At 48.3% G+C, this 115,000-nt stretch overlaps 2 protein-coding genes across 2 annotated transcripts; both read right to left on the bottom strand.

Annotated features, from left to right (window-relative positions):
* Window positions 1-18,625: 18,625 nt before the first annotated feature.
* yeats2 (YEATS domain containing 2) lies at window positions 18,626-76,211 on the bottom strand. Its single transcript, XM_080503955.1, has 29 exons — window positions 76,079-76,211; window positions 75,690-75,791; window positions 75,473-75,570; window positions 74,232-74,324; window positions 73,942-74,157; window positions 72,183-72,298; window positions 70,853-71,014; window positions 70,154-70,265; window positions 67,973-68,017; window positions 67,752-67,902; window positions 60,808-61,035; window positions 57,429-57,596; window positions 54,184-54,275; window positions 52,175-52,357; window positions 50,989-51,217; window positions 44,120-44,278; window positions 35,339-35,475; window positions 34,623-34,760; window positions 33,429-33,599; window positions 31,483-31,903; window positions 29,597-29,671; window positions 28,362-28,491; window positions 28,180-28,256; window positions 28,018-28,097; window positions 21,449-21,650; window positions 21,066-21,301; window positions 19,729-19,803; window positions 19,571-19,644; window positions 18,626-19,263 (listed from the first exon to the last, which is right to left on the bottom strand). The coding sequence occupies exons 2-29, from the start codon at window positions 75,787-75,789 to the stop codon at window positions 19,155-19,157; spliced, it is 4,077 nt and encodes a 1,358-aa protein (XP_080360081.1). The 5' UTR covers window positions 75,790-75,791; window positions 76,079-76,211; the 3' UTR covers window positions 18,626-19,154.
* Window positions 76,212-80,363: 4,152 nt separating this feature from the next.
* On the bottom strand, window positions 80,364-103,437 carry klhl24a (kelch-like family member 24a). Its single transcript, XM_080503196.1, has 8 exons — window positions 103,248-103,437; window positions 102,119-102,223; window positions 101,168-102,012; window positions 96,698-96,882; window positions 92,811-92,929; window positions 86,726-86,914; window positions 85,127-85,315; window positions 80,364-85,056 (listed from the first exon to the last, which is right to left on the bottom strand). The coding sequence occupies exons 2-8, from the start codon at window positions 102,191-102,193 to the stop codon at window positions 84,856-84,858; spliced, it is 1,803 nt and encodes a 600-aa protein (XP_080359322.1). The 5' UTR covers window positions 102,194-102,223; window positions 103,248-103,437; the 3' UTR covers window positions 80,364-84,855.
* Between the last annotated feature and the right edge of the window lie 11,563 nt (window positions 103,438-115,000).

The raw sequence follows: 115,000 nt of genomic DNA, 5'->3' as shown, positions 1-115,000 counted from the left end.
AGAATGATAGAACGACGCTCTACAGCCGTTTAGAATGGAAACCTACGTAAACACATACTGATTAAAGTTCTCTTTCACACGAAGCCATTAAAAGGCTCATTTTATGGTTGAAAAATCCAAGCTTTCATTTACAGTCGTATGTAGTTTGTTTTTAGTTGCTGATGAACCAAAAGTATGGCATATGAAGAAGTTGTGGTAAAAAATAGTGGAGCGTCTCGGAGCAGAGCGCCCCCTGCTGCCTCACACTGCATTGCGCAGCGGCTCAGCCTGTGTTCGTAACGCCAAACAAGACATGAAAGTGAAGTTAGTTGGAATGATGTTACTATGAAAAGCGTGAAAACAATGGAAAACTGCTCGCGTGAATTTCTTCTAGTGAAATTCTATATCTCAGGCGGCTGATAGCACAGTGGAGGAGCTATGCATCTCGAGAGCCGGGGCGTCACGATCATTCCCTTCTATTATTCATTTGCGGGAGCGACTGATTACATCATTCCAATGCTTTATTTACATTTTTTTCTCAATGACCACTCTGGGGTTCTGTGTTCGTTGGAGTTTTCAAAAAGCCGGTTCGCGTCTCTTCCGCCTCGCAAGTAACAAAAACTCCAGCAGTAACTCTACCCCCACCTGAGGACGCGTCTAGCTCCAGCCTGGTTCTTCACTGGCCCAACAATGAAGTGGGGCCAGCTTAGACCCAGTTTAGCCTGTTGTTGGGATTTATGGTTGGTTATTAGCGTTAAAATTACTGTAAGTAATAGATTACTGAAAGTAATAAATCACTGGAAGTAATCCATGAAAACTTTAAATCATTAATGGCAGTAAAATTCCATTCACTCATTAACAACTCCTAGAGTAATTGAGTAATTACTGAAAAGTTAATAAATTATCAAAAATAATTTATGATTGAAAAATTATTAACTTGAATGAATTGGTTATTTATCAAAGAATAATGAAATTGGGGCACCACCAGCTAAACTGGAAATCGCTAATACCAAAATATCAGCCTCGTTTGTAAAAAGGTTATTTAAGTTAGTTAATATTCCTCTTTAAATATAACAATCTTAAATAACAGGGAAAGTGTGAGATTAGAGCACAGACTGTTACAAACCAGTGAATTGTCAACAATAAATACACAATAATTACAAGGAATCCATCAATTCAACTAACAGGCGTTTATTCACACAAATGTATTAATTCATAAATCATTCGTAAATCATCATTCATAAATCATCATTAGACGAGCTGCAGAACAGTGACACTTATATTTTCCTCTCTGCGGCTGGAGGCTGTAGCAAGAATGACTCAGTGAACGAGTTAATGAATGTGAAAACTCGTGAGTCACCGTTCAGTAAAGTTTTGAACGATTCGTTCAAATTCGATCATCACTTCTGGCAGCTGCTGGGATGCAATTCCCCACTTCAAATATCTCTCATGATACTCCAGGTGCCAGTGACTTTCCATTCCATCAGCATTTCAGTGTGTGTGTGTGTGTGTGTGCGTGTGTGTGCGTGTGTGTGTGTGTACTCTGATTCAGTGTGTGCAGAATACACTCAGAAGGCAAAGCAAACACATCCAAGGGATTTTCCTTCTTTGATATAACAGGATGGGCAAACATGAGATGTTCTTTCAAACTGGCTGAGGGATCAAGGTGATCAATTTGAACAATGTCACAAAGGATATTAGCTTTTTGTGTATCTGCTGCTGTCCTTTGAATCTGCCGATCTGAATACAAATGCTACTTTCTACCTTTACTTCTCACATTTCATCTCAAATATCTGTTATTTCCAGGGGCGACTGGTCAGGTGGGGCTGAACGCCACCTGGTGCCATCAGAAAGAACTGCATTTAAAGTATGTTATTTATTCTTTAAGAGGTGGTAAACTGAGTGACACCATCTTCAAGACTTTCTAAGTGTCTCATGGTTGTATAACTCTGCTGGTCGTCTCATGGTGGAAGTTTCATCTTCAGCAGACCCAGGTTCACTTCCCTACTTTGCCTTTTTTTCCCAATTAAATTCTTTATCGGCTCTTTCTAGTGCACAACCTTTTTACTGGATCCGGGCCTATATGGTTGTTATAATGTTGTGGCTAAAAGTTGTGCACCCACTTTACTCCTGGAATTCAATGGAGTCACAAGACCTGAAAACAGCACTGGTTATTTATTTAAGTTCTCAAAACTACTGGCTATTTTTTTGTTTTAACTTGTATAATATAAAGACAGGATGTAAGAGACATAGCAACACAAATTTAAAAAAAAAGACAGAAATGGCATCAAGTCGAGCAAGTTGAGTGCAATCATTAGAAAAACATTATGAGAAACAAACATACTTATTGTGTTTATAATACAAATAAATCATGTTTATTTGAAATAGGTATGACAATCTGGAGATATTCCACAAAACTTGTTCACATGTGATCGTAAAATCAAATTCATACTTTGAATGTATTGGCAAAGAAAATTGTCTAAAGATTTACACTTTACATGCGTTCATTTAAGGCTTATGGCCCACTGATTCAGTTTACACACCGTTAACCCTCTGGGGCCGGCGGACGCACCGGTGCGTCCTCGTCACATGATCGTCTGAAAAGGCAGTAGCGTCACAGCACAGTGTCGTCTGGTCCAGTGTTTCAATCCGTGTCGAAAGTGCAGATATAAAACTACAAGCTCGTTTTTAAATGACGTTGATCGCCCAAATAAAAGCGGAGATATGAGGAAAAATATGTGTGACCTTTTGTAAATAGTTTTACAAAAACGCCTGAGGCAGTGCTTCTATTTCACTGTAAATATCTGTATAGAACTGTTTTTTTCAGTCCTGTTTTGATCAATTTTAGTTAATTATAGTTTAGATTTACTTTACAAGTAAACAAAATGATTCGTTTACCATGTCTGTGACTTTTATAGTCAATAAATCTATGTTTTTACCAGCCGAATTTGTAATTTTATGGTGTTTTTAGATCCACTGTTTTAATACAGTATGCCAAAGTGAAGAAATTACTTCAGAAATGCATTGATGAGGTTGTCCTGAACAAAATGACACCAAAAAAGGCAAGGTTTAAGGATTTTATATCTGAGATATAAAGGAAAAATCTATTGTAGTGAAAAACGGCACAACATGCTTCAGGCCCCAGAGGGTTTAGGCCCGTTTACGGTGTGCCTTCGCCGGGTTTTCCACCACAAGGCTCTGGAAATCTGGCAACCCTCTTAAACAACGTCAAACTGTGAGAGCACATTCACAGTAAAGGACATCAGACAGAAATACAGTTTACATTTGCCCAAAATATGAAAGAGTTCATGAACGAGCGTTCATTGAACTCTTTCGAAATCAAAAATGCATCGTCTTACCTTTCAAAACATCATTTAATCCATTGAAGTTGTTTTTATGTGTTGAAGTCGAGTAACTTTTTAATATGTTCCGGTGACAATCTAAATCTTGACGGAAGTGAAAAATTCAAAACGGAGGACAAGGAGGAGTTCCCCGACTATGTAATCCGAGGGAATCCCAAGTAATTTTGCAATGCTATCCAGTCAGAATGCATCCATGTAAAGCCTGGTTCACACGGTGGGACTATAAAATTGTTGGCAGATTTCCCAAACCTTGAGAGACCACACACACACACACACACACACACACACGGTGATAAATAATCCCAGGTGTAACAGTTTTGGAGGTACAGTGTGGTGTGCAGCCACTCAGCAACATCAACACACCGTCAGATTTAACAGGTGAACGTCTCCAGATCAGACGGGAAATCTTGAAAAACCTCTGGAGATCAAAGTGATTCCAGAGTCAACAACCCTGGTGGAGGAAGAGGATAGAATGGTGATTGTTTGTGGTGTGTTTTTTTTAAAACCTTTTAAAAGGAAGAGGCGTTGGTTCGTCATGACAACTGTTTTTAATTTTTGGATTCAGCGCCCGCCTCCGGTCCGTCACCTGGCTTTCTGATTGGCTATGAGTCACAGTCAACAGACTGGTCGCGTCTTCCCCTCGGAGGAAACCACACGGTGAGAACTCAGGTCAAAACAATCCAACATGTTGAATATCCCTGATCTCAGATCGGAGCGGTCCTATCATCCTTCTGAGCAGACGGCAGCAGTCTGAACACACCACACATGACAGGAATATCTGATAAGATGATCTTATGATGATCTGAGCGTCCTGAAGATTGTGGGAAGGAGAGAATCGGGGCCAAAATCGGCCTGATGATCCTGCCGTGTGAAGCGGGCTTTAGACACAGTGTCACTGTGAAGGAATATAACGGCTGCAATCGCCCACGGTCTTCACATGCCTACATGTACAATGTCACTTCAGTATTAATTAATATGGTTTTGTCTGGTTAATTAGCACATGAAAAGCTCAACTAAGACCTCGTTCACATGACAACGTTTCACCTAATCCGTTAAAAAAAGGAGAGCGTTTCCACTGCAGTAGCAGACAAAGGGACAACAGTGTAGTTAGCATGCCGGGCCATGGGAGGGCGTGTTGCTTGATTTAGTAATGAAAGTAGACTGAGATGGTGCAGAGAACAAAACACTAGCAACGTGAAGAAAATGGAGAGACCCCAACATCCCAGTGGACTGATGACGCATCGGATGCTAGCAGGGTGAGACTCAACTATAAACTACTGATGTGGAGGATCAAACTAGAATGCTGACCGTGACCAGTACCACTATGGGTCCACCATGTTTGTTTACAAGTGCATGAGCAGAAGGAAGGCGAGGGAGGGCGAGAGATGTGCAGGAACAGGCTCTGCAGGAGGGAACAGCGACCATGAAAGAATCTTTCCACCTTGGGAGCCGGATTAAAAACTTCACAGATACAGTGCATCAACACACTGGTGGCGTGTAAATGGACCCTTAAAAGTGAAGAAAGTTTTGTACATACACTCATATTCATTGTAGTGTAAACGGGGCCTATACTGCATTATGTAATCTGGTTCCCAATGTGTCAAAAACCTTTCAGATTTGATTTATAATGATATCTATTGATGTAGTATGTATTTTCAGATTTCACACAGAAAATGGGCAGTGTTTCTGTGAACAAGAACTCAAGATTAATATCAGAAGGTAAAAGAAAGGTAGGTTACTACAAAAGAGGGGAGGGAGGATCATTAAGACACACCAGGTCAAATCGGAATATGAATACACATGAAGGATTCACAGAGGGAAAGAGACATCCGAATATGAGACAACTCAGTGCCTTGGCCCCTCCTCTCTCTGTGCAATGTACTGAATATCTTCATCGAAAAATGAGCTCCATGTGAGTGGTGAGAACTTGAGTTCTCTACTTCCCTCCGTCTTCCATCGCTGCACGCAGAAAGCCATGCTGGCGCCTCAGGTGTCAGAGCACAGTCACTCTGAAGTCTGAACATGACAGTCAGTGATCTCTGTGGTTTCCCTTTCCTGACAGATATGGTGAAATGTGTGTTCATGTGTTGACTGTGACTCTTTGTTCGTACGTGAGCATACATGAGTGCTGTGAAGAGCCCTTCATGTCTCTATTGTACGTGACACGGCTCATGCATCATCTACAGCAGAATTCCCCACATCACCCCCGATCTGAGCTTGGAGAGCAGCTGCACGGGCTGCTGGTGCAACAAAAGTCCGAGTAAGCCGGGGGGCGGGGGGCGGGGGGTGGGGGCGGCCCGGGTGTTGCCTGGTGCAGTGTAAAGCTGAGAGAAGCAGGAGGAGATGAGTCTCACTCACATCTCTGGTGTGCCTCTAGGTGTGCCAATGACGCACGCTGGAAAAGTGAGCTGCATACAACTGGACTCTGTCTGTCTGAGTTGTAAACCACATTATCTGGACTAATTAGAAGTGGAAGGACCTCCAGGCAGAATGAAGCCAACTGTTTTTTGACGTGGTCTTACGGGATGAGACAGAACTGCAGCATTCAGTATCCTGAGCACACACACATGGTAGAAAGTCCCTGACACAAACAGAACAAACCCCATGACACACAAACACCACTGCTAATGCATGCAGCAGGCTTCCATGCAGAATAAAGGACTGCCATAGGCCTTTGGGCTCCTGGAGAGGAATAACAGGCAAACAACCATATGTGGGAGTTTCTGCCCGAGCTTGAAACTCGTCCTGATCATAATCCTAAAGTTCATGCTGTCGAATATTTTAAATGTGTGACATCCGTCTTTATTCTGCATGTGGAGCTTCAGCTTACAAACAGCATTTTCCTGTCAGCAGCTTTGAAACGCTCAACATAAAATCATCTCCACAACCAATCTGCAGCACAAGAAGGTGGATGCAAATCGGTCTCAGTTTGTTCACCAGTCACAGGATTGTGTATCGTGAGCAGCAGAGCACGATGAGACAGCAGCTGCTGGTCAGGGGCAGAGAGGCTTTTCTAATACAACACTGACACCTAGTGAGCATCTGCCAATATGATCCTCTGAGCCTCACATCTTCAAGACAGAAAAGCCAGAATGAACTGTAATTATTTGCTCCGGAACTCAGATAAAACTGAAGTTAATACATTTGGCCCAAAAAAATCAGGGAGAGAAATGATGTAATCATATAGCTGGTAACACAGGATGGTATTACTGGATTCCAGTACCATGAGGAACGTACCATTTCCAGGACTGGTCCTTCAACTCCCACACTAAACAAGTGCAGTGTGACAGTTTGAGTGTTTGTAGATGAGCCTCTGTCCTCCAGCACATCTGTCGCCACTGGATTAATGACGCTGTGCTTGTTGCTTGTTGCACTCTGGATCTGACCTGTCTTCTTTATTCTTTTTTTTGTCATTTGATTTATGAAATGTGAGTCAAAGACATTGTATGCAAAACTGTGCAATTTCTTCTTTTTTCTCTTTTACATTTTGAACAATTTAGACCAAAGACTTAAACCCTCCCCTCATCCCAAACCCCCTGAGATGATGGAATGATTCAAATGCAAGTATACTGACAAAATAGAGATAATAGAAGTATGTATGTTCATTAAGAAAAAAAAAATTATGAATAAAATAAAATAAAAACATAAATAAAAAGATAAGAGTGAAAGAAAAATAATGATAAATAATATATACATACATCTGCACAGTTCATACCCTCATATATAGACAGGCCCACACATATTACCCATATGTACACGTACAGCAACACATGTAAACATATGAACCATGCATATGTTTGGACACATCTGTATACCTGCTTGAATAGCTGTGATTGGTGGTGCAGGTTAGATGTTGACGGCTGCCTACTCCTTGGTTGTCCATGTGAAAGTTATGTTCTAGTGAACACTTTGTGGGGGTGGTCGTCTGCTGCGGGAGGAGCGATATGGAGGAAAGTAGAGCTCATATATGGCCCCGCTCTGGCTGCTCACAGACACTTCATTAGCTGGGAGCTTATCAAAATAGATGAGTGGTGGTCTTTAGTTCGGTGAACCTCCAAGTGACAACTTGATCTTTTCCAGTTTAAGAAGAGAGAGAATATCATAGAACCAAACTTGGATTAATGGTGGTTGGGGAGACTTCCAGAACAGGAGGATTCTCCTATGAGCAATAAGAGAAGCAAAGACTATGAAATTATTTTGAATGTTTGTAATACGAAGGTCGTCTGGAGGTTAAATATGGCGATGAGTGGAGTTGGAATTATGTTTATCTCCAAAACATCTGAAATTGTTTTAAAGAACAGTTACCACAATCTGGACAGTTTGGGACATGACCAAAACATATGAGTGAGATTACATGGGGATGTCTTGTTAAATGTCTAGTTAAATGTCTAGTTAAATGTCTCGTTAAATGTCTAGTTAAATGTCTCATTAAATGTCTAGTTATATGTCTTGTTAAATGTCTAGTTAAATGTCTAGTTAAATGTCTAGTTAAATGTCTAGTTAAATGTCTCGTTAAATGTCTCGTTAAATGTGGTGTTTGCTGCTCTTGAAACTCCTTCACTGCATAAATGGATGGTTGGTAATTAGCATTCATAATTACTGTAAGTAATGGATTACTGAAAGTAATAGATTATTGAAAGTAATTTAGGAAAAATCGGAATTACTCATAAAGTAAACGGTTAGTTATTCATCAGCAACTCCTAGAGTAATTGAGTAATTACTCAAAAGTTAATAAATTATCAAAAATAATTAGTGAAAAATTATTAATTTGAATAAATTGATTATTTATCAAATAATAATTAAATCGGGGCACCACCAGCTAAGCTGGAAATAGCTAATACCAAATTTCAGTCTCGTTTGTCAAAAAGGTTATTAAAGTAAAGTTAATATTTCTGTGTAAATATAACAATATTAAATAACAAGGAAGGTGTGAGCTTCGAGCACAGACTGTTACAAACCAGTGAATTGTCAACAATAAATACACAATGATTACCAAGAATCGATCAATTCAGTTAAAATGCATTTATTAACAAAAAGTATTTATTCAAAAATAATTCATAAATCATTTATTAAAACACAATTAAGTAATAAACAATCAAACACGGAGATCTAATCTATTAAACAGCAAACACTATGTACAAAGAAAGAGGGTGTGTGTGTGTGTGTGTATGTGTGTGTGTGTGTGTGAGTGAGTGTGTGGAATCCTGAGTGGGGATGTAATGACCACGAACGTCCACCAGGTGGCGGCAGGCGTTGGAGGGTCAGTGTGTGTGGGTGTAATGACCTCGAACGGACACGAGATGGCGGCCGGCGTCTGGTTCGAGGCAGTAACCGGAACGACCACTAGGGGCGCGGCGGCGCACGGAGGGAGAATGCAATGACTCGACTTGTCCACCGAGTGGCGGTCTTTCAAGAGATTGCAATCACCAACGCGGCCACCAGAGGCGCTCGGCGCACTCCTTCTGGACGGCGTGACGTCACTGTGCTCGTGCACGGCTCGTGAGCCTGCTTGGAGCGCGCCTGGGGGCTCGCGGCCGAGTTTTCCCAGGGGGCAGTGAACTACACACGGTCACAGAAGCGCATGGGGAACAGCTGTGGCTGCTGCGATCCTTTGTGAGGAGCGGAGGAGAGAGAAAAGGAGGGGGAGAAAGGAGGACAGATCTACTGGGTGTCCAGCTCTGCACACTGTCTCGCTGTGTATGTAACTGTGCAGTTGTACACACGTCTAGATATGGGAATGAGAGAGAGAGAGAGAGAGAGAGAGAGAGAGAGAGATTCGCGTGGATGTAAATCCGACGCGCAGACACATATTGGTTGGAAACAGGGATCGGCGTCCCTGACTTCAACACAATAATAAAACACACAGCAATATTACAGTCACGTTATTCTCATTGCCTGCCCAGACTCTAAGCCTTACTCAGTTTGACGAGGGTGAACGTGCTGCGGCAGGGAAAGTGCGTTGATTTCCCGGCTGGAGTTTGTTTTCTCTGGCGTCCCAGGTAAACAAGCTGAACTGGTCTGTGGGCAGGAAAAGTCCACAGGATGATCCAAGGATGATCAAGCGCTTCTTTTGAGGAGGGGGGAGAAGAAGCGGCTTCAGGTCTGCATGCGGGAGGAGTGTGCGCTGCCACTGCACACTCGGACTCCGGTGAAGAGGAAAAAAAAGGAAAAAGGAAAAACGAAAGTAGTTTCACGGTGGTTCTCGGCTCGTCCGGCCAGGTGTGGAACTCCGGGGCCCGGTCAGCGTTAACACATGCAGTACTTTCTCTCCGTGCGAAGAGGTGCGTCCGGCTTGGAGCACGTTCGATTTGGAAGAGAAAGAAATCACCCCCGCGGGGGTTTTTTATACCGTTTGTTTTGGTTTCGGGTTTCCGGCCGGCTCTGGGCCGTGTGGACCAATCCTGAAGGATGACCCGCCCCAGACATTCCAGCTGGTGAGGGAGCTCTCGGGCTCCCCCTGCCGTTGGCCTCCAGTGTTGCACCTTGGACGGGGGGGATCCGGGGGGTGATCACGTGACCAATGGCGAACTTTTCCAGTCCTGACCATGTGGTCTCTTTGTCCTCAAAACGTGGTCCCCCCTCCCCCCTTCCATGAGGTTGAGTGGCCCCAACACCAGCATGAGACCCTAACCCACATACCCTCACCAGCATGAGACCCTAACCCTATCCCACTAACCCTAACCAGCATGAGACCCTAGCCCTATCCCACTAACCCTAACCAGCATGAGACCCTAGCCCTATCCCACTAACCCTAACCAGCATGAGACCCTAGCCCTATCCCACTAACCCTAACCAGCATGAGACCCTAACCCACTTACCCTAACCAGCATGAGACCCTAACCCTATCCCACTAACCCTAACCAGCATGAGACCCTAGCCCTATCCCACTAACCCTAACCAGCATGAGACCCTAACCTTATCCCACTAACCCTAACCAGCATGAGACCCTAACCCACTTACCCTAACCAGCATGAGACCCTAACCTAAACCCACTAACCCTACCCCACTAACCCTATCCCACTCAACTGTCTACGTATCTGTTCATTTCACACTTCCTGAGCTGTTGACATGTGAAACTCTCAGAGTGAAGTGACGACTTTCTCTTTTCAAGGCTTCTCCAGTCCGTCCACCTTTAGGTAGCGATAATCTATTATTTAACAAAAGCACATCTCCCTCAGTCTTCTGTTTTCTAATGTGTCTTCAAAGGCTGCTGACATTTATTTACCAGGAAATAGTTGACTTCGTCTGGAGCAGCTCAGATTCTGTGTCTGTGCCTTTAAACCTGCTCATGAGCAAATATGCAGCAGCTCAGGTATTTTTAGGCAGAACTTTGGTGTGAAAGCCAAGACTCAGCTCCTGTGGTCCCAAAGAAAATATAGTTTATTAAAGCTCTTTTTGCAGCAACAGCAAACACAAAAGAACTGTAATCCTCAGAAAGTACACGAAAAAGGCCAGAATGCATTGAGCTTCTCGAAGTGACAATGTTTCTCTAAAAATCCAACAGAAGAACGATGGAATGTGATGCTATGGTGCTATAGTGTGACCAACAGGGCCCTGAGCTGGAAGAGGGGCCCCCAGAGGGTGGTCTACAGAGAGGGGTCCATAGAGGGTGTCTACAGAGAGGTGTCCATAGAGGGTGTCTACAGAGAGGTGTCCATAGAGGGTGGTCTACAGAGAGGGGTCCATAGAGGGTGGTCTACAGAGAGGGGCCTATAGAGGGTGGTCTACAGAGAGGGGCCTATAGAGGGTATCTACAGAGAGGGGCCTATAGAGGGTGGTCTACAGAGAGGGGCCTATAGAGGGTGGTCTACAGAGAGGGGTCCATAGAGGGTGGTCTACAGAGAGGGGCCTATAGAGGGTGGTCTACAGAGAGGGGCTTATAGAGGGTGGTCTACAGAGAGGGGTCCATAGAGGGTGGTCTACAGAGAGGGGCCTATAGAGGGTGGTCTACAGAGAGGTGTCCATAGAGGGTGGTCTACAGAGAGGGGCCTATAGAGGGTGGTCTACAGAGAGGTGTCCATAGAGGGTGGTCTACAGAGAGGGGCCTATAGAGGGTGGTCTACAGAGAGGGGCTTATAGAGGGTGGTCTACAGAGAGGGGTCCATAGAGGGTGGTCTACAGAGAGGGGCCTATAGAGGGTGGTCTACAGAGAGGTGTCCATAGAGGGTGGTCTACAGAGAGGGGCCTATAGAGGGTGGTCTACAGAGAGGGGCCTATAGAGGGTGGTCTACAGAGAGGTGTCCATAGAGGGTGGTCTACAGAGAGGTGTCCATAGAGGGTGGTCTACAGAGAGGGGCCTATAGAGGGTGGTCTACAGAGAGGTGTCCATAGAGGGTGGTCTACAGAGAGGGGCCTATAGAGGGTGGTCTACAGAGAGGTGTCCATAGAGGATGGTCTACAGAGAGGTGTCCATAGAGGGTGGTCTACAGAGAGGGGCCTATAGAGGGTGTCTATAGAGAGGGGTCCATAGAGGGTGGTCTACAGAGAGGGGCCTATAGAGGGTGTCTATAGAGAGGGGTCCATAGAGGGTGGTCTACAGAGAGGGGCTGGAAAACCTTCACTAATGACAATATGTCAGGTTCCCCTAATGAGGTTCTGGGTGTCGCTGATTGTTGGTTCTTCCATATGAAGTTCTGGAGCCAAACCCAGAGAACCACACACCAGGATGGGCGGAGCCACTCACTGAGCAGGATAGGGGCCAGCTGAAGGGGAGGAGGGCCCGGATCTGGAGGACCCTTCCCTAGATTGATGGGTCTACTCTGTTCTGGACCTCTGTGGAACAAAGGTGATCACTAAACTGTTGACTTGTTTTTCTCAGAAAGGAAAAAGCCTGTTTCAGCAGAGCAGGAAGGTGATTAGCAGAAAGGAGTGAACAAAGTGAATCCCTCTGTGAGGCACGATTGCTCTTTGATTTTAAAAATGTCAAAGACTTGCAGGTTTGTTCAATGTTTGTTTTCAAACTGTTATTGTCTTATTATAAGGAAAGTAGGTGAGAGCAGGGTTCCTCTTCGGTGCCTCCTGCTGAACTTCCTGCTGGGAGAAACCAAGATGACTCATTCATAAAAGCTGCTGAAGCACAAACCCGGTCCTGGAAGATGTGTACACCACTTCCTACGCGACCTTTGTGATTTAAAACATAAACTTTGTGGGAAAATGTTGGTACGGTGAGCAAACTTTGAACGTTGAGCAGCACATTGTGGAGCCGGGGAACCTGCAGCGCCGACCAGAGGTGGAGGACTGAACCACATCCATCTCATACCTTCTCTGACCTGCAAATATACCTTGTCAAAACTGTAAATGAAGGTTACTCTCTCATTCACCCTCCCTCTCCTGCTCTCTCCCCCTTCCCCTTCACATCTCCCTCTCCCTCTCTCCCCCTTCCCCTTCACATCTCCCTCTCCCTCTCTCCCCACCTTTCTCTCTCTCCCCCTTCCCCTTCTCATCTCCCTCTCTCTCTCTCTCTCCCCACCTATCTCTCTATTGCCCGCCCTCCCCCTTCCCCTTCTCATCTCCCTCTCTCTCTATCACCTCTCAATCCCTCCCTCCCTTCCTTCCCCATCTCTCTTCCTCCCCCCTCCTAGCTCTCCTCTCCCCTCCTTCTCTCCCACTATCTTGCCATCTCCCTCTCTCCCTCCCTCTCTCCATCTCCCTCCTTTTCTCCCTTCCCACCCCTCCTTCTCTCCATCTCTGTCCTTACCTCTCACCAGCTTCCTCCCTCCCCCCTCCCTCTCTCCATCTCTCCCTCTCACTCTCATTCTCTCCTTCTCCAGCATGGCTTGGCCGTACATCAGCAGTTTTCTGCCTGGCTCGGTTCTGGAACCAGTTCGATCAGCCGGACTTGTCGGTTCGGCTCACGATCCAGAACTACTGGGACATCTTAGAGCATCTTGGAGCAGGAGGTCCGGTTCGTCACCAAGCATGTCTCCACGCCCGGGAATCCCCCGCCCAGCCCGGAGCCGAGGGCCACCGGATCCCCTCGGGATGGTGCCGGGACGCACAGACCTTTGCTGGCGTGCAGGGAGCCCATCTGCAAGCACCGGGAGGACTGCCGCCCCCCCGGGGTATCGTTCCCCAGCGTCACCCAGTACAAGCAACATTACCAACCCTGGCCCATCCCCAGGAGGGAGAACTTCCCCTGGATTATTAATGGCTGGAGACGATCGGGGGCACCTCAGACCGAGGAGACCGAAGAGAGAGGAGCCGGGCAGGACGCTCCGGGGGGCAAAACCAGCTCCTACAGGTCATTTGTTGAGAACAAAGCCAGAGGATTATTAGGAGCTGTGAAACTCAATAATCCCTCTCATCCACAACCAAAGAGTGGGGTTTTTTTAAGGAGAGTTTTTAAAGATAAGCTGGTTCCTTGTTTTCCTGCATCCCGACAGAATGTTTGGGTGGCCCCCCCTCCAGAACCTGTTTCCACCCAAAACTCCAGAGACGTTTTCAAGTACAGAACTTGTCAGCAGTTTGATCAAACCCAATCCATAATAAATCTAGTTACGTGGAGAGTTAGTGAACTGATGAGAGACAATATCCTTACAGGTTGTTAACGTCTGCATTTCTTCCTGTTTGATGATACGTAAAATGGCACATTATACATTTAGATCCATCTTCAGAGTCCTATAATGAGTTAACGAGCAGATTTCCTCTGTTAATATTTACTTACTTGAGTTTTTTATAATTTCGTGATGATTTTAAATGGTTAGAGGAGACTTAAGGGTCAGAAAGCATCAGAAGAGAAAAACACATTCAGATTGTAGGAGTAACTTCTTTATCAAAAATATGGTGAAGCAACTAAATAAATGAAGGCTATTAATCATGTTATCAACATTTTACTTAAATGTATTTATTGAAAGAGGCTTTATCACCTTTCATTTCCTTTTATTGATGACGACAGCCGATCATCTGCGTCGTTTGCTGTTTAATCACTTTGGTGCAAAACCAATCATAGCAGTTTCAACAGTTACTGACGATGTCTAAAGGCCTTGCAAATACTTGAAATAAACCTCTGGTGTGTTCCCAGCTTCCTCCCACACTTTCCCACATGAAAACCCTTCATCGGGTGCAAAGTTGTCAAAGAAAATCTAGACAAGTGAAACTAACTAACTACTAGCGGCGTGCTGCAAAACTCCCCTCCCATGTCCTAAAGCTGTCTCCACAATATGTTGGAACCTGTCTGTTGATGCTAAATGTGCCTGAGGGGGATTTCTTTCCCAATTACAGACATTCCCAATTTCATCATTCACCTGCAAAGCAACAACAGACTCCAAGGTTGGGCTGAAGTTGCTGGTGATATTTGAGTGACCAAAAGAAAATCACTTTCCATCTCCTTTAAAACTGCATTAGTTGGACATCAATTCCAAGTATCTAAACCTGCTCAGCTGTTCTCCTCCCTGCTGAAGTGTCTTCTACCAGATCTGATCATCCTCTACTTCCCCCACAGTGGCGGCTCATCCCAGCAGACCTGAGTCCACATGGAGCTGGACACTCTCCACTCACTCTCCTCTTCTCTCTTGTAGGAAGCTATGGTGAGAACCCAACTTCCCCAAACTTCTCTCTTCTAGGAAGCTCTGGTGAGGACCCAACTTCCCCAAACTTCTCTCTTCTAGGAAGCTCTGGTGAGGACCCAACTTCCCCCAAACTCTTCTCTTCTCTCTTCTAGGAAGCTCTGGTGAGGACCCAACTTCCCCCAAACACTTCTCTCTTCTAGGAAGCTCTGGTGAGGACCCAACTTCCCCCAAACCCTTCTCTCTTCTAGGAAGCTCTGGTAAAGACCCAACTTCCCCCAAACTCTTCTCTTCTCTTCTCTCTTCTAGGAAGCTCTGGTGAAGACCCAACTTCCCCCAAACTCTCCTCTTCTCTCTTCTAGGAAGCTCTGGTGAGGGCCCAACTTCCCCCAAACTCTTCTCTCTTCTAGGAAGCTCTGGTGAGGACCCAACTTCCCCCAAACCCTTCTCTCTTCTAGGAAGCTCTGGTGAGGACCCAACTTCCCCAAACTCCTCTCTTCTATGAAGCTATGGTGAGGACCCAACTTCCCCAAACTCCTCTCTTCTAGGAAGCTCTGGTGAGGACCCAACTTCCCCAAACTCCTCTCTTCTATGAAGCTCTGGTGAAGACCCAACTTCCCCCAAACTCTCCTCTTCTCTCTTCTAGGAAGCTCTGGTGAGGGCCCAACTTCCCCCAAACTCTTCTCTCTTCTAGGAAGCTCTGGTGAGGACCCAACTTCCCCCAAACTCTTCTCTCTTCTAGGAAGCTCTGGTGAGGACCCAACTTCCCCCAAACACTTCTCTCTTCTAAGAAGCTCTGGTGAGGACCAACTTCCCCCAAACTCTTCTCTTCTCTCTTCTAGGAAGCTCTGGTGAGAACCCAACTTCCCCCAAACTCTTCTCTTCTCTCTTCTAGGAAGCTCTGGTGAGAACCCAACTTCCCCCAAACTCTTCTCTTCTCTCTTCTAGGAAGCTCTGGTGAGGACCCAACTTCCCCCAAACACGTCTCTCTTCTTGGAAGCTCTGGTGAGAACCCAACATCCCTCAAACTCTTCTCTCTTCTAAGAAGCTCTGGTGAGGACCCAACTTGTCCCAAACTCTTCTCTCTTCTAGGAAGCTATGGTGAGGACCCAACTTCCCCAAACTCCTCTCTTCTAGGAAGCTCTGGTGAGAACCCAACTTCCCACAAACTCTTCTCTTCTCTCTCCTAGGAAGCTCTGGTGAGAACCCAAATTCCCCCAAACTCTTCTCTTCTCTCTTCTAGGAAGCTCTGGCGAGGACCCAAATTCCCCCAAACGCTTCTCTTCTCTCTTCTAGGAAGCTCTGGTGAGAACCCAACTTCCCCCAAACGCTTCTCTTCTCTCTTCTAGGAAGCTCTGGTGAGGACCCAACTTCCCCCAAACTCTTCTCTTCTCTCTTCTAGGAAGCTCTGGTGAGGACCCAACTTCCCCCAAACACTTCTCTCTTCTAGGAAGCTCTGGTGAGGACCCAACTTCCCCCAAACCCTTCTCTCTTCTAGGAAGCTCTGGTAAAGACCCAACTTCCCCCAAACTCTTCTCTTCTCTTCTCTCTTCTAGGAAGCTCTGGTGAAGACCCAACTTCCCCCAAACTCTCCTCTTCTCTCTTCTAGGAAGCTCTGGTGAGGGCCCAACTTCCCCCAAACTCTTCTCTCTTCTAGGAAGCTCTGGTGAGGACCCAACTTCCCCCAAACCCTTCTCTCTTCTAGGAAGCTCTGGTGAGGACCCAACTTCCCCAAACTCCTCTCTTCTATGAAGCTATGGTGAGGACCCAACTTCCCCAAACTCCTCTCTTCTAGGAAGCTCTGGTGAGGACCCAACTTCCCCAAACTCCTCTCTTCTATGAAGCTCTGGTGAAGACCCAACTTCCCCCAAACTCTCCTCTTCTCTCTTCTAGGAAGCTCTGGTGAGGGCCCAACTTCCCCCAAACTCTTCTCTCTTCTAGGAAGCTCTGGTGAGGACCCAACTTCCCCCAAACTCTTCTCTCTTCTAGGAAGCTCTGGTGAGGACCCAACTTCCCCCAAACACTTCTCTCTTCTAAGAAGCTCTGGTGAGGACCAACTTCCCCCAAACTCTTCTCTTCTCTCTTCTAGGAAGCTCTGGTGAGAACCCAACTTCCCCCAAACTCTTCTCTTCTCTCTTCTAGGAAGCTCTGGTGAGAACCCAACTTCCCCCAAACTCTTCTCTTCTCTCTTCTAGGAAGCTCTGGTGAGGACCCAACTTCCCCCAAACACGTCTCTCTTCTTGGAAGCTCTGGTGAGAACCCAACATCCCTCAAACTCTTCTCTCTTCTAAGAAGCTCTGGTGAGGACCCAACTTGTCCCAAACTCTTCTCTCTTCTAGGAAGCTATGGTGAGGACCCAACTTCCCCAAACTCCTCTCTTCTAGGAAGCTCTGGTGAGAACCCAACTTCCCACAAACTCTTCTCTTCTCTCTCCTAGGAAGCTCTGGTGAGAACCCAAATTCCCCCAAACTCTTCTCTTCTCTCTTCTAGGAAGCTCTGGTGAGGACCCAAATTCCCCCAAACGCTTCTCTTCTCTCTTCTAGGAAGCTCTGGTGAGAACCCAACTTCCCCCAAACGCTTCTCTTCTCTCTTCTAGGAAGCTCTGGTGAGGACCCAACTTCCCCCAAACTCTTCTCTTGTCTCTTCTAGGAAGCTCTGGTGAGGACCCAACTTCCCCCAAACACTTCTCTCTTCAACTTCCCCCAAACTCTTCCCTTCTCTCATCTACGAAGCTCTGGTGAGGACCCAACCTCCCTCAAAACTCTCCTCTCTTCTACGAAGCTCTGGTGAGGACCCAACTTCCCCAAACTCTTCTCTCTTCTACGAAGCTCTGGTGAGGACCCAACTTTCCCCAAACTCTTCTGCAGTCTTTCAAAGTGGCCCGAGGGTCGTCAACATCTGACGGTTGCTTCATTCCACAACACAAAAAGCCATGCAAGAGAAGATCCAAAGACGGACACTTCCCTTTTACTACCGTGTCACGTTGCTTTGCAAACAAATATGCATGGAACAAATTTGAGAGAAGCGTTGGCATTTTGTATTTGCTTTTATAGACACACAACAAAACTGGCTGCAGTGTGTGTGTGTGTGTGTGTGTGTCAGAGAGACATGTATCAACATCGTCTGCTCCTCGAATGAATGACTTGGTTTGTTCTGAGTTTCCAGAAATCGGCTTGAAATAAATAAGTTATTTCTTCTTTATTTCTTCATTTAGTTTCTCATTTCTTAAAAAGTATTGTTCAGTGTCTTGTTTTGCAAATCTATCGTCTCAGAGGAAATTATGCAAGTGAAAACTCAATAAGGTACTACTAACTGGATTCTTCTTTGCAGCTGTGTCCGAGGCGTTTCGGGGCCGGTACCACTTTACCCGTATTATTTAAGAGCTGCCTTCAGGTCTCAGACTTCTTTAAAAACAACTCATTCAGTCCGGGAGGGAAAGATTAACACCAAATGCGGTTATTCTTTGATCACATGATAAAAAGGAATACAAAACTGTTTTGTTTCAGAAGAGTGTCAAAGGTCATGACGAATGCAGGCCTGATCGTCGTGGTGTTGGCAGAACTCCTTTTGTCATGATCTTCACGAGTGAAGCCCCAGAGCTCAACTTTCATGAGTCAGCAAAGAAGGACGTGAGGAAGCTCCGCCTCTAATTCAAACCAAACAGAGCAAAGAGTCCAGCCGTGACGACAGTGAGGTGAGTTTGGTTCAGCAGTGAGAGGAATGGGAAGCAGCGACTCGCTGCTGCAAACTGGACGTCATGAAGACAAACACAAGTCAAATTTACAAGTTTTATTATAAGAATATTGATTAGGGTGTTTTTTTATGTGTGACCTGAAACAGAAATACAACACTTAGGCATTTTCTACGCTAATGTGATTTGGCTGAACAGGTAGTGTAACGTTTGACTTACAATAGAGAACAAACACACCGTTACTGTGGTTAGATAAAAAAATAAAAGATATTGTATCACATATTCCACTGAACACTTAAAAGCTTTGAAATGCTGTAAAACCAGAAGGACATAAATAATGAGGTGTCTTTATTCAGTATCATTTCCCCAGCCTTTCATCATATACATTCCTTCCAGTATTACTGAACACAGACACACAAACCCTGCTGCTCAACACGATTGGGTCTCAAATGGCCTGCTGACTAAAACTGTTCACTACTTTCCACAGTAAACGTGTGGATGAGAGTCAGTCTTCATTCCCTGATGGAAACAGTCCAGGCTCAAAGCGTCACCTGTCTCACGCTCAACCTCCTGGATCACCTCGCCAGTGAGACATCAGATGTTCACCCTCCGTCCTCCTCAGTGGTCCTTGGCCAGGTAACCCATGTGTGTGTTGGTGAGGAAGTCACAGGTGGGGATGCTGCAGACTGCCTGGTGGATGTTCATGGCTGTGATTTCCCTCGGCACTCTGCAAATCCAACAACCACGTCAGGCGCATTCACGTGTGTAAACTTTCCCCTGCCGTCTTACACAACACTTAAACGCTGCAAAATGTAAACATACAGCAGATGAGGAGAGCTCACTTGAAGGTTGTTGTGACTCAAGAAAAGTGTTTGAGGCTCTGAGCTGCAGAACTGTGCTGAAACCGATCACTCAGGCAAATAACCACACCTCCACTTTTGATTCAAGCCTGTCCAATCAAAACCATGAACCGACTCCACCATAGGCTGGAGGTGGTTTGATAAGTGGAACAGTGGAATCAGAGAAGAGCTGACCTGTTGAGAGGGGATTTGGAAAAAGCTCCAGCCAGAGCTTCTCTCAGGATGTCACTGGAAAACTGCTCCGTGGCCTGCAACACACAACAAAGGCCTCACTGCAGTGCAGGCCCTGCGCCGCGCTGGGCGCCATGCGTGTGTTCTTCATGCTGCAGCACCTTCAGGATCATGGCCTCCACCACCGGAGCCAACACGTTCTTCTCCACCTCCACGGGCTGGAAAGTCACTCCAATCTGAAAGGAAACACAGAAAGCGTTGGGGAAATGAAGATGATTAATAAAATGTGATATATCTTCATGTATAAGACAAACTCCTACAAGGTGCATGCTTCAGTACCAGGGCTGCAACTAACAATCACTTTAATAATCAGTTCATCGGTCGATTGATCAAAGAATCGGTTAAAAAAAAGACATTATAGATTATTTAAAAGCCCTGAAGGAATACAATGATGTTTACAATATAAATACATGTATACACGTCTACAAGGCAATTATTAAATCAGATTGAATGTACTTCAGGGACCACATACAGTCCAGGTTCATGTTGAGTCACCAGACTGTATGATGGTGGTGCAAAATAGTTTTCACACTCACTTCTTTGGCTCAGAGGTAAATAGTGATTATTACACACAGTGTTACTGGACGGAGCATCACTGCTGCTCTGACAGGAGAGCCAATGCTCATCTCTCTCTCACACACACACACACACTCACACTCACACTCACACACACACACACACACACACACACACACACACACACACACACACACACACACACACACACACACACACACACACACACACACACACACACACAGGACAGAGGTGTGGGGGACAGTGGTGTGGGGGACAGAGGTGTGGAGGACAGTGGTGTGGAGGACAGAGGTGTGGAGGACAGTGGTGTGGAGGACAGTGGTGTGGGGGACAGTGGTGTGGAGGACAGTGGTGTGGAGGACAGTGGTGTGGAGGACAGTGGTGTGGAGGACAGTGGTGTGGGGGACAGAGGTGTGGGGGACAGAGGTGTGGAGGACAGTGGTGTGGAGGACAGTGGTGTGGGGGACAGTGGTCAGGAGGACAGAGGTGTGGAGGACAGTGGTGTGGGGGACAGAGGTGTGGAGGACAGAGGTGTGGGGGACAGAGGTGTGGGGGACAGAGGTGTGGGGGACAGTGGTTAGGGGGACAGAGGTGTGGAGGACAGAGGTGTGGGGGACAGAGGTGTGGGGGACAGTGGTGTGGGGGACAGTGGTCAGGAGGACTGAGGTGTGGAGGACAGTGGTGTGGGGGACAGAGGTGTGGAGGACAGAGGTGTGGGGGACAGTGGTTAGGGGGACAGAGGTGTGGGGGACAGAGGTGTGGGGGACAGAGGTGTGGGGGACAGTGGTTAGGGGGACAGAGGTGTGGGGGACAGTGGTCAGGGGGACAGAGGTGTGGGGGACAGAGGTGTGGGGGACAGTGGTCAGGGGGACAATGGTGTGGGGGACAGTGGTGTCCTGACCTGTTGAGCCGTCTCACTGACAAACTGAGAGGACACACAGCGCCCGAGGAAGAACTTGGGGTCCACGTCGGCCTCCTGCTCTTCCTCCTTGACCTTCAGCTTGTGGCAGGGGGGGGTCACCGTGACGATGTCCACCGTCTCCTCGTCCACCTCGTCCGGCTCCGTCTTCAGCAGCGCCTGCATCTGCTCCACCCGCAGCACCAGCTCCTCCCAGCTGCTCAGGGTGGAGGGACACTCTGCAGTCACATGACACTGGTCAGTCCTGCTCAACAGTGTGTTAGTGTGAGACTGAGGACGGTGAGAGGACACCGCGAGACGTGGTGGTCAGCTTGGTGTCTCACTGAAAGAGCTCTGGAACTGAAGGCCAACAGCACAGCGCTCACCGGGCTCGTTGTCGATCTGTGTGAGGATGTCCTCCATGGACTCGTCATCGTGTCTGTGTGGCTCGGGGTCTGGCGGGGTGTAGCCCCTCTGCCGGCACCACTGCACCACCTCCCTGGTCTTGGGGGGGGTGAGGGCCTGCAGGCGGGGGGAGCGATCCAGCACGTCCTGCACCACCCTCTTCACTGCCACGGCTCGCTGGAGCTGCACACAACATCCACACACATGTTCAGACTGCCGAGCTGCTTCCAGCCCCGTCGTCTCACGAGTGACCGGAAGGTACAGGTATACACGTCTGGGCTTGTGTTGGCGCGTACTGATGATGTCACCAGGAGCAGGGCTGACTGCGGGGAAGCCCGGGACAAGCAGGAACCTCACCGGTCGAGCTGCAGATGGCTTATGCAGCAAAACTGCTGACACTGCACAAAAAGTGCAGGACAGAATGGAGCCTTACGGAGGTACGGCAAAGCGTACCTGGAGCCTAATCTGGTTCCCGTTTCCACTGCAGAAAGGAGGTTAAAAAGTAGGCGGGGCTTAGAGCTCCTCAGATATGTGATGTTACAACACTCGTAACGGACTGTACCGTCCATTCCAGCACTTTGTGTGGTGGAAACATGAACCGTAACGGACTGTACCGTCCATTCCAACACTTTGTGTGGTGGAAACATGAACCGTAACGGACTGTACCGTCCATTCCAGCACTTTGTGTGGTGGAAACATGAACCGTAACGGACTGTACCGTCCATTCCAACACTTTGTGTGGTGGAAACATGAACCGTAACGGACTGTACCGTCCATTCCAACACTTTGTGTGGTGGAAACATGAACCGTAATGGACTGTACCGTCCATTCCAGCACTTTGTGTGGTGGAAACATGAACCGTAACGGACTGTACCGTCCATTCCAACACTTTGTGTGGTGGAAACATGAACCGTAACGGACTGTATCGTCCATTCCAACACTTTGTGTTTTGGAAACATGAACCGTAACGGACTGTACCGTCCATTCCAACACTTTGTGTGGTGGAAACATGAACCGTAATGGACTGTACCGTCCATTCCAACACTTTGTGTGGTGGAAACATGAACCGTAATGGACTGTACCGTCCATTCCAGCACTTTGTGTGGTGGAAACATGAACCGTAACGGACTGTACCGTCCATTCCAACACTTTGTGTGGTGGAAACATGAACCGTAACGGACTGTACCGTCCATTCCAACACTTTGTGTGGTGGAAACATGAACCGTAATGGACTGTACCGTCCATTCCAGCACTTTGTGTGGTGGAAACATGAACCGTAACGGACTGTACCGTCCATTCCAACACTTTGTGTGGTGGAAACATGAACCGTAACGGACTGTACCGTCCATTCCAACACTTTGTGTGGTGGAAACATGAACCGTAACGGACTGTACCGCCCATTCCAACACTTTGTGTGGTGGAAACATGAACCGTAATGGACTGTACCGTCCATTCCAGCACTTTGTGTGGTGGAAACATGAACCGTAACGGACTGTACCGTCCATTCCAACACTTTGTGTGGTGGAAACATGAACCGTAACGGACTGTACCGTCCATTCCAGCACTTTGTGTGGTGGAAACATGAACCGTAACGGACTGTACCGTCCATTCCAACACTTTGTGTGGTGGAAACATGAACCGTAACGGACTGTACCGTCCATTCCAGCACTTTGTGTGGTGGAAACATGAACCGTAATGGACTGTACCGTCCATTCCAACACTTTGTGTGGTGGAAACATGAACTGTAACAGACTGTACCGTCCATTCCAGCACTTTGTGTGGTGGAAACATGAACCGTAACGGACTGTACCGTCCATTCCAGCACTTTGTGTGGTGGAAACATGAACCGTAACGGACTGTACCGTCCATTCCAGCACTTTGTGTGGTGGAAACATGAACCGTAACGGACTGTACCGTCCATTCCAGCACTTTGTGTGGTGGAAACATGAACCGTAACGGACTGTACCGTCCATTCCAGCACTTTGTGTGGTGGAAACATGAACCGTAACGGACTGTACCGTCCATTCCAGCACTTTGTGCGGTGGAAACATGAACCGTAACGGACTGTACCGTCCATTCCAGCACTTTGTGCGGTGGAAACATGAACCGTAACGGACTGTACCGTCCATTCCAACACTTTGTGTGGTAGAAACATGAACCGTAACGGACTGTACCGTCCATTCCAGCACTTTGTGTGGTGGAAACATGAACCGTAACGGACTGTACCGTCCATTCCAGCACTTTGTGTGGTGGAAACATGAACCGTAACGGACTGTACCGTCCATTCCAGCACTTTGTGTGGTGGAAACATGAACCGTAATGGACTGTACCGTCCATTCCAGCACTTTGTGTGGTGGAAACATGAACCGTAACGGACTGTACCGTCCATTCCAACACTTTGTGTGGTGGAAACATGAACCGTAACGGACTGTACCGTCCATTCCAGCACTTTGTGTGGTGGAAACATGAACCGTAACGGACTGTACCGTCCATTCCAGCACTTTGTGTGGTGGAAACATGAACCGTAACGGACTGTACCGTCCATTCCAGCACTTTGTGCGGTGGAAACATGAACCGTAACGGACTGTACCGTCCATTCCAACACTTTGTGCGGTGGAAACATGAACCGTAACGGACTGTACCGTCCATTCCAGCACTTTGTGTGGTGGAAACATGAACGGTAACGGACTGTACCGTCCATTCCAGCACTTTGTGTGGTAGAAACATGAACGGTAACGGACTGTACCGTCCATTCCAGCACTTTGTGTGGTGGAAACATGAACCGTAACGGACTGTACCGTCCATTCCAACACTTTGTGGTGGAAACATGAACCGTAACGGACTGTACCGTCCATTCCAGCACTTTGTGTGGTGGAAACATGAACCGTAACGGACTGTACCGTCCATTCCAGCACTTTGTGTGGTGGAAACATGAACCGTAACGGACAGTACCGTCCATTCCAGCACTTTGTGTGGTGGAAACATGAACCGTAACAGACTGTACCGTCCATTCCAGCACTTTGTGTGGTGGAAACATGAACCGTAACGGACTGTACCGTCCATTCCAGCACTTTGTGTGGTGGAAACATGAACCGTAACGGACTGTACCGTCCATTCCAGCACTTTGTGTGGTGGAAACATGAACCGTAACGGACTGTACCGTCCATTCCAGCACTTTGTGTGGTGGAAACATGAACCGTAACGGACTGTACCGTCCATTCCAACACTTTGTGTGGTGGAAACATGAACCGTAACGGACTGTACCGTCCATTCCAGCACTTTGTGTGGTGGAAACATGAACCGTAACGGACTGTACCGTCCATTCCAGCACTTTGTGCGGTGGAAACATGAACCGTAACGGACTGTACCGTCCATTCCAACACTTTGTGTGGTGGAAACATGAACCGTAACGGACTGTACCGTCCATTCCAGCACTTTGTGTGGTGGAAACATGAACGGTAACGGACTGTACCGTCCATTCCAACACTTTGTGTGGTAGAAACATGAACGGTAACGGACTGTACCGTCCATTCCAGCACTTTGTGTGGTGGAAACATGAACCGTAACGGACTGTACCGTCCATTCCAACACTTTGTGTGGTGGAAACATGAACCGTAACGGACTGTACCGTCCATTCCAGCACTTTGTGCGGTGGAAACATGAACCGTAACGGACTGTACCGTCCATTCCAGCACTTTGTGCGGTGGAAACATGAACCGTAACGGACTGTACCGTCCATTCCAGCACTTTGTGCGGTGGAAACATGAACCGTAACGGACTGTACCGTCCATTCCAACACTTTGTGTGGTGGAAACATGAACCGTAACGGACTGTACCGTCCATTCCAACACTTTGTGTGGTGGAAACATGAACCGTAACGGACTGTACCGTCCATTCCAGCACTTTGTGTGGTGGAAACATGAACCGTAACGGACTGTACCGTCCATTCCAGCACTTTGTGTGGTGGAAACATGAACCGTAACGGACTGTACCGTCCATTCCAGCACTTTGTGTGGTGGAAACATGAACCGTAACGGACTGTACCGTCCATTCCAGCACTTTGTGTGGTGGAAGCATGAACCGTAACGGACTGTACCGTCCATTCCAACACTTTGTGTGGTAGAAACATGAACGGTAACGGACTGTACCGTCCATTCCAGCACTTTGTGTGGTGGAAACATGAACTGTAACGGACTGTACCGTCCATTCCAGCACTTTGTGTGGTGGAAACATGAACCGTAACGGACTGTACGGTCCATTCCAGCACTTTGTGTGGTGGAAACATGAACTGTAACGGACTGTACCGTCCATTCCAACACTTTGTGTGGTGGAAACATGAACCGTAACGGACTGTACCGTCCATTCCAACACTTTGTGTGGTGGAAACATGAACCGTAACGGACTGTACGGTCCATTCCAACACTTTGTGTGGTGGAAACATGAACCGTAACGGACTGTACCGTCCATTCCAGCACTTTGTGTGGTGGAAACATGAACCGTAACGGACTGTACCGTCCATTCCAGCACTTTGTGTGGTGGAAACATGAACCGTAACGGACTGTACCGTCCATTCCAGCACTTTGTGTGGTGGAAACATGAACCGTAACGGACTGTACCGTCCATTCCAGCACTTTGTGTGGTGGAAACATGAACCGTAACGGACTGTACCGTCCATTCCAGCACTTTGTGTGGTGGAAACATGAACCGTAACGGACTGTACCGTCCATTCCAGCACTTTGTGTGGTGGAAACATGAACCGTAATGGACTGTACCGTCCATTCCAGCACTTTGTGTGGTGGAAACATGAACCGTAACGGACTGTACCGTCCATTCCAACACTTTGTGTGGTGGAAACATGAACCGTAACGGACTGTACCGTCCATTCCAGCACTTTGTGTGGTGGAAACATGAACCGTAACGGACTGTACCGTCCATTCCAGCACTTTGTGTGGTGGAAACATGAACCGTAACGGACTGTACCGTCCATTCCAACACTTTGTGTGGTGGAAACATGAACCGTAACGGACTGTACCGTCCATTCCAGCACTTTGTGTGGTGGAAACATGAACCGTAACGGACTGTACCGTCCATTCCAGCACTTTGTGTGGTGGAAACATGAACCGTAACGGACTGTACCGTCCATTCCAACACTTTGTGTGGTGGAAACATGAACCGTAACGGACTGTACCGTCCATTCCAGCACTTTGTGTGGTGGAAACATGAACCGTAACGGACTGTACCGTCCATTCCAGCACTTTGTGTGGTGGAAACATGAACCGTAACGGACTGTACCGTCCATTCCAGCACTTTGTGTGGTGGAAGCATGAACCGTAACGGACTGTACCGTCCATTCCAACACTTTGTGTGGTAGAAACATGAACGGTAACGGACTGTACCGTCCATTCCAGCACTTTGTGTGGTGGAAACATGAACTGTAACGGACTGTACCGTCCATTCCAGCACTTTGTGTGGTGGAAACATGAACCGTAACGGACTGTACCGTCCATTCCAGCACTTTGTGTGGTGGAAACATGAACTGTAACGGACTGTACCGTCCATTCCAGCACTTTGTGTGGTGGAAACATGAACCGTAACGGACTGTACCGTCCATTCCAGCACTTTGTGTGGTGGAAACATGAACCGTAACGGACTGTACCGTCCATTCCAGCACTTTGTGTGGTGGAAACATGAACCGTAACGGACTGTACCGTCCATTCCAGCACTTTGTGTGGTGGAAACATGAACCGTAACGGACTGTACCGTCCATTCCAGCACTTTGTGTGGTGGAAACATGAACCGTAACGGACTGTACCGTCCATTCCAGCACTTTGTGTGGTGGAAACATGAACTGTAATGGACTGTACCGTCCATTCCAGCACTTTGTGTGGTGGAAACATGAACCGTAACGGACTGTACCGTCCATTCCAGCACTTTGTGTGGTGGAAACATGAACCGTAACGGACTGTACCGTCCATTCCAACACTTTGTGTGGTGGAAACATGAACCGTAACGGACTGTACCGTCCATTCCAGCACTTTGTGTGGTGGAAACATGAACCGTAACGGACTGTACCGTCCATTCCAACACTTTGTGTGGTGGAAACATGAACCGTAACGGACTGTACCGTCCATTCCAACACTTTGTGTGGTGGAAACATGAACCGTAACGGACTGTACCGTCCATTCCAGCACTTTGTGTGGTGAAACGGGGCTAAAGAGTGACAATACGGGCAACCTGGACCTGGAATCTACAATGCAGAGCTGGTAAGAGGGTGCTGTCACTCCTGAAGGCAGTTCAATTAAACTCTTGTCTGTGGAAACTTCTCCTCATCCGAGCAGGGAAAAGTGCTGAAGAAGGGAAAACTTAATAGTTCAGGAGAAAGAAATATGCCAATATTTCATATACTACATTTCAAGAAAGAAAAAACCTTATTTCTGGGGAAAAACGAGTCCTACTGTCTTGTCTTTGGGTTTTAAAAGCACTGAAAGAAGAGATGCAGTGCAGGTAAGTGGAGGTTGATCACAGTTGAACACCAGGACAAAGAAGTCACCTCTGATGCTCTGCGTTTGCCGATATTCCAGGAATAATAATGCTCTGTTGAAGAGGCACAAAATGGATGGGAGTCCTCCGCTGGAAGAAAAAGCAAAATGATGTTAAAACGGTTATAAGAAGACTGGTTTGAAGGCAGTGCATGATGGACTAGCCAACGTACTCTTGTCTGGCACAATGAGAGGGAACTTCTTCACCACGGCCGTCAGCAGCTGCATCATGGTTTCTACGTACTCCGTACTGAGGAGGACAAACAGGAAGTTCTGTCCATACACTGCTTTTATTAGGGCACTAATGGCTCAGCTGCTGGCTGACCACTGTGTCGCTGCAGCTCGGAATCCTTACTTCACGAGGTCATGCGAGGCGGTGTCGGCGCCTTGCTCCTGCTTGACGGTGGTGGCAGCAGACACGGGGGCGTTCAGCAGCGGGGGCAGGGCAGCAGAGACACAAGTCAGAGCACCGGGCTCCGTCTTCACTGTGGAGACACACATTCCATCAGTAGCCGTTGAAGGAGTCCAGCTTCACCACTGGTCCTGCTCAGGAGGACACGTGGACGACTGAGGGACACCTGAAGCTACTGACACGTGACTTCCAACACATCAGAGGAAACCCAGTGAAGACCGTCCACGTCCCGCCTGAGCACACACCTCCTGTTCACCAACTGAGCCACTCAAGACTCCATGGTCACCAGATAAACCATGATCAGTAACACACATACTTTGATCAATACATACCCTAACCCTAACCCAACCTTTTACTCAACTGTTGAACTCTGGACCCTCAATGTGAGAACATGTGTTGTACAAGTCAACAACAACAGTGTGGTGTTGAAGTGGATGTGGAGGAGAGGGTGGAGGAGGGTGTGGAGGAGAGGGTGGAGGAGAGGGTGGAGGAGAGGGTGGTGGAGGGCGTGGAGGAGAGGGTGGTGGAGAGCGTGGAGGAGAGGGTGGTGGAGAGCGTGGAGGAGAGCGTGGAGGAGAGGGTGGAGGAGAGCGTGGAGGAGAGGGTGGTGGAGGGCGTGGAGGAGAGCGTGGAGGAGAGGGTGGTGGAGAGCGTGGAGGAGAGGGTGGAGGAAAGCATGGAGGAGAGGGTGGTGGAGAGCGTGGAGGAGAGCGTGGAGAGAGGGTGGTGGAGAGCGTGGAGGAGAGGGTGGTGGAGAGCGTGGAGAGAGGGTGGTGGAGAGCGTGGATGAGAGCGTGGAGAGAGGGTGGTGGAGAGCGTGGATGAGAGCGTGGAGAGAGGGTGGTGGAGAGCGTGGAGGAGAGGGTGGTGGAGAGCGTGGAGGAGAGGGTGGTGGAGAGCGTGGAGGAGAGCGTGGAGGAGAGCGTGGAGAGAGGGTGGTGGAGAGCGTGGAGGAGAGGGTGGTGGAGAGCGTGGAGAGAGGGTGGTGGAGAGCGTGGATGAGAGCGTGGAGGAGAGGGTGGTGGAGAGCGTGGAGGAGAGGGTGGTGGAGAGCGTGGAGGAGAGGGTGGTGGAGAGCGTGGAGAGAGGGTGGTGGAGAGCGTGGAGGAGAGGGTGGTGGAGAGCGTGGAGGAGAGGGTGGTGGAGAGCGTGGAGGAGAGGGTGGAGGAGGGCCTTACCTTGTGGCAGAGGCAGGGTGACGGAGGAGCTGGCAGGACCAGGGGAGGCTTCGGGAGTGGAGGGACCCCCAGAGCCTGCACACACACACACACACACACACTTACTTGGGGGGAGGGGGAGGGGGAGGGGGGGTATCCCCCTTTGTCTGAGGACCTCAACCTTCCAATAGTATCTCATATCACAACACATGTTCACACCATGTCTTTTCTTTGTCAACACAAAGGAAACTATTAACTATTCTATACTAACTCTCGGTATGGCCTGCCTTGCTAAAAGATATACCATACTCCTTCTACTTTTGCTCAATGGATTTTACTTGCTCAAGAGCACTTCAACATGTGGACAGGTGGTGATGGAAATTCAACTTGCAACCTTGTGATTGGGAGACAACCACATTGCGTAATGAAAGGTCGTGGTTGCCCCCCCCCCCCCTCCTGAAACGTCACGTACTCACTGGATGTACACTCCTTTTGGTTCTTACTTTGTTTTTTCCTTCAGCTTGAAAAACACTGAACAAACACTGATCTTCAAGTTGGCCTGGTTTGTTAAATGTGTTTTGACGAGGCTCCCCTCACCTCTCCCTGCAGGACTGGTGAGGAGAGGCTGCAGCCCCCCCAGGGCCGGGTGAGGAGGGTGTGTGGGGGAGCTGCAGCCCCCCCAGGGCCCGGTGAGGAGGGTGTGTGGGGGAGCTGCAGCCCCCCCAGGGCCCGGTGAGGAGGGTGTGTGGGGGAGCTGCAGCCCCCCCAGGGCCCGGTGAGGAGGGTGTGTGGGGGAGCTGCAGACCCCCCAGGGCCCGGTGAGGAGGGTGTGTGGGGAGCTGCAGCCCCCCCAGGGCCCGGTGAGGAGGGTGTGTGGGGGAGCTGCAGCCCCCCCAGGGCCCGGTGAGGAGGGTGTGTGGGGGAGCTGCAGCCCCCCCAGGGCTGGGTGAGGAGGGTGTGTGGGGGAGCTGCAGCCCCCCCAGGGCCCGGTGAGGAGGGTGTGTGGGGGAGCTGCAGCCCCCCCAGGGCCGGGTGAGGAGGGTGTGTGGGGGAGCTGCAGCCCCCCCAGGGCCGGGTGAGGAGGGTGTGTGGGGGAGCTGCAGCCCCCCCAGGGCCCGGTGAGGAGGGTGTGTGGGGGAGCTGCAGCCCCCCCAGGGCCCGGTGAGGAGGGTGTGTGGGGGAGCTGCAGCCCCCCCAGGGCCCGGTGAGGAGGGTGTGTGGGGGAGCTGCAGCCCCCCCAGGGCTGGGTGAGGAGGGTGTGTGGGGGAGCTGCAGCCCCCCCAGGGCCCGGTGAGGAGGGTGTGTGGGGGAGCTGCAGCCCCCCCAGGGCTGGGTGAGGAGGGTGTGTGGGGGAGCTGCAGCCCCCCCAGGGCCCGGTGAGGAGGGTGTGTGGGGGAGCTGCAGCCCCCCCAGGGCCCGGTGAGGAGGGTGTGTGGGGGAGCTGCAGCCCCCCCAGGGCCCGGTGAGGAGGGTGTGTGGGGGAGCTGCAGCCCCCCCAGGGCCGGGTGAGGAGGGTGTGTGGGGGAGCTGCAGCCCCCCCAGGGCTGGGTGAGGAGGGTGTGTGGGGAGCTGCAGCCCCCCCAGGGCCCGGTGAGGAGGGTGTGTGGGGAGCTGCAGCCCCCCCAGGGCCCGGTGAGGAGGGTGTGTGGGGGAGCTGCAGCCCCCCCAGGGCCGGGTGAGGAGGGTGTGTGGGGGAGCTGCAGCCCCCCCAGGGCTGGGTGAGGAGGGTGTGTGGGGAGCTGCAGCCCCCCCAGGGCCCGGTGAGGAGGGTGTGTGGGGAGCTGCAGCCCCCCCAGTGCACCTTCAGCCCGCCTGCACACAACAGTGGACGTTGCACGTGTGTGTGTGTGTGTGTGTGTGTGTGTGTCCACACAAGGACAGATGAGGTGAGCGTCCGGCCCCCCTACCCGACAGAGCCGCTCCCGTTTTCCCGCCTCCGGCTGCCAAAGCTGCGCTAGCCAGCGACGTGCTGCTGCTTTTAGCCACGCCCACCAACATGTCCGCGCTGTCCCCTTTAGACGTGCTGACGACGGGCGTGTTGGTGACGCCTTTAGCCAGCGTCACCACTGCACCGGAGGAGCCCCCAGCGCTCCTCGCCATGGAGGAGCTGCCGCTACCTTTGAGCAGGGAGGCCACGCTGGCCTTAGGAAGGCCCCCGCCACCAGCCGCAGCGGCGCTGGCGGTTTTAGGCGTGCTGATCACTGCTGCCGGGTTAGCTGCTGCCGGGCTAGCTGCTGCCGGGTTAGCTGCTGCCGGGTTAGCTGCTGCCTGGTTAGCTGTGACCAGCAGAGACTGATGCTGAGAGGAAGACTTCCCACTGTCAGCAGCCTGCAGGGACACAAACACACAAACCGTCAAGATTTACAATCACAATGCAATGTTTTGACTTTGAAGTCCATATTTAAAGGTGCTTAAAAAGAACACTGCCCAGAGAAACGCATCACGTGTAATGACCAGTCCTGTTGCTCATCTCCCAGCTGTCCCTGTCAAAGCTTGTTTTACTTCACACAGTAATATTTACAACTGGTTCTGTGGACTTCCTCTTCTTTATTCTGCTGTTTCTTCTGTATGGGTGTGAAACAAAGGTTATGTACTGAGCCTGTTACTGTGCATGTGCACCCCTCCCCCCCCCCACCCCCCAAAAGCTTTGCAGATCCAGTTCATCGGCACACTGCTGCTGTGTAAAGGAAGCCCTCCAAAGTGAAGACAGTTGTGCAGAAGTGTAAACGGGCCTCAGAGCCAGTGCAGCCTGCAGCCCTCTGTCCAGTACGAAGGACAAAGGCACTGAACCCGAGGTGCTTTCATAATGCAATATTATTAAACAAGAGTCAAATCACATGTCCAGAAGCAGGAAGCAATCTATGGGCACATGATGAGGGATGGATAGACGCTTCCAGGTTGGAGTAAACAAATACATCTTGGCTTTAACATTATACCTTTTCTGAAGCGTCTGAGGCTTTTTTTTAAAAAATGTTTTAATATCCAATGTGTTTTCCTTCAATGGCCCTCATACTCTTCTGTGCATTAGTGTGGGCTGAGAGGACGAACATATTCCTGTTAAAGCTGGAAATCCAGGCCTCGCCTACTCTTGTCTAGCTTTAGTCATTCCATTTGGAAATGTATCGTACATCAAGTGTGTATTTTCACTATACAGTACAACCACTGACGAAGGACGCCCTAAAATCCAAATGCAAGTGTCCCCTGAAGACAGGTGTCCTCTCTCCGGAGGGACGGGTCACAAGGACAAATTGTAGGACAGGAGTCTCAGTACAGGTTGTCCCCTCATCACAGTGTGTTAACAGTTAAATATGTGTCCTCTCAGTACAGGTTGTCCCCTAATCAGAGGTTCTACTGTATAGTATTTTGTGTTTGTGTGCGACAGGGAGTTTGTTTGTAAGGCCACATTTGCATGATGTGGCTCTTTGTCGTCCCACAGTACTTGTTGTAGCTCTTGGTCTCTGACTGGTTGGCCGCCCCTGTTAGAGGATCTCTTTGTTTCAATTCCTTCATTTCAATTTCAACCCGGTGCTAATATGTCCAACACGTCCCTGTTTGTGTTTTCCCAGTGCTCTGTCTTCGTTTGCGTTTATTCCACTTACAGATTTATCAGCAGTAAATGATCTTTGTGCATTAATATATCACTGTGACCTTTAAAAATAAAACTGCAGCATCGTAAATGATTCTTCAATCATAAGAAAGACTCAATATTACTTTGATTGTACCAGAGATGCAAGGAAGCTCGATTTATAAAAACCATTTGGGGAAGCTGCGTGATTACAAACAAAAGAAGCATTTTAGATCCAGGTCCACATGTTTACTTTTGGCTGTGACTCAGAATAAGAGTGAGACTGGCCTGTTGCTGGCTGACGGAGCCCAAGGAGGAGCTGGCAGCCGTGATCACTCCACCGGTCATCCTCAAGGTGGTGGTGCCTGGCTTGGACAAATGGCCGGCTCCCGCCACTGTGACCGTCTTGACAGAGCTGTCTGTCAACTTCACCTGTGAACCCTGGGCGCCGCCCACCACCTGCCAATCAAATGACAAGACGTCCACAGTCACAAACGGTGACAGTGTGAAGGAGCAAAATGAGTGAAAGCCATAAAGAAAACAACTTCTGCAAACATGACTTCCCCTTTGATCAGGTCACATGGAAACCTCTCCACAGCTCGCTATGAACTCTTCATTTATCCTTTTGATCAGGTCTCATGGAAACCTCTCCACAGCTCGCTATGAACTCTTCATTTATCCCTTTGATCAGGTCACATGGAAACCTCTCCACAGCTCGCTATGCACCCTTCATTTATCCCTTTGATCAGGTCACATGGAAACCTCTCCACAGCTCGCTATGAACTCTTCTTTTATCCCTTTGATCAGGCACATGGAAACCTCTCCACAGCTCGCTATGTACTCTTCATTTATCCCTTTGATCAGGTCACATGGAAACCTCTCCACAGCTCGCTATGAACTCTTCATTTATCCCTTTGATCAGGTCACATGGAAACCTCTCCACAGCTCGCTATGAACCCTTCATTTATCCCTTTGATCAGGTCACATGGAAACTTGTTCACAGCTCGCTATGAACTCTTCATTTATCCCTACATTGATTCAGGCTCATGACCATTGATTGGTTCTGACTTCACAAATCTCTTCAGTTGTGTTGGCAGATGTTTTGTTAACATACGTCCACCGACAGTTGTTTCTTTTCTCTCCAATTTAACGGTTAAGTCAAACACATCCCTTCTCTCGCTACCAGCTATTGTTTTTTTTAATAAACACATCTCCAGACATTTCATTGCCAATGAAAAAATCAAACAGAAAACTTCTCCTCATGGTAAACTGGTACCTGGAAAGTGATTCATCTAAATGAAAACCAGAGAAGGAGAATGAAATCCTCAATCAGAAGACTAATAATAACAGAAGTGCTTTTACAAAATGAGGCTGTTGATTTATTCTCCACAGATGAACATGTGACCACGGCACAACACATCTGTTCCTGAGCAGCTTCAAGTATCAACATCACAGATGATACACAGCCATTCCCACACTGGCCTGAGACAAGATGGCCGCCTTCTGTCCCGCCGTCACCCGGATGGCCTGCTGGGGACCCGAGGTAGGTGGCAAGGCCGTGGAGCCGGAGCTGCCCTGCTTCCCCGAGCCCAGCGCTGGCTGGCCCACCAGGAACGTTCCCTGGGGAAGACAGGAAGTGAGTTCACACAGGACATCCATCTTAGTGCACCATGTTACAGCAGAGGTATTGTCTCTTGAAGTACTCTAGGAAACAGTTTTCATAGTGTGTTAAATATAGCTGAGCTAAAATGTACAGATCTTTTGCAACATTTCCCATCCCACTGTAATGAACTGAGAGTAAAATTGATCAGATGCTAAGTACTGTAAGCTTAATAGCTGTTGGGGGAAATGAACACAATGTTTGCTGTATAGACATTGAAGAAGCACTTGTAGGAAAACACAGCAGAGATTGTTACTTCAGACACCTTCATTCTAAAATGTGGGCTCTGTGCTCAGACAGCACTGCTTAAAGCGAACTGCAGGATCAATGCTGCTCTAATGAGTGTGTCCAATGGAGAAGAGATCAGACTGGACCCAACAATCTGAAGTGATGGAAATGACGCTGAGGGGAAACCGAACTCAACTACAATAAAATACACATGAAAACTGTTCACATTATGATTAAACACTGAATACATTGTAGGAAAGGCCTGCAAAAGCTGTCAAACAAAGCCTGCAGAGAAAGTGTGCGCACCCACCTGTGGGGTCTGTTTGAGGATGTAGGACGTGTAGGAGAGGTTGGAAGGCAGACTGCTGGAGGAAGAGGAGGAGGAGGAGGAGGAGGAGGTGTTCTGAGAGCCCCCGGTGCCTGCTGACGAGCTCTGGGACTGCTGACCTGCATCACACACCAGTCTCATCAACAGTCCAACACTAACAGCCTGTCTGGACTGTCAGTGAAGGACTGTGCAGTGCCTTCCAACACCACTTTCTCAATAAAACACAAACAATGAATAATGCAAATACAACAGGCTCAAGAAGGAAGAAGCGCAAGTTCATTGAATATGTCTGGCGTCCAGTTTTCAACTAATCACATACTCACAAACCTAAATGACCACAAAGCAAAGAAGCGACCAACAAGTAAACAAGAAGGCCGTTGCTGGGCTAATCCCCCGCCGGAGGGCTTTATATTTTCTCACAAAGCCAGCTCTAAGGCAGCACACTTGGTACACTAGAGGGTGTTCCATGGGTCCTAGTAGATCATTATGTAGAATCTGAAAGGTCTTCTTCATAAGCTATGTCAAAATACGTCTCCAGAGCCCAAAAGGTGTTTTTTATGCACTTAGTGACCCTGTGACCTGATATGCAAATTAGGTCCTGGTCACCATGGTGCCCCTTCTCCCCAGGTGGAGTGTCCATGTGTGAAGTTTGGTGACTGTGGGCCCAGGAACTGCTGAGAAATGAGGAGAAATGTTTATATGGAAATACATGTATTGTGCAACCATGACGAGCAAACTTCAGACCCTTACCAATCTTCAAGGTCAAGGTCAGGTCACTTGGTGTACTGGAGGTTATCCCTGGAGTGTGTATCATGTGTGTATAACATTTCAGAGCCCTAGCTCAAAAACCTAGGCCTCCAGAGCCCAAAATGTGTTTTTAAGCACTTCGTGACCCTGTGACCTACTTAATATGCAAATTAGGTCAAGGTCACCATAGAATCCCTTCCCCCTCTGAGATGTATCCACATGTGAAGTTTGGTCACTGTGGGCCCAGGGGTTGCCGAGATATAGGTAGAAACGTTCGAACGGACGGACGTACGGACGTACGGACGTACGGACGGAGACTGTTTCAAGATCCCCCTTCGGGGCCTATCAGCCACGGCGGGGGATAATAATTACGTAAATGACCAGTGTAAACACCGAGTGCATATTCCACCGTTTCTTCCCTGTTCCTGGAGAACATGGTTTGTACTTGAGCAGGATTTTCTCTTATCGAAGTAACTTCAGGGTGAACCTTTTCCGTACTGCGATGTTATCCAGTTCTTAATGGGGTAAAACACAGTGGTGACTTACTCTGACCCACTACCCTGCTCCGGAGCAGCTTCTGTCCTGGATAAAACATCAGTGAGTATAAAAGCTCCACCTCCTGAACAATCAGATCTATTCAATCAATCTATTTATTTTGGATATTTACAATGTCTTTTTTCATAATACAATTCCAATTTTAAATATTCTTAAGAAAAAAAAGTTGATTTTTTTTGGAAAAATGGTATCATAATAGCAATGCTATCGTTTATCGCATGTCTAGGACAATTTAGCCTCCAGCCAAATTTGTTATTGTGACCGGCCGAGCAGTCAACTGTGCAAAGATACTGCAATGCTTCTCTAGCAGGTAGGCCTGTTGGGGAGTAGCTAACCTTTCCATTACCAATACCAGTTGCGTTGTTGTTTGGTTTTTGTGTTGAATGACTCCAACTAAATGTCCTCTCACCTGTCAGAGGTTGTTGCTTGGCCAACGCTTGGCACACGTAGTGCTTTTGTGGTGTGAGTGTTTTTTAATGATATTCCCTACAAGAAGCATGTATAAAGTAAAACGTATAGGACCTTCTAGCCTCTGTAACAGGATGTTCTGATCATGATGTGTCCTAGCCTCTGTAACAGGATGTTCTGATCATGATGTGTTCTAGCCTCTGTAACAAGATGTTCTGATCATGATGTGTTCTAGCCTCTGTAACAGGATGTTCTGATCAATAGTATGAAAAGCAGCACTGAGATCTAGCAGGACCAGAACAGAGACCAGGTCTTTGTCTGAAGAGAAGATCATTAGTAACGTTGACCAGAGTCTCTGTGCTATGAGGAACTCTAAAACCTACTGGAAAGACTCGTAAGTGATTTTTGCTGAAATGGTCACAAAGCTGACTTGAAACCAATTTTTCTAAGATTTTAGAAATAAAGGGAAGGTTGGATGTTGGTCTGTAATTTACTAAGACTCCTGGGTCAAGGTGTGTTTTTAACAAGAGGTTTAACACCAGCAACCTTAAAGGCTTGTGGCACATAACCTGTTATTAGAGATAAGTTGATCTGATCTAGTATTGATGTACTAATCACAGGTAAAATATCTTTAAACAGTCTAGTGGGTATTGGGTCTCGTCAGCAAGTTATTGGTTTAGATGAAGCCACGATTGAGTAGAACTCCAGGACTTCTATAGAGTGAAGCTGGATCACTGGAAGTCAGGCTCCACTAATGAATCTAAAGATGTGGTTGGTTGATCTGCGACTGCACTGGGCAGTGGGTCTTTAATTTTATCACTACATCTCTATAGAATTTTGTTATTAAAAACATTTACAAAGTCATTACTGCTCAGAGTTAAAGGGATATGAGGTTCGACAGAACTGTGACTTTTTGTTAGTCTGGCTATAGTATTGAAGAGAATTCTAGGATTGTTCTTGTTTTCTGCTATTAAGGAGGAATCGTAGGCATTTCCTGTTTTATGAAGGGATTTTTTATAGACGAACAAACTTTCTCTCCAGGTTGTTCTAAATACTTCTAACTGAGTTAAGAACCATTTCTTCTCTAGTTTTCATGCTGATTTCATTAGAGTTCAGATGATCATTATACCATGGAGCCATCCTCCTCTGACTTGTTGCTTTTATCTTCAAGGTGCAACACAATCAAGTGTGGGGCGAAGTAAGGCTGCTGGTCCATCTACAACCAAGTCAACCTGAGTAGGGCTGAAGGTGTGGCAGCTGTTTACTGCTGGTCCATCTACAACCAAGTCAACCTGAGTAGGGCTGAAGGTGTGGCAGCTGTTTACTGCTGGTCCATCTACAACCACTCAACCTGAGTAGGGCTGAAGGTGTGGCAGCTGTTTACTGCTGGTCCATCTACAACCACTCAACCTGAGTAGGGCTGAAGGTGTGGCAGCTGTTTACTGCTGGTCCATCTACAACCACTCAACCTGAGTAGGGCTGAAGGTGTGGCAGCTGTTTACTGCTGGTCCATCTACAACCACTCAACCTGAGTAGGGCTGAAGGTGTGGCAGCTGTTTACTGCTGGATCCACGATGGTATTGAAGTCAGTATTGGTGGAGAACTTCCCTGAATTAGTTCCAACATTGTCTGATAGATATCTCTTATATTTCAGTTTGTTTTCAGGGGCTATAAAGCCAGTTAATGTACATTTAAATGATATGAGGAAGTGACCTGACAACAGAAGGTTGTAGGGAAAAACCATTAATTGATCAATGTCAATACTGTAAGTGAGAACAAGATCAAGTGTGTGATTAAGATAATGAGTGGGTTCATTCACCTTCTGTGAAAATCCACTTGTGTCCAGTAATGAGCTAAATGCCATGTTGAGGCTGTCATTGTCAACATCTACATGAATATTAAAGTGTCCCACTATGATGACTTTATCTGAGCTCAGTACTAAAGTAGAGAGAAAGTCTGAGAGTTCAGACAGAAATTCAGAGTATGGTCCAGGAGGACGTCCACTATGACAAGTAGAACTGGCTGCTGGGTTTTTCAGTCACAATGCAGAAGATTTAGAGTGAGACATTAAAGATTCCTGGTTAGTTTTAGGTCTGTGATCGATAAGAAGACTGGAGTTATAAATAGATGCTCCTCCTCCTCCTCCTCCTCCTCCTCCAGTTTCTCCAGGAAGATGGTGATTAACATGATGGGAGGAGTTTCTTCATTGAGGCTGAGATATTCTTCTCTTTTTAACCAGGTTTCAGTGAGGGGCAATACATCAATTTGTGATCTGTTATTAAATCACTTATAAGTAAAGAGTTAGATGATAGTGAAGGAATATTTAACAGTTCACATTTGATTGTTGTGGGATTTTGTTTACTAATAGGAGCAGTTTTGATTTTTCTCAGAGTCCCATGTTCAACTCCTCTCCTGTGGGATTCATCTTGTCTTTGGTAAAATGTCGTGGAACACAAACAGTCTCCACATGAAAGATTTGGATGTTGGAGGGTGAGGAGACAGCAGGAAGAGAGTTTAGTTTTGAGAACACAGATGGTGAGGATGTACTTGACAGAGGAGAACAGTAGGGGGTGCTGCTGCTGCCAACAGCAGCCTGAGGAGTCAATGAGTAAGGACACCGAATCTCCTATTACTAATGTTGTTGGAGAGAAGAGAGGATGAGGAGCAGCTGGTGGATGAAGATGAGGAGATGACCAGGGAGGCTTCCTGCAGGAGTCTACGACGAGAAGTGGAGGTCTTCTGATGAGAAGAGGGTCGCTGGTCTGGATGTCCAGGGGAGACGGAAGCTGCTCCAGTGCTGTTACTCTCTGATGATGAAGAAGATGCAGCTGCTGCAGGCGCAGGAGGAGGGAGGTCCAGTAGGAAGCTGCAGGAGGAGGGAGGTCCAGGTGGGAAGCTACAGGAGGAGGGAGGTCCAGTAGGAAGCTGCAGGAGGAAGGAGGTCCAGGTAGGAAGCTACAGGAGGAGGGAGGTCCAGGTAGGAAGCTACAGGAGGAGGGAGGTCCAGGTGGGAAGCTACAGGAGGAGGGAGGTCCAGTAGGAAGCTGCAGGAGGAAGGAGGTCCAGGTAGGAAGCTACAGGAGGAGGGAGGTCCAGACGGGAAGGTACAGGAGGAGGGAGATCCAGTAGGAAGCTGCAGGAGGAGGGAGTCCAGTAGGAAGCTGCAGGAGGAGGGAGGTCCAGACGGGAAGGTACAGGAGGAGGGAGGTCCAGTAGGAAGCTGCAGGAGGAGGGAGTCCAGTAGGAAGCTGCAGGAGGAGGGAGTCCAGTAGGAAGCTGCAGGAGGAGGGAGGTCCAGACAGGAAGCTACAGGAGGAGGGAGGTCCAGACAGGAAGCTACAGGAGGAGGGAGATCCAGACAGGAAGCTACAGGAGGAGGGAGGTCCAGGTGGGAAGCTACAGGAGGAGGGAGGTCCAGACGGGAAGCTACAGGAGGAGGGAGGTCCAGGAGGGAAGCTACAGGAGGAGGGAGGTCCAGACGGGAAGCTGCAGGAGGAGGGAGGTCCAGACGGGAAGCTACAGGAGGAGGGAGGTCCAGACGGGAAGCTACAGGAGGAGGGAGGTCCAGGAGGGAAGCTACAGGAGGAGGGAGGTCCAGACAGGAAGCTACAGGAGGAGGGAGGTCCAGACAGGAAGCTACAGGAGGAGGGAGGTCCAGACAGGAAGCTACAGGAGGAGGGAGGTCCAGACAGGAAGCTGCAGGAGGAGGGAGGTCCAGACAGGAAGCTACAGGAGGAGGGAGGTCCAGGCGGGAAGCTACAGGAGGAGGGAGGTCCAGACAGGAAGCTGCAGGAGGAGGGAGGTCCAGACGGGAAGCTACAGGAGGAGGGAGGTCCAGACAGGAAGCTACAGGAGGAGGGAGGTCCAGACAGGAAGCTACAGGAGGAGGGAGGTCCAGTAGGAAGCTACAGGAGGAGGGAGGTCCAGTAGGAAGTTACAGGAGGAGGGAGGTCCAGACAGGAAGCTGCAGGAGGAGGGAGGTCCAGACAGGAAACTGCAGGAGGAGGGAGGTCCAGACAGGAAGCTACAGGAGGAGGGAGATCCAGACAGGAAGCTACAGGAGGAGGGAGGTCCAGACGGGAAGCTGCAGGAGGAGGGAGGTCCAGTAGGAAGCTGCAGGAGGAGGGAGGTCCAGACAGGAAGCTACAGGAGGAGGGAGGTCCAGACGGGAAGCTACAGGAGGAGGGAGGTCCAGACAGGAAGCTACAGGAGGAGGGAGGTCCAGTAGGAAGCTGCAGGAGGAGGAAGGTCCAGTAGGAAGCTACAGGAGGAGGGAGGTCCAGTAGGAAGCTACAGGAGGAGGGAGGTCCAGACAGGAAGCTACAGGAGGAGGGAGGTCCAGTAGGAAGCTGCAGGAGGAGGGAGGTCCAGACAGGAAGCTACAGGAGGAGGGAGGTCCAGACGGGAAGCTACAGGAGGAGGGAGGTCCAGACAGGAAGCTACAGGAGGAGGGAGGTCCAGTAGGAAGCTGCAGGAGGAGGAAGGTCCAGTAGGAAGCTACAGGAGGAGGGAGGTCCAGTAGGAAGCTACAGGAGGAGGGAGGTCCAGACAGGAAGCTACAGGAGGAGGGAGGTCCAGTAGGAAGCTGCAGGAGGAGGGAGGTCCAGATGGGAAGCTGCAGGAGGAGGAAGGTCCAGTAGGAAGCTACAGGAGGAGGGAGGTCCAGTAGGAAGCTACAGGAGGAGGGAGGTCCAGACAGGAAGCTACAGGAGGAGGGAGGTCCAGACAGGAAGCTGCAGGAGGAGGGAGGTCCAGTAGGAAGCTACAGGAGGAGGGAGGTCCAGTAGGAAGCTACAGGAGGAGGGAGGTCCAGACAGGAAGCTACAGGAGGAGGGAGGTCCAGTAGGAAGCTGCAGGAGGAGGGAGGTCCAGACAGGAAGCTACAGGAGGAGGGAGGTCCAGTAGGAAGCTGCAGGAGGAGGAAGGTCCAGTAGGAAGCTACAGGAGGAGGGAGGTCCAGTAGGAAGCTACAGGAGGAGGGAGGTCCAGACAGGAAGCTACAGGAGGAGGGAGGTCCAGTAGGAAGCTGCAGGAGGAGGGAGGTCCAGATGGGAAGCTGCAGGAGGAGGAAGGTCCAGTAGGAAGCTACAGGAGGAGGGAGGTCCAGTAGGAAGCTACAGGAGGAGGGAGGTCCAGACAGGAAGCTACAGGAGGAGGGAGGTCCAGACAGGAAGCTGCAGGAGGAGGGAGGTCCAGTAGGAAGCTACAGGAGGAGGGAGGTCCAGACAGGAAGCTGCAGGAGGAGGGAGGTCCAGTAGGAAGCTGCAGGAGGAGGGAGGTTCAGACGGGAAGCTGCAGGAGGAGGAAGGTCCAGTAGGAAGCTACAGGAGGAGGGAGGTCCAGTAGGAAGCTACAGGAGGAGGGAGGTCCAGACAGGAAGCTACAGGAGGAGGGAGGTCCAGACAGGAAGCTACAGGAGGAGGGAGATCCAGACAGGAAGCTACAGGAGGAGGGAGGTCCAGTAGGAAGCTACAGGAGGAGGGAGGTCCAGACAGGAAGCTACAGGAGGAGGGAGGTCCAGACAGGAAGCTACAGGAGGAGGGAGGTCCAGACAGGAAGCTACAGGAGGAGGGAGATCCAGACAGGAAGCTACAGGAGGAGGGAGGTCCAGCAGGAAGTCACGGGGTCAGCAGCAGTAGCAACAGCATCAGCCAGGTGAACTGGATCATCACTGGCCAGTGGAACATAAAAGATGGACAAGCTGAGTCCTGGAGGTGAGACCGCTGCACCTGAGCGTCTCTTTACACCACCTCTGACCATGGCGGCTGATGGCTGGGGGTGGAGCAGGAGGAAGACCATGGCTGGGGGTGGAGCAGGAGAAAGACCATGGCTGGGGGTGGAGCAGGAGGAAGACCATGGCTGGGGGTGGAGCAGGAAGAAGACCATGGCTGGGGGTGGAGCAGGAAGAAGACCATGGCTGGGGGTGGAGCAGGAGGAAGTGAGTGAGGACAGGAGGCAGGATCCCACCAACTGTGTCCTGAAGGTCCTGGAAGGTGGTGGTGTTGAACGAGGCCAGATGTTTGGACTGGTCCTCCATGAAGCGAAACAACATGCTGTTTTTCTTCTCCAGGTCCCTGGAGAGACGTCCAATGTCCTCTTTGAGGTCAGTGATCGTCTTATTAGCAGTTTGGAGTGAAATCTAGTCCTCAGAAGACGTGGTCTATTTGAAAGGTGCCTTATAGCAGTAAAGAAAGTAATGAAAGAAGAACAATGGTAGAAAAGGAGAGAACTGGTCGGGGATACAGAGCTGAAGGTGAAGAACCTTCCAGGTTTACAACCTCATCCTGCCTGTTCAGGCAAAGGCTCTGCACCTCCAGTCTGATACAACGAGTCCAGACAATCAGATCAATCCAGAAAAGTCTGATGAGTCTAGAAAGATCCGATGAATCCAGAAGAAAAAGAATGCTCTTGTCTGTTTCTAAGATAAGCTTTGAAATGAACACAAAAGATTTTTCAGTAAGAAAGAGCAAGGCAAACAAACCCAGCAGCATGTGTTTGCTGCTCTGCTTCCCATCAATGAACCAGAGACATTCAGAATAGGTGAACCAGCTTGGTAGGATGAAAACCAGGGTTTAATCCCTGATGTTACCGTGGGAAGAGACAATCCACAGTCCTTGTATAGGCCCCAGGACTCTGGAGAACAACTACAGTCAGAAACAATACACAGCAGTTTCACCACTAAATATTTACCTTTTTTAAGTGGATCCACTCAAACGGTCTGTTTTGGTTTTTTTAAATCAACCTATCAAAGCTTGAGAAAGCTTTATTTGGGCTACAACATTAATTATGTGTACAAACTTGAGCTTAGCCAAATAAAATACAATTAATTATTTTGTAATGAACTGGAAAATGTGAATATCTTACAAGGAAAGCATCAACATCAGCAGGTCTATATTGAAGAAACGGTTTGGCACCTGATGTCAACAAGGATGACGACATCTGAAGCAAATCCTAATCCTAGTACATGTTCAACAGTCAACTCTCCAAAATGTGAGTTCAATATGTCAAGTGTGTGATAAACAGAGTAAAGAAAAGAGGACAGAGATTTGTCACCTGCACTTGAGGCACGGAGGATGGCTCCCTGTGGGATGAGCAGCAGCTTCCCCTTCCCTGACGGGTTCTTACTGTTGGTGGTCAGGTACAGTTTGGTGCCTGGAGGCAGGTTGGCCAGGTTGGCCAGGTTGTTGGCCGGCAGCTGAAGAGTGGCCATCACTGAAAGTACAGAGAGGAGGGTCAGTGAGGAGGTTAGGATACACAACCACATATAGAAGCAAAATAATATTCAGCCCACAACTGTCCATGGTGGCATGAAGAGACTTCTTAAACTGCCAGCTGCCGTTTAGTCCTCATGTTTCAAGTGTGCATTTTATCACACTGCGATTTACCTTATGGTATGTTTGTCATTTGCACATTTGCCAAATTGCAGAAATTATATAAATTAAAATATGCTCAGAAAGGATCTTTGGTCAAATTGTCTTAATGTTTTTCTGTTGGGGCTGTTTTACATTGGGAAACGTTTTGGTTGCACTGTTCAGAGACGTGCAACTTAAACTCAAAAATCAATGCACAAAAGAATTGTGATATTATCGTGAACTCATTTTTGCCATATCGCCCACCCGTACCTACCTTCAAACAAGACTGATAGTTTGTCAATTAGTTATTTCTGAATTGATGGTGTTTTATGGATATTAATGAATAAATAACACATTTATTGATATGAATACTTTTTAATCAGTAAATTATTTAGTTTCAAATATTTTTATTGAAAGTAACAAGTAAATATACAGATTCTCAATCATCGACTATTGAGTGACTGAAAAATGCAACGCGTCTTTGAGTGTCCAGAGAGGTGGCATTCACATTCGAAACATCACTATTATTAGGACATTGTGTACTGTGCTTAATTTTTTCTTTTTATACACGTACAAAAACAAAGGAACGTATGTGGAAAAAATAGGGGGTATCCAGCCCACCCAAGCACCCCTTGACTGCACAATTCAGACGTCTCCAAGATAGGAGTCAATGGTAGCCAAATCTTTTCAAATTCAATCACATTACTGTACATAGCATATCTTATTGATGACACACAGCTGTGTGTCATCAGGAGACACTGCAACACACAGCTGTGTGTCATCAGGAGACATATACAGCTGTGTCATCAGGAGACACATACAGCTGTGTGTCATCAGGAGACATATACAGCTGTGTCATCAGGAGACATATACAGCTGTGTCATCAGGAGACACTGTCACATACAACTGTGTGTCATCAGGAGACATATACAGCTGTGTCATCAGGAGACACTGTCACATACAACTGTGTGTCATCAGGAGACACATACAGCTGTGTCATCAGGAGACACTGTCACATACAACTGTGTGTCATCAGGAGACACATACAGTTGTGTGTCATCAGGAGACACATACAGTTGTGTGTCATCAGGAGACACATACAGTTGGGTGTCATCAGGAGACACTATCACATATAGCTGTGTGTCATCAGGAGACACTGTCACATACAGCTGTGTGTCATCAAGAGACACATACAGTTGTGCGTCATCAAGAGACACATACAGTTGTGTGTCATCAGGAGACACATACAGTTGGGTGTCATCAGGAGACACTACCAAATACAGTTGTGTGTCATCAGGAGACACTGTCACATACAGTTGTGTGTCATCAGGAGACACACAGTTGTGTGTCATCAGGAGACACATACAGCTGTGTGTCATCATGAGACACATACAGCTGTGTGTCATCATGAGACACATACAGCTGTGTGTCATCAGCAGACACATACAGCTGTGTGTCATCAGGAGACACATACAGCTGTGTGTCATCAGGAGACACATACAGCTGTGTGTCATCATGAGACACATACAGTTGTGTGTCATCAGGAGACACTGTCACATACAGCTGTGTGTCATCAGGAGACACTGTCACAGACAGTTGTGTGTCATCAGGAGACACCGTCACATACAGCTGTGTGTCATCAGGAGACACATACAGCTGTGTGTCATCAGGAGACACATACAGCTGTGTGTCATCAGGAGACACATACAGCTGTGTGTCATCATGAGACACATACAGTTGTGTGTCATCAGGAGACACTGTCACATACAGCTGTGTGTCATCAGGAGACACTGTCACATACAGTTGTGTGTCATCAGGAGACACTGTCACATACAGCTGTGTGTCATCAGGAGACATATACAGCTGTGTGTCATCAGGAGATACATACAGCTGTGTGTCATCAGGAGACACTGTCACATACAGCTGTGTGTCATCAGGAGACACATACAGTTGTGTCATCAGGAGACACTGTCACATACAACTGTGTGTCATCAGGAGACGTATACAGCTGTGTGTCATCAAGAGACACTGTCACATACAGATGCGTGTCATCAGGAGACACATACAGTTGTGTGTCATCAGGAGACACATACAGCTGTGTGTCATCATGAGACATATACAGCTGTGTGTCATCAGGAGACACTGTCACATACAGTTGTGTGTCATCAGGAGACACTGTCACATACAGCTGTGTGTCATCAGGAGACACTGTCACATACAGCTGTGTGTCATCAGGGGACACTGTCACATACAGTTGTGTGTCATCAGGAGACACTGTCACATACAGTTGTGTGTCATCATGAGACATATACAGCTGTGTGTCATCAGGAGACACTGTCACATACAGCTGTGTGTCATCAGGAGGCACATACAGCTGTGTGTCATCAGGAGACACATACAGCTGTGTGTCATCAGGAGACACATACAGCTGTGTGTCATCATGAGACATATACAGCTTTGTGTCATCATGCGACACATACAGCTGTGTGTCATCAGGAGACACTGTCACATACAGTTGTGTGTCATCATGCGACACTGTCACATACAGCTGTGTGTCATCAGGAGACACTGTCACATACAGTTGTGTGTCATCAGGAGACACTGTCACATACAGCTGTGTGTCATCAGGAGACATATACAGCTGTGTGTCATCAGGAGACACTGTCACATACAGCTGTGTGTCATCAGGAGACACTGTCACATACAGCTGTGTGTCATCAGGAGACACTGTCACATACAGCTGTGTGTCATCAGGAGACACTGTCACATACAGCTGTGTGTCATCAGGAGACACTGTCACATACAGTTGTGTGTCATCAGGAGACACTGTCACATACAGCTGTGTGTCATCAGGAGACACTGTCACATACAGCTGTGTGTCATCAGGAGACATATACAGCTGTGTGTCATCATGAGATACATACAGCTGTGTGTCATCAGGAGACACTGTCACATACAGTTGTGTATCATCAGGAGACACATACAGTTGTGTCATCAGGAGACACTGTCACATACAGTTGTGTGTCATCAGGAGACACATACAGTTGTGTGTCATCAGGAGACACGGTCACATACAGTTGTGTGTCATCAGGAGACACATATAGCTGTGTGTCATCAGGAGACACTGTCACATACAGCTGTGTGTCGTTAGGAGACACTGTCACATACAGTTGTGTGTCATCAGGAGACACTGTCACATACAGCTGTGTGTCATTAGGAGACACTGTCACATACAGTTGTGTGTCATCAGGAGACACATACAGTTGTGTGTCATCAGGAGACACATACAGCTGTGTGTCATCAGGAGACACTGTCACATACAGTTGTGTGTCATCAGGAGACACTGTCACATACAGTTGTGTGTCATCAGGAGACACATACAGCTGTGTGTCATCAGGAGACACTGTCACATACAGTTGTGTGTCATCAGGAGACACTGTCACATACAGTTGTGTGTCATCAGGAGACACTGTCACATACAGTTGTGTATCATCAGGAGACACATACAGCTGTGTGTCATCAGGAGACACTGTCACATACAGTTGTGTGTCATCAGGAGACACTGTCACATACAGTTGTGTGTCATCAGGAGACACATACAGCTGTGTGTCATCAGGAGACACTGTCACATACAGTTGTGTGTCATCAGGAGACACTGTCACATACAGCTGTGTGTCATTAGGAGACACTGTCACATACAGTTGTGTGTCATCAGGAGACACATACAGTTGTGTGTCATCAGGAGACACTGTCACATACAGTTGTGTGTCATCAGGAGACACATACAGTTGTGTCATCAGGAGACACTGTCACATACAGCTGTGTGTCATTAGGAGACACATACAGTTGTGTCATCAGGAGACACTGTCACATACAGCTGTGTGTCGTTAGGAGACACTGTCACATACAGTTGTGTGTCATCAGGAGACACTGTCACATACAGCTGTGTGTCATTAGGAGACACTGTCACATACAGTTGTGTGTCATCAGGAGACACATACAGTTGTGTGTCATCAGGAGACACATACAGCTGTGTGTCATCAGGAGACACTGTCACATACAGTTGTGTGTCATCAGGAGACACTGTCACATACAGTTGTGTGTCATCAGGAGACACATACAGCTGTGTGTCATCAGGAGACACTGTCACATACAGTTGTGTGTCATCAGGAGACACTGTCACATACAGTTGTGTGTCATCAGGAGACACTGTCACATACAGTTGTGTATCATCAGGAGACACATACAGCTGTGTGTCATCAGGAGACACTGTCACATACAGTTGTGTGTCATCAGGAGACACTGTCACATACAGTTGTGTGTCATCAGGAGACACATACAGCTGTGTGTCATCAGGAGACACTGTCACATACAGTTGTGTGTCATCAGGAGACACTGTCACATACAGCTGTGTGTCATTAGGAGACACTGTCACATACAGTTGTGTGTCATCAGGAGACACATACAGTTGTGTGTCATCAGGAGACACTGTCACATACAGTTGTGTGTCATCAGGAGACACATACAGTTGTGTCATCAGGAGACACTGTCACATACAGCTGTGTGTCATTAGGAGACACATACAGTTGTGTCATCAGGAGACACTGTCACATACAGCTGTGTGTCGTTAGGAGACACTGTCACATACAGTTGTGTGTCATCAGGAGACACTGTCACATACAGCTGTGTGTCATTAGGAGACACTGTCACATACAGTTGTGTGTCATCAGGAGACACATACAGTTGTGTGTCATCAGGAGACACATACAGCTGTGTGTCATCAGGAGACACTGTCACATACAGTTGTGTGTCATCAGGAGACACTGTCACATACAGTTGTGTGTCATCAGGAGACACATACAGCTGTGTGTCATCAGGAGACACTGTCACATACAGTTGTGTGTCATCAGGAGACACTGTCACATACAGTTGTGTGTCATCAGGAGACACTGTCACATACAGTTGTGTATCATCAGGAGACACATACAGCTGTGTGTCATCAGGAGACACTGTCACATACAGTTGTGTGTCATCAGGAGACACTGTCACATACAGTTGTGTGTCATCAGGAGACACATACAGCTGTGTGTCATCAGGAGACACTGTCACATACAGTTGTGTGTCATCAGGAGACACTGTCACATACAGCTGTGTGTCATTAGGAGACACTGTCACATACAGTTGTGTGTCATCAGGAGACACATACAGTTGTGTGTCATCAGGAGACACTGTCACATACAGTTGTGTGTCATCAGGAGACACATACAGTTGTGTCATCAGGAGACACTGTCACATACAGCTGTGTGTCATTAGGAGACACTGTCACATACAGTTGTGTGTCATCAGGAGACACATACAGTTGTGTCATCAGGAGACACTGTCACATACAGCTGTGTGTCATCAGGAGACACTGTCACATACAGTTGTGTGTCATCAGGAGACACTGTCACATACAGCTGTGTGTCATTAGGAGACACTGTCACATACAGTTGTGTGTCATCAGGAGACACTGTCACATACAGTTGTGTGTCATCAGGAGACACATACAGTTGTGTCATCAGGAGACACTGTCACATACAGTTGTGTGTCATCAGGAGACACATACAGTTGTGTCATCAGGAGACACTGTCACATACAGTTGTGTCATCAGGAGACACATACAGCTGTGTGTCATCAGGAGACACATACAGTTGTGTCATCAGGAGACACTGTCACATACAGTTGTGTGTCATCAGGAGACACATACAGTTGTGTCATCAGGAGACACTGTCACATACAGTTGTGTGTCATCAGGATACACATACAGTTGTGTCATCAGGAGACACTGTCACATACAGTTGTGTCATCAGGAGACACATACAGCTGTGTGTCATCAGGAGACACTGTCACATACAGCTGTGTGTCAATATATTGGTTTTTGAATTCATTAAGTTTAAGCAATTAATCAATTACTTGAGAAACTGTTAATGAGCAAATGACAGTTTACTAATGGCACAGGAGACGGAGGATGCAGAGAGCCGAGAAGCAAAGTTCCTTCGTAGCTAATCCCTTTGAGTTCAGAAAGTGGCGACTGGGACAGAAAGGCGGTGGACATCTTGATTGGTCCAAAGGAGGAGGTGGACACCTTCCGGTGCACCACCCTCAGTGATCCAGATCGAGAGCGAAGACCCTCTGGGACATGCCAGCCATGCTAGTGGAGTTTAACGTCTCAGAACCCAATGTGAAGGAAGTTCAGGAGGTATAAAGGAGGCCAGAGCGAGCCTTGCCCCAGGCCCAAGGGCAGTTCCCCTTAAAGGTGTACAAGAGTTGGCATACCTTCTCAGAATGCTGTGGAAATTGCTGTGACTGATTTGGTGTTTGACTGCAGCCTTAGAGATACAGCGTCAGTCCAGGCTGTCATCACGAAGCTCAAAGTGTGGTTGTCCACTAGTGACAACCAGCCAAACCACTTACCATGGCTTCTTTCTCACTTTCTTGTTCATTGGTAGTTCGTATCCTCCTTTGTTTGTTTGCCTGTTGTAAGCTGAATAGTAAATGTAAGCTGTGTGTGTGTGTGTGTGTGTCCCTCACCTCCACCCTTGCCGCCTGACCCGCCGGCTGCCTTGCTGGCGGCCTGCTGACTGGAGATGCCCCCGGCTCCACTGACAATGGCTTTAGCGACTCCCTGAGCGAGAACCTGCTTCCCTCCCATCACCTTGGACACGGAGGGGTTACCCTTAGCAACAACAATCTGTCCGCTGCTAATAGCCACTGGCTTGACCGAGGACTGAAGTGCTGAGCTCACAGGAAGGCCCAACATCTGGAAAAAAAGACCCATGGGGAACTCAGGTTACACAAATACACAGTGGAATACATGGCCAACGATCAGCCACAACATTATAACCACTGACGGCCCTGCCACAGCACCTGGAGTGAGTTTGTTTGATCAGTTGTTTGAACTGCTGCAAACATTGGTGTAGGTTCTGATAGAAAGAATGTGTCTCCACAGCCAGAGTCCAGTCAGGATGCCCCCCACGGACCACTGTGCTACACCAACGCCTCCAACAATGGGCTCGTCATTATGAACCGGGCAGAGAAATATAAGAAGACGTTCTGGTCTGATAAAACCCACGTTGAGGTCTGGGTGAACATGACAGCTGGAGGCACTATGGGGGGAAAGATGCCCAACACAGGTAGTGGGATACTTTTGGGTCAAGCTCTTCTGGGAAACTGTGGATGCTGCTTTGCACGTAGAGCTTACTTTGGCACCAGCCTAACCATTGTTACAGACCAAGGCCATGCAGCCTTCCATGGAAATGTATTCTCTGATGACAGCGATAAAAGCATATTGCAAATGAAGAACTGATACTAATAACCATACTTTGGTGTTTCATGTATGCCTCTTTGTAGTTCTTTCTGTAACAGAATGAACCAAAACACAGCATAGTAGAGAAATTGTAGGAATTAATGAATATTGATAATGAGAATTAAAATAAAAAAACATTCCTCCAAAAGAAAGTCACATTTTTGCTCAAACATTATTAACAAAGCCTGTTCTCAAGATTTGTAGTCAGTGCTGACCAACAGAAGACATTGTGAAGGGCATCTTTCGATAGAACTAAGCTACAATGGTTCAGGCAATCCTGGAGAAACACAGCAACCAGTGTGAGGTCCACTGGAGGCCCCTGCCTCAGGGCCAAGCTGCTTTCACACCTACCTAGTATGAAGCAGGTGGTAATAATGTTGTGGCTGATTAATGTGTGTCTGGATGCCTGACCTTGCTCGACGTGGCTCCTGTGGCCCCTCCAGCCTGCTTCTGAGCCGACACGGAGATCATGTGACCTCCCTTCACTGCCACAAACTGGTGTGCGGCTGTCGCAACAGGTTGCTGCTGGCTGGTTACCATGGAAACCATCTGCTGCGGTGTAGAAACTTCCCCTGGCTCCTGTTTTATGATGACCTGCTCAAAAACAGAACAACAAGGTGATTGAATGAATATTCAACTTATAATTTAAAAACATACAAATGAACAGTGTGAAAGAAGTTATAAGGGCCTCTAAATTTCCAGGAGTCACAGACAGCAGAGAAGAAATATGAATCATTTTTGAAAAACCAGCATCATCATGTATTCATCCAGAGTCACTGACTGAAGCAGAGCTTTCCAGCTCAGTGAAAACATGTTTGCTCTGTGGAGAAAGGTGGGATGGTGAGCAGGAGGCTGTGGAGAAAGGTGGGATGGTGAGCAGGAGGCTGTGGAGAAAGGTGGGATGGTGAGCAGGAGGCTGTGGAGAAAGGTGGGATGGTGAGCAGGAGGCTGTGGAGAAAGGTGGGATGGTGAGCAGGAGGCTGTGGAGAAAGGTGGGACGGTGAGCAGGAGGCTGTGGAGAAAGGTGGGACGGTGAGCAGGAGGCTGTGGAGAAAGGTGGGACGGTGAGCAGGAGGCTGTGGAGAAAGGTGGGACGGTGAGCAGGAGGCTGTGGAGAAAGGTGGGACGGTGAGCAGGAGGCTGTGGAGAAAGGTGGGATGGTGAGCAGGAGGCTGTGGAGAAAGGTGGGATGGTGAGCTGGAGGCTGTGGAGAAAGGCGGGATGGTGAGCAGGAGGCTGTGGAGAAAGGTGGGACGGTGAGCAGGAGGCTGTGGAGAAAGGCGGGATGGTGAGCAGGAGGCTGTGGAGAAAGGTGGGATGGTGAGCAGGAGGCTGTGGAGAAAGGTGGGACGGTGAGCAGGAGGCTGTGGAGAAAGGTGGGACGGTGAGCAGGAGGCTGTGGAGAAAGGTGGGATGGTGAGCAGGAGGCTGTGGAGAAAGGTGGGATGGTGAGCAGGAGGCTGTGGAGAAAGGTGGGATGGTGAGCAGGAGGCTGTGGAGAAAGGTGGGATGGTGAGCAGGAGGCTGTGGAGAAAGGTGGGATGGTGAGCAGGAGGCTGTGGAGAAAGGTGGGATGGTGAGCAGGAGGCTGTGGAGAAAGGTGGGATGGTGAGCAGGAGGCTGTGGAGAAAGGTGGGATGGTGAGCAGGAGGCTGTGGAGAAAGGTGGGATGGTGAGCAGGAGGCTGTGGAGAAAGGTGGGACGGTGAGCAGGAGGCTGTGGAGAAAGGTGGGACGGTGATGTCCCACTTAGAAAGCTGCCAAAGCACTTACTGCTGTTAATACTAGGAGACAACAGGCACTGCTGCTACAGGGGAGGACAGACAGGGACAGGGATGCAGAGAGGGACAACGGGGGACATGGAGGAACAGTGGGAAAGCAGAGCGGGAGGCAGAAGACAGAGATGGACAGAGAAGGGGCAGGGGGGGCAGAGATAGAGGGGGACAGCGGAGGGCAGAGGAGGACAGAGGGGGTATAGAGTGGGACAGAGGAGGAAAGAAAGGGACAGAGGGGAACGGAGGAGAAAAGGGACAAAGCAAAAGGGGATGTGGGTGCAGAAGAGGATAGAGGGGGAGAGGAGGACAGGGGGCCTAGAGAAGGAGTCAAGAGGACACCGGGGAAAGAGGAGGACAGAGGAAGACACAGAGGACAGATGGGGGACGGCTGGCAAGAAGAGGCTAGAGGGGGTGGTAGAAGTGGACATAAGATGGCAAAGGGGAGGACAGAGGAACAGAGGTGGAGAGAGGGGAGACAGAGGAGGACAGGGAGGAGCGAGAAAGGAATAAGGGGGCAGGCAGATGGAGAGAGGTAAAGAAGAGTACACAGGTGGGCAAATTAGGACAGAGGAGGAGACAGGAGGACAGAGGGGGACAGGGGAGGACAGAGGGGGGCGGGTGGATCAGAAAGTGCTTTACAGCTCACCTTCATCCCCGAGGACAGGAAGGTTCCGGTGTGGACCTTAGGAGCTGGAGAGCGAGCTCCCTGAGCTGCACACTGCTTGAAGGAGGGGCTTCCTGTCAAATCAGGCACAAACACACCGTCTGACATTAGAATCACACACGTCTGTAATCTGCTCACTTCTTCCTGTCAAATCAGGCACAAACACACCGTCTGACATTAGAATCACACGTCTGTAATCTGCTCACTTCTTCCTGTCAAATCAGGCACAAACACACCGTCTGACATTAGAATCACACACGTCTGTAATCTGCTCACTTCTTCCTGTCAAATCAGGCACAAACACACCGTCTGACATTAGAATCACACGTCTGTAATCTGCTCACTTCTTCCTGTCAAATCAGGCACAAACACACCGTCTGACATTAGAATCACACGTCTGTAATCTGCTCACTTCTTCCTGTCAAATCAGGCACAAACACACCGTCTGACATTAGAATCACACGTCTGTAATCTGCTCACTTCTTCCTGTCAAATCAGGCACAAACACACCGACTGACATTAGAATCACACATCTGTAATCTGCTCACTTCTTCCTGTCAAATCAGGCACAAACACACCGTCTGACATTAGAATCACACGTCTGTAATCTGCTCACTTCTTCCTGTCAAATCAGGCACAAATACACCGTCTGACATTAGAATCACACGTCTGTAATGTGCTCACTTCTCACACAGCCAGCTGATCATGGAGGATTGTTGTTTCTGCTCCAGAGACAACCACTTTAGACAAAAATGAGCTTGTAGCACATAGTCAACCTCACACTCATGGGGAAGAGGCATCATGTGTGTTGACGTTCCTGAGCTGCTCTCAGCAGGTGTGTATCAACTGCTTCATGTGGTCTACAGTATCTGAAGGGTTCCCACCGTGGTCCTCTTGCTCAGCCAGGCTTTGTGCTGAACTGTGTCATGTGAGTGAGACGGATATTGTGCTGATGCATTTAGGTACAAATAAATATAATCCGACCTCAGAGTTTTGTACGAGAACTATACAGCTATGTTCAGAATAATAGCAGTCCAACATGACTAACCAGATAAATCACTGTTTTTGGTATAAAACATAATAATAAATGGAAAATAATTGACCAGCAGGTGTAGTAAAGTCAGAGGAACCAACAGACCCAACTTTGATGATGTGAATACTCCTGGGTCTGTGTAATTGACTAATTAAATAAAAGGGGCATGTTCAAAAAACTAGCAGTGTGGAGTTCAATCAGTGAGATCATTCATTATGTGAAAGAAACAGGTGTCAATCAGGTGGCCCTTATTGAAGCCAGCACATGTTGTGCAGGCAATTCTCTGTGAAAACTGATGAAAGATGGCTCGTGCCAAACATTGTTCAGAAGAAAAGCGTGCTTTGATTAAAAAGTTGATTGGAGAGGGGAAAATGTATAAAAAAGTGCAGGAAATGATCGGCTGCTCAGCTAAAATGATCTCCAATGCTTTAAAATGGATAGACAAACCAGAGAGACGTGGAAGAAAACGGAAGACTACCATTGGAATGGACCGAACGATAGTCAGAATGGCAAAGACTGAGCCAAGGGTCTGCTCCAGGGAGATCAGAGACGGTCTGAAGGGACCTGTGAGTGCTGGGACCATTAGAAGATGCTATGTGAGGCGAATCTACCAGCAAGAAGCCCCCGCAAAGTCCCACTGCTGCAAAAAAGACATGTACTGAAGAGGATTGCATTTACCAAACATCATGTCGACTGGCCTCTGGAGAAATGGAGAAACATTTTGTGGACTGATGAAAGAAAGATTGTTCTTTTTGGATCCAAGGGCCGCAGACAGTTTGTCAGACGACCCCCAAACCCTGAATACAAGCCCCAGCACACTCTGAAGACCGTGAAGCATCATGATATGGGGCTGTTTCTCTTACCATGGTGTCGGGTCTTTATATCGCATACCAGGGATCATGGATCAATGTGGATACATCACAATACTTGAGGAGGTCATGCTGCCTTATGCCGAATGTGAAATGCCCCTGAAATGGGTGTTTCAACAGGACAATGACCCCAAACATAGCAGTAAGCAGCCAAATCTTGGTTCCAGACCAACAACATTGAGGTTATGAGTGGCCAGCCCAATCCCCAGACCTTAATCCAATTGAGCACTTGTGGTGTGACATAAAATTTGCTGTTTCTGAGGCAAAACCCAAAAATGCAGAGGAATTGTGGAAGGTTGTCCAATGTTCCTGTTCAGAGGTGCCAGAGGTTGGTTGACTCCATGCAGCACAGATGTGCAGCAGTTATCAAAAACAGGGGTTATTCAACGAAATATTAGTTAACTAATTGTCAGGATTGCTAAATGTTAATATTTTTTCAGTTTATTTAGTAAATATTTGAGTTTGTAATGAGAAATGCTGACACTGCTATTTTTTTGAACACAGAAATATCACCTTTTCCTTCATATTCTGTAAAGTAATTAAATATTGATACTTTTTTCTTCATGATTAAGGCACACAGTGACAGGTTGGTTGGCCACCCCTGCTATTTCACCTGCAGTGACCATGTGTTGTCAGGATTACTCAGCAGGGCTGTTGAAGCCCACATCTGGCTGCACTGTCCACACTTCCAGAGACTGCCAGGCAGGACTGGTGAGCCAGTGGCTTCACCCACATCAACCTCATCCTACCTAGCCATTTAGTTCCCTTGCTAAAAGCTGACGTCCAGATTATAGACAAGCTTCCTCCACTAACTGATGGAACTTCAACGACCATAGTCACAACATCACGCGCAATCATGAGCATGGAATTTTGTGACTTCACTCAACTGACTTGATAGTTTCTATGATAGTTCAAGATTTATCAATTCAGTGATTTACCTTCACCTTTCTTCGTGTTTTTTAAAGGACTGCTGTGCAGCATGTGCATTGCTCATCAGCCTCCAAGACCCTGGCCTCACTGACACTGGTCCCACCCCTACGCTGTCAGAAACTCCTAGTGATCACCATGGTAACCTCTCTTAATGCTGGCTCATGACACAACCTCATGTGAGAGTCACATATGGAACAAAAGAGCAGCATGAGGACAGGGATGGACATTCCTGAAAGAAAAAAGAGGAACCAGGGAGGACAAGAGTGAACAAAGACAGTGAAGAGGAGAGTGAAGCAGCTGCAGAGAAGAACCCAAGCAGCCAGAGTCAACTCTCTAAGAAGTGGCGGTTTGGCTGCAGACGCTCATGTGACGTGAAGCTGTGACGGAGAGTGTACCTGTCGGGGCAGCGGAGGACGAGGCCATGCCGATCACCTGGCCGGGCTTGTCCACGATGATGTAGGGGTTGTTGAGCACAGACGAGGTGCCCTGCTTGCCGTGGGCAGGGTTGCAGGAGGTGGGTGTGCGGGGCAGTGGGGAGTGGCTCGGCGTGGAGATGGGGGACCCTGGAGGGAGCAAGCACACGGGCTGGAAGGTGAACCACTTACGTTGGAGGGGGGGTTGGAGCAGGACATGGAAAGCTGCTCGTTGAATAGTGTTGATGGAGGAATCATGTGTTTTCAAGAGGAAGTGATAAACTGATAAATGTCATCCTGTTTTAAGACCAGCTCACCCACATGCTTCGTTCTGCCTTAGTTTACTTTAATGAAGGATGTCCGGGGAAAGGAAAAGGGATTTTTTTGGGCTTGTCTTTTCTTCTGTTACAATATCTCTAGGGCTTTCTAAAAACAAACCCACACTGGAGCTTGGCTACTACAACAAACACAAAATCATTTGACTTCAACTGAGCAGTAAAAGATCCCAGCAATTACTGCATTGATTCTAACTGTACTGAGTGGTGGAACATCCAGTCTGCCAATGTAAATATCAACCATAGAAATAAAGTAACCATGAATAGCTTCTATATAAATCAGAGTACTGCCAACATTAACCCGTGAATTAATTCATTTATTGATTTAAAACTGTTAACTCGTCAAAACATTTTTTTAACAGACTTAACGCCGTTTTGTTTAGTGCAGTCAATAGATCAATACCGAGCAACAACCGGAAAACATTAAGGCAGAAAGTACAATTTAAGAAGTTTCCTGACGGCTGTTGGAGAACAACAGTGAAAGTCATTTGCACACTTTGTAATGCAGCACAAGTAAAGAGTACAGAAGTAATTGTGCGGTAAAACAGCAGGTTGCCATGGTGACTGACCAGCAGCCACACTGCTACAGCTGGAGGAAATACTTCATTTCTCCTCCCTCTCTTTCATTTCTGGACATGTGTGTTTGTGCCGTTACATTCATTCAAAGCTAAAGGGAAGTTATACAAATCGTGTTTGAATGTAAATATATTTTCTGTTTGTTTAGTCTACATTAATGTCATGTTTGCCATGAACACATATGCATCACAAGCTTCAGCCTTAAGTAGAAATACTATTAGATTTGCTATTAATTACAGATAATTGTGATTAACTTGTTAATTTCTTTCAAATAGATGTTTAAGTCATAAAGAGGAAAAGAAGAAAGGGGATAAAAAGAATTGCTTGTTGTTTCTATAGGTAGTTGAAGTCATACAGGCAGTTGGAAGACAGAGTGAGTGAAGGCCGCCACACACTACAACATGGTCGGGCTGGTTGCTGGTTGCTGGTTTCACAGGCCCACTGTTGGCTGTCGGGGAATCATGTGATTTTCCTGTGGTGTGGGGAGAGTAAAGAGTGGCCTTGTCGGGTCTGGGACAGACAGATTGGAGGTGGAGAACATGTCGAGTATTTGCCTTGACAACTCCTGCAGTGGGTGTCCGGTGTCCTGACACTGTGCTGCAGCCACAGCAGGAGGCCCCCGGCTCCATAATGACATGACTTGATATTCATTCACTGGACAACAGAAATGGACTTCACTTTATTATTCCTCACTGCTCTTCTTGAACTTCATCATTTCACTTTGTTTTGAGGTTGTTCCTCAGTGCCAATGCATTTTGTGTTGGAATATCAATTCATCAGCGTGACGGCAGATGAATTCATGTTTCTGCAGTTATATATATATATATATAAGCTCATTATTACAGATGAACCCTCATGGAGCTAAACAGACTTGGAACAAGTCAAGAACCAGAACAAAAACAAAGCCTCAGTGAGCAGGATGTATTTGACATCAAAAAGACTCCTCAAACATCTGTCTCTGCTCTGCTGGTGTGAGAACTCCATGAGGGCGGGACAATCCACACCAATCAGGATATTGTCAAAATAGGCAAATCCTTTTCCAAGAGATGTGATTGGTCAGTCATTCTCTCCTCCGGAGTTAAACATCAGAGTATCCCGGTAAGAAGTGGATCTGCTTGGCAGTACAGAAACCACAGGGTTAATCCTGAAGTTCCCTCGATGAAGGAACATCCTGAGTCGTCATATAGGCCCCAGGTTGATTTGTGTCAGCGTATGTTTTTTCATCTCCATGCCGTGCTTTACACTGAAGTCACGTTTGACTACATAGAGCTATATAGATAGTTTAATAGAACATATGCTGCAGAACCAGTTAAGCATCTGGTAGTTCCCACCACACTATCAGATCTACATCCGGGGCCGAGCCCGTCCAGTGTTGGTATCGGTTCCCAGATGAACGTAACTCACGGATGGAAAATTCCAATCCAGCCTGCGGAGGTTCCCCTCATGAAGCGTCCTCTCTGCTTCTGCTGAAAGGAGGCCACGTTTCTGTTCCTGCTCTGCTGGCTGCAAAATGTGGCCTGGATTTCCTGAGCGTCAGCGGGTCTCAATGAAACGCGAAGTAATGAGTCAGGAAATCCTTTCCACAGTTTGCAGTCAGCTCAGCCTGCTACTACTGAACGTGCTATCCCTGCTAGCCCACCTTTCATGACATCATGACAACACGTCGCTGTTTGGGCACTGCAGAGGACGGACGTGGATGTTTGTAAAGGCGTAGTACAGCGAGGTGGACGCTCTGAACGCCAGCTAGCCCAGCAGAGCAGCTCCCTCCTCCGCCCACACTAAACACCTTGAAAATACTCCCAATCATTTGTGTTGCGTTAGAACTGTAGAAATTGTGCTGCGTTGCTAAAGAATTTCTCCAGGGATTAATAAAGTGATTGTGAGGTTTTAAACATAGAACTGGTTTATTATGAGATGATGACGTCACTCAGACCCCCACATTGCCCAAATGGAACTAAAATAGTTTGTACTGCTTCCTTTTCTTTCCTTATACTAAGCTGAAGTTGTCTTTTGAGAGAAAATGTGCATACATTCGTACATTTATACTTTACTGTAGAGACCAGTTTATTACAGCCTCATATAAAATCAACAATAATGAAAATAATACAATTAAAGCAAACACATCTCTATCAGAATAATATCTGTATTGACAGATATTGAAATGTGGGTATCGGGACCGGAAATCATCCCTAATCAGATCAGAAGAGGAAGACCTTGTGCGATCGGTCTTTTGTGCTCATCAAGTGTGTGATCTCTTGATCTGTGAAGATTTTAAAATCCTGCAGTGTGCCAGGCTCAAGGCTGTTGTATTTCTTGTAGTCCATAATCACTTTGAATTGCTTAACTTTAATTGTCAGTGATTTTGATTTTAAATGCTAAAAACCTGCTGGATTCATTTTAAAAGTCACAGGAACTAGCCATGCTCAGCATCAGCTGCTGTTGATAAATACCTGAAATGATTTTGCAGCTCATGGTGATGGGTTGGAAGGACTTTCCAGGAGACTCGGCTGGACTCAGTGGCTGGCCCTGTGGAAGTATCTTACAGCTGGCTGTGATTGGCTGGAAAGCAGAGTTGCCATGTGAACCCAGAGTGACCTTGTCCCCGGCTTTGAGTCTAGTTGGAGTGCACTCCCCAGCAGCCAGGTGTGCAGACCTGCCCAGCTGTGCTTTGATGGAACCTGGAGAACAGAGGACAGTAAAGGTGAACAAGTCATTCAACTGGACTCTTTCAGATGCTACCTTATCATTCAGAATTTAAATGTTTCTCCCACAACACTACATGACATCGGGGGTGTCAAACGTAAGGCCGGGGGCCAAAGCTAGCATGTAAATGACTCCAATCCAGCCTGCCAAACCAAACTGGTAACATTTCACACAAAACGTTCATTTCTTTGAAAGATCATTTCCAAAGAGTAGCAGACACAACACAACACTGAGACCTGAGTTGAGACGTCAGTGATGCTGCCATGCAAGCTAGCACCTTCCTTGGTCAGAGCCATGCTGTCAGGTGTTCCACCAAAAAGAAGGTGCAGTTAAAACGGAATAAAGAAAAGTGTTCAATCCCCTCAGTTGAAACTCAAAATGGTGAAATCACTTGTGACCCTCAGGAAATAAACACTACTTTCAGAGAATTTTATAGAAAACTTTACTCTTCACAAATTGACCTTCACAATCTGAACTAGAGACTTTCTGAGCAGTTGACCTCCAAAATTAAAAGACGAACAGATCCAAGGCCTGGAAGCTTCTGTATCAGTAGAAGAACTGCATGAAGCTCTCAAGCTCCAGGACCTGATGTTAAAGCTCCAGGACCTGACGGTAAAGCTCCAGGACCTGACGGTAAAGCTCCAGGACCTGAGGGTAAAGCTCCAGGACCTGATGGTAAACCTCCAGGACCTGATGGTAAAGCTCCAGGACCTGACGGTAAAGCTCCAGCACGTCTGATGGTAAAGCTCCAGGACCTGACGGTAAAGCTCCAGGACCTGATGGTAAAGCTCCAGCACATGTCTGATGGTAAAGCTCCAGGACCTGGTGGTAAACCTCCAGCACATGTCTGATGGTAAAGCTCCAGGACCTGGTGGTAAAGCTCCAGGACCTGATAGTAAACCTCCAGGACCTGGTGGTAAAGCTCCAGGACCTGACGGTAAAGCTCCAGCACCTGATGGTAAAGCTCCAGGACCTGACGGTAAAGCTCCAGCACATGTCTGATGGTAAAGCTCCAGGACCTGACGGTAAAGCTCCAGGACCTGACGGTAAAGCTCCAGGACCTGATGGTAAAGCTCCAGGACCTGAGGGTAAAGCTCCAGGACCTGGTAAAGCTCCAGGACCTGATGGTAAACCTCCAGGACCTGGTGGTAAAGCTCCAGGACCTGATGGTAAACCTCCAGGACCTGATGGTAAAGCTTCAGCACATGTCTGATGGTAAAGCTCCAGGACCTGATGGTAAACCTCCAGGACCTGATGGTAAACCTCCAGCACATGTCTGATGGTAAAGCTCCAGGACCTGGTGGTAAAGCTCCAGGACCTGATGGTAAAGCTCCAGGACATGTCTGATGGTAAAGCTCCAGGACATGACGGTAAAGCTCCAGGACATGTCTGATGGTAAAGCTCCAGGACCTGACGGTAAAGCTCCAGGACCTGACGGTAAAGCTCCAGGGCCTGACGGTAAGCCTCCAGGACCTGACGGTAAGCCTCCAGGACCTGATGGTAAAGCTCCAGGACCTGATGGTAAAGCTCCAGGACCTGATGGTTAAGCTCCAGGACCTGATGGTAAAGCTCCAGGACCTGATGGTCAAGCTCCAGCACACGTCTGATGGTAAACCTCCAGGACCTGATGGTAAAGCTCCAGGACCTGATGGTTAAGCTCCAGGACCTGATGGTCAAGCTCCAGCACACGTCTGATGGTAAAGCTCCAGGACCTGATGGTAAAGCTCCAGGACCTGACGGTAAAGCTCCAGGACCTGACGGTAAAGCTCCAGGACCTGACGGTAAAGCTCCAGGACCTGATGGTAAAGCTCCAGGACCTGACGGTAAAGCTCCAGGACCTGACGGTAAAGCTCCAGGACCTGACGGTAAAGCTCCAGGACCTGACGGTAAAGCTCCAGGACATGTCTGATGGTAAAGCTCCAGGACCTGACGGTAAAGCTCCAGGACCTGACGGTAAACCTCCAGGACCTGACGGTAAAGCTCCAGGACCTGACGGTAAAGCTCCAGGACCTGACGGTAAACCTCCAGGACCTGCCGGTAAACCTCCAGGACCTGCCGGTAAAGCTCCAGGACCTGACGGTAAAGCTCCAGGACCTGATGGTAAAGCTCAAGGACCTGACGGTAAAGCTCCAGGACATGTCTGATGGTAAAGCTCCAGGACATGTCTGATGGTAAAGCTCCAGGACCTGACGGTAAAGCTCCAGGACATGTCTGACGGTAAAGCTCCAGGACATGTCTGACGGTAAAGCTCCAGGACATGTCTGACGGTAAAGCTCCAGGATCTGACGGTAAAGCTCCAGGACCTGACGGTAAAGCTCCAGGACCTGATGGTTAAGCTCCAGGACCTGATGGTAAAGCTCCAGGACCTGACGGTTAAGCTCCAGGACCTGATGGTTAAGCTCCAGGACCTGATGGTAAACCTCCAGGACCTGATGGTTAAGCTCCAGGACCTGACGGTAAAGCTCCAGGACCTGATGGTTAAGCTCCAGGACCTGACGGTAAAGCTCCAGGACCTGAAGGTAAAGCTCCAGGACCTGACAGTAAAGCTCCAGGACCTGATGGTAAAGCTCCAGGACAATACAAGGTCCCTCACAGAGTTCATTACACAGGACAAAGGATGTTCAAGATGGTCTCAGTTCCCCTAACATATGTTCAAACTGGATAGCTGATCTCCCTGACACCTGTCTGCACTGTGATCTCCTTGATACCTGTCTACACTGATCTCCTTGATACCTGTCTACACTGTGATCTCCCTGATACCTGTCTACACTGTGATCTCCCTGATACCTGTCTACACTGTGATCTCCTTGATACCTGTCTACATTGTGATCTCCCTGATACCTGTCTACATTGTGATCTCCCTGATACCTGTCTACATTGTGATCCCCTTGATACCTGTCTACACTGTGATCTCCCTGATACCTGTCTACACTGTGATCTCCCTGATACCTGTCTACATTGTGATCTCCCTGATACCTGTCTACATTGTGATCCCCTTGATACCTGTCTACACTGTGATCTCCCTGATACCTGTCTACACTGTGATCTCCCTGATACCTGTCTACATTGTGATCCCCTTGATACCTGTCTACACTGTGATCTCCCTGATACCTGTCTACACTGTGATCTCCCTGATACCTGTCTACATTGTGATCCCCTTGATACCTGTCTACACTGTGATCTCCCTGATACCTGTCTACACTGTGATGTCCCTGATACCCCATGCAGTCAGCCAGTCACTAATTGGGTGCTCATCAACTTCATCTTCTTCTCCTCAGCCTGCAGAACCAGCAACCACAGTTAGCAGGAGGTGCTAACTACAGGAGAAGACACCAGCTTCCCTCCAGCAGGACAACAACTGAACTCCTTCAAGGAAGTGGGAACAACAACTGGGCTTTACCTGAGATTAGTTAAACCTGATGCTATGATAGAACTGTTTAACTTTATGAAGATGTGTTGATTCTATTACAGTGATTGAGTTCTATAGATAATGATATTAGGAGCAGTTATCAACCTGTAAACCAACGTTAGCTCTGCCACAGACACAGGGTCTGCATGCTAATCTTTGCTTTACTAACTAGTTAACTCACAATCCTACACATCTCACATCAAAGACAACATCACACAGTAACTGAACACGTTCTGACGACTCCTGACGTTTTACAAAACAAGTCTCATTCACATCAACTCATTCTAGAAATGGTCCTTTAGCAGAGACACACAGGAAGCAGACGCTAAAGACTAGCTTCCATGTTCCATTGTTCTCCAGCACATGGTGGAGACCCAGGACAACTCACTCACTCACACACTCACACACTCACACACACACACTATCACACACACACTCACACACACACACAAAGACGTACACACATAAGAATATCACATAAGACCAATCACAGAAGGCTGTTTAAAGCGCAAATGTCTGGTTTCTGAAAAGTATGTTCATTTCTATGCACCCAATCCTGTGTCTTTGCATGAATGACTGGGTCTTAGCAGCGTGGAGGCCATCAACCTGTGGTACTGCTCAGCTTAATGGGAGCCCAGGTAGCTTTGATAGCAGCCTTCAGGTCATCTGCCTTGTTGGTCTGGTGTCTCTCACCGTCCTCTGGACAAGAGCCCAGAGATTGTCTCTGGGGATCAGGTCAGGACAGTTTGCTGGACAATCCAGCAGACTACCACCATGGTCACTGGACCAGCTTCTGGTACCTTTGGCAGTGTGGGCAGGTGCCAAGTCCTGCTGGAAAATGAAATCAGCATCTCCATAATGCTTTCAGCAGAAGGAAGCATGAAGTACTTCAAATCAATAAGTTTCCTGGTAGATGGCTGCTGCATTGACTGTGGACTTCAGAAAACACAATGGAGCGACACCAGCAGATGTCAGCAGCCCAAATCATCACAGATTGGGGAAACTTCGCATTGGACTTCCAGCAAGGTGGTTTCTGAGCCTCCCCACTCTGGGACCTTGAGTTCCAAATGATACGCTAAAATTCCTTTCATGAGAATAAAGAACTTTGGACAACTGACCAACAGTCCAGTGCCCGTATTAACGAAGCGTCTCAGAGAGCTTCTATCGTAGACTAAAAGTTCCTTAACAAGGAAGTCTTAGCTTAAAGTGACTCAGGAAGTGTCTCAGAGCACCTCTTAGCAAGGAGTTGACAGCAACTTTTATCTTAGTGGGGAGGAGTGGTTGACCTGTTGCTCTGTATGATGCAGTCTGCTGAGAGCTGATTGGTTGTTAGAGAGGAAGATGCTCTGTATGATGCAGTCTGCTGAGAGCTGATTGGTTGTTAGAGAGGAAGATGCTCTGTATGATGCAGCCTGCTGAGAGCTGATTGGTTGTTAGAGAGGAAGATGCTCTGTATGACGCAGCCTGCTGAGAGCTGATTGGTTGTTAGAGAGGAAGATGCTCTGTATGATGCAGCCTGCTGAGAGCTGATTGGTTGTTAGAGAGGAAGATGCTCTGTATGATGCAGTCTGCTGAGAGCTGATTGGTTGTTAGAGAGGAAGATGCTCTGTATGATGCAGTCTGCTGAGAGCTGATTGGTTGTTAGAGAGGAAGATGCTCTGAGCTCCTTGTCCGTATCCACAAAGCATCCTAAGGCTGAAAGTAGCTCGTAGTGACGTCACTCTTAAGAAACATCTTAGAATTCCTAGAAATGCAAGTCTTTTCTTAGAATTGTTCCTTACTAAGATCAAAGTAATTCACAAAGCATCCTAAGCCCTCAGAGCTCCTAAAGGTGGAAAACCACTAGACGTAGTGAGGAGGACTTTTAAGAAGCCGAAGAGTTCCTTAAACACACAAGATGGGGGAAATAGAAAGAGAAAGGAAAGATTGTGCTTGCTTTTGTCTCTGTCTGATGTGCTGTTCCTGTTCTGCTCCTTTAGCAAGGACCTTTTGTGGAGGGTGTCAATGACTGTCTTCTGAACATCTGTCAAGTCAGCAGTCTTCCCCAAGATGGTGAAGTCTGAGGGACCATTTAAAGTAGAGGTCTCAAACTCAGACCCTGGAGGGCCAAAGCCCTGCATATGTTCTGTCTCCCTTCTTTACACCTGAATGTCCTGATGGCTCACCACCACCTTCAGCACAAAGCCAGATAAGGAGCCGCTCGCTGCAACCAGCCATGTTGAAGCAGGGAGACGTGAAGACATGCAGGGCTGTGGGCCTCCAGGATCTGAGGCTACATTTTAAAAAAAGACTGATATTTCTCTGCGTTTGGGCCTTGCACATAAACGAAGCTTCGACTCGCCACAAACGATAATTCCTAAAAACTCGGGCCACAGTGGAGATTTTGAAAAAAATCAATGTCTCTGGTTGCATCTAAAGGGGTTTAGGTGGATATTTGGATATGCCTCCACCTCTGACTCTGGTTTCTGCAAAGGTTCTTCCTGTTAGAGGGAGTTTTTTCTCTCTACAGTCGTAAACAAACCTGCTGCTCATGTGGATCTGTTGGGTTTTTATATTTTCTCTGTTAAAAGCACCGAGAAATGAATGTGTTGTATTTGGTGCTATATAAATAAAGTTGAACTCAATTTATGTCACAATTTGTGATGTCATGTTTTGTTTTTTTCCAGGATTCTAATTGGATACCATGGTTTCATGCTTCTTGCTACGCTGCCCCCTACAGGTTTGGAACACTCAGATCAGCTTTGAACCAGCTGTATATGCAGTCCGTATAAATGATTTTTGTTTTTTAAAGGTAGCGGGGGAAACATCAGCCTTAGTAAAAACCCATGTACATGCAAACGTGGCCTGACTTGGAGACCCCCGACCTAAGTCCTCAGGAAACCTTTGCAGGTGTTTTGAGCTGATGAGCTGATTAGGGTGTGACACAATGAGTTTCCAATAGAGACCATTTGCACAATATCAAAACTTTCTGAAACACTGAATTTTGGGTTTTTATTATCTGTAAGCCATATCCATGAAAATTACAAGGAAAAAAAGGCTTGAAATATTTCAATCTATGTGTTATGATGTGTGATAATATACGACTTTCCCTTTCTAAAGTGACTGACAAACAATATTTAACTTTTTCACAATATTCAATGTATTTGAAATGTACCAGAACACCTTGAAGAAAAGAAGCTGGGCCGCTCTATGACTCCGTTCTAGTGTAAGTACCAGCACATAAACGAGCCCTAACTCATACAAGTGTCTGTCTGGGGTTGAGTCTGACACATTCCTTCATACCTTTGTCTCCAGCGACGTGGTGTGAACTGGGGGAATGAGCTGGTCCATAGGCCGGCGGGGGGCTGGCAGCTCGGGAGGACAGCTTGGACGAGGAAGGCTGAGGAATGAAGTCGTCCCCGAGAGAGTCCCTGTGGAGCTCCACATCAACCACCTGGGACACACAGCCCACCATCAGAGGGAAACCCAAGACAGGAGAAAGGTGCTCGATGTCTCGGACTTACAGTTTCTGCCCCGAGAGTCTGGAGTCCAGTATATGTTCTGTCCAACTGCAGGAGACGGAAAGATGGACAGCACCAGACTGGATTAATGGATCCTCAGTGACTCGATGCTTTAAACTGCTGAATGACATGTACGTGACCATTGACACATCTGGAGTTTCAGTTGTGGAGTTACTGGGTCTTTCAACACAGTTGACCAACACACACCTAAAAGAATGATTGAGAATTTCTGGCACTTCATCAAGTTGTTTGATCTCATTGACAAGATGGTGGCGACTCTGTCCATAAGTAATTATGAATCCTGTGTACATGAGTACTGGGTACACTTTCAGCCAATCACGTTCCAACTCACTCTAGCGGTGTGCTCAAGTAATGCAAACGAATGGGAACCAGCAGAACATCAGTATTTAACCTTGACATTGAAACACCATGAAGCAGTTCAAACAATAATGATAAATGATGGATGGAGTCATTTGTAAAGTTGTTCCTTTCATTAAAAACAACTACTTTTACTGTGAGTACATTTTAAATGAGCCACTCTTTACTTTTACTTGAGTAAACTTTTAGACTGGTATTTTACTTGAGTAATTCTATCAAATGAATCGTACTTTTACTTGAGTAATTCTATCAAATGAATCGTACTTTTACTTGAGTAATTCTATCAAATGAATCGTACTTTTACTTGAGTAATTCTATCAAATGAATTGTACTTTTACTTGAGGTACGGAGCAGTTCGGAAGCACTAACCCCGACCGAAATTTTGGGTCGTGTCTCCACTGCAGAGAGGAGCATGAAAAGTAGGCGGGGCTTATGAGCTCCACAGAAATGTGACATTATAACAGAAAAGAACGTTGTCAGATGTAGATCTTATGAATCCTCTGTTGTTGTTTAAATTCTCCACTTTGCACTGTTATTTTTTGCAGCGGGAAAAAAAAAAAGTAACTTTTTGCAGCAGTCATTTTTTGCAGCGGAGAGCTGCAGCCGCAACTTCCGTGTTTGTTGTGAGAGAGCGAACGCTCGGCCGCTTGCCGGCGACGTGCCCCGCACTCGAGCGCTGGGGGGCGGGGCAAGTGGCCGGAGCGTTCCCCCCGGTTGGCTGAGGCACAGACACGGGAGTCTGAGGAGGTTCTCCACTCCGGCGCTGATCGCGGTCCGGCAGCTCAGCGCCGGAACACGGAGGCGCCGAGCTCCGAGCTCCTTTTCATGGCTTCCGCGGTCCGTCCCCGCGATAAAGCGCCACTGACCGCGGCTGAACAGAACGCTGACCGCCTCTGGGAAGCGGAGCTGCCGGAGCGCAGTCAGCGCCGGAGCCCAAAGCTCCAGACTCCGGTGTCCCGGACGCGCACCAGCGCCACGGCGAGCGCTATGCTGCAAACAGAAAACTCCAACGCGATGCAAAGTCCCTCCCCCAGGTCTCCCCCTGCCTCAAGTCGCTCTTTCACAACAAACACTAAAGTTGAGCAGCAAAGAAAAGAAAAGGAAAATAAAAACAACCAGAGCACAGCTGACCACACTGACAGCAGAGGATTCATCCAGCCAGCACATTAAAATATTGAGGGCGTGTAGTAAATCACTGACCAATCAGCAGACAGCAGCTCAACCTCAGACCCATTCCATGGTCCTGGTACCCCAACGGATGGGGAGCGGAAAAGTGGTCGCCTTTGGAGCGGTCTGGAGCGGTTTAGACCACATTCCTGTCGTGACATGCGAACCGGAGCGGTTTAGACCGGTCTAGGCCGGCACTCTTTGTGCGGTGGAAACGGGGCTTTACTTGAATAGAATGTTTTAGTATTGATTCCACCTCTGGTAATTGGTAATCACCTGGAACTAGCGAGTTACTTCCAGAAGCCGGTTACTTTTAAACATGCTGTCAAATCAATTGGCTGAACCCTTTTTCAGCTTGCAATTTCACTAAAACTTGGTAAATTAATCAAGTTGATTTAAAAGAGACGTGGAGCTCAATGAGTCGGTCTCACGTCAAGTTATAGTTAGCATAGATTTAACTAGTAAAAGGGTTATTCCCAACACTGACTCGTCACCATTCCAGTGCAACACACTGAATACCAGTTTTCCTCATGATGTGTGAAGTGTCTTCTTTCAGCAGTTTAGTATTGTATAGATCAATTTGGAGCGTGGAGCAGAGGCCGCTGAGGGGCATGATGGGAAGGCAGGACGCGGGCTGACCTTCAGCTGGTGGATGATGTCGATGCGTTTGTTGCGAGGGTCTTTGAAGTGGATCTGGATCCTCACAGGAAACTCCCCCCAGCCACGGCGGGTCAAATGGAACGGAGGCTCGCTGAGAACACACACACACACACACACACACACACACACACACACACACACACACACACACACACACACACACACACACACACACACACACACACACACACACACACACACACACACACACACACACACACACACACAGTCCACTAAGCTGAAGGGCTCTCGTGGTCTTGTGTTAGCATGTGGAGGGTTTAAGCCCACCATAGCACATTGCGAAGAGACTGAAGTGTTTATTATCTTCATTAAACTGATGCTGAGTCAACAGTGTCTGGCTTCACTGTCACTAGGGGGCAGTGTTCATTCAACATCTCCACAGCAGCCTGCTTACTGGTAGTTGTGTGTGTAACATAGAGCGGTTTGATGTTGATCTTAAGGCTTGTCTTAATGGCCTCTTTTATAAGTTCTATTAGCCAAACCAGTATCGGTACTCTCTGTGCTACACGACCAGAGGCCTGGCAAACTGCTCACATGTCATAACATGAGATCAGCACTAAGTGACTCTCACCACATGAAACACGTGCTCGCTGCTATAACTCAAGGAACAGCCCCCTGACTAGTGCTTCCAAACAGAGAATGCCACTGGGTACAGACCTGACTTCCACCAGGTCATTGGGTTTGTAGCTGGGATGCAGGAAGAACCAGACTTTCTTCACAAAGTGGTCGATGCTGGGCTCTCGCCTGGAGCCTCGGACGTACACCATCCACTTGTGTGTGGACTGATCGTTCTCCTCACGCTTATCAGGGGGGATGTACCTGAGACACACACACACACACACAGTTAGCATGAGACACGTATGGTGTACGGTGGTTAAAGACAAAGAAAAGCAAACAAGGACACGTGGGAGAAAGCAGAGGAGCAGGAGGAAAAGGCTCAACCCTCCACATGTCAGAAGAGGAGGGGTGACACTGGATGGACATAGTAGAATTCTGAGAGTGACAAGTTCTCCATTGGGGTTTCTACAGGAGCAGCTGTCAGTCTGCAGTCCACCTGACTGCACAAGACGAACGACAACCTCACTCAGCCTGGACATCTACGGCACAGGATGCATGGAAATATCCTCCTGTTTCCAAGAAGTCTCACGTTGAAACACTGAATGAAGGATTGTCATTTCCCAGCCGGAGCCTGGGAGCCTGGCCCAGAGGGCAATGAGGTCAAACAGCTGAAGCTTTGTGGAGGTTTTTCAAGCCTGCTCATGTAAAGACAGTGAAATATGGCTCCTCACTCAAACGCAAGAAAAAATACCTGGTGAAAGATCATCAATTCCTCCTTTGCTTATCATAACTAACACCTATGTACGGATGAAAAGGAGAAAAGTGCCGTTTGGTTCCACAGCAGGTCACGTGTGTGTTCCAAGCAGTCACCAGTGGAACAGACATGCTGGAAAACAAAAGTCCTGCCAGATATTTAAAGCTGAAAATGTATTGGTAAAAGTGATAGAAGTTCTTATCATAGCACCACTCTTGACAATTCTACAGCTTTGAAACCAAAACAAAGGCAGCCGTATATTCATATGAGGGTTAATCTCCACTGCAGGAACCACAACCTCTTTGTTTCACTGATTCATCTCAAACCCACACATTTGAACGTATTCTCCAACATTTTGACTCTTTTCTGTAATCCTAAAATAAAACTGAATCACAAAGTGTTCAGAGTAAAGCCACATGTGCAAACTAAACACAGAAATGCTATAAAGTAGATAGATAAAACCATTGAGTTGATAGTGCTCACCACTGTGAAGCCTCTATTTACCAACATAAGACAGGAGATCCTAGAGATGTTTCATTTGGTAACTGTGTGAACATGGCCAAATAAAGAATATGAAGAAAACACAAGAGCTGCCAACATCTTTGCTTGTGACAGTGTGAACAGAGGAAGACAGGAGTGAAAGGTGATCTGCTGCTGGGTTTGAGTGTCACACACTTGGAAACATTCCCCACTACGATGGTCTTCTTGGCATAAAGCCTGGAGGCTTCGTCTGGCGTGGTGTGGTACGTCACCCTGGGCTCCGGAGCAGACGGAGGCACGCAGAACGTGTCCTGGAACAAACACCACAAACATGCTGCTGATACACATTTCTGTCACATCTGCCGACTGATTGTATGGGAATCTGTTGGGAGTGATGACGACTCCATTGTAATCCAATCATCTCATCTGGTTAACGAGTCCAAATTCCAGCACTTTGTCTCCCACAGTCAGAAAGATGACCCTTTGAAATGAATCATGTCGACTTTTCTGGACGGCCTACGAGCCTGTCTGCCAACACAGACACCTTATTCAGACGCGCGAGGACATCACATGATGTTAACGTTCTTACAATTTACTCTTTTGCCCCAGAGGAGGTGTTTCACAAGAGAAGGTGTTTTTGGTTTTCTCCTTCTGCTCTATGGTCTCCAGGTACGAATCAATTATTCAAACCTGTGTTCACCTTATTCAAAAAATTTACTTTAACCCTTAAAATGCCTGTTGGCTGCACAACATATCTCAAATAGATGTGATTAAGACATCAGCATGACACGAAAGCTGCATGAGCTGAGATGAAATAAGCCACAACTTTTTCCCAATGCTTATAACACGAATGTTTTCAGGTTAACGGGCTTCATGCCCCAGAGTCTACTTCCGCATGTACATACACACTGTTTTTAGCCTCTGCTTCTCCAAAACTGGCCTTGAGAGTGACATTTCTGCTCTCGGTGAGCTCGTCTTGTGCTGCTCTGTGCAGCTCCAGCAGCTGACTGTGTGAATGTTGCGTTCAGGTGCATCATGTAAACTAGAGTGCTGGACTGCGGCTGAGAAATCTTCCTTCTCAGAATCACAATCAGCAAATGACCGAGACAATACTTTAGCAACAGAGACAGAACACTTGGTGATTGTGTCTCGCCTGCCACTGTGAATGTTGCGTTCAGGTGCATCGTAAAGCCGACGTGTTGCATCCTCGGCTGAGAAATCTTCCTCCTCAGGATCACGATCAGCAAATAACCAATAAAATATTTTATCAACAGAGATAAAACGCTGTGTGATGACGCATCTATCTCTGTGCAGCTTGGCAGCAGCAGCACGACGCAGCCTGTGTGCAGGAATCTCCTGCACTAGGAAAGACACATTTGTGAGAATTAATGAAAATATGAGCAATCCCCGTGTTCCTGCATCGTTGCACTATTACAACGTGGACACCTGCAGCTTATCGTCAAGTGCGGCTTATATATGTTTTCTGGGGGGGGGTTGTTTTTTTAATTTGCAGGTGTGGCTTAAATTCAGGTGTGCTCTATAGTGAGGAAAATACTGTCATTGTTTTTCCTCAAGTATATGAATTTTGAGATCATCTGGAGCCAAAATCGTAATTGCAATTAGAATGTGATTGATTGAGCTGCCCTATGTCCCATTGAAAACATGTTTCCTGCTTTCTGTCACATTTGAGTTTCGTTGTAAGGAAACGAAGAGAGATTTCACATTACTGTTGTTTTTTTGCCATATCCAACTTTTCTCTTATCCATCAATTTAGAGCTCTGCCAGGTGGCCCAGGACATTCTCTCTTCCTCATGAGCTTTAACAGCCAAAGTGACCAGCAAGGAAAGAAAAAGTTCAAATAGGAGGATGGTGGAACATTTTCTATATTCTTTCCACGTTGTTCATTTACATCAGCACGTCTTTTAAAGTGATGACCTGTGCCTGTCGTACTCACTTTCCCGTTGTTTCTCCCTGGCCGGCGCTCTTCTCGCCACGCTCTGTCCCCACTCTTCTCGGCTCCGTCTCCTTGTGAGAGGCTCTCGGACTCGGAGTGGACCACCGAGGGCGTCTCAGAACCCTGCTGGAGGGGGGAGGAGGAGCGGGAGGGCGACTCCAGGAAGCGGCGGATGGCGGGGTGGTTGAGCACGGCGGGGTCGCTCCTGGAGGCGAGCTGGGACACACAGGAGGTGTGAGCATTTCTGCTGTAGCGGCACATCCACTCACAGGACACAGGACTGGAGGTACCTCTGGTAACTTGCTAATCCCAGCACTGGCATAGTAGTTGGCCACGATGCATGCTCGCAGCTTGTCCATCATCCTCCTGGCTTCATTCAGCCGCTTAAACACGAATAAAAGACAACAAATGAAAAGACAAATTCTGCCCAACTCTCACAATGTCATTTATATCGCACACTAGAAACACACTTATATAAAAAAAAACTTCCAGAAGTACTTTCTGTGTGGAGTTTTTGTGTTCCTAAAGTGTGCGTGGGTTTCCTCATAGAGTCCAAAAACAACAATAATTTGCCCCGAGGGAAATTGAAGTTGTTTGTCTGAGTGTGTTTGTCCTGTGACAGACTGGTGACCTGTCCTGGGTGCAACCTGTCCTCGTCCACAGGAGGCCGGGAGCAGCTCCAGCACCCCTCAGCTGGATAAGTGGCTTACAAGATGGATGGTGGATGGATGGATGGACGGATGGATGGACGGATGGATGGACGGATGGACGGACGGACGGACGATCAAAAGCAGTTTTATAGATGGGAGAAGTTCGACAGGGACCAATGTGGAGGTCAGAGACCTTTTCATTTGAATTGTGACAAAACAAAATATGTGGGGATGAAACGGTCACATCTGGAATTAAAACTAAAGCTGCACGATACAACATCATGTTGTAATGAGAAAGCAAACTTCAGTTATTAAACTCACTTGGTTCAGAGTGTCAGTGTGAGCCTTTTGTGTTGCTCAGTGTTTTTAGCACTATCAATCAGCTGCATGTGGAACAATTCTTCAGTGTAGCAGTGTCAGCGGCCGTTACATATCATTTCAATCAAAGTCATGTAAAAATAACTATTAAAGAAATGCTCCAGAGAAGTTTGTGTTCTCACACTTCCTGGTGCATCCCAGCCCAGTACTGGTCCAGGAGGAGTTGAGGACCTCCTTAATATACTGGTTATTATTGGGGTGTTCAACTATTGGTTCTGGACTATTTAGCAACTGGAGATGCAGCACATTATTTGAAAATGTTTAGGTGGTATTTTTCACTTATTTTCAAACATTTTAAGCTTCAGAATTGAACAAGAGCAGATGACTGACTAAAGGTCTTCACAGATGATGAGAATATTGTGCTGCAATCAGAGATGTGATCCTGAATGTGAATCTCGACAGAAGGTTGAAGTTAATCTACAGTTTCACGTCTTTCTGATGATTTAAACGGAAGTTATTGAAACATAAATGAAAGCGTCCAGGTTTCTGTGAAGATGTGATACCTGACTGATCACATCTATCTCGTGCTCCTTGTTCTTCATCTCCAGAGAAAACTGCTCCCTGATGATGCTCTCCATCTTCTGCACTGTGGCTTCTCGAGCTGGCAGGACAGAGAGAGAAGTAAACAAACGTTGAAGCCCAGACAGCAGCTGGATGGAGACAGATGTGCTTCACAGCAGCTGGATGGAGACAGATGTGCTTCACAGCAGCTGGACTCACCGTCGTGCTCAACAGCTTTGTTCCTCTTACTGCTCTGGACCTGAGAAACCTCCTCGTAATCTGGATCATTGTCCTGGATCTTCCTTTTAATTCCTGACATGTCTGGATATGAGGGACAAAACGTGGATGAGAGGAGACATGTGGACATTAGCAGCCAGCCAGGCTAGCAAACTTTCACACAGCTAATGCTAACTGCTACATTAAACCAGGGCAGATGTTTGAATAAATACCAACCAAGCCTTCACTGTAGGCGCTTTTACAATCAAATAATGACCGCGGGACAGTCGTGCTACTTCTGGAAACACCACATTACTGCTTCGGCCCCGTTAGCAACGTTAGCTCGTTTGGCTAAAGCTGCCGATCGAGCCTGTATTAAAATGCAAACTTACTGGAACACCAAGTGTGTCGCTACGGGGTTTTTTCTGGAAGAAGTGTGTTTTAATTCAAAGCCAGCATGTCCTTCGCGTTATTGTCCTGCATTCAGTCCCTCGGTAGATCAGGAGCTGGGAACACAAGTGTAAACAGTTCGCACGGCGCTTCAGCAGCGCGCCGCCAGGGGGCGCTGTGCTACGGCGTCCTTCTCGTGCCAAAAACACAAGCGCGTCAAAACTGTCATCGCGCGCTGCTCGGACACTTTCTGCGCGCGCGCGGTGCCTTGTTGTGCGCGCGTGGTGATTTTCTGTTCGCTCGGCGCCTCCCGACGCGAAAACATGTGACAATAGTCCCGGACGTCAGTGCTGCCTTCGTTTTCAAAATATTCAATAAATCGTATTAGAAAAGGCGTGCGTGCGCGGGGCGGAGGGTGCGCGCACCGTGCAGTAGTATAGTATAGTATAGTATAGTATAGAACTTGCTCCTCCACCTTTATCAAAACTGAACAAAAATGGGCTCAATCGTTAGTGCTGGTTAGTCCTGGTTAGTGCTGGTTAGTCCTGGTATGTGCTGGTTAGTGCTGAAAGAATTATCGTTCGTGCTGCTTTGTTTTTAAGACAAAACAGTTTATTATACAGTGATGACGTCACGCAGCCCCCCCACAATGTCCAAATGGAACCAAAAGAGGTGTCAATGGTTAGTGCTGGTTAGTGCTGGTTAGTGTTGACAGAATGATGGTTTGTGCTGCTTTATTTGTTCAGATAACAGTTTGTCTCCCATGTCTCTGGACATGACTGTCAGTCCCCTGCTTGAAGACGTCCAGGCTTCTTTGTTCCTTCCTCTTGTCTCAACTTCATGCTTATGAACCCCAGTTCTCCTTTCTGACCTCCACGGCATCTTCCCTTGGAAACCTCCACCTGGTACTTCACAAAGACCTGGAAATAAAGACTCTTTACAATCTGATTATTGTTGTGTGTGAGTCTGTTTTTGGGTCTTGTCCTTTGGGTTTGTGACAAGAACAAGTTTAATATGAAACTATAACGTCACACAGCCCTCCACATTCTCCAAATTAAGTAAAAACAGTCCACATATTATTGACTGCATTATTTATACTCCATTACGACATAGACAGTCATGCCCAGATATATTGGGAGAGAAACTGTTCAAGTTAAAGGACCACATTGTCTATATTCCATGTTCCAGTCCCTCCTCTGCTCATGTGGATAAGAATTTAGGTGATCCAGTAGAAACACTCACAACTAGTGAAATTCTAGTATTTCTTGGACTGAGCTGACGTCACCTCTCATGATGGTGGTTCTCAGCTCCTCCACCTCCTCCACCCTCACGGAGACTGCAGCCCAGCCCACAGCCGCCTCCTCCACCCCCTGGGTGACGTAGCCAGCAGCTCAGCTGGTAGTTGTAGTAATGTACTGACACATCTCGGCCCTCCTTAGTCTTTTATTGTGGGAATAGCAGCAGGTTTCAAGAGGAGCTTCTGAGGAAGTCCAGTTTCAAAGTACCGTAGTTCTGGAAGCTTCTTTGGTGAAGAGTCGCTCACAAACAAACATTGTTTGTGGAAAACAACAACAAGTCCAGCCACATTGGCCGCTGTGCTTCTTCTTCCACAAGACAAATAGTGAGGAACCATACTGGTACCTGAAAACACATTTTCTCCAGTGGACATGAAGGTGAAAACACATTTTCTCCAGTGGACATGAAGGTGAAAACACATTTTCTCCTGTGGACATGAAGGTGAAAACACATTTTCTCCAGTGGACATGAAGGTGAAAACACATTTTCTCCAGTGGACATGAAGGTGAAAACACATTTTCTCCAGTGGACATGATGGTGAAAACACATTTTCTCCAGTGGACATGAAGGTGAAAACACATTTTCTCCAGTGGACATGAAGGTGAAAACACATTTTCTCCAGTGGACATGAAGGTGAAAACACATTTTCTCCAGTGGACATGAAGGTGAAAACACATTTTCTCCAGTGGACATGATGGTGAAAACACATTTTCTCCAGTGGACATGAAGGTGAAAACACATTTTCTCCAGTGGACATGAAGGTGAAAACACATTTTCTCCAGTGGACATGAAGGTGAAAACACATTTTCTCCAGTGGACATGAAGGTGAAAACACATTTTCTCCAGTGGACATGATGGTGAAAACACATTTTCTCCAGTGGACATGAAGGTGAAAACACATTTTCTCCAGTGGACATGATGGTGAAAACACATTTTGTCCAGTGGACATGATGGTGAAAACACATTTTCTCCAGTGGACATGAAGGTGAAAACACATTTTCTCCAGTGGACATGAAGGTGAAAACAGATGTGGAACAACAAAAACAGCAGTTCAATGTGAAGCAGCAGAGACTGAGATGTGGGCGTGTCTTGTTTTGGTTTCTCCTCATGTCAATCTTCCTGGAGGCGGGGCTTCTCCAGCTCTGTGACGTCATCAAATAGAATCAAGGTGTTGAGCTCTACAGTCACACACTACGATCAAGAATCCCGAGCTAATTAGCTGGTTTCCGTGCACTTTTGACCCCGCCCTTGGCTCACGAGTACAGTAGGGGGCGTTGCTTAGCAGCAGGTGGCCGGCACAATAAAACTTCCTGCGGGAATTCTCTAGTTACTGTTATTATTGTATTAGTAGTCAAGGTGGTTGTAGTAATAATTTTAGCCTGGGATTTTCAAAACTTGTGTTGAGGGTCACATGAAAAAGCACTCTTAAGCGTAAAAACCAAAAAAGGAAGTACAAAACCAAATATGTAATTATTGACACACAGAGAGACAGAACTACAGGGAGAGATTTACAGTTTGTTACTGTACTACTTTGTTACTTTTTAAATGCCACAACTGTTTCAGTGCTGCATTTGTTTCTGTTCTCTCATTCGTTCATTCATTGTTTTTAAAATTGTGGTCTGTTGTATTTGAAGTATAACAACAGCTATATAAATGAACATATTAGTACCATTGTGTAATTGTTGTTATAATGAATGGATTCACTCACCAATGAGTAAAGGGACAGTGATGGGATGAAGTGTCCTGTCGTCTCAATCCTGAGGCCAAGATGTTCATCAGAACGTCTGCTTCTTTATTTCAGTGACCAGAGGTGAAGAACACTCCTCCGCTAAATCCTCCACTCTTCTTGCCACAGTATTATCTGACAGCATCACTTGCTTTAAGGTGCGTTTACACATCTGAGTTACCAATATTATTTTCCTGTCATTCCCGCCACATTGCTGGTATTCCATGTGACGTAATGCAGCTGAATTTAGTTCTAAATTCCTGATATTCCTGGAACATCTTTTTGGCCAATAGGTCTTTTAAGAATATTGAGAATCACCTGTATTTGTGACGTTTGCAACTGAGCGTGTGGATTAGTTGTGATGTGTGTTGATGCGCTAGACAGCATGACAGTAATATAGTTATAGTTATATATAGTACTATATATAGTTTCCAGTAATATTTGGAATGAGAAAACTTCACACCATTGTTCCTTCATTCACTTCACACATGTATTGATTTGGTGCTGTAATGAGCCTCATAGTGATGCTGAGTCTGCAATTCTACTGTTGCTGATCTCCCTTGATTCAACATAACCATCAAGTCAGTATGTTATAATCTGTTCTTCCTTTTGAATGTCCTGCCGACACACAGACACACTCAAACATACTTCCTTTATTTTATTGTTTAGGCTGATTTTGTTTTGTCAATTTGTATGTCACACTTTTTGTAAAAAGATAACAGCAATTTCTTTAAAAAAAAAAGAAAAACTGAACAGCAAACTTCCCTTTTGTTCATTCCAATAGGATTTTCACCCTTTTATGGCTCGAACCATAAAAATGTCTTTCGAGAATCCGACTCTAATAACAATCCCTTGCATTCCAATAGGGTTCTCACCCCTAACAATAAACCCAGCCATTTCAATAGGGTCCTTGCAATTTCACTACAATAGGGTCCAACTGGTGAACTCGTAAGTTCACCAGTTGGATACATCCCATTTCCCAGTTGGGAACATTCACATGACAACAATAAGTTTTTCCAATAAAAATCTGTTATCAAAATGTAAACAAATGTAAAGGCCAAACTGTGGTTATGATGTCATATATGCTTCTGGGAATGCTTACAAAGCTCCCACTTTCCCGGTGGGAAGTTCCCATTTGGAAACAGTGTGGAGACGTCGTCTAACTGGAAACTTACTGTGAGATGAAATGTATATGCGAGTGTGGCACATGCTGTACTTAACTTCTATGCTTCTTTGACTTGAAGGAAACAGGAAGAACGTTTGGTACACAAACAAACGTTTTATTGATGTTTCTCATACAAAAGCCCTCCATTACATTTCAACGTACTGCGGTTCATACAATTGCACTTGTTAAAAAATGTAATCAAACAAAAATCCCGAATAGCTTTTTTTTATGGAAACGATCCCAATTGAATTCCCACTCTTACTAAGGCAAATACAGGGGAGCAATGAAAGCTCAACGCTGAATCCAATCCAATCCAACGTTGGGACCTGCAGTTTGCATGTCGGAATCACAATATCTCAACAACACACAACCCCAGAACTAGTCCAAACAAGAAAAGAAAACCAGAACAGATGTTATATCATCAGTTGAAAACCATATGTAAAAACCTCTACATAGCAATAATAAAAAATCAGAACAGGGCGGTTCTCTGGCCTGATTTGGGTAAATACTCATTGAAATCACAGAAGCACACATACATAACTCTCTCGTTCTCACTCTGAAGCTTCCTTTCCTCACCCACATACCAAGGTCGTCTGCACAACTGTGCACGTGAGCCTGGAGATGCTTTCTTTTCCAGCCCAAACATGAAGTCGTCCTCAGGGAGAATTCCTGGAGGAAGTTTCGTGGACGGGCAGACAGGAGCTCACTCATTGGTGTTTTTATAGCACACTGAGGTTTCCTAGAGATCCCGGTTGTTTTCCACTCTGAGAGGCCAACGCCGCCGCTCAGCGCTCCAACCACCAGCAGGAGCTGTGGAGCTTCTTACTTTCTCCTCTGTATGTCACATGAAAGCAAGGAACATTTACTGATACAGTAAAAACCAAAAAAGGAAAGAAATCATCATAAAACTCCACTTTTAACAGGCCTCTGTGCACAAGTGGATGTGTTTGTTACAGAAAACACAACGTGGCAGCAAGAAGAGAGGAAGTCACACACAAGTAAAACATATTCATTTTATATTCACAGCAATTTCTCTCGTCTATCAAGTCCAACTGTCGTAAAAGGAGACTTTTACTGACCGTGAGCCACTCTGTCTAAATCTGCCATCGACCAACGCCACTCCAGCTGGCCACACACACACACACACACATACACACACACACACACACACACACACAGAGGTATCTACGGTCACCCCGAGGTTGTGTGTGCAGGTGAGAGGTGCCAGCATCAGTGTGAAGAGTTGAATCAGACGATTGAACCGCTCGGCTCCAAGTGTGAACAAAAGGTCTCACACACACACACAAACGCCACTTGTTCAGCGTCGTCTTTGAGTTTGATCCACAAAGGCTTCCCACATCGACAAATATACCCACCAGCCCAATCAGCTCACATTAGCGTGAAGCCACACACAACACAACACTCAATGTAAAAAAAGTACAAACAAGCATAACTTAAAGAAATAGAAAAATAAAATGTCAGTGATGATGATGAGAATGACGCTCCAACACTCCAAAGCGGGGTGTGACAGCACAGGGGGAGCAGGGAAACAATGGGAATCATGGGAAGTGGGGCCAGCTGATGAGTCTGCAGCATCTACCTCCGATTCAAATAGATCTCTCTGTATTCAATTCTATTCTATTCATATAGTGCTAAATACAACACAGTCAACTTTTCATTCATGTCCACTACTCTTCAGGTTTCTTGATGCACGACAAGCTTCCAAGTGTTGGATAATCCACAATCATCACTGCAGTGAAAGAGTAGAATGACATGCATAAGATTTAAGCCATGTCTTTGTTTTAAAGCTACAAGAGCCACTACAAAGTGCTCATGCTCCACAGCTGCAGCTTACAGACCTCAACCACATTAGAAGCAAGACATTTAAGAGGAAAGGCCAAAACTAATGTTTTCCAGTAGTTCTGTGCAGCTCCCATGTTTATCTGTTGTCATATTTGTGACAGCTTGTTGGAGAGCAAGTGGTCAAGTGTTTCTTCTCCACCTGGCCTGTATTAATGCATTGACATGGAGTGTGGTTGATCTGAGCTTTCACATTCACCTCTGTTTGTTCTCCGGCCCTTTCCACCAGAGAGAACCAGGTTCTAGTTCAGGCCCAGTTCTCAAATGAGCACCGCCAAAGAACCGGTTCTTTTTCCACAGTTAGCCAATTGTGAGCCACGTCATTACGTCACTCCAAAACGTGACACGTCACTGATCAGCTCTGACGGTGCTCATAGAAGAACCAGGACACAGACTGTATTCATGGTCTGGTCCGGGTCACTGCATCTAGTCTGTCCTGAACCTCAGATTCAGACCAAAGAGACAGAAAACGTTGAGTCTCCTCGTCACTCTATTGGAGTTTTTTCATGTCCGTCTTGTTTTAGTCCGGAGCCCCTAGTGGCCAGAGAGGGAAAATCATAATAAATAACTTGTGAATGAGCTTTGAGATTATTTTTCACCATGTGGGCATTACAGTGTGAATTTCTGCTTCTTTCACTTTATTTCTGGATTGTCTGAATTAAAAGCTTCATCATCAGGAGGAATGGAGGTGTAGAATGATAGAACGACGCTCTACAGCCGTTTAGAATGGAAACCTACGTAAATGATTAAAGTTCTCTTTCACATGAAGACATTAAAAGACTTGTTTTATGGTTAAAAAATATCCAAGCTTTCATTTACAGTCGTATGTAGTTTGTTTTTAGTTGCTGATGGACCAAGTGTCGCTTCATTCTAAAGTTCTGTTAGAAAATATGAACGGAGGTCTTGTAGCGGAACACAATGTAGCGGCAACAAGACATGAAAGTGAAGTTAGTTACAATGATGCTACGATGAAAAGCGTGAAAACAATGGAAAACTGTTTCTAAATTATAGATCTCATGGAGGCTCTAGAGAGCTGCGGCGTCACGATCAAGGATTAAATGATCTGGTTCCCTCGTATTATTCACTTCAGGAAGCGACTTATTATATCGTTCCCACACTTTAAACTTTGTTCTCGATGAGCCCTTCAGGGCTCCATGTTCATTGTGGTTTTCAGAAAGCCGGTTCAGCGTCTCTTCCGCCTTGCAAGTAGCTCCAGCGGTAACTCCGCCCCCACCTGATGATACGTCTGGCTCTGGCCTGGTTCCTCTCTGGCCTGGTTCCTCTCTGGCCCAGGAAGGTAGTGGAGCCAACGTAGCACCGGGTTCACTCCTGCTCAGAAGTGGTTTTGGTGGTGGAAAGACAAAGACCTGGGGCTGAGTCTGGCCCTGGACCAGAAGTAGAACCTGGTTCAGATGTGGAAGCCTCAGCTCACATGGTTCCTGTACCTCTAAAGAGTGATAACGGCACACTGCTGGGGAAGTTTCCCATTAGACTGAGGATCAGCCTGCTATTAGAACCAGGAGAAAAACACTCCTATTCAGAGCTTGAGCCATCTTGAAGTCATAAAGCATGCAGCTGATATACAATCGACTTTCATTTAGAAATGTTTTAACTAGCATAATAAGGTATTTCTTTAACAATTAGATACTCTCAAACTGATAACGACCCTGACTACTCCTCAAAAGGTTTATCCGCAGTAGCAGTTCTGACTCTTTCACAATGTGCCTGTTTCTTCTTTCCCTCTTTAAACCGATGTCATTCATTCTCAGCCGTTTGGACTGTTCTTGTTCTCTAGCTCTCGCTTGGCAGTGTTTTTAAAAATGGAATCATATCAAAACAAGAGTTCCCTGCAACATGCTGGATGGACTAGACGTCTGGGGTGAGGATGTTGCTGCGTATTCCCACCATGGCCCATACGGGGCGACTGGTCATGAGGGTCAGGTGGGGCTGTGGCCGACCTGGTGGCCCCAGACAGGACGGCAGGCAAAGTATGTAATGAAATCTTTAAGACTATCGGCACTGTTTTATTGTCTGAATTGCGCTTTCTGCTAAATTGTAAAGAATTTGTGTGTGAGGATTTCAGTACACGATTGTTGTTCTCTCTCTTGTGGCTTCAGGATGAGTCCTCCAGATCCACCCTGGGGCTTTTCCACCACACAGAACCAGCTGCTAGTTCGGGGACGGGGCCGGATTTAGCAGTTCTGTGTCTTTCCACCACCAAAGCCTCGGCCCATTAGGGGCTTTGGTGGCTCTAAATTTAGAAGTTCAGAGCTGATTGGCTGGAGCCACTGTCGGCACTGCTTGACGGGAACAGAGGGAGTCGTGACAAATACCAGCTGATGTGCAGCGAGAGCAAACCTTGAAGAATCGCAATGAATGAAGTTGATCATTTACTGTGTGAAGTGTGAAACTCTTGCTTGAGGACAGTTCAAAAGTAGAAAAGTTGTGCACACCCCTAATCGTGGCATTCAATAGTGCTGAACTGTGCTGAACTAGACCTGAAAGAAAGTCTGGCCCCTGTATTTACATGTAGAAATGCCCCTTGTGCCATGTGGGGGGAGCAGAGCAGTGGATGCTGCTACTGACACAAGAAGGTACAGGCTAAGTCCTGAGGCTTCCCTCAGGACTGCAGGAACAGGACCAGACCGACATGATGCTACATGATGCTGTCTGCAGGTAAAGGAAGCCTTATGTCTGTGCTTGTGAGTTCTTGAGCACGTGTCCGTTCGGGACTATGTCCGGTGGTACTTGTCGTTGTAGCGGTGGATGGTGACACAGCCGTGGTAGGAGATGGGTCGGGGCATGGCGGCCACTCCTGTGATGATGCCGGTGGCGGGGTCGTAACACAGGATGGTGTCTGTGGCCTCGCCGGTCTCCCCTCTGCCCCCCAGGATGAAGATCTTGCCGTTGCACACAGACATGCCACAGCTCTCCTGCAGGCAGAGGACAAGGGTTGAAGACCGGCGGTCGTCCCTACCAGCCGGTATGGTCTCAGCTACGTACCTGCTTGGTGAAGGTGTGGACCACGTGCATCCAGTAGTCCTCTGCAGGGTCGTAGCAGAAAATGGACTTGGTGAGACCACCACAAACGTAGATCAGGTTGTTGAGGGACACGGCTGTGATGCAGCGCTTTGCAATGGGGATACTGGCTCGCAGTAACCAGATGTTGGTCTCTGGGTCGTAGCACTGGACCTGGCAGGTGAAGGAAACACACTCAATACACACTGTCAAAACATCACACAGTACCTTCATCACTGAAGACCCTCACTACAGACACACTGAAGACCTTCATCACTGAAGACCCTCACTACAGACACACTGAAGACCCTCACTACAGACACACTGAAGACAGAAGACCCTCATTACAGACACACTGAAGACCTTCATCACTGAAGACCCTCACTACAGACACACTGAAGACAGAAGACCCTCACTACAGACACAATGAAGACCTTCATCACTGAAGACCCTCACTACAGACACACTGAAGACAGAAGACCCTCACTACAGACACACTGAAGACCCTCACTACAGACCCACTGAAGACCTTCATCACTGAAGACCCTCACTACAGACACACTGAAGACCTTCATCACTGAAGACCCTCACTACAGACCCACTGAAGACTGAAGACCCTCACTACAGACACACTGAAGACCTTCATCACTGAAGACCCTCACTGCAGACACACTGAAGACAGAAGACCGTCACTACAGACACACTGAAGACAGAAGACCGTCACTACAGACACACTGAAGACAGAAGACCGTCACTACAGACACACTGAAGACAGAAGACCCTCACTACAGACCCACTGAAGACCTTCATCACTGAAGACCCTCACTACAGACACACTGAAGACCTTTATCACTGAAGACCCTCACTACAGACCCACTGAAGACTGAAGACCCTCACTACAGACACACTGAAGACCTTCATCACTGAAGACCCTCACTGCAGACACACTGAAGACAGAAGACCGTCACTACAGACACACTGAAGACAGAAGACCCTCACTACAGACCCACTGAAGACCTTCATCACTGAAGACCCTCACTACAGACACACTGAAGACCTTCATCACTGAAGACCCTCACTACAGACACACTGAAGACAGAAGACCCTCACTACAGACACAATGAAGACCTTCATCACTGAAGACCCTCACTACAGACACACTGAAGACAGAAGACCCTCACTACAGACCCACTGAAGACCCTCACTACAGACACACTGAAGACCCTCACTACAGACACACTGAAGACCTTCATCACTGAAGACCCTCACTACAGACACACTGAAGACCCTCACTACAGACCCACTGAAGACCCTCACTACAGACACACTGAAGACCTTCATCACTGAAGACCTCCAAGCAATCCAACATTGGCTCATGACATCATTAATTAAATAAAGAAATAATTACGTTTTTTGTTTTTTTGTTTTTTAAATACAATTTATTGGTATTTTAATGAATTAATAACAGATGTATGTATTTAATTCCAATTTTTAATGAATTAATGACACATTTAAGTAATTGTTTATTATTTAATTTTTGCATGTTTCGTCCTCCATAGTGAAACTTTCATATCTGTTTCCCACCTTGTCTGAACAGGTCTCGTCATCCGGCCCTCCTCCAATGACGAAGAGCTTTCCAGCACAGCTGGCCACAGCTGGAGAGCTCACCGCCTCCTTCATGGGCGCCACCTCCGTCCAGCGGTTGGAGAAGGAGTCGTAACACTCCGCGCTGCTCAGGCGACTCTGCCCATCGTAACCCCCTACTGCATAGACCTACACACACACACACACACACACACACACACACACACACACACACACACACACACACACACACACACACACACACACACACACACACACACACACACACACACACACACACACACACACACACACACACACACACACACACACACACACACACACACACACACACACACACACACCATTATTAAACACATGAGTGAACATCTTCCAAAGTTCAGCCTCCTGTCAAAACGGGTCTAAATCTGATCTACTAATAGTTAACAGACAGAAATTAACTGTTTTTTTTCCCTTTGGGTGCAGAATGTGGAATATCTGCTAGGTGGAAGAGGAGGTACATTGATCAATGACTATATATTAGTACCTCAGCGTTGTTTATGCTTACATCTGTTTTGAACATGTTTGAAAAGAATCAGGATCGTCTTTATTGTCATTGTCAGGTACAATGAAATTGCATAGAACGTTTGGGGGAAAGAAGGACAACAAGAGGTGAGGGGGGGGGGGGGGGTCAGATTACAGACTGTGCTCTAAGGAGACAGTCTGTAATTGGGAAAGAAATCCCCCTCAGGCACATTTAGCATCAACAGACAGGTTCCAACATATTGTGGAGACAGCATCAGGACATGTGAAGGGCAGTTTTGCAGCCCGCCGATAGGAGGAGGTGTAAATAAATGTCTATGCAGAGAAGCGTTTCCTCCGCTGACTCACCTACACTTTATCACAAAACATTTTCTTTCAGTATTGCGATTGCGACCGATCACCTCTCATACATTTTGTTTTCCTTTTTCTTCGGCAAATGTATCAAACTTATTTGCTGTCGCTGTCCAATATGCTTAATAGTGTGATCCTTTGCTCCATAAACTCCACATTTATGGATTGTGGATCAATGTCCTCATGACAGTGTAAATGATAGCGTTCCAGTTGGATCGTTCCTTCATAGGCCCAGTGTGAAACATGCAGACCCTCGTCTGAACGCTCCAGTGTTCACGCTGGGTTGACATTGAACAAGGCTATCAAAGCTCACATGCACACAGACACTAAATCAATGTGCTGTGTGATACTGATGTTTATATTGCAGGTTATTAGCGTGAGCATTAACACTAGTGCCTGCGTCAGCACTGAGAACTGGTTTTTCAGGTCTATGGGAGTTGATGTACTGAACAGTCCTCGTTATTGTGATGCTGCTCTTCTTCCTCTGTCTGTAAACACTGACCAGCACCACTGCAGACACTTCTGCAAACACCCAGCATCATTTCCCATTTCCCCAACTGACAATGTCTCCAGCCTCACTGTTTCAGGTGGACTCACTTCATTGCTGCCAAATGTACAAATGTTGAATGCTCAATACATTTAAATTGTTAAAGCAACACAAGTAAGAATGCCGTGTGCTGAAGTATCTTTGTAACATATCTGATCATCCCAGCGTGGAAAATGCAAACATTTTGATACAGAAACTAGTTTAGAATGGTGCTCATTGTAATTGATTTACTATAGTATTTTGCCTTAATGAAATCTTTCCATGAGTGGGAAAACAGAAGAGAAAAGTTGTTGAGTTAAAATATTAATGAAAAGTAACAAGCAACAAAAAGTATTGCCCTTCTGAATGTCATTCAGGAAGAAAACCTTTGAAAAACAATGGTTTTACATTTTCTATTCAAGCCTTCTTCCAGAGAAATGACGTGTCAGGAATCAACACCAAGCAGCTCTACTGGTTATTACGAGTCAGAGCTTCTGCGTTATCCACATCCGCATGGAGGAGAGAGCAAACAAAGAAACCTGACCTCAGTAAGAAACAGGAGGACCATTACACATGTTGTGTTTGGTAAGGGAAACTGGTTTCTGCCAAATGAAACCATTGTTAAGATTTCAAAGAGGCTCTACACTTAAAGAAATTGTTGGACAGAGAGAAGTTGATAAAGACATTTTGATTAACGAAGGCCTCTTTTTCTACACATTCTATTTCTTACTTGACAGCCTTTAAATCTACTTTTCCCTTCCTGTAGTATCTTTGCTGTAAGAGGCTGAAAAGTCAAATGTTGTTTTCAAACTCAAAACACAATTGTATTCATTTTGTTACGGCTCATAGAGCAGAAGAGCATTGAAGCAGTATAAGACTGCTCTGTCACTTCGTCCTTTAACGGCAAACTCACACGTCTGAGTCATAACGACTGCAGAGCACATGAAACAACTGTTGTGTGACACATTCAAAGCAGAGTTTAGCATCTGTCAACATTGGCAAAGCTTCAAACCTCTGAAACAAACTTGTGGGAGATTGACAGGTGTGCTTTCTTCATTTGTCTTCTCGGTTCCCCAGCTTGTGCTCGATCTATATTTAAACCTGTGACGCCACATGGAATCACTGGAAATAGCAGCTGTGTTACAATTAACTATGCATTGTGCATCAGGTGACTGGTTGAGAGGAGTGAAGAAGATTTGACCAAGTTTGAAAGAAAACACAGAGAGAAATGCCGGCAGGGTGAAGTGAAGAAGCCTCTTCTCAGACGTGACGCAGTCATTCAGATACTGCAGGACCATTTAACATTTTCCTATTTAGGTACATGTTTAAGTATTGTGTTAAGTTGTTACTATGGTTACTGTAAAATGTCTCTTTTAGAGATTGAATCTTTACATATATACAATATAAATGACAGTGGACTTTTTGGGGTGTCTGTTACAAAGGGTTAACAGGTTTTGATGATGGATTTCAAAAGGCTCCTGCAGCGTGAAATAACCTTTAAACAGCCCTAAGAGCTACATTTTCCCACTCCAAAGTATTTGAGCGAGTTAAACCAGGTGTGAAACACAAAGGAATGATGAAGGTGTTTTGAAATCATTTGTAGTGGTTGACCTGTTCATGTTCCACTTCCAGTGACCAGACACTGGTTAGTAGGAAGAGTCAAAGCAGAGGAGAGGCACTGGTCACGTCAAGGAGAGGGGAGGGTTCAACCCTCACCAACTCCAGGCCCTTTTCACATGATCTCCCTGCTGAAGTCGTACCCAACACTGACTTCACATGTATGGCTGTCACCTTGGCACTGAGCCAGACGTGCTTCTCAAGTCTCACTAACTGCTGAACAACCCCACTCCAGCTGCTTTTACCACCAACTGAATGATCAAATGTTCCAGAGGACAGAGGAAGAGCCAAGTGTGGTCAGGCCAGTCAGACAGAGGCTGATCCATCATGATAGGTGAGAACAGCGTCACCACGTCGCCAGAACAGGGGGAGGAAAACAAGCCCTGACCTATTTTAGAGTAAACCGTATGGAAGCAGGACCAACAGGATATCATACACAGCAGGACACCAACGTGTGTGTGTAGAAAGTGTCCATGATCGAGGTTTAAAGTCCCAGAATTACAGCTCAGAGGACCTGGAGAGTCAGGTCTGCACACGCACTGGTGTGTTTGCTCTCAAAACAAGCCTGGGGTTCTCTGAATATGCAAATTATGGCAAAAGACGCATTCAGTCTGCACAGAATACCTGAAGGTGTGTGCATGCTTATTATGAAGGCTTGTTTACAACTGAAGTATCAGTGCTGTTCTCCCAAAAGGGAAATTACAGAGTGAAAGAGGAAATGACAGACCAAAGAGGAGGAGGAGGAGGAGGAGGGGAACTGAGATCTGAGGGGGAAACACAGCAGAGATACACACATTCTCAATGGAGAACACAAAACCAGTCAAATACAGTCCAAAACAAGTAAGAGGCAGTCCTGAGAAGTTTGATCTAACGTTCTGTTGTCTTAATTCTGTCACATCTCTTCTAATTGATCCGTTTGAAAGGAGCAATGTGTCTGAAAAGCTGCAGGTCAGGTTCAACTTTCTCCACCAGTTATGTTTAAATGCATACAAACACAAATGTGTTCAGAACGTTGCAGGTTTGTTAATGTTTCTAAATGTTCAGATAGGCTCATCTTTATTAACGACTGAAAAGCAGAGCGTTCTAAAATGCTTTGAAAGATGGATTGATGTGTCGTTTGAAATTAGACCTGATCTACCTTTTGTTTGATCTAAACTCAGACTCACTGCCATTTCCAGTAAACCAGCCCCCAAACACATTCATTTCCTAACCTCTGCTTGTAATTCATGTTCATAAAATGTCCTGTCATTCACTGTCTGTTTAAAAGGAGAATCATTTCATCACTGAGGCCTCTCTCCAACTCAAACAGGCACAATTGTTGTAATGTGCATTATAAAGCTACTGTATTTTAATGAAGTGAAATTCTAATGCAGCCCAGCTAAGACATGTAACAGCAGCCATCACTGGTGACGTGGTAGTTAAAGACTGGAAGCCTATAAGCAAAATAATAAACCTTAAGACTTATTGTAGTACATGATGGTGCTGCAAAAGTGTTTTCACTTTCTATCATTCTATCTAAATTCTGTTTTCTGTCATTCTATAGACTCGTTTACTTGTTTTGAACCTTTGACCTCAACTCACTTCTTCACTCTTCTTTGACTCAGAGGTAAATACTGATTTTTACACACAGTGTTACTGGATGGAACATATCACACACACACACACACACACACACACACACACACACACACACACACACACACACACACACACACACACACACACACACACACACACACACACACACACACACACACACACACACACACACACACACACACACACACACACACACACTCAGCTCTCCACCCTGAGCCGTGACTCAAACAGTAAATCTCGCTGTGCCTCAGGTCACAACATTCAACTGGTAATGTGTTTCCATGTTGTCATGCTTGTATTCAAATGTTCACACGATCGCTGGTTTGTGTTGCTGACAGTTAATTCAGAGACAACTAACTGTAAATAACAGAAAACATAATAACAGAAAACATATAGCTAACAAGTCTCTGAAAGGTCAGATCGTTCAAACCAAACATTTAGCTGTGACACTGCAAACAAATACTTTATTTTAAACAGTTTTTTTTCAGTTGCCAACATTAGATCTGGGATGTTGACAAACCAAAACAGAAGAATAAACTCAAACCTATTTTCCATTCAGTAAAATAGAAAAGTACAAACTGTTCTATCCCGAGCCCTTGTAAAATGAAAGAGATTTTAAAATATCTCTTTTGTAATATATTTACATTATACAGTTTATAATTATGAATAGCATATAGGAAATTACTAGAAAAAAAACAGGATTGGACAGGAAAATACATCCAAAGCTTGCATTAAACACTTTACATAACTTCTTACGTTGAATTAAAAAAAATATATATATTATATATATATATAAATATATATAGCTTTTTTTCAGCATTGATTTTGAATGCTCATAAGCTGCACTGTTGACATATGAAGCAGACTTTCCTTCTACATCTCGGGACGCCCTGAGGCGTCCCGAGACGTCTCGAGATGTCCCGAGACACCCTGAGGCGTCCCAAGACATCCTGAGACACCCTGAGGCGTCCTGAGACGCCCTGAGGCGTCCCGAGACGTCCTGAGACACCCTGAGGCGTCCTGAGACGCCCTGAGGCGTCCCGAGACGTCCTGAGGCATCCTGAGGTGTCCCAAGATGTCCCGAGACACCCTGAGGTGTCCCAAGATGTCCCGAGACACCCTGAGGCGCCCCAAGACATCCTGAGATATCCTGAGGCGTCCTGAGACGTCCTGAGGCGTCCCGAGACGTCCCAAGATGTCCTGAGACACCCTGAGACACCCTGAGGCGTCCCAAGACATCCTGAGACGTCCTGAGATACCCTGAGGCGTCCCAAGATGTCCTGAGGCGTCCCGAGACGTCCCAAGACGTCCCGAGACACCCTGAGGCGTCCCAAGACATCCTGAGACGTCCTGAGATACCCTGAGGCGTCCTGAGACGCCCTGAGACGTCCTGAGGCGTCCCGAGACGTCCTGAGACGCCCCGAGACGTCCTGAGGCATCCTTGCTCACCTTTCCCAGCAGGACACCCATCTTGTGTCTCCAGCGGCCTTTGTTGAGAGAAGCAACTCTGATCCACAGGTTGAGCTGTGAGTTGTACATCCACACATCTCTGCTGTTGATCCGGCCGCCTGAGAAGAAACACAAAGGGACTTCAGAAACATTCAACGATGAATATCTACTAAGAAAACACTATGAGCACTGGTGTTTTCTGGCTGGTGATTCTCATGCATTTATTAAAGGAAGCTGTGTTTGTTTATGTGAACTGTCTTCTTGTAGCTGAGGGAAACTCCAATCTGACTCTGACCTGCACAGACCTGTTCACTTTACTGGGCAAACAAAGGACGTGTGCAGGAAAAAACCTTTAAGACGTGTGCACAGGTGCTGGATAACCCTTTCATTCTGAGTAGTAAAATAAACACACACATGAAGATCAAGCAGAGCTACATGGTGAGAGGTAGTCATTGCTAATACTGTACAAACACTTTACTCACGAGCTCACTGAGCAACCCCCCCCCCCCACACACACACACACACACACACACACACACACACAAACAGACACACACACACACTGTATCATAGATGAGAGCAACAAGTGACGCAAATAAACCAAAGGTTCAGTAACAATGTTATTTCACACAGGGACTTTAATTGATCCCATGTTGGTCATAAAAGAAATCAGATGATGAATATTCACACATCTGAGTTTCATCCCCTAAAACACTCTGTGGTGTTCTGATGGGTGTTTGTGTGGGTTGTTATATGGAGTCATTTAAAAGGTCAGCTGCCCGGCTAAACAAAGCTGCTTCACCTAATTAGTGTGGAATTAGTGTAAACTCCCTGAAATACCAGTGGGGGAGACACTAGAGTCAGGAAATAACATACATCCAATCCAAACTACTGAGGGGATGAATGCTCAGAGAGAGAGAGAGAGAGAGAGAGAGAGACAGACAGTCTGCTGCCCCCAAGGCTGGTTGTAGAACATTTGCATGTCAGCAGCGTGTTGAGGGTGGAGGCACCACGTCAAACAGTCTTGTTAAAAAGCAGAGCTTCTTTGAGGAGGCCTTTTCACTCCCACTGGTGCAGAGAGAAGGTAATAACTATGGTTAAGCAAGAACAAGGTGAAACACTGGGAGGACCTAAAATATTCAGTCTACAGTTTTCCTGACAGTTGCGCATTGTTGACATTTACAGACAATTTTACTACGAACTCTAATGAGCTTGTTCAGTGTTGTAAAATTCTCCAGTACAAGGTGGCCACTCCGGACCAAGACTTCTGTCATGTTTCCTTCTCACACAGAACACAGGCCTGGATGGAGTCCAGGTCAGAGAGCGTCGTTCCCTCACACTTCCATACTGTGTGGAACTTGCATGTTCTCCATGAGCATGCAGGCCGTCTGGGTTCCAATAACATTTCATTGAGGTTCATTACCGATACGGTTCTCTGTATGTCAGCCATGAATCACAACGTCAGCTCCCTACTATCTTATCTCAAAGAAGAAAAGAGAAGATGGATGGATGAGTATTTGGGACTTTTGCTGACGGCAGCTCGTTCAGGTATTTCTACCAGCTCCAGAGAGTGGAGGGCCAACGTACTGAGACCCACCGAGGTATTTCTACCAGCTCCAGAGAGTGGAGGGCCAACGTACTGAGCCCCACCGAAGTATTTCTACCAGCTCCAGAGAGTGGAGGGCCAACGTACTGAGATCCACCGAGGTATTTCTACCAGCTCCAGAGAGTGGAGGGCCAACGTACTGAGATCCACCGAGGTATTTCTACCAGCTCCAGAGAGTGGAGGGCCAACGTACTGAGATCCACCGAGGTATTTCTACCAGCTCCAGAGAGTGGAGGGCCAACGTACTGAGCCCCACCGAAGTATTTCTACCAGCTCCAGAGAGTGGAGGGCCAACGTACTGAGATCCACCGAGGTATTTCTACCAGCTCCAGAGAGTGGAGGGCCAACGTACTGAGCCCCACCAAAGTATTTCTACCAGCTCCAGAGAGTGGAGGGCCAACGTACTGAGCCCCACCGAAGTATTTCTACCAGCTCCAGAGAGTGGAGGGCCAACGTACTGAGATCCACCGAGGTATTTCTACCAGCTCCAGAGAGTGGAGGGCCAACGTACTGAGATCCACCGAGGTATTTCTACCAGCTCCAGAGAGTGGAGGGCCAACGTACTGAGATCCACCGAGGGCGAGACGTTAGGAGAGTTTAAAGGTTTAAAAAGTTTAAAAAGGACATTGGTCACGTTCTAGATTCTGGTGTGTTGACTTGTTCAGGAGGGGTGGGGAGGAGGGTGGGGGAGGGTGTGTTGACTTGTTCAGGCAGAGCGGTGAGGGGCTGTTGACTTGTTCAGGTGGGGTGGGGGTGAGGGGGTGTTGACTAGTTCAGGCGTGGGGGTGTTGACTAGTTCAGGCAGGGGGGGTGTTGACTTGTTCAGGCGGGGTGGGGGAGGGAGGGTGTTGACTAGTTCAGGCAGGGGGGGTGTTGACTAGTTCAGGTGGGGGGGTGTTGACTAGTTCAGGCAGGGGGGGTGTTGACTTGTTCAGGCGTGGTGGGGGGGGGGGGGGGGGTGTTGACTAGTTCCGGCGGGGTGGGGGGTGTACGTTGATGCTGTGCAGCTTGTATAAAGTGTGTCTGAACAGGAAACATCACAAAGAAAACAGACAGTTGTTCTAATCAACCTTCTCTTGGGTTGTTTATTTCAGAGCATCTTGAATGCAGCACATTTGACTGGTAGCTTGTGTTCCTGTGAGCTCACTGCTTGAAGTGAGATCATTTGAATGTTGTTTCTGAACCAGGGGAGGCCGACAGCACATTCGGTTCCTGTTAAATTGTCGTCTACATTAGCTCAGGTCCACACTGGCTTTAAACAAGAAACCACTGACAGTACCCATCTTGAGCTGAAAGCTCCGCTACATCCTTTCCTGAAAGGAAATCCCCCCAACATGTGCTGAGTCGACGTGGAGGTGGGACCCGGCTGAAACGCCAACAGGAAATGAGAGAAGAGCAGAGCGGCCAATGACGGAGCTTCACAACATCGTGGCTGGAGAGTGCATCCAGATGTTGCTCTCATAGTTCCCTTCACTTCCAACTGGCTGAGGATTTTAAAATAACACAGGCCTCTACTGCCTCTCCATTATGAGGAGAGACGGAGCGAAGGAGAGAAAGAACTCCCGACAACCAAAGAAGAGACCGAATCACACCATGAACCCAGTTATCAAATCCCTTTACGACTTTAATCCTCACGAACACCAACATGCTGAGAAATGCTGAGCATGTCTGTGTTGGTCCCTTCAACGGTCAGTACCTGGTTTCTATGTTGGTCCCTTCAACGGTCAGTACCTGGTTTCTATGTTGGTCCCTTCAACAGTCAGTACCTGGTTTCTATGTTGGTCCCTTCAACAGTCAGTACCTGGTTTCTATGTTGGTCCCTTCAACAGTCAGTACCTGGTTTCTATGTTGGTCCCTTCAACGGTCAGTACTTGGTTTCTATGTTGGTCCCTTCAACGGTCAGTACCTGGTTTCTATGTTGGTCCCTTCAACGGTCAGTACTTGGTTTCTATGTTGGTCCCTTCAACGGTCAGTACCTGGTTTCTATGTTGGTCCCTTCAACAGTCAGTACCTGGTTTCTATGTTGGTCCCTTCAACGGTCAGTACTTGGTTTCTATGTTGGTCCCTTCAACGGTCAGTACCTGGTTTCTATGTTGGTCCCTTCAACGGTCAGTACCTGGTTTCTATGTTGGTCCCTTCAACACTCAGTACCTGGTTTCTATGTTGGTCCCTTCAACAGTCAGTACCTGGTTTCTATGTTGGTCCCTTCAACAGTCAGAGCCTGGTTTCTATGAGTTTGTTGAACGCCAGTTTAAAACCGGCGTCAGCAGCAGGACCTCACCTGACACCAGGATGTCGTTGCGGAGTGCACACACAGCGTACTCAGACTTGGTGAACTCGGGTAGTTTGGCCAGAGATTTCCATTCTCCTGTGACGGGGTCGTAGCACTCCGTGTAGGGCAGGTTGAAGCCCCCCACCCGCTCACAGCCCCCCACCACCACGATCACCTCGGAGTAGCCAGTCGACCTGAGGACAGAGGAAAACACGTCTGAAGCAATGATGAGAAACACAAACAAAGCCAAGGCAGACTGTTGTAAAACGATCCATCTGTGGGCCTTCATATTGATACTGGAGGGGCTTCTGATGGCAGAAATGTGGGTAAAACCACAGAAACATCCTAACTAACCATCAGAACGAGGCTTCAGGACAGACACACACGCGACACTCTAATACAGGGGTGGTCAATCCTGGTCCTGGAGGGCCGCAGCCCTGCAGGTTTTAGACGTCTCCTCACATCCATACAGCAATTAGTGGCTCCTTGTCCAGCTTCCTGCAGAGCCTCATCATGACAACAGGTGTGTTTGAGCAGGAAACATCTAAAACCTGCAGGACTGCGGCCCTCCAGGACCAGGGTTGCCCACCTCTGGTCTAATAGAATGTCCATGCTGACAAAGCTTTCCATCCACAAATGTGTGGATGTGTTGGTGTTTTCCAAAAGAATATTGAATTTTAAATTAAACACAACAGAAATGTACTCCGGGCTCCAGTCCAGCTCTATTTTCATCATCTCAAGGTTTTCCTTCCTATTCCGTGAAGCAAACGAGATACAACCACATTCTGTGTGGAGGAGCTGCAGCTTCTTTCTTTTTGCACAAGGTATTCCATCCAGTTCCTTTTGATAAACGAGTTGAGCAGATATGCAGCTCTGCATGCTACCATGCATGTATCTGCTGGCCTTGTGTATCAGACAGCTGTAGAACTTTTGAATTGTTTTAGGTACTGGCTTACATGGAACATTGTTCCCTGGAGAAGAATGAGGCATGTCATGTGAGCAGGGAAACATTTTGCCCTCCGAGCAAATGGAGTCAACAGTGAGGAGGACAGCCGCCTGATTGGCTGCCTGACATGAACAGATCTGCCTGGATACAGATGATGCCCACAAAGCACGCCGTTCCTACATTCACCCTCTAGTCAGGCCCACAAAGCACTCCGTTCCTACATTCACCCTCTCATCAGGCCCACAAAGCACACATCTCCTATATTCACCCTCTCATCAGGCCCACAAAGCACACCGCTCCTACATTCACCCTCTCATCAGGCCCACAAAGCACACCGCTCCTACATTCACCCTCTCATCAGGCCCACAAAGCACACCGTTCCTACATTCACCTTCTCATCAGGCCCACAAAGCACACCGTTCCTACATTCACCCTCTCATCAGGCCCACAAAGCACACCGCTCCTACATTCACCCTCTCATCAGGCCCACAAAGCACACCGCTCCTACATTCACCCTCTCATCAGGCCCACAAAGCACACCGCTCCTACATTCACCCTCTCATCAGGCCCACAAAGCACACCGTTCCCACATTCACCCTCTCATCAGGCCCACAAAGCACACCGCTCCTACATTCACCCTCTCATCAGGCCCACAAAGCACACCGTTCCTACATTCACCCTCTCATCAGGCCCACAAAGCACACCGTTCCCACATTCACCCTCTCATCAGGCCCACAAAGCACACCGTTCCTACATTCACCCTCTCATCAGGCCCACAAAGCACACCGCTCCTACATTCACCCTCTCATCAGGCCCACAAAGCACACCGCTCCTACATTCACCCTCTCATCAGGCCCACAAAGCACACCGTTCCTACATTCACCTCCTCATCAGGCCCACAAAGCACACCTCTCCTACATTCACCCTCTCATCAGGCCCACAAAGCACGCCGCTCCTACATTCACCCTCTCATCAGGCCCACAAAGCACACCTCTCCTACATTCACCCTCTCATCAGGCCCACAAAGCACACCGCTCCTACATTCACCCTCTCATCAGGCCCACAAAGCACGCCGTTCCTACATTCACCCTCTCATCAGGCCCACAAAGTAGACCTCTCCTACATTCACCCTCTCATCAGGCCCACAAAGCACACCGTTCCTACATTCACCCTCTCATCAGGCCCACAAAGCACACCTCTCCTACATTCACCCTCTCATCAGGCCCACAAAGCACACCTCTCCTACATTCACCCTCTCATCAGGCCCACAAAGCACACCGTTCCTACATTCACCCTCTCATAAGGCCCACAAAGCACGCCGTTCCTACATTCACCCTCTCATCAGGCCCACAAAGCAGACCTCTCCTACATTCACCCTCTCATCAGGCCCACAAAGCACGCCGTTCCTACATTCACCCTCTCATCAGGCCCACAAAGCACGCCGTTCCTACATTCACCCTCTCATCAGGCGCACAAAGCAGACCTCTCCTACATCCACCCTCTCATCAGGCCCACAAAGCACACCGTTCCTACATTCACCCTCACATCAGGCCCACAAAGCACACCTCTCCTACATTCACCCTCTCCTCAGGCCCACAAAGCACGCCATTCCTACATTCACCCTCTCCTCAGGCCCATAAAGCACGCCGTTCCTACATTCACCCTCTCATCAGGCCCACAAAGCACACCTCTCCTACATTCACCCTCTCATCAGGCCCACAAAGCAGACCTCTCCTACATTCACCCTCTCATCAGGCCCACAAAGCAGACCTCTCCTACATTCACCCTCTCATCAGGCCCACAAAGCACAATGCTCCTACATTCACCCTCTCATCAGGTCCACAAAGCACAATGCTCCTACATTCACCCTCTCATCAGGCCCACAAAGCACACCGCTCCTACATTCACACTCTCATCAGGCCCACAAAGCACACCTCTCCTACATTCACCCTCTCATCAGGCCCACAAAGCACACCTCTCCTACATTCACCCTCTCATCAGGCCCACAAAGCACACCGCTCCTACATTCACCCTCTCATCAGGCCCACAAAGCACACCTCTCCTACATTCACCCTCTCATCAGGCCCACAAAGCACACCATTCCTACATTCACCCTCTCATCAGGTCCACAAAGCACGCCGTTCCTACATTCACCCTCTCATCAGGCCCACAAAGCACAATGCTCCTACATTCACCTCTCATCAGGTCCACAAAGCACAATGCTCCTACATTCACCCTCTCATCAGGCCCACAAAGCACACCGCTCCTACATTCACCCTCTCATCAGGCCCACAAAGCAGACCTCTCCTACATTCACCCTCTCATCAGGCCCACAAAGCACAATGCTCCTACATTCACCCTCTCATCAGGTCCACAAAGCACAATGCTCCTACATTCACCCTCTCATCAGGCCCACAAAGCAGACCTCTCCTACATTCACCCTCTCATCAGGCCCACAAAGCAGACCTCTCCTACATTCACCCTCTCATCACGCCCACAAAGCACACCGCCCCTACATTCACCCTCTCATCAGGCCCAGGAGCAAAGCAGCTGCTCTGCCTGGTAGTTACACAGCCTGAGGGCTTTTCATCAGGTTTCTCTCAGCACCGGCTTCGTCCTTTATTTCAACACACACACACACACACACACACACACACACACACACACACACACACACACACACACACACACACACACACACACACACACACACACACACACACACACACACACACACACACACACACACACACACACACACACACACACACACACACACACACACACACGGAGGAGCTACCGTACAGGTAAGACAACAAGAATCACCGTTTCAAGATTGCACATTGTTGCGTCACATGTTTTTCCCTTTCAGCCCAGCAGTGTGTGTATGAACTTGTTTTTCCTCCTTCATTATCATTTCCATTTCAAAATATGGCTACAAAACAAAGCGTAGTCAATGACACACTTGTCTGCTTGGCACAATAACACTCCCTGTCTCAGTCACGCACATGCTCACACAACAATAACAGCAGAGAGCACACAGTTCAGACACTGTAGCCTGCAGCTAATCCTGGAGGATCGGTCTGGCTGCTCGCCAAGCTGCTGGACGTCTTTACAATAATATCTCACATCAACACGGCTAACGGTTTGAATCAAACAATGCACACAGAAAACGAGAATCTACTTTGTAGGTGTCATGTGACTCCACTCTGAAGTGTGGGCTGGACGTCCTCTGGGGGGCGCCACACTCACACAGCGTCACAGCAGCAGGAACTCCGCAAACTAAATATCTGGAGGATAAACTATTAATCACTTCATCTCAACACACTATGTTATTGGAAGTGCGAGCCTCATGAAAGTGATGTAAATCCAGACGTTCAAGCAGCAGCAGACTTCCCTGATATTTAAAAACATCTAAAACAGGAAGAGTTCATTGCATTTTGGTCAAAAAATAAAGACGATGACTTTTCCATGTGACAGCGGGTGAGACGGCCTGAGCGTTGAAGAGGCTCACCAGACGCGCCTCCTCTCACCTGCGAGGTTGGGTTCTGGGGGACATCATCTCGTTCCCCAGCACATGGTAGCGCCGGGCCTCGTGGAGCAGCAGGTAGCACTCCGGGGCGTTCTGGATCAGCTGGTCGCCCTCCACCGTCTGGACGAAGTAGTTGGGGTGCAGCAGGGGCAGGCGGACGTGCTGCAGCAGAGCCTTCAGGATGGGCCTCCTCTGCTCCACGCTGTGGTACACCCAGCGCATCACCGCCTCAAACACCACCTCTTCTTTCCCGATGGACAGCTCGTCACTGTCGATGTACTCTTCCAGCTCCTCGGTACGCAGGCCCAGGAACTCCTCGTGCTGGGCCACCTCCGAGAAGTTGGCCAGGGCATAACTGCGGCAGCGGCTGGCCAGCTGCTTTAAAGAGTGGGCGTCGGCAAAGTGCTGGATGCCCAGGCAGTTGCAGGGGTCCAACTGGTCCTCCAGGAACTTTGCACAGGCGTCACGCAGAGTGCCGATCTGGAAGAGGCTGGAGGTCTCGAACAGGAACTGGACGTTCTCGGTGGTGATCTTGGCCTTGCCGGTGTAAACGTAGGTGAGGAAGGAGTCCATGGCCTCGGCCAGGATGCCGTTGATCTCTACCAGCATCTCCCGGCTCTCGCGGTGGTCGTTGCAGAACATGGCTCTGAAGTAGGAGGAGCAGGCGGACAGCACGGCGCGGTGGCAGGGGAACTCCCGGCCCTGCACACTGATCACCACGTCTGTGAAAAGACGGCAGTCGCGGAACTCATTGAAGACCTGCAGGATGCCGTCAGAGTGGGAGGAGCCGGAGCAGAAGTCCAGGACGTCCTGGCAAGCCAGAGTTTTGGACTCCACCTCAAACACCTGAGGACAGAAGGACATGAGTTCATGGCTTTAAGGAGATGGTATACATCAACATCAACATCATACATCAACAATGTACGACGTGCAGATGGTTTGTTCGCTGCACCTTGCGCTTGATAGCTGGTGAGTCTCTGATCCCAGAGTCCTCTCTGTTCATCCTCCTACCAAGAATCAACACCATGGCTCCTCCTTCTTTCAACTTCAAAATGAGCTGAGGATGGAAAGGAAATGACATCATAGCATTAGAGCCTGACAGCAGAAGATGATCCTCCTGGTAGGAGGAGCAGAAGAAGACATGAGTCGAGAGTCCAGAGGAGAACATTCACCACAAAGTGTACAGAGAGGAAGTGATCAGCTTCAGACCGTCACACTTCCAGAAAACAACTGTGAGCTGAATGTGCCACTTCCTCCAGGCAGATGTGCGCAGCAGGAAACAGTTGTGGCCTGGGGCCATGGCGCCCAGGAGAAGGAAGATGACAAAGAGAGGAGGCGGACCGAGGTTGAGCAACATGTCAATCAGGTTTGTTTTGACCACAATGGGGCAGGAATACCGTCTGACAAATCCAAAGTCAGGCTCCTGATAACCTGCAAAACCAACTCTTTCTATTTGTTTTCCAACATGGAGGTTTTTTAAACTCGTATCTCTTAAAAACAAAACAAAACACGCATGCATGAAATACAGCTGCATGAACACAGACAACACAACGATGAAAACATGAGGAAGCTTGTCTCTGAGCACGGCCACGGGGGGAAGTTGGCTCAGTTCATCTCACTTATTTTTAACTCCACGTATCAGAAGAAGTCGTGTCGAGCAGAGGACAGCTCGCCTTCTCCATTTACTGTAAGACGAACAGCTCAAACACACAAGTACACTTCTAACTCTTCAGCAAACAGCTCATCAAACAAACATTAGGAATGGACTTTATAAAAGCAGGCAGCTTCCTGTTGGTAAATGTCGACAAATACAAGCACTTCACATTTTCATTACTTTGTTAGTGACGCAGGACAAACTAAGACAAAACAACAAAACAAAAAACAAAAACACATGAAGCATAAAAGAGGCCAAATACTCCGGTTCGATAAACAAAGGAGTTTTGCGTCGTGTCGACGGCTGGCCATTACACGCTTTAAAAACAGAGAAAACTCCAGCTTGACTTGACCAATTCACACCAAAGGGCTTAAAGAATCCCATGAAACTAAAATAGAGTACTGCCATGGTAATGACAAAGACAGACCTGGTGCAGAACTTTCCAGATGCAGTTTCCTCTTCAAGTGAGTCACAAAACAAAACACAAAAAACCCAATATAGACTAAATAAGTCTGTGTCCTAAGATTAAAAACCCAACATCTGTTATAATTTCACTCCCAGAATGGATATGAAGCATTTGAGAGGCTGAAGCGCAGCCGCTGCATTTTGATTTGTGGAAAAACACAAAGACCTCCAAGTATCTGCAGACTGTAAACACAGACAGCCTTTATACTGTCAGCGGCTGCCCGTGGCCGCGCTGCACCCTGGGTAATGTAGTCCTGTCTGCTCGCGCCGCTGCCATCTCTTCATCCATAGAACTACAACTCCCACCGGCCGTGGCTCTCCACGTGGCTCCTCTTTGTTTGCAAACAAACTTTAAGGCGAAGAAAAAGTTCACGACTGTTTTCATAAGACGCTCGAAACACCAACCGTCTCGACGGTTTTTTAACGTGTCGCGAAACACTTGTTACAACGCTGTTGTTTAGACGTGCTCGTGAAAACACGTCACGTAAACAAAACAACCTGTGGCTGTTTATAGAATATAATAAAGTGTCATGTGATCGTGTGTATCAGAGAGCAACAGCAGCATTGTGCCGCGAGGAGGAAGGAGGAGCCGAGCGAACCGGGAATGTCACAACTTCCTCACCAGGTTGCAAAATACTTCCAAGAGCTCCACGTTGTTCCAAGAACGTCTGCACGTGCTTCATGTAAGGATGGCAGCACGTGAACATTACCTGTTCATACAGCACACCGACACTACTGCCTGTACAGTGTTTATATTACAGTACTCTGATAATACGATGGGGATCAAGTATTAGAACTATGTAACGGCCCATGTTTATGCTACAGAACAACCGAGTGAAAGTGTGTCACCTGTTTGAAGGCGAGTCGTCCTGATCCCTTTGTTTCAAAAGTATAAAAAAGGTGGAGTATGAGTTAAAACAGATGAGGAGGTAGAAATCGGCAACCTTCCGTTGATACAAAACAGGACTCGGTACCAACTCGCACAGATGTGCGTCAACGAAGAGGAAATTAAATTAAATGAGCCATAATGCATACCTTAAAAAAAACAGAGCATTTACATTTAAAATACTGTTAATAAAACTGAGCGTTGTACTTGCATTTAAAACCATGTTGTAGCGGTTAAGTTTGTTTCTTATGAGGATACACAAAGGAAAAATAATTGTGAATGACACCATTCTTACTCCTAGGAGCTACAGTAACACATTCACTTCTGTTTCTTTCTTTTTTATTGAACTATTACTGTTGTTTGTAAACAAGTCTTTTTATAGTCATAAACATAGCATAGTCTTGATTCTTAATAAAGAGATTATTTATATTTTTAACATTTGACTTTTAAACCTTTTAATTTGTGTTTTTGTGTTTGCTTTGTTTGATTGTTTTGTTGTTTTTTAATGTACCCGAGCTTGAAATAAATCTATATCTATAGTATAGTTTATACATTTGTAACTTTTCCCATCATTGCTATTGCCTAATGGTGTATCACAGCAACACTTTGGAAACCTGCCCAACAAACGTGTCACTAGATTTATGTCTACTCTGAATCTTCATAGTATTGATCCAATGTGACTCACTTGAAGTAAGATGGACTTTTCCAAAATGCAGGTGTCCTAGTCATGATATAAAAAACATTTTAAAAACTCCAGTGTTTTGTTTTAATTTAACAAATGAATGACTCATTCTAAGACCTCTTCCAATGTGTGACACTGCTATCTTTTGGCATTGAAGGGTTAATGGTGCACATGTTGTGATTGGCCCTCCAGATGCTGCTATAGCAAGGTTGCTTTTGTCACTACCTGCCAACAGAAATGTACATAATCATTTGAACAGTTGATAGTACAATTCAAAACCGCCTGAATGAGTGACAATATTGCACACAAGCTTGTTTTTGACTTTAGATACCTACAATTCCAGTATACAAACCATGTAATCAGAGAAGGCCTCGCAGGAGATGAACATTGTCAGTGTTTAAGTGGACTCCACACATTTTTGTGGAAAGTAGGTAAATGAGTAAGTTTCATAATGCATCATGGTACAAATCACTATCAGAGATTTGTAGTTACAATAAAATTAACAAACAATCCAAAGTGCAGTATTGTTCCATGGATCAATACACAGTGTGCACAAGCAGAGTGACGGTTCCATTTGTATTTTTGTACAACTTACAAGGCAGTCACACATGGAGGCCACATGTTAGAACCAAGCTAACCTCCTGCTGTGCTGTAGCTGCAGGACAGACAGGGGAGTCCCTCTACCGTCCTCCTACTGAAGCTGCAGGACAGGCAGAGGAGGCCCTCTACCGTCCTCCTGTTGTAGTGTAGCTGCAGGACAGACAGAGGAGTCCCTCTACCGTCCTCCTGCTGCAGTGTAGCTGCAGGACAGGCAGGGGAGTCCCTCTACCGTCGTCCTGCTGCAGTGTAGCTGCAGGACAGACAGAGGAGTCCCTCTACCGTCCTCCTGCTGCAGTGTAGCTGCAGGACAGGCAGGGGTGTCCCTCTACCGTCCTTCTGCTGCAGTGTAGCTGCAGGACAGACAGGGGAGGCCCTCTACCGTCCTCCTGCTGCAGTGTAGCTGCAGGACAGACAGAGGAGTCCCTCTACCGTCCTCCTGCTGCAGTGTAGCTGCAGGACAGGCAGGGGAGTCCCTCTACCGTCGTCCTGCTGCAGTGTAGCTGCAGGAAAGACAGAGGAGTCCCTCTACCGTCCTCCTGCTGCAGTGTAGCTGCAGGACAGGCAGGGGAGTCCCTCTACCGTCCTTCTGCTGCAGTGTAGCTGCAGGACAGACAGGGGAGGCCCTCTACCGTCCTCCTGCTGCAGTGTAGCTGCAGGACAGACAGAGGAGTCCCTGTACCGTCCTCCTGCTGCAGTGTAGCTGCAGGACAGGCAGGGGAGTCCCTCTACCGTCCTCCTGCTGCAGTGTAGCTGCAGGACAGACAGAGGAGTCCCTCTACCGTCCTCCTGCTGCAGTGTAGCTGCAGGACAGGCAGGGGAGTCCCTCTACTGTCCTTCTGCTGCAGTGTAGCTGCAGGACAGACAGGGGAGGCCCTCTACCGTCCTCCTGCTGCAGTGTAGCTGCAGGACAGACAGAGGAGTCCCTCTACCGTCCTCCTGCTGCAGTGTAGCTGCAGGACAGACAGAGGAGTCCCTCTACCGTCCTCCTGCTGCAGTGTAGCTGCAGGACAGACAGAGGAGTCCCTCTACCGTCCTCCTACTGAAGCTGCAGGACAGGCAGAGGAGGCCCTCTACCGTCCTCCTGTTGTAGTGTAGCTGCAGGACAGACAGAGGAGTCCCTCTACCGTCCTCCTGCTGCAGTGTAGCTGCAGGACAGGCAGGGGAGTCCCTCTACCGTCGTCCTGCTGCAGTGTAGCTGCAGGACAGACAGAGGAGTCCCTCTACCGTCCTCCTGCTGCAGTGTAGCTGCAGGACAGGCAGGGGAGTCCCTCTACCGTCCTTCTGCTGCAGTGTAGCTGCAGGACAGACAGGGGAGGCCCTCTACCGTCCTCCTGCTGCAGTGTAGCTGCAGGAAAGACAGAGGAGTCCCTCTACCGTCCGCCTGCTGAAGCTGCAGGACAGACAGGGGAGTCCCTCTACCGTCCTCCTGCTGCAGTGTAGCTGCAGGACAGACAGAGGAGTCCCTCTACCGTCCTCCTGCTGAAGCTGCAGGACAGACATGGGAGTCCCTCTACCGTCCTCCTGCTGCAGTGTAGCTGAAGGACAGACAGAGGAGTCCCTCTACCGTCCTCCTGCTGCAGTGTAGCTGCAGGACAGACAGAGGAGTCCCTCTACCGTTCCTCCTGCTGCAGTGTAGCTGCAGGACAGACAGAGGAGTGCCTCTACCGTTCCTCCTGCTGCAGTGTAGCTGCAGGACAGACAGAGGAGTCCCTCTACCGTCCTCCTGCTGCAGTGTAGCTGCAGGACAGGCAGGGGAGTCCCTCTACCGTCCTTCTGCTGCAGTGTAGCTGCAGGACAGACAGGGGAGGCCCTCTACCGTCGTCCTGCTGTAGTGTAGCTGCAGGACAGACAGAGGAGTCCCTCTACCGTCCTCCTGCTGCAGTGTAGCTGCAGGACAGGCAGGGGAGTCCCTCTACCGTCCTTCTGCTGCAGTGTAGCTGCAGGACAGACAGGGGAGGCCCTCTACCGTCCTCCTGCTGCAGTGTAGCTGCAGGAAAGACAGAGGAGTCCCTCTACCGTCCGCCTGCTGAAGCTGCAGGACAGACAGGGGAGTCCCTCTACCGTCCTCCTGCTGCAGTGTAGCTGCAGGACAGACAGAGGAGTCCCTCTACCGTCCTCCTGCTGAAGCTGCAGGACAGACATGGGAGTCCCTCTACCGTCCTCCTGCTGCAGTGTAGCTGCAGGACAGGCAGGGGAGTCCCTCTACCGTCGTCCTGCTGCAGTGTAGCTGCAGGACAGACAGAGGAGTCCCTCTACCGTCCTCCTGCTGCAGTGTAGCTGCAGGACAGGCAGGGGTGTCCCTCTACCGTCCTTCTGCTGCAGTGTAGCTGCAGGACAGACAGGGGAGGCCCTCTACCGTCCTCCTGCTGCAGTGTAGCTGCAGGACAGACAGAGGAGTCCCTCTACCGTCCTCCTGCTGCAGTGTAGCTGCAGGACAGGCAGGGGAGTCCCTCTACCGTCGTCCTGCTGCAGTGTAGCTGCAGGAAAGACAGAGGAGTCCCTCTACCGTCCTCCTGCTGCAGTGTAGCTGCAGGACAGGCAGGGGAGTCCCTCTACCGTCCTTCTGCTGCAGTGTAGCTGCAGGACAGACAGGGGAGGCCCTCTACCGTCCTCCTGCTGCAGTGTAGCTGCAGGACAGACAGAGGAGTCCCTGTACCGTCCTCCTGCTGCAGTGTAGCTGCAGGACAGGCAGGGGAGTCCCTCTACCGTCCTCCTGCTGCAGTGTAGCTGCAGGACAGACAGAGGAGTCCCTCTACCGTCCTCCTGCTGCAGTGTAGCTGCAGGAAAGGCAGGGGAGTCCCTCTACTGTCCTTCTGCTGCAGTGTAGCTGCAGGACAGACAGGGGAGGCCCTCTACCGTCCTCCTGCTGCAGTGTAGCTGCAGGACAGACAGAGGAGTCCCTCTACCGTCCTCCTGCTGCAGTGTAGCTGCAGGACAGACAGAGGAGTCCCTCTACCGTCCTCCTACTGAAGCTGCAGGACAGGCAGAGGAGGCCCTCTACCGTCCTCCTGTTGTAGTGTAGCTGCAGGACAGACAGAGGAGTCCCTCTACCGTCCTCCTGCTGCAGTGTAGCTGCAGGACAGGCAGGGGAGTCCCTCTACCGTCGTCCTGCTGCAGTGTAGCTGCAGGACAGACAGAGGAGTCCCTCTACCGTCCTCCTGCTGCAGTGTAGCTGCAGGACAGGCAGGGGAGTCCCTCTACCGTCCTTCTGCTGCAGTGTAGCTGCAGGACAGACAGGGGAGGCCCTCTACCGTCCTCCTGCTGCAGTGTAGCTGCAGGAAAGACAGAGGAGTCCCTCTACCGTCCGCCTGCTGAAGCTGCAGGACAGACAGGGGAGTCCCTCTACCGTCCTCCTGCTGCAGTGTAGCTGCAGGACAGACAGAGGAGTCCCTCTACCGTCCTCCTGCTGAAGCTGCAGGACAGACATGGGAGTCCCTCTACCGTCCTCCTGCTGCAGTGTAGCTGAAGGACAGACAGAGGAGTCCCTCTACCGTCCTCCTGCTGCAGTGTAGCTGCAGGACAGACAGAGGAGTCCCTCTACCGTTCCTCCTGCTGCAGTGTAGCTGCAGGACAGACAGAGGAGTGCCTCTACCGTTCCTCCTGCTGCAGTGTAGCTGCAGGACAGACAGAGGAGTCCCTCTACCGTCCTCCTGCTGCAGTGTAGCTGCAGGACAGGCAGGGGAGTCCCTCTACCGTCCTTCTGCTGCAGTGTAGCTGCAGGACAGACAGGGGAGGCCCTCTACCGTCGTCCTGCTGTAGTGTAGCTGCAGGACAGACAGAGGAGTCCCTCTACCGTCCTCCTGCTGCAGTGTAGCTGCAGGACAGGCAGGGGAGTCCCTCTACCGTCCTTCTGCTGCAGTGTAGCTGCAGGACAGACAGGGGAGGCCCTCTACCGTCCTCCTGCTGCAGTGTAGCTGCAGGAAAGACAGAGGAGTCCCTCTACCGTCCGCCTGCTGAAGCTGCAGGACAGACAGGGGAGTCCCTCTACCGTCCTCCTGCTGCAGTGTAGCTGCAGGACAGACAGAGGAGTCCCTCTACCGTCCTCCTGCTGAAGCTGCAGGACAGACATGGGAGTCCCTCTACCGTCCTCCTGCTGCAGTGTAGCTGAAGGACAGACAGAGGAGTCCCTCTACCGTCCTCCTGCTGCAGTGTAGCTGCAGGACAGACAGAGGAGTCCCTCTACCGTTCCTCCTGCTGCAGTGTAGCTGCAGGACAGACAGAGGAGTGCCTCTACCGTTCCTCCTGCTGCAGTGTAGCTGCAGGACAGACAGAGGAGTCCCTCTACCGTCCTCCTGCTGCAGTGTAGCTGCAGGACAGACAGAGGAGTCCCTCTACCGTTCCTCCTGCTGAAGCTGCAGGACAGACAGAGGAGTCCCTCTCCCGTCCACCTGCTGTAGCTGCAGGACAGACAGAAGAGTCCCTCTACCATCCCCCTGCTGCAGTGTAGCTGCAGGACAGACAGAGGAGTCCCTCTACCGTCCTCCTGCTGCAGTGTAGCTGCAGGAAAGACAGAGGAGTCCCTCTACCGTCCTCCTGCTGCAGTGAAGCTGCAGGACAGACAGAGGAGTCCCTCTACCGTCCTCCTGCTGCAGTGTAGCTGCAGGACAGACAGGGGAGTCCCTCTACCGTCCTCCTGCTGCAGTGTAGCTGCAGGACAGACAGGGGAGTCCCTCTACCGTCCTCCTGCTGCAGTGTAGCTGCAGGACAGACAGGGGAGTCCCTCTACCGTCCTCCTGCTGCAGTGTCGCTGCAGGACAGATAGGGGAGTCCCTCTACCGTCCTCCTGCTGAAGCTGCAGGACAGACAGGGGAGTCCCTCTACCGTCCTCCTGCTGCAGTGTAGCTGCAGGACAGATAGGGGAGTCCCTCTACCGTCCTCCTGCTGTAGCTGCAGGACAGACAGGGGAGTCCCTCTACCGTCCTCCTGCTGCAGTGTAGCTGCAGGACAGATAGGGGAGTCCCTCTACCGTCCTCCTGCTGAAGCTGCAGGACAGACAGGGGAGTCCCTCTACCGTCCTCCTGCTGCAGTGTAGCTGCAGGAAAGACAGAGGAGTCCCTCTACCGTCCTCCTGCTGCAGTGTAGCTGCAGGACAGACAGAGGAGTCCCTCTACCGTCCTCCTGCTGTAGCTGCAGGACAGACAGGGGAGTCCCTCTACCGTCCTCCTGCTGTAGTGTAGCTGCAGGACAGACAGAGGAGTCCCTCTACCGTCCTCCTGCTGTAGTGTAGCTGCAGGACAGACAGAGGAGTCCCTCTACCGTCCTCCTGCTGCAGTGTAGCTGCAGGACAGACAGAGGGGGCCCTCTACCGTCCTCCTGCTGTAGCTGCAGGACAGACATGGGAGTCCCTCTACCGTCCTCCTGCTGCAGTGTAGCTGAAGGACAGACAGAGGAGTCCCTCTACCGTCCTCCTGCTGCAGTGTAGCTGCAGGACAGACAGAGGAGTCCCTCTACCGTTCCTCCTGCTGCAGTGTAGCTGCAGGACAGACAGAGGAGTGCCTCTACCGTTCCTCCTGCTGCAGTGTAGCTGCAGGACAGACAGAGGAGTCCCTCTACCGTTCCTCCTGCTGAAGCTGCAGGACAGACAGAGGAGTCCCTCTCCCGTCCACCTGCTGTAGCTGCAGGACAGACAGAAGAGTCCCTCTACCGTCCCCCTGCTGCAGTGTAGCTGCAGGACAGACAGAGGAGTCCCTCTACCGTCCTCCTGCTGCAGTGTAGCTGCAGGAAAGACAGGGGAGTCCCTCTACCATCCTCCTGCTGCAGTGTAGCTGCAGGACAGACAGGGGAGTCCCTCTACCGTCCTCCTGCTGCAGTGTAGCTGCAGGACAGACAGGGGAGTCCCTCTACCGTCATCCTGCTGCAGTGTAGCTGCAGGACAGACAGGGGAGTCCCTCTACCGTCCTCCTGCTGCAGTGTAGCTGCAGGACAGATAGGGGAGTCCCTCTACCGTCCTCCTGCTTAAGCTGCAGGACAGACAGGGGAGTCCCTCTACCGTCCTCCTGCTGTAGCTGCAGGACAGACAGGGGAGTCCCTCTACCGTCCTCCTGCTGCAGTGTAGCTGCAGGACAGATAGGGGAGTCCCTCTACCGTCCTCCTGCTGAAGCTGCAGGACAGACAGGGGAGTCCCTCTACCGTCCTCCTGCTGCAGTGTAGCTGCAGGAAAGACAGAGGAGTCCCTCTACCGTCCTCCTGCTGCAGTGTAGCTGCAGGACAGACAGAGGAGTCCCTCTACCGTCCTCCTGCTGTAGCTGCAGGACAGACAGGGGAGTCCCTCTACCGTCCTCCTGCTGCAGTGTAGCTGCAGGACAGACAGAGGAGTCCCTCTACCGTCCTCCTGCTGCAGTGTAGCTGCAGGACAGACAGAGGAGTCCCTCTACCGTTCCTCCTGCTGAAGCTGCAGGACAGACAGAGGAGTCCCTCTCCCGTCCACCTGCTGTAGCTGCAGGACAGACAGGGGAGTCCCTCTACCGTCCTCCTACTGAAGCTGCAGGACAGACAGAGGAGTCCCTCTACCGTCCTCCTGCTGCAGTGTAGCTGCAGGACAGACAGAGGAGTCCCTCTACCGTCCTCCTGCTGTAGCTGCAGGACAGACAGGGGAGTCCCTCTACCGTCCTCCTGCTGCAGTGTAGCTGCAGGACAGACAGAGGAGTCCCTCTACCGTCCTCCTGCTGCAGTGTAGCTGCAGGACAGGCAGAGGAGTCCCTCTACCGTCCGCCTGCTGCAGTGTAGCTGCAGGACAGACAGAGGAGTCCCTCTACCGTCCTCCTGCTGCAGTGTAGCTGCAGGACAGGCAGAGGAGTCCCTCTACCGTCCGCCTGCTGCAGTGTAGCTGCAGGACAGGCAGAGGAGTCTCTCTACCGTCCTCCTGCTGCAGTGTAGCTGCAGGACAGACAGAGGAGTCCCTCTACCGTCCGCCTGCTGAAGCTGCAGGACAGACAGAGGAGTCCCTCTACCGTCTGCCTGCTGTAGCTGCAGGACAGACAGAGGAGTCCCTCTACCGTCCTCCTGCTGCAGTGTAGCTGCAGGACAGACAGAGGAGTCCCTCTACCGTCCTCCTACTGTAGTGTAGCTGCAGGACAGACAGGGGAGTCCCTCTACCGTCCTCTTGCTGCAGTGTAGCTGCAGGACAGACAGGGGAGTCCCTCTACCGTCCTCCTGCTGAAGCTGCAGGACAGACAGAGGAGTCCCTCTACCGTCCTCCTGCTGCAGTGTAGCTGCAGGACAGACAGAGGAGTCCCTCTACCGTTCCTCCTGCTGCAGTGTAGCTGCAGGACAGACAGAGGAGTGCCTCTACCGTTCCTCCTGCTGCAGTGTAGCTGCAGGACAGACAGAGGAGTCCCTCTACCGTTCCTCCTGCTGAAGCTGCAGGACAGACAGAGGAGTCCCTCTCCCGTCCACCTGCTGTAGCTGCAGGACAGACAGAAGAGTCCCTCTACCGTCCCCCTGCTGCAGTGTAGCTGCAGGACAGACAGAGGAGTCCCTCTACCGTCCTCCTGCTGCAGTGTAGCTGCAGGAAAGACAGGGGAGTCCCTCTACCGTCCTCCTGCTGCAGTGTAGCTGCAGGACAGACAGGGGAGTCCCTCTACCGTCCTCCTGCTGCAGTGTAGCTGCAGGACAGACAGGGGAGTCCCTCTACCGTCATCCTGCTGCAGTGTAGCTGCAGGACAGACAGGGGAGTCCCTCTACCGTCCTCCTGCTGCAGTGTAGCTGCAGGACAGATAGGGGAGTCCCTCTACCGTCCTCCTGCTGAAGCTGCAGGACAGACAGGGGAGTCCCTCTACCGTCCTCCTGCTGTAGCTGCAGGACAGACAGGGGAGTCCCTCTACCGTCCTCCTGCTGCAGTGTAGCTGCAGGACAGATAGGGGAGTCCCTCTACCGTCCTCCTGCTGAAGCTGCAGGACAGACAGGGGAGTCCCTCTACCGTCCTCCTGCTGCAGTGTAGCTGCAGGAAAGACAGAGGAGTCCCTCTACCGTCCTCCTGCTGCAGTGTAGCTGCAGGACAGACAGAGGAGTCCCTCTACCGTCCTCCTGCTGTAGCTGCAGGACAGACAGGGGAGTCCCTCTACCGTCCTCCTGCTGCAGTGTAGCTGCAGGACAGACAGAGGAGTCCCTCTACCGTCCTCCTGCTGCAGTGTAGCTGCAGGACAGACAGAGGAGTCCCTCTACCGTTCCTCCTGCTGAAGCTGCAGGACAGACAGAGGAGTTCCTCTCCCGTCCACCTGCTGTAGCTGCAGGACAGACAGGGGAGTCCCTCTACCGTCCTCCTACTGAAGCTGCAGGACAGACAGAGGAGTCCCTCTACCGTCCTCCTGCTGCAGTGTAGCTGCAGGACAGACAGAGGAGTCCCTCTACCGTCCTCCTGCTGTAGCTGCAGGACAGACAGGGGAGTCCCTCTACCGTCCTCCTGCTGCAGTGTAGCTGCAGGACAGACAGAGGAGTCCCTCTACCGTCCTCCTGCTGCAGTGTAGCTGCAGGACAGGCAGAGGAGTCTCTCTACCGTCCTCCTGCTGCAGTGTAGCTGCAGGACAGACAGAGGAGTCCCTCTACCGTCCGCCTGCTGAAGCTGCAGGACAGACAGAGGAGTCCCTCTACCGTCTGCCTGCTGTAGCTGCAGGACAGACAGAGGAGTCCCTCTACCGTCCTCCTGCTGCAGTGTAGCTGCAGGACAGACAGAGGAGTCCCTCTACCGTCCTCCTACTGTAGTGTAGCTGCAGGACAGACAGGGGAGTCCCTCTACCGTCCTCTTGCTGCAGTGTAGCTGCAGGACAGACAGGGGAGTCCCTCTACCGTCCTCCTGCTGAAGCTGCAGGACAGACAGAGGAGTCCCTCTACCGTCCACCTGCTGTAGCTGCAGGACAGACAGAGGAGTCCCTCTACCATCCTCCTGCTGCAGTGTAGCTGCAGGACAGACAGAGGAGTCCCTCTACCGTCCTCCTGCTGCAGTGTAGCTGCAGGACAGACAGAGGAGTCCCTCTACCGTCCTCCTGCTGCAGTGAAGCTGCAGGACAGGCAGAGGAGTCCCTCTACCGTCCTCCTACTGTAGCTGCAAGACAGACAGAGGAGTCCTTCTACCGTCCTCTTGCTGCAGTGTAGCTGCAGGACAGACAGAGGAGTCCCTCTACCGTCCTCCTACTGTAGCTGCAGGAAAGACAGAGGAGTCCCTCTCCCCTACACCTGTTGTAGCTGCAGGACAGACAGAGTAGTCCCTCAACCGTTCACCTGCTGAAGCTGCAGGACAGACAGAGGAGTCCCTCAACTGTCCACCTGCTGTAGCTGCAGGACAGACATCAACCTGTCCTCTCCTCTATAGCTGACATCAACTTGTCCTCTCCTCTATAGGTGAAATCAACCTGTCCTCTCCTCTATAGCTGACATCAACCTGTCCTCTCCTCTATAGCTGACATCAACCTGTCCTCTCCTCTATAGCTGACATCAACCTGTCCTCTCCTCTATAGCTGACATCAACCTGTCCTCTCCTCTATAGGTGACATCAACTTGCCCTCTCCTCTATAGCTGACATCAACATGTCCTCTCCTCTATAGCTGACATC

This window comes from Blennius ocellaris (assembly GCF_963422515.1).
Source record: "Blennius ocellaris genome assembly, chromosome: 10".
Taxonomy (NCBI): Eukaryota; Metazoa; Chordata; class Actinopteri; order Blenniiformes; family Blenniidae; genus Blennius; species Blennius ocellaris.
This window is presented reverse-complemented; position numbering and strand designations above follow the sequence as displayed.

Excerpts from the sequence above, each read along its gene's own strand:
- yeats2 (XM_080503955.1), bottom strand. The coding sequence starts at position 75,789 with ATGTCAGGAATTAAAAGGAAGATCCAGGACAATGATCCAGATTACGAG. Across the intron at positions 51,218-52,174 it reads CAGGAGCCACGTCGAGCAAG|ATGTTGGGCCTTCCTGTGAG; the intron begins GTCAGGCATCCA and ends CTTTTTTTCCAG. Across the intron at positions 28,257-28,361 it reads GCCTCGCATGACCTCGTGAA|TACGGAGTACGTAGAAACCA; the intron begins GTAAGGATTCCG and ends TGTCCTCCTCAG.
- klhl24a (XM_080503196.1), bottom strand. The coding sequence starts at position 102,193 with ATGGTGTTGATTCTTGGTAGGAGGATGAACAGAGAGGACTCTGGGATC. Across the intron at positions 102,013-102,118 it reads CACCAGCTATCAAGCGCAAG|GTGTTTGAGGTGGAGTCCAA; the intron begins GTGCAGCGAACA and ends TTCTGTCCTCAG. Across the intron at positions 85,316-86,725 it reads ACGAGACCTGTTCAGACAAG|GTCCAGTGCTACGACCCAGA; the intron begins GTGGGAAACAGA and ends TTCACCTGCCAG.